The 117212-nt window shown below is 40.4% G+C and overlaps 3 protein-coding genes across 12 annotated transcripts; 2 read left to right on the top strand and 1 right to left on the bottom strand.

Annotated features, from left to right (window-relative positions):
- Window positions 1–2819: 2819 nt before the first annotated feature.
- Window positions 2820–10059, bottom strand: csrp1b (cysteine and glycine-rich protein 1b; the record flags this gene model as incomplete). Its single annotated transcript, XM_083938907.1, has 5 exons — window positions 2820–3384; window positions 4276–4369; window positions 4484–4613; window positions 9340–9508; window positions 9951–10059. The coding sequence occupies 5 exons, from the start codon at window positions 10057–10059 to the stop codon at window positions 3308–3310; spliced, it is 579 nt and encodes a 192-aa protein (XP_083795033.1). The 3' UTR covers window positions 2820–3307.
- Window positions 10060–49180: 39121 nt separating this feature from the next.
- On the top strand, window positions 49181–102338 carry nav1b (neuron navigator 1b). 2 transcript variants are annotated; one of them, XM_083938904.1, is made up of 28 exons: window positions 49181–50052; window positions 56490–56592; window positions 62190–62543; window positions 79108–79258; window positions 80295–80595; window positions 81449–82190; window positions 82673–83089; window positions 85000–85041; window positions 85122–85279; window positions 85883–86056; window positions 86667–86719; window positions 87676–87753; window positions 90037–90120; window positions 90767–90878; window positions 90995–91116; window positions 92041–92219; window positions 92483–92639; window positions 93290–93488; window positions 96512–96609; window positions 96703–96798; window positions 97189–97357; window positions 99231–99466; window positions 99584–99738; window positions 99826–99897; window positions 100224–100420; window positions 100575–100693; window positions 100828–101025; window positions 101863–102338. In XM_083938904.1, the coding sequence occupies exons 1-28, from the start codon at window positions 49329–49331 to the stop codon at window positions 101944–101946; spliced, it is 5574 nt and encodes a 1857-aa protein (XP_083795030.1). In that variant the 5' UTR covers window positions 49181–49328; the 3' UTR covers window positions 101947–102338. The 2 variants fall into 2 exon arrangements, with proteins under 2 accessions (XP_083795030.1, XP_083795029.1); XM_083938903.1 differs by having other exon boundaries at window positions 96509–96609.
- Window positions 102339–105643: 3305 nt separating this feature from the next.
- On the top strand, window positions 105644–116178 carry LOC310966148 (myosin-binding protein H-like). Of its 9 annotated transcripts, none has more exons than XM_083939979.1 (18): window positions 105644–105960; window positions 106518–106574; window positions 106727–106780; window positions 106883–106936; window positions 107043–107099; window positions 107209–107262; window positions 107485–107526; window positions 107711–107770; window positions 107949–108083; window positions 108738–108905; window positions 111806–111894; window positions 111978–112173; window positions 112290–112429; window positions 112510–112672; window positions 113286–113422; window positions 114797–114983; window positions 115119–115172; window positions 115880–116178. In XM_083939979.1, exons 1-17 carry the CDS (start codon window positions 105693–105695, stop codon window positions 115148–115150), a joined length of 1893 nt encoding a protein of 630 aa, XP_083796105.1. In that variant the 5' UTR covers window positions 105644–105692; the 3' UTR covers window positions 115151–115172; window positions 115880–116178. The 9 variants fall into 9 exon arrangements, with proteins under 9 accessions (XP_083796105.1, XP_083796104.1, XP_083796103.1 ...); XM_083939978.1 differs by having other exon boundaries at window positions 107467–107526; window positions 112513–112672; XM_083939977.1 differs by having other exon boundaries at window positions 107467–107526.
- The last annotated feature ends 1034 nt before the right edge of the window (window positions 116179–117212 follow it).

The raw sequence follows: 117212 nt of genomic DNA, 5'->3' as shown, positions 1-117212 counted from the left end.
CTTCCTCTTTCACACATGCATACTATTTAGAGCTGTAGGTAGGATCTTCTCTGGTCTTGTACACCAGCTTTGTTCAGTCTAACAGACAGCTGCTGTGCATACAGAAAGGTCACTTTAGACTTATTTTCTTTCCCATTTTGAAGCAAACTTCCAGCAGCCATAGACAAACAGTTTTCTGAGATATTTTTTGGCTACTGAGAGCGGTGTTGGAGACATGCCCTGTCCCCCCCTGAGACTGCAGGGCCCCGTTGGTCTGATTAGGATAATAGCTGCAGACAATGCTAATCCGTGGTTTTAAGGCAGGAATGAAGTTTCCAGTATACATTTAGCTAAGGCCAACAACTAAACATAGACAAATTGCAGAACCATATGATGCTGCCACTCTTTTGATTCTGGGTCCAAGCTTGCATACTCTACGTGTGCACGCTTTAGTTTTGGGGTTTGTGTGTGGAGAGCAAAATGTAAACAGACGAATGTGTGTCTTTGTGAACACATTTCTAAGTGCTCAGTTCATTCATGGACAATAAGTCATTAAATGTATCCACAAATTCACATGTGCCTGGTTAGTGTTTGTTTTGGCGAGCAGTCAAGTTTGAAAGTCGACCACATGCATAGTAACACAACTAAGTGACCCAGCAGCTTCGATCTCAAGGTAACCAAAGCGGTGGGTGGATTACACAGCTAACAGAAAAAGGCTAAACTACTTTATGCCAAGTTCCGACTATGAGACTTTAGCCCTCATTTTCTTCTCGCCAACAGCTTGTGGAGCTCCCCGACAAAAGCTCTAGATTGGAGGCAAATCGGGATTGGCACAGTGCTCAAGCACGATTTGTGAATTTAAGAGGCAAGAGGCACCGTTGAGCAATGATTTTAAACACACCGGGCGACTGTAAAACCCATCCATGGTGATATTAGATATCAGATCAAGTGCTCCAGTTTAGAGACCGGCATACATCAACATTCCTCCTGGTGAAAGATTGTGTGGTTGGTTACTTCTTGTCACGGTCAGCACAAGTAGTGTAATGACAGCAACTTAACAAGCACTTTCACTTCCTACTTCTTACATCAAATGACAAGATGGATTTCCTGTGAAAAAAAAAAGTTCTACATGACTGAACTGTTACTTAAGGGCTGTGGCCAAACTAATGTTTAGAAGAACGGTTAGAAGAAAAACTGATGGTCAATTCTCCAGTCAAGTCACCTGTGAGGATCTTCCGGATATTCGGAATTATCCTAATAATGGAAATTCACCATGATTAATATATAGCAGTTTATCCTGAAAAGTTGCTTAACCAATTTAGTCATATGTTTGACTGCTGCATCACCTCCTGCTGACAGCGGAGTAGCAGGCAGTTTAGTGGGATAACTGGCGAGCCATCAGCCTCTTGAGACCACCGTGACTCTGACCTGCTGGGCCACCAGCCCTGCTATTTATTACAGTTCAAACTCACATCAAGGACTGGACACTACGTTGGGAAATACAACTAGATCTAAATCAGTCTCTTTAGTGAAATTAAGCTGTGGATGTATGAAGATAACTGCATTTACAGTGTAATCGTATCCTTTTATATATAATATAATTATTGTTAATATTTGCAAAACCGTTCTTTTGCTGTTGCTGAGTAAGGACTCTAAAGTCTCTGATGCTGATTTGTTTTATGACACTGAGATCAAGACTGTGGGCTCATGGCAGCTGATTATAATTCCACAGTATATATGGCAGCAGGATTAACAAAGTGATGTGTGTGTTTGCTCCGACTGTCTCCGGGAAACTTAACACTGACTCATATATTCAGATGCCAGTGGATTACATACCACTTTTACAGTGACATTCTGCTGTAAAATATATTGTTTGAGTCCTTCTAGGAGGCTGAAATTTGGCTTGTTTTAACGTGAACTGTAACTCCATATTGAAATGATGAACCAAGTGAGGCTTGGTTGTGTTTTTTCCTAGGATGGTGATGACATGACCTGACCTACTTTACCTCTGATTGGTACTCTTTGCATTCGTTCTTTGGGTGCAAAATACTCAAAACTGCCTCTGTGTTAGCTACAGCAGGTGTTTCAGGTCATGTGAAAATATTGCAATTTCAACTAAATTAAATTCAAATTATGATGATGCAGTTCTTTGCATTAAAGTCAATTATGCACAGTAAATTATATACTTATAACTAATTAACATTTGCTTGATTTTAATATATATATATATATATATATATATATATATATATATATATATATATATATATTAATAATTTCACCTAATCCTCTCCTGTAAAATCAGATTTCTCTGCTGCCATCAGGTGGTTACAAGGCTGAAGGGAATTATACTACATGTCCAAGTTATTTTCATACTTACAGCAGCACATTTAGAGCAAACACATATCCGTTTTAAGATGTCCTGAAGATCAGAGATCAAACACATTTTCTTGCACTTATTATGAATCTGAACGCATTAGAACTCTGCTCCCAGTGTACTTTTATCTTTGCTGTTGATGTGACTCACACATGTTGTAATCGGCACCAAAAAAACAGCTTTCCCCTACATCACCAACAACACCAACACCAACACCACCACAGCTGACTGGCACTCTGCTCAGTGTGCCAACTCCTCGGCACAGGCAGAGACAGAGCTGAGCACTACGACTCCGTTGTTCACCACAGCAGCTGGCATTTTGATGATTAGAGGGAATAACAAGCACACCCAATTCCACATAAACAAACATGATGATTTCACCAGAACCAGAACCATGAAAGAACAGTGACGATTGTGTAGCACAAAACAAATCCATTGCTTTTATTTTATTTTGTGTCTCAGCAATAAAGCATATCTTAAGACAGTATTTTCACCATGTAGAGCAGAGAGAAAGCTTTATCCTGACTGTAACTGAAGCATGAGTTGTTTTTTTTGTTTCTCTTTACAGCTGTCATGTTGATGTTATTTGAACACCACCTTATTCAGATGCTAAAAGTGGTTACATTTTTTTTCTTTTTTCCTGTTAACCATTCACTTTAAACACACACTGTGCACTTGCAAACAGAGTTATAATTTAGTGTGTTTTCAATATTTGGCATGTTATTGTGTTTGTTTTTTTAAAGCAGTTAAATACAAGGTATCATAATCCAGATTCAAATGCAACACAGAGAGCAAAAATCTACTTGGTGAACTCGTAGCAAAAAGCTGTGCGTTGTGTGCTTCTTTCACTCCACTTTGCCTATAGTGAAATAGGCTAGATATTGACTGAAGGATCCTGGAAGCGATGTTATCAGAGCGATGTCAGACCCTGGTGGGCCGAGGCTTCAGGCTTTACTGGGAATGAGCCAGAGCTCCTGCACCCTGACCAAAGCCAAACCCCTTGGGACCGAAGTTCTTTGCATAGCAACCTGGGAATGAAATTACAACGACTGAAAAACATTGTGCATTTAACACTAGCAGACAAACTAATGGTTTATTAAACCTCAGTTTCACAGAATCAGAAATACATAGTTGTTTAGTCTGCTAGCATATGAAGTCATGAGCAAATTGGAGTAAAAATATACTAAATGGCAAAAAGTCAGAGGGGCTGCTGACCTCTGTCTGAAGTCATTTAGAGCAACTGCTTTTGCACTGCAGGTTGAGGCTCAGATGTCACTGGTTGAGGTTAACCTCTGATGTGGTCTAACACACATTTACAGCCCAGTTTATTTTCCTCATTTTTTGTCATGGTTGTGTTTTTCTCTTATTTATCTGGGAAGGTGGTCCTCCTCCACACATGTTTTTAAATCATGTACAAATATTCTGCCAGAATTAATATTTAGTAGTTATATTTGATTTTCCAACAAAGCACATCTACTCTCCTGGATCTGGTCTCAAACCCGCTCACCACCGCTGCCATAGTTGCGCTGTGGATGTTCCATTAGGATTGGTTCCTTAGTTTTGTGATGTATGAAACCCTGGCTGTCTGAATCCAGAATTTAGATACTGTCATTGGTACACTGCATTTTCAAGGCAGAAACGCTGAGTCGTGGTGCTGACTGCTCGTTGCTCATAATATGTCTCATTGCAGATGAAAAACACCTTATCAACTTGTTAACAAAATTAAAGTTGGTTTTGATTCAACAGTCAACTCAAATAATTACTGTTACTCAATTTACTGTCATAAAAGACACAATATTTTAAAGTTGGGCCGAGAAAATGTTTGCTATTTTTGCTGGAAAATCTATAGTTCATTATTAGAATAGGCACAGGTTAATTTTCTACCCATCGACTAGTGGAACGAGTTGATACAAACAGACCTTTACAGAAGATCTCCCCGTCTCTATCAGCGAGGGTCGTGGACTCGAGTCCTTTGCCACATTTGGCACAGCGAAAACAGCCTTTATGCCAGGACTAACGAGAGAACAGAGAGTCGGTTCAATCTCAAAAATATACAGGAAAAGTGACAAATTATCCTCTTCGAATTTATAAAACTGAGATTACAGTATATGTATTGATCTTTCTTACATTGCCTCCTCCAACAACCTTCTCGGCTGCATACACTGTTTTCCCGCATCGAGGACACACATCTGAGCCCCCTGCTTTCTGGGCAAACTTAGAGGCGTTGGGGTTGTTTGTAGGGCGATGAGGAGCTTGTCTGTCAAGAAAAAAACAAAGCTTTAAGACTGCAATAAGAGGAGAAAACTGCACAGCTGGACGATATCTCTGAAACACTGCTTCATTTTCATTTTCATTTTTTTTTTAAATTTCATTCTTTAGAAAATAAATGAAAGGGCGCAGAAAAAAGATAAACTTATAATGTCTGCCCCTTGTCAGCATTTCACAAATAATGCTTAAAAAAAAATCCAATTTGGTGCGCTTACATATGTCAACTTTGCAGAACGAATACAAAATAAAAATTAACTTTTTCTGCTAAATAGCATCATCATATGTTTCTAATAATAACGCTTTTACACGTTTCTTGAAAATAAAAAGTGATTGAGAAGTTATAATTTCACTATTTAAATTGTTCCACAGACTGACACCTTGAATTGAGATGCATCTTTCCTTTGGTTTTATTCTAAACTCTGGTTTAATGTGTAACTACTTTCTCTCTTAACAAATGTTTTTTGCAAATTTTCCGGTAATGTATATTGGTGAGCTATGTACATTGTTTTGAGAAGGCTATATTCTCGTAATTCATTGAATTTGAGAATTTTTAATTGTATAAATATTGGATTTGTATGATCCCTGTATCCACTTCCATTTACGACGCGAATGGCGCATTTTTGTAGTTTGAAGACTGGATCAATATGCGTCTTATACGCACTCCCCCATGCTTCAATGCAAAAATCAGATGTGGAACAATCAGTGAATTATACAGCAAAAACAAGGCACACCGATTCTCTAACCTTGTGCAGCACAGCTATGGTTTGGGATACCTTTGATTTAACATGGTTTATATGGGATTTCCATGTCAACTGTTCATCAATCAAAACACCTAAAAACTTAAATACATGGGTCCTTTCAATCTCCACACCTTTTACTGACAATTCTACATCAAAGTCCTTATTTGTACAACTAAAAATCATCAATTTAGTCTTACTAATATTTAAGGACAGTCTATTTGCATTGAACCATCTCATAATATTTCCAAACTCATGCTCTACCACGTGTAACACCTCTTTTATATTTTTGCCAGCATAAAATAAAGAAGTGTCATCCGCAAAACAAAATACACTTTAGTAGACTGGAAACATTTTGAATGTCATTGACATAAAGTAGGAAAAGTAGTGGACCTAGTACCGATCCTTGGGGTACACCACAAGTTATTTGACAACTTTTAGATTTTGTATTATTGATTTCAAAAAACTGCTTTCTTTCATTTAAATAGCTTGTGATCCACTGATGAGCCACTCCTCTTATACCATATATGTATAGTTTTCTCAATAATATTCGATGATCTAAACTAAAGTATCGAATGCTTTTAGCAGGTCAACAAAAATACTAACAAAAACTTTTTTTTTATCCATAGAATTGGTTATTTCTTCTACCATTTCGAAAATTGCTGTTGCAGTTGAATGACCAGTGCAGAAACCATATTGACTACTGTTTAATGTTTTATTTCTGTCCATAGAATTTTTCAGTCTCAACACAAATAGTTTTTCTAAAATCTTAGATAACTGAAGTAGTAGGGATATGGGTCTGTTATTGGAGACATCATTTTTATTTCCTTTGTTAAAAAGTGGAACCACTTTGGCTATTTTCATGTGGTCTGGAAATGTTCCTGTTGTAAAGGACAGATTGCAGATATATGTGAAAGGTTCAGGGATAACATCTATCATTTTTTTTATCAGTGACATATCTGCATAATCATTTGACTTTTTATTTGCCAATTTATTCACAATTGACAAAATTTCACTTACTTGGACACTCTCAAGGAAAATGCTGTTTACACTAACAGGAATAATTCCACCATCAATGGTTTCATCTGGGATGTGTTGCAATAAATTGGAGCCAATATTTGCAAAATAATTATTGAATTTGTTAGACATTTCCTCTGTTGCATAAATATCCATATTATTCTTGGTGATGAACTCATGAATAATAGGTTTGGCCTTGCCTTTATTCAGGACAGTATTTATCACACCCCATGTGTTTTTGGTATTGCCTTTACTTTTATCTATTAAACTGGTGTAGTAATCTCTGCGTCTTTGGTTCTTTTTTTTAAGAAACATCCTGTATAGATAATTTTTTTTCTTACAAGCATTTCTCAACCCGTTTGTCATCCAAGGGTTATTTAAATATTTTTTTACACTCTGAGCACAGATTTTGCATTTTTCATCATATAAATTAATTAGTGTGGTCATGAAAGCATTATAGATATTATTTAAGTCGTTTGAGTATACTTGCTCCCAGTTTTGTTTCTTCTTTAAATGCCTCGATAGCTTTACTAAATGCCTCGATAGCTTTACTAGACCTATCCCTTAAGATGACTGGAGATTGATCTTGCACAGTATTTATACATATACTACCACAGATTATAGAGAATACAGGGAGATGATCGCTCACATCTGTCATGAAAATACCATTAATTATATCACCATGCATGTTTGTGTATATGTTGTCGATCGTAGAACTATGGGAAGTGATCCTGGTTGGTTGGGATATCATTGGACATAAACCTGCAGTTTTCATGAAGTTCTTGAAGTCATTGGATGTAATATTACCTAGATATATATGGAATCACCACATACAATTACTTATTTGTTCTTTACATCCTCAAACATTTCTATAATTTTTTCTGCGAACAAGTCAGTAGCAGGCCCAGGTGGTCTGTAAACACAGGTGATTAACATATTTTTTCCCATATCATTAATGATTTCTACAGTTAATGCTTCCATCAAGTCAGGCACAGTTATGGTTTTTTGCTCAACAACTTTACATTTCAGTTTAGTGTCAACATAGAGGGCTACGCCCCCTCCACCTTTCCCCATCCTGTTAACATAAAACATGTTGTAGCCGTTTATCTGTACGCTGCCGACTTGCATGTCTTTCAACCAGGTTTCTGTTACAGCAATTACTTTAAATGTCCGTTGTAGGTCACTGAGGAAGTCGTTGATTTTTTCTAATTTACATCTCAAGCTTTGACTATTAAAGTGTATGATGGAAAAGGCTTCGTCTGTAATCCTATTTGTAGTCCCATTAAACTCTTGCGATTTAAAGTAGCGGCATTCCCCGGGCGCGAGTATATTCCGTGCAAAGTCAGTTTCCAAATCAAATATTTTGCCACGGTTTATGTCATCGTTTAAGTCCATTATCGAAGGCATGAGCGAGGTAGTCTTTTAATACAGTCATTTGCTTTGTCCAACAGCAAGATAAGTCAATTGATCCCAGCATAAGTCTTGTCATAAGTAATCCCACTGCGTTTAATAGGTGTTGAAGTAGGCCTATGTCGAGAATAGGCCTAAACAGCAGAACGCACGCCATACTATTTGAATTGATCAAGGTCTATACTGTCTCTCACCATAATAACTTTAGCTTGTTCCGGAGTTGAATCATTAAATTGAATAAATACCTTACAATCTTGCGTCCATGTTGCCTTGATGTTCCCGTTTTTGCGCAGGATGCGGGCTTCTCTCGCAACGTTTGCCGTTTTCTGCGTCAGATGCTCATTCATATATACCGCTGTTCCTCTCAACTTTTTTCCTTGGCTTAGTATTTCAGACTTCCGATTTATGAACTGTATGACAATTGCAGGCCTTGTCTTGTCTTTACGCGGGAGAGTATGGCACGCCGCATGGATGTCCTTCTCTGCCAGAAATTGGAGAACTTGTCTTTCCAGCGTTTGCAAATCACCTTTCTCCGCATCCTCGCTGACATTGTTGCCCCTTGCAACAGCTTTGGCGTAGGACCGCGGTTTAATTGTCAGGCCAGTAATTATTACATCCTCCATTCGCATTTGCTGTTCGAGGCTATCAAGCCTTCTCTCCAGTTCATTGATTGTCTTAACCTTTGCACTTACTGCGTCTTTCAGTTGTTTCACCTCTTCTACAACTTGCGTTAGTTTTGTCAGCTGTTCGGTGACTTTTGCAAGTTCCCCGGTTAGCTGTTTAGTAATTTTGACGAGTTTCCCAGACATTCAACTGAGCGACTGCCGTATTTCCTCCATAGGATCAGTTTTCCTCCGAGGCGCCATTAGATTCCCTCTTCCTGCTTAATTAAATGTATTACAAGCTACTAACACAGATATCTGTGATAGTAGCTCATATCACAGATAAACTTTTGATCCAACACGAGCAGAAGTTGCTTTGTTTGTGTACTTTTCTGTACCGAGATTTCAAACATCATATGAAATGTACCCTTTTTCTGTAGTTAAAGGTCTCAGACTGTAAAAAGTGAGATTATCTTGTCTTTTTTTTTTCATTATAAAGCAGGTTGAGTGTTGATCAAAACACTCAATCCACAGAGAAATGCACACAGTTAGTATTCAGAAACTGTGCCTTTAAACGAGCGGTCAGGACTTTTGTATCGTTGTGATGTCACAACTATACTATATAAAGATAGACAGTGTTGCTACAGTGATGTAACAGTCATTCCCCTCCTGCAATGACTGTGTAGAGAGACCTGGAAATGCAGACCAATCAGAGCAGACTGGGTTTTTCTTTTGTGGAAGTTAAAGAGACAGGTGCTAAAATGGAGTGTTTCATACAGCGGGTGAATTCAGGGTTATTCAGACAGACAGCATGAGAAAAATAATGCATTCTTTGAACATTAAAGCATGTATAAATGTTCCAACTGGAAACCAAAATACAAGTATTAAGCTGAAAGCACTGTATAATGTGTCCCCTTTAAATTACAGGAGTTAGTGCTGTTTTGCTCACTCTTCAGGCTTGATTCCAAGTCCTTCTCCTGCGTCCATACTCAGAGTGCCGGCTCCACCTCCGAAGCCGTAGCCTTTAGGTCCGTATTTCTTGCCATAGCAAGATTTGCAGTAGATCTCATCCACATGGACGGCCACTGTTGTGCTGTCTAAGTTCTTCTTACAGACCACTTACAACAAAAAGAGAAAGGGGGAAAAATTAAGTATTTTTCTTTAGCCTCACAAGCATCTACAGCAAACCAAACTCTCAAAACCAAATTTTTTTCACAGATGTTTAGCCGTGACATTACTACAAACTATGCATGACATTTCAAAGAAACAAACCCACTATGTGCTTGACTGGCTTGGATAAATACTTGTCTGTGCTGGAGGCGGGAGGATGTGTACCTTCCTCTGCCATATAAGGAAGACCAAACCTTTAGTCACATGTTTCCACTGGACCCAAATAAGGACTGAGATGTCTAAGCCGAAAACCTGCAGATACTCACTTTCATGCCCTCGTGCCAAATACTTTGCATTCCACCCTGGCGCTTCTTGTGATTTCCTAGTCTTTTAAGCGCCGGGAGTCAGTCTACCAAATAAAGCATATTACCTGAAAATTTAAATACTTACTGCACAGAAAACAGGATTTATGCCAGCTTTTCCCCTCACACTGCACTTCCTCAGCGAAGTAGACGGCTTTCTGGCAGCAGCCGCACTTGTTTCCTCCTCCGAAAGGCATTCTGTGAGCATGCAGGAGAGCCTGTTGTGTACATTTTTCATTCACTGTATATATAACGTCTCTCCCCTGGAGTACAGATCAGTGTTGCTCAGCAGATGGAGGCCATCTGCAACACTTGAGGCTAGATACCACAATACCTTTAAAAGGAGAGGTACCAGTTTGCTACGCTGCTCTTTCTTTCTATCATCTTGTTTCAGTGTACTGGATATGTAAAAGGACCATTCATCCCTGATTGTAAAATGCAAAAGTAGACCTGCTGACTTTGCTCAGATAGCACCACCTCATAAAAGATAGCAGGGACCTCAGAATACACTCTGTATGGACACCACATCAGTTAAAAAAATGAAATGTCTTTTTATGGGGATGACCTCGTGTCATGAGGTCATCTACACAGAAAGTCTTAAGTCTAGATCGCTCTGGATATACAGGAAATTCCCTGCATTTTATTTTGTTATCATCACACATGTTTACAAGTCATGACCTCAGACAACTCAACAAGCTAGTTACTCAAACGATCTATAAGAAAATGATCAATAAAAACACTGTTTTGGGGTAGTTTCAGCGTAATCCCAAGGTATGACTACAAAAAAGTATGCATATGGTCTTATTACAGTGGCAGATTTAAGGTTGTTTCTCATGTGATGACTTTCCTGCTGATGTTTGAAGCATAAAGCCATTTTATCCAAACAATAAGAAGACATTTCCAACTTTATAGATAGGTCTCTTAACTATATGCAAACCAGCAATACTTTGAGTTTTATTTGATTAAAAGTCTTTAAATCTTAAATAAATAATTGAGGAAACATTTTAAATGCATTTTATTCTTGATTTGAACTTGATCTGGTCTTCAAGTTTATTATACTTTCTCTTCAAATGAACTCTTTTCATGCATAGATCAACAAAACATGAAGACATAAACTCTGACAGATATTTAATGTTTTCTGTATCGTCATAACTTAAACAAACCTACCTATAGTGAGGTGAAAGGCTGACCCTCTCTGTGGTTGTTCGGTGGTATCAAGAGATGTCTGAGGTGAGGAGAGACACTGGTCTGATGAGGAGAGGCAGAAGGAGGCTGAGTGGACACCAGGCTGAGGGAGGAGTCAGGACACAGAGACAAGAAAGTGGTGGAGGAGGAGGAGAAGAAAGATAGTGAGACTAGTAGAAAGAGACAAATATCCTCTATGTCCATGTATGAGAAACTGAACAGAACAGATCGTCCTGCCAGGGAGCAGTCAGAATTAAATGTTGGAAGCAATAGATGGACAGTAACTTGTTGATAAAAGAGCAGAGTAATTCTGCACATTAGTGACTCCAAATGGAAAGAAGAGGGAACTGTGTTGAGGAGTAATGTAGATACTAAAATGATCATTTATGGTCTTTAAATGGTTTCGATTAAATCAAATGTCAAAATATTGTGATACACAATTACTTTATCTAAAATGATAATAACAACCTCACATTTAAAAAATCTGATTTGAAATATTTTGAGTTTATATTTTGCACCAAGTTCTTAATAAAATGAGAAAATAGTCAGTACTTTTCATTCGGTACGTATTATATTCATTTAGGGGTATGTAAAAATAGGCTTTAGTGTGTAGTTATTTCATATAGACTCTTTTTCATTGAATTACCAGAAAACCAGCTATATCTGTGGTGATCGAGACTTGGATTTATCTAAAGAGGAATTGAAGTTTTTGGCTATCTCATTCAGACATAGTAGCAAAAAAACAACTAAAAAAAACCCCTCTTAAAAACCCACTGTCCACTACCTTTCCTGTACTAAACAGCACCACACTTTTGCTATCAAGCTATCAACTTAAAGGGTGGAAAAATGTCAGTGTGGTGTTTTAAGCTGCGTTTCTGACCCCAAGTGGCTAAAAATGCTAAATGTAACAGCAGCAGGCCCCTGGTGGTGCTCTGCCTGTCCAGTACTGCAGCCATCTTTTGATGCAGGAATATACTTTTGTCTTTTTCTTTTTGTCTCGTATTAAGCAAGTGAAACACATGATCAGTGGGTTTAAGGTCAGACACAAAACATTCTACTATTTGGCACCAAAAACCTCTTTGGTTGCTTTCTACATCAATTGGTGTTATCATCCTGTTGCAGTGTCTCCTACCCTGTTCACCAAATACGTATATGAACAACCTCACACACCCTTAAAGCTGAAAGTCCACGATGGCTGCACTGGATTCAAATTGAGTAACTGAATGTGAGAATATAGAAAAGTAATAGCTAGGCGACAATCAACCTTTTATATTTCATAAAAAAACTGTATTTGTGTAAGATTCTTGCTCTTAACCACATGTGACATTTCCTCATGTCAGCTCCTGTGGTGAATTTGTCTGAAGGGGTAAAAAATACTGTATGTTATAAAATACCATGACCATGGGATTTAGCATTATAAAATGTAGGCGTCCTATAAATCAGTCCGATAAAAGAAGAAATACCTTAAAAGGTGTTTCTAGTGAGAGCATGGGGTGTCCCTTTTCCCCGTGTCTCCGTGGATTACTCACTGTCTCCAGAGACCTTATGGATGAGTTTAAGTGGGCCATGTGTCTAGGGGGCAGCATGTCAATCAGACATTTCTTTTATAATAATGTTAATGACACATATTTTGCATGACATTAGCTGTGATCCCCTAAAGTGACGTTTGTGTACTGAAAATCAGCAGCATGTGTTCTTCGATCACATACTGTATCATGTAATCTGTCCTACGCCCACTAGTGATGTTTTGCATGATTACCTCCGTCACCTCCTGTTTGTCAGCATGTTTATGGAAGAGTCTCGTGGAAGATTGGGCACATACACAATATTTTTCACTTTCGTTAACAATGTGAGATGAGATTTGGCCATGGCGGAGATCTGTGCTCTTCCAGTTTATTTCTGTAATACTTTTCAAAAAGGATTACAGTGTAACATCTGTGATGCTCAGTGCAACGTTAAGCACATTCATAAGGACATACCTTTTTACTCCTTCAGAAAACTTATTTAATTACTAATTTTGGAGATGCACGACATTCACTGGACAGTGAATAAAAGTAATTTTGTATTTTATAAGTGCGTGTGGAATTGTACATGACACAATAACACCAACTACAACATGAAGAGCATGTTGAGCACACACGTGACCTTCACGTTATGAGAGACGGATGGATGATCTATAAAGTCCTCCTGCTGTATTCTGGAGCATTCTTTCTTTTTATTTTGATTCGTCATTCAGTTAAAACATGGATGTTGGCACTTCCAGCTTGGCTCAGACATCTCCCTACACAAGATGAGAATCAGGAAAGGTGAAACTGATAGGGAGACTGAAGTCGATACAGGGAGGGAAGTAAAAGCCACCAGAGAGTGATACTACTTGGTCTGCCCTCCTCTCTCTCTCTCTCTCTCTCTCTCTCTCCAAGCCCACTAGGCTCCTCACCATCATAGGAAGAGACATTGATGAACTCAAGAAGCCTATTTATAGCCCATGATTGGCCAACAGTAGCCCTCTGTTTCTGCTTTATAGACATCCGCCTCGGCTTGTTGTGTAGTATGTGCACATGTGATTACACACATGACAGAGAGGGGAAAAGAGAGGAAGAGAGGAGTAGAGTGACAGACTCATTGGATTTAATCCAGAGGAAGAGGGGAGGATAAGAGGCAGGGATGAGGCTGGGCTGTGATCCATCATCCATCAGTGTACAGAGGAGTGCTGATTGCTTATTGGAGTCTCATAGAGAAATTCAACACATTCGCTCCCTCTCTTTTTTTTTTTTGCATTTGACCTGACTTGAAGCCAGGACTCGTCCTCTGGGGATGGTCTCCCATTTGGCAGTGTTTTTCACAGAGGCTTTGCCAAATTGTCAGGTGAGGAAGAAGAGCTGGAGGAGGTGAGTTGACTTCACACCAAAAATGTGTTTGAATAGCAAGTAGGCGTCACTGTCAGTGTGTTTGGATTTCTGCGTGGCAGTGTTTAGTGTTAAATCTGCTGCGACCCATGGCGCCTACTTTGGTTCCTGTTGTGTTTATATTTCTGACACAAATTATTTGTTCTACTTTATTGTAGAGCTGTAATGATTACTTGATTGATGGACTGACAGAAGATCAATCAGCTCATATTAGCGCCATTTAATAATCAATTGATCATAAAGTAATTTTTTTTAAAGAAAAACATACAGGGTCCAGCTTCTCAAACATGGACATGGCCGTTTTTCTTGGTCTTTTAGAACATTAAATCGCATTTTGGTTTTAGACTCATGATTGCACCAAACATGACGTGTCAACTTGGATTTTCGATACATTTCGATAGGCACTCAATATTTTATGGACCAGTCAATTAATTAAGAAAATAATCAGAAGAATCAAAAGAACAATCGTTAGTTGCAGCCCTGCTTTGCTGACTTATTACTGTATTTGAGGGTACAGTGACATTAATCCCTCTCATTAAACTAAATGCCCATTTCTCCACAGTGGTCAGGGACGTCAGTAATCAAGTCACTAATCCGCCTAAATTTAACTTTTTTCTAGCCACAAACCTTGTTATTTCAAGAGTCCAAAGCTTTATGAGAAGACAAAATCAAGCTGTTCAAACACAACTGTTTGTAATATTTCAAATAATGTCATTTAGATGGATTAGGATATGAAAATGTAACCCCTTTTATGCATCCAGTACTGTTTACTGGATGCATTTAAAAAAAGGGGGGGGGGGGTATTTGTGTTCACGGCAGAGTTAGTTTGAGCTGACGACCCTCTCTGTCGAATTCAACAAGCAGCAGTTTGACGTTTCACAGAGTGAATGTGCTCCTTGCTGACTCCTGCTCTGCGGCACGCAATGTGGCCATTATGAGAGGTGAAGAGATGCAGTTTCATAAATTAGTCAGTAGAGGTCCTGTATGGGCAGAGATGCTGTATGTTTGAGTGATGCTGATGAGACACACCCTGATTTCTCTCTTTCTGGTCATCTCCTGGCGTGTACTCCTTGCCGTGTAAGCTGTGCTGACACTAAAGGTGACAAGGTCTATTAACTAAAGAAGAACCTGCAGTATGCAGTGGAGCATGAAGTACAGATTTAATAAGCTGTGAAAGAAAGGTGAAGGATAAAGGATTTTTGTTATCGGTTCAATTCACTCAGGCTTCTAGTACCCGCCTGTGAACCCACTGAGACTTTATCTTGGCACCTTTAATTAAGATGCGATTATGTTCAGCTCTGAGCAAGAGATGTAATAATGTAGATAGCAATTTGTATCTCTCAAGGTCAGACAGCATGTGTGCTATGTGTGTGTGTGTGTGTGTGTGTGTGTGTGTGTGTGTGTGTGTGTGTGTGTGTGTGTGTGTGTGTGTGTGTTTCTGTGTGTATATGTACAGATTAGTTACACATTTATGAGTATTTCTATGTGCAGCCAGTGTAAATCTTTGACTGTAATCCTCACTTATCTCCTGTCTGTGACTCAGCAGAGGATGTAGAGCTCTAATTTTCAAACTGCCTCTAGTCTATAATCTCCCCTCATGAACTTAAGTCATCCTGCAGAGTGATTTAAATCAAAGTGTGTGTGAGCCCATGCTGTCACCGTATCATCACTCCTGTCATTCTTTTTTCCTGAGCTGACACCTCTGAGTCAGCTTTCTTTGGCCCAGATTCCCACTGAGGGAGCCTGTGCCCTGTAGGCAGCCAACTACAAACATGCAGTGACAATTCAAATCAGTCCAGTTCACTGGCTCTGGCTGTGACTCAGGAGGACACTGAGCGCCAGGCGGAAAAGATGCATTCGCAACCCGCCAAGCCGAACTGTAACAGATAAGAAGAGAGAGGTTCTGCAAAATATGAAGCCGTTTTCTGAGTGTTTCATCAGGTATATGGTCCAGTTTTAGCTCAGCACTTTTGTTCAGTGAGACTTGTACTGGAACATGGCCAGGTCCATTTGCAAGTCAGAGAGAGTGCCTACCCGCTAAGTAGTCTGATGCACAGGCTCCAACTGCAGCAGAGGATCTGTCTAGTATTGTTATGCAATCAGGAAGGGAGCAGCTCTGCTTTGATCCAGCCATCAGATGGAAGCTGGGATGCTTTTGCTCCTCGATGCTGTTTGCAGTCCCATCTGGGAATTAGGATATCGGACAGTGCAGTGCGCTGTTAACACAGTGCTTGTAGAAACCGCTCTGCACAGTGAGATCATCAGAGGGACGAACTGACGGACACCTGCTCATCTCTCAGCTTCCTTCGCACTTAGTGTCACTAAGTTTTGTCAACCTCATTTTAGGTAAGTTTGAATTCCTTGTTGCATACTGATGATGAATAATGTCTGTAAGAATATCATACTACGACTAGTGAGAGGCATGCCAGCTGATTTTACACTTTAATTTTCAATTAAAGTGGATTTTAGATCATCTTATTGATTTGAACTTTTGATCCCCTCTAATGACCAGATGAACAAGTGCATTACTACAAAGGGAATTACATTATGTAGTGTTTGCTGAGCATGTGAGCAGTTGACGGACCTTTTTTTAACGATATAGTATCCTATGGTACACTGAGATATTACGATCATGTGTGTGACTGCAGACGGAGAGAGAAATGGGACACAGTCTGGCTGCTGAACTAATTCCTTCAAAGACTTTGGGGTCCAGTGCTGGACTTTTATTGTCCTGCCGGGGACAGGGAGTCATGTGCCCAGTAATTTTCTGGGATGTACTGCTGACTCATACCAGTGTGTGCTCTACAGGCTACCACTGCATGAGGCTCACACTTCACACTACTCGTGTTCTTAGTTTACAGTGAGATACAGTCGACTGTGATTATTCACGCGTTGCTGTTTGATCGAAGGGTAAATTAACATGAGCTGTTCCTTTGTTGCCCAAAGCAATTTCTTTGAAATATGATTGTTTTTGTATGATTTTTTTTGTATTTTTTTAAATATTTTAGGATAAACACATCTGTGAATTATATCATTTGTCAATTTTATTTTCACTAAAATATCTGCTTCTGTAGCTGTTTGACATAGTGGTGCATTTAGCAGCTTAAGAGACAGATATTTTGTGGAGACCAAAGCAGAGGTAAGAGTAGTGTGAGTATTGTGTTTAATTTCATTGGTGACAGAAACAAATAAATGCTAATGTTGCTAAAAGTGTATATTGGAGATGTTTGTTAGCATGTTTCCCATTACAACTTTTTAAAGAGGTAATATGTTGAAATATTGTTTACAGCTTGTTCTGTTGTCCCAAGCGGCCGCGACAGTAAACCACTGCAGCTACATATGTATATGTATATTAATTAGGACTGGGACTTAAACACATTAAAAAAAAAGGCACCCTGGTGAAAAGCTGCTGTTGTAACAGCCCAGAGAAGAGAGTGCAGGAAGGCTGAACAATCTGGCGAAATACAAAACTTCATATTCACCATGACATCTATAAAGAGAGGCTCCAGGCCTACAATTTAGTCTTAAAAAGTGCTAGAGAAACATTCTTCTCCAATATCATAAACAGCAACACTAATAAGTCCAAAACCATATTTGCAACTGTCGACAGACTGACCAACCCCCCAACACAAATACCAGCCGAACTCCATTCCACACAGAAATGCAATGAGTTTGCATTCTTTTATACTGATAAAATTGAAGGCATCAGACATGCCATCGATATCTCAAACAAAAAAGTTGGATCACCACCCCGTTTAGGCCAAAATATCACAGCAATGATGGCAAGCTTTAATGCCATAGACTCTAAAACTCTAGTGGAAACAGTGACCGATCTAAAGGCAACCACCTGCTGTCTCGATGCTTTACCTACCAACTTCTTTAAGAATGTTTTTGACTGCCTATCAACAGACGTATTGCAAATAGTTAATAACTCTATACAATCGGACAATTTCCCAAAGGCCTTCAAAACTGCAGTCATTAAACCTCTTCTAAAAAAGCGGAGCCTAGATGCCTCTATTATCAACAACTACAGACCAATTTCAAATCTACCATTCATAAGTAAAATAATTGAGAAAGTTGTACTCCAACAACTAACTCACTTCTTGGCTTCTACTGGCTGCCACAACAACCTCCAGTCAGGATTTAGACCTTTTCATAGCACAGAGACGGCCCTTATTAAAGTTATAAATGACATCCGTCTTAACACAGACTCTGGCAAAACTTCAGTATTAGAGCTATTGGACCTCAGTGCCGCATTTGACACTGTCGACCAATCAATACTCTTGGACAGGTTGGAAAACTGGGTGGGGCTCTCAGGCACAGTCCTAAACTGGTTCAAGTCATATCAAGGTAGGAACTATTTTGTTTCCATTGGCGACTTTGTATCAGAACAAACCAACGTAACGTGTGGAGTCCCCCAAGGTTCAATCTTGGGGCCGACTTTATTTAACATCTATGTGCTCCCACTAGGACAAATCATGCAAAATAATAACATTGACCACCATTGCTATGCCGATGACACCCAAATCTATGTAGCGCTATCACCAAATGACTATCGCCCCATAGATCTACTGTGCCAGTGCATTGAGCAAGTCAAACACTGGATGTTCCAAAAATTTCCTTCAACTAAATGAGGATAAAACTGAGATAATTGTTTTTGGTGCTAAAGAAGAAAGGTTTAAAGTTATCCAACACCTTCAATCACTGTCCCTGAAAACCTCAAATAAAGCCAGAAATCTTGGGGTTATTATGGATTCTGATTTACATTTCGACAGTCACATCAAATCAGTAACAAAATCGGCCTATTATCACCTTAAAAATGTAACAAGACTTAGCGGGCTCATGTCAGCTCAAGACTTAGAAAAACTTGTCCATGCCTTCATTACCAGTAGGCTAGACTACTGTAATGGTCTCCTTGCAGGTCTTCCCAAAAACACTGTCAGGCAGCTACAGCTTGTTCAGAACGCTGCTGCTAGAGTTCTGACAAAGACCAAAATATGTGAGCACATTACACCAATTCTTAAATCATTACACTAGGCTTCCTGTACGTCAGAGAACTGATTTCAAAATCCTCCTGCTCACATATAAATCACTTCATGGTCTAGGGCCGAAGTATATCACTGATATGCTCCCACTACATAAGCCTTCTAGATCACTAAGATCCTCTGAATCAAGGGAAAGCATATTTCAGTCATTATGCAACAAACAGCTGGAATAAACTTCCTGAAGATGTACGACTTTCACCCACTCTGACCACTTTTAAAACTAGACTGAAAACTTTTATGTTCACCTTAGCTTTCTGCTAAACCTTTGCACTTTTAACGTCCGCACTGTTTTTATTATTGTCTCTCTTTGTCTTTCTGTAATGCATTTGAATTCATGACATGTTGTGCTGTGAAGCACTTTGAGTCTGCCTTGTGTATGAAAACTGCTATACAAATAAAGCTGCCTTGCCTTGCCTTGCCTAATTACGATTAATTAATTACAGAAAAAATAATGCAACAAAAAAAATAAATAACGCAATTAATCGCAATTTATTTTTGCACTCATTGCACAAGTTCCTCCCCAGCCCGTAATACTGACGCACAGGACAAAACACGAGAGAAATTAAACTGATGAGAAGTGAGATGAGTTGGTTGTTGTTGGGTTCTGTTGGACATTTGAGTTCTAAAAAACGTGGAAACATGGACAAGAGCATGGCTGTGTAAAAATAGTGCAAGCCCACCCCAATGCCGAACATGCTGCAGTTAACGTTAGCAGAAACAACACTCCTAGGGTCAATAGTTGATTGATCATTTTTGTTTCTGTGTTTTTGAAAACATGGGAGACAAAGCTCTCTGTTGAACTGTTTATTTTATGTTAAGGATATTATTCTAAATATTTTTGCAATGTTAGGTTTTCACTTTTCTTGAATATACCATAATAAGCACTGTTTTATTTTTTATAATACATTAAGTCAAACCCATTTAAATTGAAAAATGTTGCTACTTGTGTCAAATATGTATATGCAATTAATCGTGATTAATTAATTACAAAGCCTCTAATTATTTTTTTTAATTGAGTCTCACCACTAAATTTAACATAAATAAAGTAAAGTAAAAATCAACAAAAAATGTTTTCATTGTTTATTTACATAACACTTAAAGTCTACAATAATGCGAGTCGCTGTGTGAGGCTGTAGTTAGGCACAGTGGTGCCTAATTACCGGTGCTAAATGCTAAAGTCAGCATGCTAACATTCTCAAAATGACTAACATGCACTACTAATGCACACCAACATTAAACACAAAGTACAGCGAGGGTGGTGAGAATACCATTAGTTTAACAGGTGTTTAGTCACAAATTGACTGAAATTGATTGAAAGTGTTGGGCAAGTTTTGACCAGGTGATGGTGGAGGATGTAAAGTCAGAGGATCACAGGAGTAATTATTTAGACCATTAGAGTCCTCTGGGAACCATAAAACTAGCACCAAGCAGATATTCTACAGGACATTTCATAGGGATAATAAATAAAGGAGCAATCTTATTCTAACATTACATTTTATAATATTCAGTAACTGTGAGTTACTACAACACATTATGGTTGGTACCACAAAGTATTGAAGTTCCATACAAAACCATAACACGCGTTAATGCACAAAAAACAGACGGATATAGTAATTAATTTGTATGATGTATAATTTGGAGATGTATCATTTGTGCAACTTGATGCACTTTAGAACTTGACTACTTCAATGTCATTCTGGATTATGGTGTGTCAATATAGAAATAGTGTCCTGTGGTAAGACAACAACTATTATGGTGGAAAAATGCTGCTGAGGGCATAATTTTCTTTCTTGTCAACAGCCTGCATCATGTCCAAGACACTCATATGTAAAGGAGATGCTTTTTAGCTTTCTTCTCATCAGTACCCCATAAATAATTATGATTATTATAATATTAGATGCATGCAAAGTTATGTTATGATGGAGTGTTTTCAAATGCTCGAGGGCATTGTGTTCAAAGGGCAAGTTTTGTTCCCTCATAAATGCCACGTCTCAGTGTGTCCTGAATCCAACTGTGTGTGTGTGTGTGTGTGTGTGTGTGTGTGTGTGCGCGTGTGTGTGTGTGTGTGTGTGTGTGTGTGTGTGTGTGTGTGTGTGTGTGTGTACGTGTGTACGTGTGTGTGTGTGTGTGTGTGTGTGTGTGTGTACGTGTGTGTGTGTGTGTACGTGTGTGTGTGTGTGTGTGTGTGTGGTTTGGAAAGTCTCGTCCACAGACACACACCAGTGAAAGACATGTTCCACCATGGCTAACCCAAAATGATGGCCTCGGAAAAAACCTGATACATATTTTAATGCGTTCCATCCATATAAAGCTGTTATACAACATTTGAGTGTTCAGAACGAGAATGAGATTTAAGAGATGCAACGTAACATGCGGTAAAGATGACTCCTCCCTTGTCGTGCAGACGCGCAGGTCTGGCTTTATCTGGGTTTGGAAGCAGAGTCTGTGATGATCTTGCACGAGAGGAGGATGTCAAACATGAATTTGTTTTGGGGGAAAATATCGAGGGCAATCTTTGTTAGTTAGTTAGTTAATTCTTTATTGTCCACGGTGTGGAGATTCGTCTTTGGTCTCAACCAGCAGGACAACAACAACAACAGCAACAACAACAACAACAACATTTACACACAGACATCTTCAGGGCAAGAAGCAGGGCAGCAGTGACAGTATACACATCAGCGGGATATGGTGTTCAGTACCCCAATCGCTTTCGGAATGAAGGAATTTTTAAAAATGTTACGATTTGCCCTTGGCACTTTGTAACGTGTACCCGAGGGAAGAAGTTCAAACTCCCTATGCAGTGGATGGGACGGATCGTTTGCTATTTTGACAGCTTTTTTCCTTAGCACTTCCTCGTACATACAACTTAATTGTTTCTGTTTTGTCCCTATGATTTTTGAGGCAAGGTTTATTATTCTCTGCAGCTTGCTTCTTCCTTTTACATTTAGGTTACCATACCACGTAGCCATATTAAAAGTTAAAATGCCCTCAATAAGGTTCTTATAAACTGTTTCCATAATGCGCTTGCTCACTCTGAATGAGTTGAGTTTGCGCAGTAGATGTAGACGTTGGTTACAGGTTTTAAAAATATAGTCTGTGTTTACACTAAAATTTAAATTGCAATCAATAAATGTACCTAAGTATTTGAAACTGTCTACTACCTCTACAACTTGTCCCCTAATTGTAAGGGGCTGCACATGGTCCTTTTCATAAAAAACAAGTTCCTGTGTTTTTGTGATATTCATCTCTAAAGAACTTGCATCACACCACTTATGAAGAGATGCCACATATGTTCTATATGCTCCCTCTCCGACTGTGTCCCCCTTCTTTAATAAGGCAACCAGGGCCATATCGTCAGCATATTTAAGCAAACGAAAGTTTTCCAGATCTAATTGGAATTCGTTTGTATATATGGAAAAAAGTAGTGGAGATAAAATGGTCCCTTGCGGGGCGCCAGTATTAAGTACAGTGATGTTGGACCGAGTAGTATTAACCAGAACCTGTTGAGGACGGGTAGAGAGGAAGTCCCTGACAAGGTGGATAATGCCACCGTTTACTCCTATCTCGATAAGTCTTTGCAGCAAGATGTGAATCTGCATGCTGTTGAAGGCCGAAGTAAAATCAATAAACAAGGCCCTAGCAAAGTGGGAGGGGGCTTGAAGGTGCTTTGAGAGAGTGTGGAACATACTGATAGTTGCGTCATCGGTTCCCCTATGGCTTTTGTAAGCAAACTGGAGATGATCTAAGCTGTTAGAAATCGATGCTGTGATTTGTCTGCTTATAACTCTCTCAAAACATTTTCCTAAGATAGAAGTAAGTGCAATGTGCCTGTAATCTTTTAATTCAGTAGCTCCAGGTTTTTTAGGGATAGGCACAATATGAGACATTTTCCATAATTTGGGCATAGTTAAGGAATCAAGCAAGCACTGAAATAACTCCAGCACAATACCTTTATGTTCATAAACATTTTCTTTTAAAACTCTCCCTCTCAGGCCATCCGGCCCCGGGGCCGAGTTGGGCTTAACACTAGACAGGCTGGCTACAATCTCCTGTTCATTCAGTGTAATAGGGACATATCCAGGAATGGATCTACACACTCTATCACGTTCAGCACTGAAATCATTCTTGTCAAAACGACTGAAAAAGACATTTAAATCATTTGCAAAAGATTGAGAGGGGTGTGACAAGGGGGTAGACTTTTTCTTAGTCTCCCTACCCATCATCACATTTAAACCTTCCCAGGCTTTCTTGGCATTTCCTGAGAAATAATGGCATTCGACTTTATCCTTATATTTTATTTTTGCTTTACTCAGTTTAGATCTTAGTTCACATCTTTTTTCCTTTAGTAATTCAGTATTACCATTACTAAAAGCATGTTTTTTCTCACAAATGCATTCCCTAAGATCACTAGACATCCATACATTGTTATTAGGAAATATTCTAACAGTTTTAGTTCGAGTGATTTTACTTTCATTAAACAACAGATAGGACGTGAAAGTGTCAATTAATTCATGAGGGGTGTCACATGAGTTAAGAAAGAGCCAGTCGGTGGTCTCCAGCTTGCCTTTCATCTCCTCCTTACAGTCCTCAGTCTAGATCTCAATTGCCTTGGTCACTGTCTTTTCCCGTCTCAACTTAGCCCTGTAACGTGGAAGTAGATGGACGACGTTATGGTCAGATTTCCCCAAGGCAGACCTACAGATGGATTTATAGGCGTCAGGTATGTTGCCATAACACTTATCCAGGGTACGTGCCAGGCGGGTGGGACAGTCCACGTATTGATGTAAGGTGGGCAGATGATCGGACAGGTCACAAGAGTTAAAGTCCCCGAGCAGCAGGACGGGTTGGTTAACTGCACGGGACAGAGCAATGTTATAACTCTCGGCTATCCTGGCTGCAGCTCCCACAAAGTCCGACCCAGGTACGTAGGCCAATATGATTGTAATCTGGCCAAACTCCCTCGGGAGGTAAAAGGGGCGAAACGAAACCACAACTTTACTCTATGGTTTGTTTCCAGCTGTCTTTTGGGAAACTTTTAAATGCAAATGAAGTGTGCTGCACAATGTTAAAAAACAGATAATTTAATTACATGTTTGGATTTGGAAAACAAAGGTTTTTATTGACTCTGGCTTCTTTAATAAATGTGTAAAGATTAATGCTTAATACTTAATGTGTGTGTTGTTTTGAGTGTGAAACAGTCGTGCCACTCACCCTCAAGATTTGAGAAGGACTGTAACATTACTAAGCTGGACCAAAAAAAGCTGCTGGAGCAGTTCACAACGTGTTCATGTATACTTTCTGAATCTTACGGGGATATGTAGTAGTTACCTGGATGTAACTCCAGTTTTATGAGTACAGGCTGAACCCTCTATTTTCAGTATAAAGTAGGTTGACATGTTTTATGTGCAGGACTGATTAATCCCTGATTAATAATCCTGGAAACTGATATTTCCTCTGATAATCATTATATCAAAATCTTTTGTTGTGACATCCCTAGTAAATGGGTTAACTTGGGCCAAATTGTGAATCACTTTGTCCAGTAACATAGATAGGAGCTATATAAATGCAGTCAAATAATTTAACTTGAACTGCAAAAACCTAGTGAAGTGTAGTTCTGCAGTCTAAAGTCTTCAGGTTGAAATTAGTGTCACTGTAAACATCTTGACAGCTATTGTGACATGTTGCAGCCACTGTGTCTCCCTGGAGAACTGACATTTCAGTTCAGCTTTGCCTCCTCAGGAACTGAAGTTGAAGTTGGACGAGACATTGATGGAAGGACACAGGAGGCTCCTGGTGAAAAACTCGGAGACGGTGGTTGTATATGAATGCTTTCAGAAAATCGGCAGATTGATTAGCCTATAACAGATTCCACCTTGCTGACTGTGTGAACTTTATTACTTTATATGATGACTAAGAGAGAGGAGCATCATAGTTAGTAATGTGACAGCTCTCCAGCTCACGAAATACGGCCACTAGGCAGTGATAAATATAAATCAAGATTATCTGACTGTATTTCCTATTTCTCACTTAAAATGTTCTCAGAAACACATGTTAGTGTACTGTTTGGCTGTGATTTGAGGAACACCAGGCCACCTTGACTTGTGTCGTTTAGTGCTACGTTGTCTCGTTGCTGATTGGTCGTAGGTTATATTTCATGACTCTGATTGGTTGTATGTCTATCTAATTGTGTCCAAAGGCTTTTTTCTACTGCCCCTTGGAAATGGAAAAATAAACTGAGAGGGCCTAGACTAATAAGCATTTGCATTTCACTTTAAATTATTGCAGACCTTAAACAGTTTAACTGGGAATCCTGTTAAAGGAAGTCTGATGTAGATAATACTGACAGATGGAGAGCGTCAGCATTTCAGTTGGTCAGTTTTTGGTTCTGTATTGTTCAAGACTCAAGCTCAGTGGAGCCATATGTATTAGGGCTACAGCTATCGAATCTTTTTGTAATTGGGTATTCTACCAATTATTCAATCAATTAATCAAGTAATCGGACAAAAAAATCTATATCATTTTGCGTAAAAATGTATTATAATTTGCGTTATTTTGCAAAAATATATTTTATGTCTAGGGTAGGCAGAGGCGAATCAATGCACAGGCTCCTCTAGGCTGCAGCCTAGGGGCCCCTGCTCGCATCCGTTTCAAGACACTACCACTTGCTTATCGTGCTACTGACGGATCAGGCCCAGCTTAAAGCAAGGACATGATTAAACCTTACACCCCAGCCTGCCCTCTCCGCTCTGCATCAGCAAATCGGCTTGCCGCTCCCTCACTGAGAGGAACACAGAATCACTCGACTAAGTCTCGACCGTTTGCTGTCCTGGTTCCCAAATGGTGGAACGAGCTCCCCATCAACATAAGAAATATAAGTACTCTATAGATCGGCATATTTGAAGCTACCACACTTACTTAATACCTTGCTCTTCTGGTTTGTACCCTAATTGTTGAATTCACTTATTGGAAGTCGCTTTGGACAGAAGCGTAAGCTAAATTAAATGTAATGTACAATGTAATGTGTGTTGAAGGCAATACTCACGCAATTTACCATAAATAAGTTTACTATTAAACAATTCAAAGTAGTGCATCAAATTCTGTCTGACACACGTGTTTACTCAAACAGGTTTCAAAGACAAATAGATTTATTTAGAAAGTGAATCAGAGCTAGATATTATCAGGAAGAGCGAGTCGCTCTCTTCCTGTTTACCGCAATAACAAGCAATGAACAAAACTCCAGTGACACATTTCCTCAAACAAAAGTATAAAGACCGATCAGGTAGGTAACGTTATGTTTAACATTGTAATGAAAAACACAGAGGCATTCCCGAGGACAGCATTTTCTTCCTGTTTCTCCGTAACTACGGCAACAGAACAGCGGTGCTCAGTGAAGTGGCGTTACAGGCTGCTTTGGGCTTAGACACTGAACTCTGTCGGGCTGTTGTGGTACAACAGTATTAGTTTGCAGTGGATAAATTGCACATTTTTTGTTTATTTTGTAAGTGTGAAATGATCCCAAACTCATTCTCTGCCTTTTCTAGATGTAGTGGTGTGAATCCGCGAAAACAGTCCGCATGAATCAATGATCCCTGCGCTGAACAGGCCGCATAACGCGCGAGATAGGAATTAAATGAAGCATTGTAATCCCGCAACTTGATTAATTGTTTTAGCCCTATTATGTACACATTGTTTTTACTCCAACCATTAAGAGTGTTTTCACTAATTAGTTTTTCCACTTCTGGCTGAACTTGTAACTCAATGGTACAATGCATTTTTTCTGATATGAATGAATACCTCCGTACATCTGCTCCCCATATGCTATAGCACCCTGGCATACTATAACATTTTCCAGTTACTGCCCTAAGTGCTTGATGGAAAAAGAAAAGTCGGTGTTGTTTCCTCTGCTGTCTGCTTACAGTTGTGACAGCTTTCAAGAATGAGAAGAGCAGATGCTCAGTAAGGCAAAGAAACTATGACTGAAGGACAGCTTCTGACATTCTGACTGTGACTGTCCATGCAGGTGCAGTGTGTGTGGGTGAAAACCTCCAAAACATAAAATTTAGTATTTTTTATTTTTTAAATGTTTTGTGAGACACCTAACATCCTGACACTTATTCTACCTGTACTTATTCTACCTGTACTAACACACTAACATCCTGACACTTATTCTTCTTTTACACTTTATTCTTGTTGATAGGTTAAAATGTTTTTGTATAGTTGCACTGTCGTTATTTGCTGCTCTGTGTGCCCTGACAAAAAAAGTTTTTTGAATTGAATTGAACCTTTGAAATAATAATGTATAACCTGAAAACATTATTTTCATGCTAAAAATTGATGACATTAAGTTTTCACACAGCAGCAGTGTGTACATGATTGTTAACATATCAGCCAAAAGGTGATCTAGTAGTTTAACAGGTGTATAGGGTTTAATCAGGGGTTTCATAGGTGCATATGAGTTAAAAGGGCAAGGTTCGTGTACAGAAACAACATTAACTTGCAGTTTATTTCAGAATCAGAATCAGAAATACTTTAATAATTCCAGGGGGGAAATTGTTTTCGTTGTGAGCTCCAGCTATACAAACAACATATTCAACAACAACAATATTACACAGATAACATATGCATATTTTGTTTATTTATTTGTAATCAATGCACTTGCAGTTTGGGCACCAACTTTTATCTGTCTGGTGTTGCTGAAAACTTAAATATCAAAGGCGTTCTCTTCAGGTCACCAATAAACATAAAGCTGCAAACATTAATACTGACTGCAGTTTTTTCTTGAGCCTCGCGGATGAAAGTGAAAAACCATGTTTTATTTGCTGATGCATGACCTGAATCACTTGTACTATTTTAGGGGCTGTTGCTGCAGAGTTTGGAGAGTTTTCGTGTATTTCCAACTCACTTCTCTTCTCCTACCTGTTCTAATGACCCAGTTCGCAGGAGTGACGGTCCACCACAGACAGCTGCCCACACTTAGACTCATCACAGCGCTGCAGTATGCTGCGTCGACCCTGCAGTTCACTTCGGAGAACTGTGTCAGTTGCATAACTGCCGCATAACTGCAGAGGCAGGTTGTTTCAGTGCATATGGGATTTGACAATACAACATCCTGTGCTGCTTCTGATCCTTTATCTGATCCTTCTGGGGCATTGTTTTAAGGTTAAAGGAAGTTATTTATGTCAGAGCAGAAATGTAATCTGGTATGTTATATGTAGGAAAGCCTCATTGACCCTGTTCAGCTCTGCGAATGCAGGCACTGTTAGTTTAAATGGCCCCTAATACATTTAAATTAAAACAAATCTAAATAAGCAATCCTGGCTCCTCTTGGCTTGTGTGTCTTTAAAAAGAGAATCAGGTCACAGCATGATTAAAAACAGTCTGTCTATTAGCCTGAAGCAAACGACAAAAGTCCTCAAAATATGGTCCTGTACAGTTAATGTTGGCACTAAAACAGATGTAGTGATGATGCTTATAAACAAAGAGAGGTTGCATCCTGTAGTTCCCTGTGAGTATGTTTTATAGGCAGTGGCTGTCAAAGTTGGTCCCCAGGCCACAGGTGGTTCATTGCACTTTATGTTGTCTCTGAGTGATTGGTTGAGAAATGGTTTGTAAAAACATCTTGTAATCAAAACCAGCAGGAGTCAAAGTCCAGGAGATTAGAAAACAGATTTTTAAATGGAAAAGGGAAGGATAAACAAGGTACCACTGCTGTGGAACTGTTCTGTATTAGTTTAAAAGCATGAAACCCCCCCATCAAGGCATCACGTCACTGATCAAGTATTATCATGGTCCAGTTTAAGATCAATACATCTTTAACCCTGGCAATCTTGTTGTTTCTCCTCCAGCAAACTCAGTTATTTGAACATGACTGGAGGCCTGATATGCTAAACTATATCAATTTTTCCTGGGACTCTTATTTTGGAAAAAAAATTGAAATAGAGAGAGCTAGCAGACATGGCTACATGTTTTGTAGAGATTGTACCTTACTGTAGTTTGGCTACATATAACCTAATTTAAAGCATCTTTTATATTTAAAAAAAATACCATGATTATATACTTATAATTAAATGAAGCCCTGCCAAAACCAAAATCACAGTCAGGGTTTTCCCAGGATATTTAGGTTTATTTAAAGTGCAACCATATTCTGATGCATCTTAGCTTGTTATTTGGGCAGTTAGCTAACTTATTAAATTAATGCTATTTGCATATTATTACAGCTTAATTAGTTAAAAAATATATATGCTGTATATTGAGGTGGTCTTTTTTGAGTGAGATGGCCCATCTTCACTATGTGTAAACCCAAATAAACCTGCATCTGTCGTCAGGTTGGGCCATGAACAAGCCCCGACCACAGCAACTCCCTGGTTGATCCATTACGGAAGTGCCAAAAACTAGAAAAAAGGTTTGCATCATAGAACAGTTTCTCATTGACCCCCATGAGAAGCAGGCCGTTTTCACAGCATAATTAAACCTACTTAGGGCTTGTTTACAAAAGAACATTCTAGTCTGTATGTTTAGGTCACATCTCCATGACAACACTTAGAAGGGTGAATATTTTTGTAACAGGCTAGTTTTTAGTGGAGGTTAAAATGAATGTATGAATAACTAGGTGTGTGGCCTCTTGAGTGACAGCTAGCCTCTGGCCTTCACCTCACCTCGGAGTCTAATTGTTAGGACACTTTTATTAATTTTGTTAACACCCGGTGTATTTCATCAGAGATAAAATACCTGCTGTCACATCACTAATAACCTGATCGACTGTGAACATTTAGCCTTGAGATAATTATTTCAGTCCTTTATTGTTTACAAACACAGCTGCCTGAAGCTGAAGTATTATCCAGCATGTTTGTGATTTCATGGCATTACTGACAATGGTTAATCACTTAAAGTGACTTCCAAGAGATAAATCCCTGTAATGGGCCAACAGATTAACTCATCCGCCTAAATGCCCACTCTAATCTTGTGTGTCACAAAACGTACACTGGGCTTTAATGGAAAAGACAATATGTCAGTATTAATGGTTTTATGGTAATCTTCGACTGATGTTCAGCAAACATGACAACAAAATGTATGAAGTAGAGGTCAACCGATAGTGGATTTTTAAAGGCTGATATAATATCAATAGTTTGGAGCAGGAAAAAGCCAATTAATCTGCCGATATAACTCCCATTTGTGTGTGTACGTGTGAGAAGAGCAGCCCCACCCCTCAGTGATCAGAGAGACAGAGAGCAGGGAAGAAGCTGTTTATGGAGCTGTGGAAAAAAATTGAAGCCATCGACCACTATTGTAGCCAAGTTCCGCCAAAAATCTGCCAAAATGATTAATTGGTCGACCTCTAGTATGAAATGATGTGTTTTATAGGGGATGAATGCTATTACACTGTGTGATTGAACGACGGTCATTCACGGTCAAAGTTGATGTTTACTGGCTAGCTCGCTAACTCCTCACATTGTACTCTATGTAACTGGCAAATTAATGGATTATGCCTACTTATGATATGGTAAAACATGTGTTTTTATCTGCATCTTTAGTTTTATTATTTAACGTCACCTACACATATACACAGCATAATAAATCAGACATGAACCTGTCCTGGGTCCAGACCTTTGAATCTGCCTACTCCACTGACTCGTCTGACATCTTAACATGGAACTGCAATATCTTCGGTGTAAAGAAAAAACAACCAATCAGCACTGTATGGGGACGAATGATTTGCCAATCAGTGTCATGGGCAAGACTAATGCTATTGTCAAGCTGTGTGTTCACATAGACCACATTTCACCGACATCATAGTCTTTTACTTTGCTCCAGTGGTGTTGCTGACGCATCAGTCAGCTGATGGACCATCAGAAGATCCAGAAAGTTTTTACCATCCACCTGACCTGGCTCACTGGCCAATCCTAGCCACATGAGGTAAACTTAAAATTATAAAAACTAAGTGAAACTTAAAATTTAAAACTAATTGATGGAGAAGGGGTGGGATTAGATAAATGCAAACGTTTTCCCACTCCTTATCAAAAATGCTTTTCTTTTTAGCAAATGTTTGTCATTCATGTATCTAATTATGCTTTCTATTTTGTGAAGCATAGTTATTTCCTGTGACAATTTCTGATTTCTTTTTTCTTTTCTTTTTACTTGTTCAAAAAATTTCAATCAAAACGTTGCTACTGTTGCGGGTGTAAATCGGTGGATACATTGTTTTGAGCATCACAACCCTGCAAGAGTGCTATTCTGGTTTGAGGTTGTTCATTTGCAGCTTCATAACAAATCTCCATCTTCATAATTTACTGAAATAACGCATTGCATACTTGTATTTGTGTCTGCATGGGTTTTCTCCGGGTTCTCCGGTTTCCTCCCACAATCCAAAGACATGCATGTGTTAGGTTAATTGATGACTCTAAAAATTGCCCTTAGGTGTGAATGGTTGTCTGTCTCTGTTCGTCTCTATGTGCCCTGCGATAGACTGGCGTCCTGTCCAGGGTGTACCCCGCCTCACGCCCGATGTAAGCTGGGATCGGCTCCAGCACCCCCCGCGACCCTGACCCCGGGATAAGCGGTTGAAGATGAATGAATGAATGAATGATACTTTGTATTTAAAGAGATGGATAAAAACAGACAAAACAAAAGAGTGATGCTATACCAAAAAACTTTCCGTTTCCAACTGTTTTGTTGCCCAAGTGTCCCAAATGGCTTAAAAACCATGGTGCTGGAGGGAAAACTTCAGCCTTCACAAACAATAGAAAAAGTCTAGACTGGTGTCACCTAACAGTGTGCCTTCAGCCAAATGTAAGAAGAGCCATATTTTACTTCTGTCCACTTGGGTGTTCATCTGTGCATGTGAATGTGTCTTCATTTGCTTCTTGTGTGCACTTGTGTACTTTTCTTGACACGGTGTGAGTTGACGTCTATCCATGTTTGCCCCCAACAGAATTCCCCTCCGAGAAAGAAAGGACACCGGAGAAAGCAGTGTATGTCAGGAATCTGGGACTTTGTGCTATATTTAAAAATGAGATCAGGCCTCATGTAAAACTAGATAGCACAACGGTCTTGAGAAAATTTAATTATGTAGATAATGATGCACTCGTTCAACTCTATTACCTATACGTGCTCAGCTCGGATTGGGAGAAACTGGAAAAGGAAGAGACTGAAACAGCGTGGCTAAATCATCCTTAGAGTATCTGAAAGTGAAAGAAAACATTCACTGTTTTTTAAGGGGAAAACAAAACAATAATTACAGAAGGCATTATAAGCCCTGAAACGATCTACTGAATGCTGCTGATATCAGATTTGGTCAACTAAATTTTAAAGGCTGACTCAATCTGCGTTTCTCTCCAGGTTTTTAAAATAGAAACGTCCACTCGCTTTTGCAGAAAGCAGTGACGTAGGGTCAAGAGTCAAGCTTATCAATAAGGTTATGAATAATATGTGCACTAGCACTAGCTGTGTCAGTGTTGGCTGTGCTAAGTTTGGAAATAATGACACAGAAGCTAAGAAATGTAATGTTACTGCTGTAGGAACCTTGAGGTGAAAGTTCTCCTTTTTGGGATGCACATTCCTGATCCTCCCTTTCTCTGCTAAGCGTTGCAGGAGGAGAGTGGGAGATAAGACGTTTTTATACTTGTTTCAATGTGAGATAAGATGTGTTTTACAACCTCAACCCCTACTAGGGTAATTAAAACCGTGAACTCCAGGACATCTCCTCCAGGATGGAGGACCTTTTATCCTAAATCAACATCAAATCTGGCCGCAATTTGAACTGAAGGGTCGGTCTCTCACTTCTCTTCTCCTCACAAGGAGTGCCATTCAGTGATAAGGACAAAAAACAGAACTTGGAAAGTTGGAAAAACAGTTAAAGTTCGATGTTTCATCTCAACTGGCTGTTCAAAGACATTATTTCAAATGTGTAACTGTGTATGCATTATTTGTATCTTGTTGTGATTATGTTTATGTGGTTTCAGAAGTGAAAAGTCTCTGTCTAATTCCTGAAATATTCTGTGTTTTAATAATACTTCCCTTTACTCAGTATGGTTATCTGTTAAAACTGCCTGCCTAAAGATTCCGAAAGATCAGAAAGATTAATAACGGAAAATCAACCAGAGATAGTTTAATCTTCCCTGTTAGAATTCTGGAATATAAAGCAGTTAATTCGCTCAGAACTCATAGGGTTGGGTTAACCCAAGACCCCCCTTCTCGCTCCCCCGGGGAGATAAAGAGTCACCACAGAGTCACCACAGAGATGTCTCTCTCTCACTTTTTTCCTGCTCTTACTCTACTTCCTCTGATCTCACTTTACTTACTTTTTTCTGCCCTCCACTTCTCCCCCTCTTCTGCGCTTTCTGCGTTTTTTGTTTTTCTTTTGTTTCTTTTGTTCAACTTTGTTATCCAAAAGTTTGCCAGAGACATTACTTTATATTTTGTTTTCTTGTTAAAGTATTTTCGTTTATTAATCTATTTTATTGCGCAACTTTATACGTTTTCTACGATACGTTTTTATCTTATAAGTATAGTAAAACCCCTCGTGCTGTCTTTACCTTTTTGTCCGGCCGGCAAATTGCATCGAACTTGCCACACCAGCCCCACAGAACCGGGAAGAACTTTTTTTTGCCAACCAACAACAACAGCCAGAGGCAAGCCACGTACAGAGCTGCAGCCACCTGAGGAGCTCGATATCCTGTCCATGAAAATCACAATCACACCCCTGGCGGAGGCCAACCCCCACCGGGAACGAATCCGACTTACTGCCGAGGATCCGGACACAGCTCTCGCTTTGGGTGTACAGAGATTGGATGGCCCACAGAAGTGACCCCCTCATCCCATACTCAGGTAGCACCTCCCATAGTATCTCCCGAGGGACCCGGTCATATTTCTTCTCCAGATCCACAAAGCACATGTAGACTGGATGGGCATACTCCCAGGCCCCCTCCAGGATCCTTGCGAGAGTGAAGAGCTGGTCCGTTGTTCCACGTCCAGGACGGAATCCGCATTGTTCCTCTTCAATCTGAGGTTCGACTATAGGACGAACCCTCCTTTCCAGCACCTTGGAATAGACTTTACCAGGGAGACTAAGTAGTGTGATACCCCTGTAATTGGCACACAAGTACAGGGGTATTTGAATAGGGGAACCACCACCCCGGTCTGCCACTCCCTCTGTCCTGTCCCAGACTTCCATGCAATGTTGAAGAGATGTGTCAACCAAGACAGCCCCTCCAAACCCAAAGCTTTCAGCATTTCTGGACAAATCTCATCAATCCCTGGGGCCACTGTGGAGTTTTACTCTAGCGTTCTGTGAGGTAAAATTACTTTGGAAAGTGCTTTCTGACGGCAAGGCAAAGCGGTGAAAATATTCCAAATATAGTGTATTTTTAAAGAGATACTGACTTTTTAGGTGGCTAAAATGTGTTTTGCTATTGCCCCCATCCACATCCGTACATATCGCTCTCTTCACTGACAACAACGGTAATGTTATGTTGCAGAACATAGGAGATGCTGATCTACCACTGCCTCGAATGGTTAGTGGGTTAGTAGTTGTTTCTGCTATTTTGTGACTTCTGAATACAAAGGTGTAGATGTATCAAATGCAAACCTAGTTTAAAGAAGGGCTTTGGAAAACAACATTTTGATGCTAAAAACTATTAGGAATCTACAGAATGATGATGAAAGCCTCAACAAAAAATAAAAGCAATTGAACCGCCCTTTTGAGAAAAGACTAAAATTGATTCATAACATTAAGGAAATGTACTTTTCTGGTGTGTTATGTGTGCATCCCTTTTGCTCTGCAGTTTGAAGGCTTCACTAGAGTAAAGTGATCCGGGCTGACATGTTGTAGGTCTGTGAGAGTATCTTTAGTCTGGCCCTTGGGCTGATTATAGGTTTTGGGTAGTTTTAGCTCCTTGCACCGCTGGATGGCTGGATGCTTTGATGATGGCATGAAAGGCTGGAATGTAAAAAAGGGAGCTCAAAGTCACATTCAGACATGAGCCCGGAGGTGCTCAGGAGCATGATGTCGTCAGAGAAAGTAATGAAACATTAGTCACTAATATGTCCGTTCATAATGGTTGAGGTGTGTGTGTGTGTGTGTGTGTGTGTGTGTGTGTGTGTGTGTGCGAGTGTGAGCTGGGATGTAAAGACATGTACTTTCCCTTCAGCTCTCTCATTGGATTCTTGTCATCCAGCATCGATTTGCCCCCACTCACTTTAAAGCAGCATGTGGGTCTAAATTGTATTACTGTAAACGGCCTCACACTGTAAAGTGTAGCTCGTCTCTGCACCGTACTGTTGCCTTCTTATCATCATTGCGCTGAAGACTGACTATTGCTGGACATTTATTCACTCAGGTAAGACGAAACATCCAGTCTTATTTAGCCATGAGAATTTTGCTCAAAAAACATGCAGTTTTTTATTTTAATTAAGTTTGTCATTAACATTAATTCAGTATTTTCATTTTAAAGGGGGACAGCAGTAGGAGGCCCATTGGGGCATGAAATGTGATTTCCGGCAATATAAATAATCTCGACTTGACTTTCACTCTCTGGCGCTGCCTCAGGCAGCAGCTATAGCCACAGCCCATCGTGTTTTTTTAACTTTGTAATTTGTTAGTTTTAGTTTTTTTGTTTCCTTTTTTGAATTAATCACATTTTGTGCATAAACGCTGAGACAATGGCTGGCTTAGGTTTTGTTACTGTTCTCTGCGTTCTTCTGTTGCTTTTTTTACTTTTTGTAACAAAGAACCTTGCCGGTAGTAGTGGGGTCATTGTTTACACGCATGAACAGCTGATTGTGCTGTAAGCCTGTGCTGCTGCCTGGAGACCTGTTGCCCCGCAGGAGTTACGGAGGAGACGCCAGGGTTGCAGGGCTGGAACCAAACAGAGGAAGAAAAGAAGAAAACATAACTCAGTGGTCGGAGCGATTATAATGGGAAACGTGAGGTCTTTGGGAAATAAGATGGACAAACTTTCAGCGCTTGTGAAGACCCAGAGGGAGTGTATCTTAATCTGCTTCAGTGAAACTTGGCTGAACTGTTCTAAAAGTCGGAAGAAGAAGGGTGGTGAGCTTGCACTTTATGTGAGTGAGAGGTGATGCGATCCTGGACATGTCTGTGTGAAGGAACGTCTCTGTACCCCGGACATTGAACTGCTAGCCTTGGGAATGCGCCCATATTATTTGCCAAGGGAATTCACGTCCGCCATTGTTATCACTGTCTACATCCCCCCGTCAGCTGATGTAGCGGTGGCCTGTGAAGTTATCAGCTCCGTCACCACAAAACTGCATACTGAACATCCGGATGTGTTCATGGTTCTTACAGGTGATTTTTTTTATCATGCCTCATTAAACAACACCTTAAAAATTTCCATCAGTATGTTGACTGCAGACACAATAAAACATTGGATTTCTTATATTCTAATGCCATGGACGCATATGATGCCACAGTCCTCCCCCCCCTCGGCAGGTCAGACCACAACTTGGTCATGATGACCCCAAAGTATGTCCCTCTTGTGAAAAGGCAGCCTGTGCACACCAGGACAGTGAGGAGGTGGACACAGGATATCGCTGAGGCACTGCAGGACTGCTTCGAGTCAACAGACTGGGATGTACTTTGTGAGCCACATGGGGAGGACATTGATAAGATGGCGGACTGCATTACGGATTATATTAGATTCTGCGAGGACATCACCATGCCAGCCCGGACCGTTCACTGCTTCTCCGATAACAAGCCCTGGATTACCAGTAACCTGAAGGCACTCCTGAACAAGAAGAAGAGGGGTTTTAGGTCAGGAGACAGAGATGAGAAGAGGAGATTGCAGCACAAACTCAGAGAAATGCTGAGGACATGCAAGGACAACTACAAGAGAAAGCTTGAGGCCCACCTCCAACAGAACAGTGTGAGGGATGTGTGGGCAGGAATGAAGCACATCACAGGGATGAAGGGGAAAGACAGGCAGACATCTGGGAGCCTGGATTCAGCTTACCATTATAACCAGTTTTCAACAGGTTTAGCTCACCTCCTGCTGCCCCTTCGACACCCCAACCCCCCACACCCTAACACTGTCCGAAATGGCTCGACCCTCCCACCAGCGTTCTCCTGTACAACACCTCTTCATCTGCCCCCCTTCCTCCTCCCCCTCCTCTTCCTCCTTCTCCACCGATGACATCTGGACCAAACCCCGCCCAACGGTGACTACAGGCCAGGTAAAGGGGCACCTACTACAGGAGTTGCATAGACAAACTGATCGCTTGTGTTGCTGGACAACTTAGTTAAATATATATATATATATATACTGTATGTACTGGATACAAATTTCTTCAACAACGCAAAATGTGTTACTTTTCTGTTTGTGTGTGCTTGAAATTATTCTGCTGTATCCTTTACATTAATCTAAGGACAGGGTTGCTATTAACAATTATTTTTGGTATAAATTAATCTGCCGGTTATTTTCTTGACGGATTGTTATAACTTAAAAGTGCTATGACTGAAAGAACAGAATTACCATATATAGTACTATGTAACCATGAGACAAACCTAAAGGAAGATAATCAGCATATCTATCTATTACTGGTAGCAAATGTCAAGAGGATTCTTTCAGAGAAATTCTGTTGCAAAATGCTGAATACGCAGAGGGAAAAACGGTAATTGTTAACCAGTGACAAACAATAAGTTCTGACCACTGTAGTCCATGTTCATATTGCCCCGTTGTCAGTTTTATCAGCATTATATGATGAAGGGATGGACTGATGAAGCCCCCACCATTATGTCTTTTGAGGAGAGGTAGTATCTGCAGGGCCGTGGCAGGCACAGCCGGTGTTGGCATGGCCTGAAAGGAGCTGTTCTCCTGCTGTGCGTGCCAAGTGGTGTCAGTCTGCCACTGGCCTTCACAGCACGCCTCAAACTGGAGGCTGTGGCGAGAGGAGCAGGAATACATTAGGAAAAGCTGTTGAAACATATGGCGTCTTTTTAGATGCAACTGATGCTTCGATTGATTTTGTGTTGTTCGTTTAATCACTTTTAATCTTATTTTGAATATGTTATTCAGATTTTGGTTTATTTTAATCCTGTTTTTAACCTTTTTTTGATTTTCTTTTTGCCTTCGAGCAGCTGCCTCAGTGCTGCAACTAAACAGCATTCGACAGTAGAGTTTCACTCCACTGTTTCTCCAAGCTGAGGGATCTGAAGTAGTAACAAGTCTGGCTCTCAGACCTTTGGGCTACTTTAATGTTGTAACTGATACATACTGGTATAATGGTCCTTCCCCTCAAACCATCCTCTCCTCTTTCTTCTTTCCCTCTCTCTGACATCTACATTTACTCAGTACCTCTGTGGTTAAAACCTTCTCTCTGTGAGGCAGACGCTCTGGAATGCACAGCTGTTTTACAGTATTTTCTACAGTATCAGTCTTAAATGAAAGCTTTTTATCCATCATGTGGTACACAGCAAGAATAGACATATATTATATAGAGACCTGCACACCCCAATTGCAATTTAAACCACCAAGCATACATGCATTTTTGACTCGCACATTAGACTTCAAAACCTTAATTTCTAATAATTTTGTTTGTTAAATAGACCTCTTATTATTTTATGCCAGCAGAATAAATTTGATATTTTAAAGTGGCAGAAGTTGGAGCAGCGGGGGCGGTATTGTAGTCGCTCTACCGCACCGAAAACAGAGCCGGGAGGCAAAGCTCTCGAGCTACCGGTCAATTTTGTTCTTACCCTCATGACCGAAAGAACGAAGTAGCAGGTACAAGCGGCTGAAATGGGTTTTCTCTGGAGGGTGGCTGGAGTCTCCCTTAGAGATAGGGTGAAAAGTTCAGCCATCCGTGAGGAACTCAGAGTAGAGTCGCTGCTTCTTGGGGTTAAAAGGAGCCAGTTGAGGTGGTTCGGACATCTAGTAAGGATGCCCCCTGGGCGCCTTCCTAGGGAGGTGTGCCAGGCACGTCCAGCTGGGAGGAGGCCTCGGGGAAAACCAGTAGCTCGCTGAGGTAAATCGTAGTGCTTTGGCTATCGTGCATAGAAAAGTTAGACATTTTGGGAAATACACTTACAGCATTCACTTCTTTTGCAGATCTTCTTTTTATTATTATAGGTTGAGTACTTTCAATACTATCGTATGTGTCAGAGGGGGATGAATGGACGAATGCTTTTAACACACCCACACGACATCCTCATTTTCTCCAAATCCGTTGAAGAACACATCCACTGTGTCCAAACTGTCCAGATACCTGCTGGAGAACTCCCTTTTCGTGAAGGCCAAGTCAGTGTGATTCCTGGGTTACATCGTGGCCCAGGGTCGCCTGGAGATGGATCCTACCAAGGTGGGTGCTGTGATGTCTTGGCCAGTCCCTGAAACCCATAAGCAGCTGCAGCGTTTCCTGGGCTTTGCCAATTTTTACAGACGCTTCATCCGCAACAATAGCTGCCCCTCTCACAGCCCTGACATCCTCCAAGACTCCCTTCCGATGTTTCCATTCTGCAGATGCTGCCTTCCAGACCCTGCGGGATGGTTTCAATTCTGCACCCAACCTCCAAGTCCCTGACCCTTAGCAGCAGTTCATCGTGGAGGTGGATGCATCTGACGTTGGTGTAGAAGCGGTGCTGTCTCACAGGGCTGCTAGTGACCAGAAGCTTCACCCACGTGCCTTTTTCTCTCTGTGTCTTTCTCCTGTCGAGAGAAATTATGACATTGGTTACCGTGAGCGCCTTGCCATCAAACTGGCCCTGGAAGAGTGGTGCCACTGGCTGGAGGGAACCAAGCAGCCCTTCCTGGTGTGGGTGGACCACAAGAACCTCGAGTACATCCGAACCGCAAAGAGACTCAACTCTCGGCAGGCGTGTTGGGCCCTCTTCTTCCCCAGGTTCAATTTCCCTTATCTTATAGACCCGGTTCCTGCAACATCAAACTTGATGCCCTGTCACGTCAGTTCCAGAGGCCTCTTACCCGTCGGTCCCGATCTCGTCTGTCTGTATCATTCATGTCTAATCAATGCATGTAACTAATTCAACTCCATGTTTGCCACCATAATTATTATCATTGCCATGTTCTGTCACTCTAGCTGTGCCTGTTTCTTGCTGTTCTGCTGTATTAACTGCCATTCATATTGCTTTAGCTATCACTATTGTCACTGCATGTCTGGAAGTCTGTCTGTCTGTCTGTCTTTCTGTCTGTCTTTGTATTTATCTGTCGATCTGTCCATCTTTTCTCTCTTTCTCTCTCCTTTTCTTCCTCCCCAACCGGTGCAGACAGATGGCCGCCTCCATAGAACTGGGTCTGTCTGACGTTCCTGCCTGTTATAGGGAAGGTTTTCGTTGCCACCGTACTCAACGGGTGAATTGTTGGGTCTATGTAAATCATAAATAAGTCATAGAGTGTGGTCTTTACCTACTCTGTAAAGTACCCTGAGATAACTTTTGTTATGATTTGGCACTATAAACAAAATTGAATTGAATTGAATTGAATTGAACTGTGACCTTCCTCTTCTTCCCCGTGGCAGTCGGGCTCAAGCTCCCCCGGTCTATGCGGGTCCACCCAACGCTCCCAGTGTCCAGCGTCAAGCCGGTCAGCGAGAGCCTATTGGTGCCTGCTGCTCCACCCCCACCTCCCCCTCGCGTCATTGATGGGGGACTCCCCTACACTGTGCCCTGCATCATCCGCTCTCGCTGGCGTGGAAGAGGCTGCCAGTACCTAGTCAACTGGGAGGGCTATGGTTCAGAGGAAAGATCCTGGGTTCCTGCTTGACACATTGTGGACCGGCGTCTCATCCAAGACTTCCACCAGCAATGTCCGGATCAGCCCTCCGTTGGCAATGTCTGCAGGGGCTCTCACAGTAGGACACCTGCTGCTGGCCCTTCCACTGCCGGGAGGACCTGTCCTCCGACAGGTCAGGACCTGTCGGAGGACTCCCTGTCGGAGGAGCCAGTCTCTTCCCAGCCTGAGGACTTCCAAGAATTCTTTTTTGCACACAGCATTTGACGAGGAGAGGAGGAGAGGATGATTGCGGGTACTTCGAGAAAAGGCACTGAACCCATTTTTTTTTTTTTTACTCCGCCTTTCTGAGCAATTCGACTTGAAAATCGCTGAACTTTTCAGAAGAGTGTCGGTATGCCTGTTCAGAAAATGATCAAAACAAAGACAGAACCAGAAATCAAATGCTATGTGGACACAAGCTCTTTAACAGGTGTTATTGAAAAAGACAACCTAAATTAATAAAAACATTTTTTTTGACTAAATTATATTTTCTTGCTTTCTTCTTCAGATCTTGGTCCAGTTACCGTCACCAACTATGAGTGGTGGAGTGAATATCAAAGTCCTATCTCAGAGTCAGAGCGACGCAGGTGTCTGCTCGAGTCTGCCTTTACCTCAAAGCTTGATGCCTCTCTCCAAGATGGATCCCAAACAACATTACAGCGGCTCGCCCAATCCCACGATGCAGTATCAGCACACCACCAAAAGACAGCCTTCTTATCCTTCATATTCTGTTTCTCCTGGTCCTGCAGAGCTGCTGAGAGGTGCAGCTTTAAAGAACCACCTGCTGCAAGAAAAAGCTGGCATTTCTCATCACAGAAGCCCAGCAGCCACAGAGCGAACTGACGGGACATGTTCAGCGTACAGCAGCCCTCAGTTACCAAAGAGGGAAGTCCGACACTCCAAGGACACACTGGACCTCCGCACCAGCACGTTGACGCAGACGGCTTTGCGAGACCTCCAGTTAAGACGGACCACCAATAAAAACTGGACCTTTGGAAAATATCGTCTAAAGAGTGTGGACAACCGTGATGAGGATGACGCCTTGTGCCGGCTCTCTGCTAATGTCCAGTCAGGAAGAGGATGTCTCCTTTATACGAAAGGTGCCAATGGGAACGAGATATCAGGGTTGTCTTTAGCCAGAATGGGTAACATCCAAAATAAGGTGAGGAACATCTCCAACCAGCACCTGGGAGCCTCTCAAAGAGACGTGTCCAGCAACAAATCAATGTCTCCTCATCACACATTCAACATGACACGCAGAGGAAGTGAGCCAGCAAAAGTCAACATGGCCACTGTCACTCCCTTCAGGTTCAGGTGAGGGCAGTGTTTCACCTTTTTAAGATGGGAGGATGAGCAGCATTGCAGACAGACTGCATTATTATTTTCAGGACATGGTGAATGTGATGCAGCTGTAGGGCATCTCTTGCTGCCTCTTATAAATCATCATTTCTGAGAAGAGTATTTTTAGGAGCACTTCATCAAAACTGAATCTGTCTTGCATTTCTTTATTTTCCTGCAGGTTTCAGGTCAAAGAAGACACAGATCCTGTGCTTGATGATCTTAGTGACTGTTCCTCTGACTCCATGGAGGTCTGCTGTGAGGATCTGGGTGAGTCTCTTTGAATCTGCTCCCACTGAGCTTTCCATCTTGGGAGTGTAGACACACCTGCTGCTCTAAAGAAGTGGTTCACAAGATGACTGACTGCATATGAAAGAAAAAGTCATGTTCCTTTCTTATCTTAACTATTTGGTGACCCTGGTAATAAGGGTTATATAATAAGGCCATTTCAGATGAACAGTTACTTAGTCAATGTTTCTATCCTAACTTAAGATGGGAAAAGTGTATCACACAAGCACACTAACATCACAAAATAATTGAACAACTCCCCTCACTTTAGGATAATCATTAAGCATTAATCTTTCACTTTTCCACCAGGCAGCGGTAGCTTACCTGTTTAATCCACATGGTTTCTCTTTTAACCTCCTGCATTACAGTTTTGGTTTTCTACACCCATTCCTTTATTTTCCTGTTGTCCTCATACATAGAGCCTTTCATGGCACCATTTAGTGGTAGCGAAAACTCATTAATCAAAGGTCAATCACGAGACAAAAGTGGACAAAGTACAAAATGTCATCAACTTTTATGGTTGAAACGTAATTGTTTCATTATGCTTAATGACATTTGTAGTTTGATATGGCAGAGACATTTGACACATTTAGTAACAGTACAACAAGTGAAGCTGTCTTCATATGAAGGACTTTATTATCATCCATGCAAAGTTAAAGGAAATGTAGAGATAACATAGCAGAGGGGGAAGATTTGGAAAGAAACCAACATTTTACAAGAGTATAAATAGTTTTTGCATGTAGTACAAATTAGCCTACATTGATTTCTAAAAAAATATATTCTTATGTGATACATTTTTAGGGAATTCTAAAGATTTGGTCGATGCCATACTAAAAGACAACTCTGAGGTGGAGAATTTTTCCTATTGTGAGGTTGAAGATCCTGGTGGAACAGCTGCGCAACAAATATTTTAAAAATAATAATAATCTGATTGAAATAAAGTTTTGTACTTTGTCACATTCTGGTGGCTGGTGAGGAAATGTATGAGGACAAATAGGTTGTTTTTTTTCAAAAACTACTTCCTGTTTAAAGACAATACTTAGTTTTTGTATTTTTTAGGTCTGATTATTAATAGCTAGGAATGGTTAAAAATGCAAACTAAACAAAAGTCTCAGGAGGTCAATGCTTTTATACAACCAATGAAATGTCAACAGTCTGAACATATTCACTGAGAGGCTTTTGGTAGATGCAAACGATGTGTCCTGGTTTGATGGCAAAACGCTTATTAGTAAATACAGGCTACCCCGGTCCACGATCCTGCAGTTAGCCGAGCAACTGTGACCAGGTTTGGAGAGGCTGATCCTGCGACATAGGGCTGTCCCAATTGTAGTGATACATACCTGTTGTTTTTTTGTATATAAAAGAGGATGAAGTAAGATACAGTAGGAGGCCTAATGTTATAGTAGGTAGGTTTTGCTTCTGTATACCAAAATGGGAAGAATCCTATCTTTGGACTCTTCCTAGTTAAGTTAAGACTTAGGAATAGATACGGGATGTGAAATTTTAACAATTTTCCCCCTTGCCCCTAGAAAATTATTCAAATGAACAGCAATGCACCTGGTTTGTGTCCAACTGGGGATGCACCTGATTGCCCATCTCTCTCTCCCCTGGTTTCATAACCGAAGGGGGCCCAAGCTGAAGAAGTTGGGAACCACTGCTGTAAACCGATGAGCAGAAGTCGATGCTCAAAAATAAAACAAGAATATATATGATATCATCCTGGTTCTTAGAAAGAGCTGACTGTCCATAAAGTTTAATGTCTTTATCAACTGACATTAGAGTTACCTGTTTTACTTAATTCAACCAGTTAGTTATGCAAAACGCAGTTTTTCCAATTGTGTTGCATTGCATCCTGTAACAACCAAGCTTTAATATGGCTGAATGTTGACACTGGACTCTGTTCAACATGGCAGTTGTTCTCGCCGGAGTTGCTGCCAACTCACAACGAAAGCTTCGTACTGTATGTACCACCTGTTATGTGCATCAGGATTTCCCAAAGTACTTAACTTCCTTCTTTATGTGCATGTGGGAAAACAGATATCTTGGCAGAGAAGACTTCTCTCAAATCACAGCACAGCACTGGTAATGCAGAATTGTTTCCTCTGTGTTTTCCTGTCTCTGGTCGTGATTATATTTACGTCATTTCTGTCAGGCCTGTGTTAAAATTTGAAAGTGTTTGTTCGCACGGTCAGTATTTCATTCATTTAAGGAACTGAATATCTTTCTGAGTGAAGGCAATACACCATTAGGAGATACAACCGCAACAATTCAATCAATTATTTCCAATTAGAGAAAGATTGCATATTAAAGATCTAATGTATTTAAGCAATATTGATTTAAGTAAGTCAGTAAGCAGACAATATTGACTGGGGGGTAACAGCTGTGACCACAAAACAGAATTAATACTTAAACATGTTTGTCATTTGAGTTCATATCAAGACATTGGTAGATAGTGTTCCAGAAGCATCACCACACACAGTAATGGTCATCTTTTCAGTTAATCAAACAGAATATTTGACTAGCTACTCTGTTAGGCTGTACTTTGGCACTGTGGTGCTTTGAGATAAACGCTAACATTAGTAAGTAACAGTGACATACACACAGCGACAATAAGCAGGCACGTACGGTGTGCACCAACCTATTTTAGCATGTCAACATTTGATGATATGAACTAAACACAAAAGTGGAGCTAATGGGAATGTCATGAGTTTGGCATGTATTCACATCCAAGTACTGGGCAGATTAAATTGTTAACCTGTGATGGTGTTATATAAAGTTGGTATTTTTTAAGTTGGTAAAACAACTGATTGAATGGAAACAGCATTATAGCCAAAACCTCAATTACTAGCCTGAATTACAAAAAATAACAAAGAGTCTATAAACACGCCATATAACCACACTCCTACATGCATTAATGACTGAAATCAAAAGGTGCATCAGCAATTACTTTACAACAGGTCATTTTGGCTAACATGTCCGATTTATTTGGTTTCCTGAACAGCCAACAAAATGACATCATATTAATTGCACTGGGCTATTATAAACTGCTCTAACTGTCTTCTTAATTATCTTAATGACTTTGAGGGATGAGACCGTCCAGCCAGTTTCCTCTGGGAGAGATGAGACCAGAGACTGAGTGGTTCTCAGCTGAGGGTGGACAGATGCAGGACTGAGAGATTGAGCAGTTTGATGGGCGGATCAGCTTTCACCTCCTGTCTGGGAGTTCCTCTTGTCTCCCACTGGATGGACCTGAGGGATGCTTGAATTCAGTTTTTTGACCATAGAGCAGAGAGGTGTGTCTTTGGAAGCTGTCATTCAGCTTCAACTACAAGCGAGCTTGTAGATAAAAAATGGGGTTGCTTTAATGGCGAGTCATTCAGTAGGAAACATCTGCAGAAACAAAAGCTCACTTAGAATCTCTGGGGCGAAATCATACTTTAAGATGACTAGGGAGACACCGTGCTCCAGGATTCATACAAAACAGCTAATTTATCACTCTGCCAAATGTTTAAACAAGATGGTTTTACCTTTTCTATCTTTTCCAGCAGCTTGAGTTCATCATGAATAGACTATTTGCTCAGCACATGAAGAAACCCTCATAACAGTTCAGGTCAGTCTTCATCCTTCAGGCTGCATTCCAGCAAACATGATGATTCTATTAGATCTCTATTTATCTTGTATAGCACTAATTACCAATGGACTTCAACACCATGCACAAACACAATCTTCAACACCACGCAACGACCAGAATGTAACTATGAGCACATTTTACAGTCATGCTCTCTGTGGTTTTCCCTTTGAGCACATGTGGAGGTTCTAGAATCCATTACATTAGACCAGCTGAGCAGCCCCAAAAAGATTACATGTGCTATCCAGGGAAATATATAATGGTCAGCTGTGTAACTGTGCTGTCATGCCCTGTACACACAAAGACACAGACACAGACACAGACACACACACACACACACACACACACACACACACACACGCACACGCACACGCACACGCACACGCACACGCACACACACACACACAAACACACACACACACACACACACACTTACAATTACTCAGACGACCAGTTGGAGAGTGAGAATCAGACCCAGATGTGAAAGATGCAGCTCCACCCTTTCTTTTTTGTGGCGGGGATTGAAAGTTTCAATGTGTATTTACAGACATTTGTCAGTTGAGACTGTTCACTCAAAACCACACATTTTTAACATCATGGTGGCACTACATACTGTATATGCAAATTCACAGGATCATCAAAATCAATAGGATTAAAATGGGTGTTAACGCAAACATTTGCTCAGCTTGTTTCTTTGATAACTTCCATAACACTGATCCAGATGTGCGATAACTAAATCCTTCATACGGTTAAATTGTATATTTTAATGTCAGTATCGGTGTAAAAACTCTGATGTCGGCCTGCCCCTGTTTTTGAGGGGGAGTATTCACTGATTACCGATATGACGGCTGATATAGTGAATTGCATTTTAATGAAAATACACACAATCGCACTGATTTGACTCTATAAAGGTACTCAGAAGGCTGCTCTCCTAAAAAAACGACTTTATAAAAGAATATTCAACATGATTATACATACAACTGTATTACATTGTCAACGAATTCTCGAAATTATCAGTAAGAAAATAAAGTATAAAGCTAAATAGTTCTGTATGTTCAGTTTAAATAAAGAACCACTTAAATAAAGAACCATTTTATATATCACTCTATGCATCGTTTTTCATGTTCTGTAAAAAAGGTTTTTATATTAATGCATGTCGGAAAACATGAAAGCTGATATTGATATGTCTGTGATATGCCAATATATATAGGCCAATATTATCAGCAGACCAATATATCTGTCTGGCTGTAGTTAAAAAAGACCAAGATATATAAAGTGTATCGTAAAAATGTGGCTTAAAAATCGGAGAAGACCAGGATATGACGCCATTGACAGCCGATCAAATGTGCAAGAAAATTGCAGATTTCAATGGTTTGAACATTGTTGGAAACATTTGTGAATATGTAAGAACACAACTAAAAAAATGATATCAGTCGTTTATATACATTTAAATAAAGAAATGTAGCATAATATACCTTTAAGTGCTGATAGGAGATGTTGATATTGTTTCAGTCTGACTGCAAACCTTCTGCATAGATGTCCTATGAAAACATCAAAGGTTTGCAGTAAATTTGGCATGCCGGAATTTGTTATCCTATGATTCATTAAGAAATTCCCACTAAGCTATTCAATGCATCATGTGAGTGAGGTCACAGTCCCTGGTCTGGAGTCAGGAGGGGAGCCTTGTAACTTGTGATGAGGAGGAACAAGACATGACATTGTTTCCAGAAACTAATTGCCAGATCAAACAACCTCACTGGTCCACGAGACACCCAAGATGTCCCGAAACCCAAATAAAAAAAGCAGTGGAGTGTGGTGCAAACCCATTGTGGAGTAACACCCTCTGGGCATTGTAGCGAACAGGTCCTCAATCTTCCTGAGAGACAGCAGTGTGGAATATATTATAAAGATAATTACTCTGTTAGCGGGAAAAATACAATACTGAAAACAAAGTGACTGGATATTCAATTTAACACACACTATGTGTATGTGTATGTGTATGTGTGTGTGTGTGTGTGTACATGTGTGTGTGTGTGTACATGTGTGTGTACATGTGTGTGTGTGTACATGTGTGTGTGTGTGTGTGTGTGTGTGCGTGTGTGTGTGTGTGTGTGTGTGTGTGTGTGTGTGTGTGTGTGTGTGTGTGTGTGTGTGTGTGTGTGTGTGTGTGTGTGTGTGTGTGTGTGTGTGTGTGTGTGTGTGTGTGTGTGTGTGTGTAAATGTGTCTTACACACATTTGAAGATATTTCCAAAGTGTGGTTTTGGGTGTTTCTTGCTGACACTGGCACATCTTGTCGCTCGCTCAGTTTACTGAAGTGACTCATTTGGCGATTCACTTTTTGAATCTTAAGCCAAGATTTCTCTTTTTTATTTCAAGCAGTGGACAAAAACTACCCAGACATTTTTTATTGTTAGTTCAACAGTTCTCAACATCCCACTGTGTACTTTAGTCTTTAACACGGATGCCATCATTGTTGATATTATTTGATAAACATGCAGTGGTCCATTTATAGCAGGATAACCACTGCTGGTTTTTAGCATATGCTTTATCCAGCTGTTAATCTGGAATTGATATCGTAAGGAAGCTCAGACAGGATCAAGAGATCTTCAGGATGCTATAGTTGCTGCATTGTGTGGGATTTTGACTGTGATGATTTATGCCATGGTCTGTGATTACATATCTAAACGTGTATCCATTCCCATTAATAACACGTCCACTAAGATCACAATTCATGCATCGTGTTGAGTGTATTGAACAGGGAACACTGGAGGCGAGGGAGGGGGAGGGGAAGAACAAAGGAATCAGAGAAGATGTGTTAGAGGAGAATAGTGCCTGATTTTAAAAGCCACAGATTATCGTTTCTCATTGCTCTCTTGCATTTCACATATTCTGCTGGGACACAGGAAAGCATCTTTTTAAATGAAGGAAAAACGAGGGATGGAGGAGGGAGGGAAGGAGGAGGAGGAGAGGGAGAGGAAGCAGAAAGCAGGGGGAGGAGGGAGCGTTGTTGCGTCTGCTGCCGCTGTCATTCTGCTGCTGCACGGTTCAGCGGCAGGAGGGTGTGCTGAAGGGAGGAGTGTGGAAAAATTGGAGGAAAGGAGAACAGGAGGGAAGGAGAGAAAGGGAGTGCCTGGGCAGCACTGCAACAGCTGCAACTGCAGCAGCCTGTCAGGAGGAAAGAGGAAGAGAAGGAGACGGAGGGAAGGAAGATAAGGCTGCAGGATTGCCTTAGAGAAAGCCTTTTTATGTATGTTTTTTCACAAGGAGAAGGGTTTGATACGGAAGCCTGTTTTCTCCCTTGCTGATGCTTTTCTATATGGTCTCATGCAGGAGGCATGCTTGGAAATAGTGTGAAAGGCAGAGGAGATTTGAAGATGGAAAGGACGGATAGCACAAAGGCATACAGCCAAGCAGATGGCAAAGGAGTTGGTATGGCAGCTAAAAGGGCCAAGTCTGGAGTGCCCCAGAGCACACAGAGGGGTGAACTGAAGGTTTACCGAGCGGGTAGCTCTGAAGGCAGGTTGCCAGTTCCCTCCAATCTCCGCAAGCAGAGGTCTATGACAAACCTGGCTGTACTCACTGATGCTGAGAAGAAGTTGCACCTTTATGAGCCCAAGTGGTGTGATGACATGACCAGGCCTGGAGCAGGGCAGACCAAGACGGGCAAGCCAAAGACAGCAGGGGGTGGCAGCAGTGCCGGAGGGGGTGCCCCCCTCTCTCGAAACCTATCCAAATCTGAACACTCGCTGTTCCAGGGCAAACCCAAGCCCTTCAGCCCTCTGGCTGCTCCATCTGCTCTGGGCAAGCAGAGCCGCATACCTCGTGCTCCGTACGCTGAGGTGAAGCCCCTGAGCAAGGCACCAGAGGATGGGAAGTCAGATGACGAGATCCTCTCCAGCAAGGCCAAGGCCAACGTTAAGAAACAGGGAGCCGGAGCTGAGTCCTGTTCCAAAGGCCAGGGGGAGGAAGGGGGAGACAAGACCTTCCTGAAGGTGGACCCAGAACTGGTGGTGACAGTGCTGGGTGACCTGGAGCAGCTTCTCTTCAGTCAGATTTTAGGTAAGTACAGCAGAGCGGTCTTGATAACTCTATTACCCTAAGAGCCCCTACAGTACGTGTGGCGGCCATGTGCTACAAACTGAACGCAGCGCTTGTACAATTTCTCAGTGCTTCTCGGCAGCACGCCCCCTTTGATGCAGCCACCACACGGCACCGCTTGCTGCTGCAGACCCACATTTCCCTTGAACGGATTTAATGCAGCTCACTGACTGAGAAAAAAAATAAGAAGATATCCTTGTTGCTAGCAAAGCATGTTCCTCCTCCTGTTTTTTCATTGAATGCTGCCTCTATTTGGTATTCTCTTAAGCATTGAGCTTTTTCCGATAATGCAAAAGCTATTAGTGATGCTCTATTGTTCTTATTTCTCCAGCATGTCGCTCAGGTGTCTGAGGCCATTGATTATGTGAAATATGCTTGCTTCCTATTATTGTCAACTGACTGCATGAAAAAAAGCCTGAGGGGTTAGGGATTATTACAAGCAGTCTGATCTAAAGCTCTTGTTTTCTGCAACATGTGCCGCACTCTAAGGTCCATCCGCTGCTCCACCTATGCTTCCATAAAAAGAAAGGCAGAGGGAAATAAGGCATATTTAGCCTCCTCCCTGCTCCATTCATCTGTAGAGCACTGACAGATGGTTTACACCGAGTGTACTACAGTGGTGCAAATGGCAGAGAAAATGGCTTTCTCTCTGGAGGAGTAAGTCATGTTCATCAATAGGAAGGGCTTGATGAATAATAAGAATATTATGCATCCTAGTTTAATTGAAGGTGTAGTAAGCATCTAATTATGACGTGTATTCTAGACTGTCATCAGGGAAATGTGTGTGCAAAAATGCATTACAATTCAAATCCACTTTTCCTGCAAGGTTATTTGAAGTCTTAAATTTGAGCTATTTTACATTTCATACTTTAAATATATTGGCCATTTAAGTAACTATTGTATAGAAAAAAAGATTGAACATTGCCCTTTTTCATGCATACAAATCCAGATTTTATTGTCATTGTTTCGATTTCTGAAGACATTTTTGATAGAGGGGTTTCTAATTTCTAATCTAAAAAGAACAGGAAAATTGAGAGCACATTTCTCAAACTGACATTCTGATCATTGACAAATCTGGTTCAATAATGTTATATACCAACAAGCAATTCATGTACTATTCAATCATTTGTCATTCCCGATGCAGTATCATGAGGAGAGCATGCTCACTGTTGCATCTTAATGAACAAATCTGTAGTGATTTAATCTATTATCCATGCCCCATTAGCCTACATGGACATCTATCACTCACGTTAGTCACACTTAAAGTCAACTACGAGCTGTAAACAATAACAAGGATAGCAGCATGTCATCATTGGGTTTTTTTTTTCTGTGTGAAACCACAACCAAAATTTCGACAAGCTCTGCTGAATCCGGCACCACACCCACGTCTGCTTTATTAACCTAATTGCATAACATTTTTAGAAGAATGCTTTAGCTGTTATATCTTTTATGCTTTAACCTCCAAAATGTTTCCAAATCAATCAAAAGTCATTAGTCTTCGAAAAAAGGGTCATTTATTAGCTTAATGAATATTCATCATCATTCAAGATGATAATCCCATGCAGGCTTTTGACAAGAGTCAAGTGCTTTGTGCACATGAAAGGGGAAAACAACATCCAAAATGGAAAGAGAGAAACTATTACCACTCTAATTAGTGACTTAAATTGTTTATTTGAAAAATATCTGAAACATAATTTTAACGTTTTGCATTCATTGTAGCATTATCTGAATAATCTTTTTTATATTTGACTGAAACTCTTTTTCTTTACTCTGATTGTACAGTGGATATTCTTGTAACTATAAATAGATCTTTTTATTCATAGTCTGCTATACATTCATGGCCAGCATTATTCTTAATACAGTGCCCTGCTTCTGCAGCATATCTCGTTATAAACTTGCTGAAAGGATGCTTTTATTTCTGGCCATAAAGGGTCTCTTTGTTTACCAACATGCCATCAAGAATGGTGAACTTAGTTAATAGGCTCATTTATTAAACTAGCCATGCCAATTTGTGCAGAGTGGCTGTCGTACAGTACTGGAACATAGTACACCACAGCATCATCACAATATAAGGCTGCAGATAATTAAACAAAATATAAAACTTCCTTTAGTATTCATGCTTTTATTTTGGGGTTTAATAATATTTTTAAAAAAAATACTTCTGTTGAACATGACCTCTTCACTCAATAAATGAAAATTGACTAACCTTAAATCAGATTATTTTCAAAAAGTAAAAGTACTATGACATTTGGATTCCAGGTCATTAGGACGATAGATGGATACCCACAAAGAAAAGACAAGATTAGTTTAGATTAGAGTAGTTCAGACAGCAGGACTCCTGGATAAGCAAACCTCATATCATTGTAATTACATGTGATCTGTCATGCAGGATCTCAAACGTAGCAATGGCCAAGGGCTGTAGAATCTGAGCGAAGCAGTTAAATAGGTTCACGGGTGAAGAAACGGTCAAAGATATAATTATTTCAAACTATGTAGACGTAAGGGTCACAAATAGTTGACTCTTAAAGGCTGTTCTCATGCATTTTTCGTTCACATAACAACCAAAAGTAATCCATGCGTTTTCCACGAATTTATTTGCGTATCAAAAGCAGGGGATGTAGTATAAGACGGCGAATCTCCACTTAAGAAAGCAGGTTGGGATGGTGGATGGGTCCCAAAACACAACTTTCACCCGAGCAAGTTGTGTTTCCAATCCTAATCGTGTTCCTTGGTGCCTAAACCTAATCAACAACAAAAGCAACTGTTGCAGTCGCTGGCTTGCAATCGTGTTCTATCGCTGCTACGTAAGATATAAGGATTTTAATGCAGAAGTTTTCGTACGAAATCCTCCAAACCTCTTAATGATAATGTGTTGGTACAGTACAGGCAAAGGTAACATTTTAAACAGGAAATATTATTTGTGATAATGTAACCTTTGAATATCCCGGTTGAAGTCAGGCAACCTCTGTTTTTCTCTGGTCATCTAACACATGTTGTAAAAAGGATGTGAAATAGATGAGTTCAGGCTCATGACTTAAGTGCGTATCTTTAGCCGGGTTTCCACACAAAGTTACCAGGAATTTTAGCCCCAGAAACTACTTTTCAATGAACTGAAAGATTCCTTCAGCCCACCGTTTTCACCGTGGTCTAAAGACTCATTAGATTAGGCAGATTAAAACAGTAAGCATGGAGGAGATTCAAGTTATGGCTGCGGTGTGATTTACTTTTATTTGTCAACTATCCAAAAGAGACAAGCAGTAATAACAAAGCCGAAAAAATGTAGTAGCTGGTCCCTGCAGTTGAAATGCAATTAGTTCCTCAAAATACCTAGTTCCTTGGGAAAGTTGCATGCAGTTGAAAAGGGCCTTTTTGTCAAAAGGTCCCATTTGTATTTGGAAGTGGCAACAGTTTTTCTCATCACAATGTATTTGACAAAGCTGTATAAGTGAGTGAGTGTTGCAGCTCGAACAGTGCAGCAGTGGATTTTGTGGCCAAAGAATCGCTTGAAAAATTTGTAAACAGATGATTCTAACCACTGAGTGAGAACCATTCACTATGAGCCATCTACAGTATGTTCCCCTCAAATAATAGACCGCCCACTTCTGCCTTTTTCTATTCTCCCATCGGTATTCACCTCCCATTGTGAGAAACTCTGAAAAGCTCTATGCCCCTGTGAAGTAGAAAAAAAATATCCCATTCTGGTTTTGTGCCCTAAAGCAACCTCTCTTTTTTAATGTCAAGTTCCTCAAAATCCTTGTGAAATCTGATACGCTGGCTTTAAAATGAAATGTAGAGGTCAATAAAGACGCTGTTCCTCTCACGGATTGTCTCGATTGTTTATGAAAATTTGAATGGAAATTATAATAGTGTCTCAGTTATTTGGGGCACCATGTACGTTTATTGGTTATTCAGCTGTGTCTGAAAGGTTAATAACTAACGGCCATTAACAATACTTCTTTATTGTTAAGTTTGCCATATTTTAATCTGCTTTGTGTCAATATAGATAGTGTGGCATCATTCATAGGTCTTTCCTTACTCACATCTGCCTCAGTATTCTGTCCGAGTTCTCTGTATTATAAGCATCGCTGCAATGCAGGTTGCCAGAGGACTGGCAGTCACTGCAAAGGGACCCAGTGCATAATGCATACAGTATACTCAAAACAGCTATGTTACATGTGTGTGCTCTGTGTGCAGAATTCAGGTTTGGATAAATTCCCAGGAATGAATCATGAATAAATAAGCAGTATCCCAGAATTAGAATGTGGTTCATGGGGTTTGTAGATGTGATGCAACTAAACGATTAATTCCTAGAGTCAAGGACCTCCAATGACTATAGTGGTAATACGTGCAGGACTTTATCATGAAATTAGTAGATATTATTCTATGCATTCATTCTCATGTCAAACTAAATACCTGTTTGGGAGCACAGGAAGCATGTGCCTATCCATAAATAGGTTGGGGTGTGAGTGGTGGAGACTCCCTGGGGCTACCTTGTCTTCTGGAAATTACATTAATATACAACAGATTTACATTAGCTTATACGTTATGAAGGAAGTGTAATGCCACCTAGGTTGAACTTTATATTACCATAATAAGGTAATGTTCTAAAAATGTATGAACGTATCAGCAAACGTATCGGTTCACAGCACATTTAATTTGTTTTCTGCAAAAATATCAGATATTTTAATACACAGAGTGCAGAATGTGCTTAATACACATGTTATTGAAACCACAATCTATTACTTGTCTGTGAACTTAACGCAGGAAGCAATTACATTTGCCACCATAATGTAACTGGACAAATAAACTGGTACAGTATAAACATGTTTTCTAGGTGACAGGGTATCCCAAGTAGGTCTCCAGTCTTTAAATTAACTGTACAGATAAATAATCATAAAAAAAAGGATAAGGATAACGGTCGATAAACAAATATTAGCTATCTCAATTTAGCTAGCACACTCCACAGAGAAATGCACACTGTGCCTTTTAAATGAGCCATCAGGACATACTGTTGTGATGTCACGACTATACTTCATATTATGGATGAAACGGTTACCGGTTCGATGATGACTCAGAGTAATATTCCTGACTCTTAATATTAGGGTTTCAAATATTAATTTTAAATCTGCACTGAAAAAAAAAACAGCAGGTAAATGTCCGGCATCAACTGCAGTTAGTAACTTAAGTCTCCCAGACGCAGGCGCAGCAACGTGGGTTTGTTTTGCTTCAGTGAAAACAATGGCAGACGGCACTCTAGAATAGTCTGAAGTGTGGTCATATTGGTATTAACCAGTGTGCTGAAGATGTCTTCAGAACATTCAAAGGCTGTTATTATTTTAATGTTAATGAAAGATAGTGCTGCTAATATTTTTTAGTTGTTTTCAATGTATAACTTGGATATCAGTACTTTTTGAACACTTTCAGAACATGTACAGGTTATAGGTAGAAAGTGCAGCCACAATGCTTTTACATTCATTCCCAGCTGCAAATGACGGTGTGGAGATGATAAGAGTATGTATAATATTGAATGACACAACTGCTGTCTTCCTCTGGTGATTAGATTTTAATTATTTTTAAAAGGCCTTAGAAACATATGCGGCAATAGTATACAAAATCAAGTTGCTTTTTAGAATCCCTTGTCAAAAAGCTAACTAAATCTGAGCCTCTACAACTTTCCATAGACATAATATTTAAGCTTAACTATCTCATTTAGTTTGTCTCCCACAGCCTCATAAATCATACATTTCAGTGCTTGTCAGTATTGTACTTACACAGTACACACCTACAGTATATATAAGATTAAGACTGTATAAACTGGGTACACACCTTTCAATAAGACTACTGTTCTTTTTTTTGTTTTGTGTTTTAACATTGAAATCAGCTAATTTAACAAAAGTTCTATAATAAACGAGCCCTCAGTTTTTTTGTAGATTAAGACTCCTGTATCTCCAGTGCTGGTTTTTAATGTGTGAACTGTGTGTAAATGTTTGTATACACCCTAGGGAATTAGTTCAACATCTACTTTTGAGAGCAGCACATTATTTGAAGTGTGCTCCCCTGACATCCTTGCCTCTCCTCCAGCTATTCAGTACATACATTGAATGTTAATTTCTTTCTCTCAAGGAGGGGGGGGGGGGGGGGGTAGATTGGAGGTTACCATGGAGTAAAATGTCTAATGCCTAATGATGTGAGCATACTTCGGCTGTGTGCTTACAAGGAAGACATGTGTCGCATCAGTCTTAACACAAATATATGCAAGTGAAAACACATGTGGAGGCAGAAATGCATGAATTCTCAAAAAACACCACAAAACACAACAAAGCAGCAGCTTGTGTCTGAGTTTTATTTTGACACTCTAAATGTTTTATAACCTTTTGCTCTGCATGACTGACCCACAGATCCTGAGTCTCAGAGGAAGAGGACCGTGCAGAATGTCCTTGACCTCCGCCAGAATTTGGAGGATACAATGTCGAGTCTGCGGGGCTCGCAGCTCAGTCATAGGTAAGTCAATAAATCTGCATTTTTGAGTTTTATATTGTATTATAATGCTGTCTCCTACACCACTGGCTAATGTCACATATAAACCAAGGCTGGTGTGTTTTTTGTTCATGAAGTCATAAAACCCTGGGCCACAGTGAAACTCTTACGTGAACAAGCAACAGATAGCTTGTATGAACGATCCATAACACAATCATGTATAAACAGTTGTGCCGTGGCCGCTGGGAGAGTTGCCACCTTGGTGCACATCTGGCTTTCATCCTTCTTAAATAGTCCGTCTCTGTTTCATGGTCATGACTTCATTCTAGGAATCTCTCTGTTTGGCTCTCATAGGCAGAAATCCCAGATATTAATTTGTTGCAAAAACCACAACATGAAATACAGTCATTTGGAAATAAATGGACATTCATTTTTCATTTGGACATAAATAATGAGACATAATATCTTGTGAAGCATTAATGCAAACATTCTGCTACTCTCCCTTAAACCTGCATTAATGAGTATTTTTATTTGAGGACAGAATCAATTTTTTCCCCGAATAACAACATCTTTATAAGCTGGTGAAATGGGGGTAGGTGTGTATTTGTCATGTCTGCTTTTTTATGTCGACCTATAGGTAACATTCAATTGCAACACAGAAATGCCAAAGATATGTTCGAGGTCACCATCATTCAACTGTAAAATGTCCTGCTAAGTATGCCTGTGAATGTTCTCATTCGTCCAGGTCATCGTTATCCGCAAAGCAATTGCAGTCAAAAACAACTGGACTGGTTGTTTGTCTAGGAAGACGTTTCACCTCTCATCCAAGAGGCTTCATCAGTTCATGTACGCATCTGACCAGGCTGGGACTGGTCCAACTAACTGGTGTGGAGATCCAGGTATTTAACCTCTCACAAGGCCGATGATGTCACTGACACCCTTTGTGCTCCAAGTGCCCACGCCCGTCGTTAGAGTGACAGTCGTTGGTGGGCCGTTGGTTTCGACTTCGTTAGTGCTCTATTGAGTCTGAACGACAGTCGTTGGGGTCACCCGGGCCATGTGTGAACAGTTGTCCTTTGAGGTTAGATTGTTGAATCTCCTGGGAAGGGATGAAAGGGCGGCATTGTAAATTGGAGATAAGTGGTGTCTCAGACCCCCTCCTCTGTTTAGCGATGGTTTCTCCACTTTTACATAGATGGCTTCTTTTACTCCTCTTTCAAACCATCTGTCCTCTCTGTCCAAGATTTGGACATTGCTGTCATCAAAGGAGTGGGCTTTCTCCTTGAGGTGTAAGTGGACAGCGGAGTCCAGGCCTGAGGAGTTAGCTCTCCTGTGTTGGGCCATGCGTTTATGCAGTGGTTGTTTTGTTTCTCCAATGTAAAGATCTTTGCATTCCTCGTTGCATTGGACAGCATAAACCAAGTTGCTTTTGTGGTGGTGTGGTGTTCTGTCCTTGGGATGTACTAGTCTCTGTCTGAGTGTGTTACTGGGTTTGAAATACACAGGGATGCAGTGTTTGTTGAAGATCCTCCTGAGTTTCTCTGATACCCCAGCCACATATGGGATGACAATGTTGTTTCTCCTGTTATCTTTTTCTTTCTCAACCACTTTGGTTTTCTTTCTGGAGGCAGCTGCCGTTTTAACAAAGGTCCAGCTGGGGTAGCCACAAGTTGTGAGGGCGCCTCTCAGGTGCTTGCGTTCTTCCCCTTGAGCCTGTGAGCTAGTGGGTACGTTATCAGCTCTATGCTGCAGTGTTCTGATAACGCCAAGCTTGTGTTCCAAAGGGTGGTGAGAGTCAAAAAGTAGATATTGATCCGTGTGAGTGGGTTTTCTGTATACCCCTATGTGGAGGCTCCTGTCATTCTCCATATGGACGTCACAGTCCAAGAAGGGCAAGCTGTTGTCTTTTACTTCCTCTCTGGTGAACTTGATGTTATTGTCCACTGAGTTGATGTGTTCAGTAAAAGTTTGCACCTCTTTGGATTTGATCTTAACCCATGTGTCGTCCACATATCTGAACCAGTGGCTTGGGGTTACTCCTTTAAAGGAGTTCAAAGCCTTGCCCTCTACCTCCTCCATGTATAGATTTGCCACAATAGGGGATACTGGTGAACCCATGGCACAGCCGTGTTTCTGTCTGTAAAAAATGCCATTAAACTGGAAATATGTGGTAATCAGGCACAAATTCAGAAGTTGGCAAATATGGTCTGGTTTGAGATTTGTTCGGTTTTGTAAGGAAATGTCCTGTGTGAGCCGCTCTCTTACCGTGGCCAAGGCCTCCATGGTTGGAATACAGGTGAACAAGGAAGTCACATCGTAGGACACCATGGTTTCATCTGGATCCATTTTTAGGTCTCGGACTTTGTTCACAAAGTCCATGGAGTTTTGGATGTGGCGTGGGGTGTTTCCCACCAGTGGTGCCAGAATATTGGCAACATGCTTGGCAATGTTATAAGTGACCAAATTTATGCTGCTGACAATGGGCCTGAGCGGGGCCCCTTCTTTATGGATTTTTGGGAGTCCATATAAGCAGGGGGTTGAGTCCTGGGGGTAAAGCCTGTAATACTGTGGTTTGCTAATGACTCCTTCTTTTTGTAGTTGCTGTAGACATTCTATCACCTTCTTTTTGTAACCGCTGGTAGGGTCTCGTTTCAGAGTTTCATAAGTGTTAGAGTCACTGAGTAATGCAGAGATCTTTGCCTGATAATCAGTTGTATTGAGAACAACTGTGCATCTACCCTTGTCTGCTGGAAGGATAGTGATGCTGTGGTCTTTGCTCAGTGCCGTTACTGCTTTTCTCTCCTCAATGGTGAGGTTGGATGGGGGGACCTTAGCCTGGGACAACGCTGCTGACACTTTCAACCTTAGCTGTTCAGCCTCAGTTCCATTAAGGTTGTTTTTCTTTATAGCCGATTCCGTAGCCGTAATCAACTCCACAACGGGTACCTCTTTTGGTGTCATGGCAAAGTTCAAGCCCTTGGCTAAGACCTCCTTCTCTGGGTGGGAAAGATCTCTGTCCGACAAATTCTTAACCCATCTGTTTTGTGTTTCTTCCTTTGCTGGAAAGTCAGTTTTTTGCCTCCAAGTGAGTATTTCTGTGTTTTTGCCAGTATCCCGGGATTGCAAATTTTGAAATTTCTTGGTTTGTCTCTCTTTGCTCTTGTTGTGCTGCGATAGTTGGGCTTTCTGGGTGAAATCCACAACTCTTTCCATAATAGAGACAGGTAGGATTGATGTCAGTTTCTGGAGTGAGCTATTGTGGCAAATCTATACATGGAGGAGGTAGAGGGCAAGGCTTTGAACTCCTTTAAAGGAGTAACCCCAAGCCACTGGTTCAGATATGTGGACGACACATGGGTTAAGATCAAATCCAAAGAGGTGCAAACTTTTACTGAACACATCAACTCAGTGGACAGTAACATCAAGTTCACCAGAGAGGAAGTAAAAGACAACAGCTTGCCCTTCTTGGACTGTGACGTCCATATGGAGAATGACAGGAGCCTCCACATAGGGGTATACAGAAAACCCACTCACACGGATCAATATCTACTTTTTGACTCTCACCACCCTTTGGAACACAAGCTTGGCGTTATCAGAACACTGCAGCATAGAGCTGATAACGTACCCACTAGCTCACAGGCTCAAGGGGAAGAACGCAAGCACCTGAGAGGCGCCCTCACAACTTGTGGCTACCCCAGCTGGACCTTTGTTAAAACGGCAGCTGCCTCCAGAAAGAAAACCAAAGTGGTTGAGAAAGAAAAAGATAACAGGAGAAACAACATTGTCATCCCATATGTGGCTGGGGTATCAGAGAAACTCAGGAGGATTTTCAACAAACACTGCATCCCTGTGTATTTCAAACCCGGTAACACACTCAGACAGAGACTAGTACATCCGAAGGACAGAACACCACACCACCACAAAAGCAACCTGGTTTATGCTGTCCAATGCAACGAGGAATGCAAAGATCTTTACATTGGAGAAACAAAACAACCACTGCATAAATGCATGGCCCAACACAGGAGAGCTAACTCCTCAGGCCTGGACTCCGCTGTCCACTTACACCTCAAGGAGGAAGCCCACTCCTTTGATGACAGCAATGTCCAAATCTTGGACAGAGAGGACAGATGGTTTGAAAGAGGAGTAAAAGAAGCCATCTATGTAAAAGTGGAGAAACCATTGCTAAACAGAGGAGGGGGTCTGAGACACCACTTATCTCCAATTTACAATGCCGCCCTTTCATCCCTTCCCAGGGGATTCAACAATCTAACCTCAAAGGACAACTGTTCACACATGGCCCGGGTGATCCCAACGACTGTCGTTCAGACTCAATAGAGCACTAACGAAGTCGAAACCAACGGCCCACCAACGACTGTCACTCTAACGACGGGCGTGGGCACTTGGAGCACAAAGGGTGTCAGTGACATCATCGGCCTTGTGAGAGGTTAAATACCTGGATCTCCACACCAGTTAGTTGGACCAGTCCCAGCCTGGTCAGATGCGTACATGAACTGATAAAGCCTCTTGGATGAGAGGTGAAACGTCTTCCTAGACAAACAACCAGTCCAGTTGTTTTTGACTGAAATTGCTTTGCGGACCTGCTAAGTATGTATCTTTGAAACTAGAACAAATATAACCACATTTTGAGTCAGAGATCACCAACACAAATGTTAAAAAAGAAAAAAAGAATTTTATTATCATATTTTTTAACTCTCAGTTATTGAAATTATCCTTAAGAATCTAGCTTTGATGCCACAAAGCTTCTGTTTTATTTCATAGAAAATTATGTAATCATGTCTTGTAATATAAAGCAATTTTAACCCAAGTGATACATTCAATAAGTTTCATCAAACACTCTTCTGTTTATTATCATAACTATATATGTTTGTCACCATTCAACTCCATCTATTATCTTGTCTGTGACATCTTATGATTGTATACTTGACCAGACCCTGTCAATGGATGCTTGAGAAGAATTCACAGCCATGCAGTAGTTACCCATCAGTCACTTTAAAAAAGCTATTATAGCACTATTTGACCAAAGAAACAATTTCTCTCTCAGTTTCAGCAGTAGAGTGGCACCAGTTAGCATCCATATTGATGAATTATCCATCAACAGTGGGTAAAAATACCCCCATGGTCATAGCCATTGCAATATTTATTTGGGTGAGTTGGTACATGCAGTTATGTAATCGGCAGACACAGAAGACACTCACAGCCATTTGGAGGACATATCTAACCCTGACCCACTCACAGGGGTGAACAGGAAAACTTTGATGCATTCTTTTCAGAATAATTGAAAGAGGTAAGGTTTAGTCATGTAAAGCCACTTAATTTGGTGCATGTATTGCTGGAAGAGACAACTGATTCTGTTCTTTGATTTACTGTGACATGATCTTGACAGTTGCGTGCCGAGATGCCTCCATTCACATGATGGGTATCAAATGAAATACTCCATTGGTATCAGTTTATTTATCTTATACGTTACTTATCCGTTAATATACTTATCCGTTGCAATGTTGTTGGTACACTGATTTTATGTGTCGTTCTGGATAAGAACCATATATGCCTCAAGTATATGAACATATCATGCACTCACCTTCCCCCATATTTCTCTCTAGCTGTATGGACAGCAGTAATGTAGGCTATGACAGCGATGAGACCAATGCTCGCAGCATTTCCAGCCTGTCCAACCGCTCATCGCCTCTCTCCTGGCGCCACGGCCAGTCCAGCCCTCGTCTTCAAGCGGGTGAGGCCCCATCCTCCACAGGCGGGGGGTACCAGAGAAGTAAGACAGGCTCCCAGTATACGGCCCATACAATGCCAGCTCGCTGCTCCAGCCGCCTCAGCAGCACATCTCGCATCGAGCTCATTGAAGGGTTGGATGATGCCGACCTCAAGTCCGGTTACCTGAGTGACAGTGACCTTTTGGGCAAAAGCCTGCCGGATGAAGATGATGACAACCTGGCAAACGGGTAAGAGCGTTGGCTTGAACCTCTTGTTACTATGACAACATGAACCAATCAGTGACTGCAGATGGCTGCATGCTGGTTTGTCCTTTAGGTTTCCACCTTGTGACTTTAAAAAGGTCAGTTAGGAGTTGCCATATTTCATTCTAATCAAAGTAATCAGTTAGCTGATTGGCGTCCAGCTGTAATTGCTTGTCATTGTTTTATGCTTTGTTATGAACTATGCTTATTTCAATGTTCGTATAAAATGTATAAAATATGTGCATTTTAACATTCAACAGTGGTGTCAGGAACTTTCACACCGACATGGTGGCTTTCTGCTTTGTGTTGGTATCTGATGTTTTTCGCACTCAGGCTATTGGCAGTCCTGACTTTGGGTGTTTTTGCTGACAATGAGAAAAGGCATTCAGAAGTTTTTCACTGAAGAAATAAGTAAAACTCAGCAGGTGTTCCTTCGATTATGCAATCAATGCTCCCTCATGTCTGACTGGTATAAACTTTACAGCTTCTGAATCTTATGAAGATTATCAACAGGTAGTATATAGGTGGTATCCCAAAATTAGATAATTAGGATTTGGCATTGACTTTTGAATGGTTATGGTTAGGATAGGTTGTCAGGCAACGGGTCTGGAGAGTTTTTGCAAATAGAGGGTTACCATCTAGATATGACCGTTCTTCTTGATGGTCTCCTTCTTCATCTTCTTCACCTTCTTTTTCCTCACCCTCTTCTTTTTCACCTTCACCCTGCCCTCCCTCCTTTCACATTCCCTTGTGTGTCTTTATCCCTTTTCCAAGTTGACAGCTGAGAGAAAGAATCCAGAACAGTTCTCCTGTGTGGTTTAACAGCTTTATCACTCGTGCACATGCAGTGGGATTTAAGCTCAGTCCCTGGAGCACTCGCTAGGCCCTGCTAGCCAGGTCACGTTATTACTACAGAGTGCAGTAAGGACAGGAAAAGAGATGAGGCACATTTAGATGAGTAAAATTTAGAGCAATGGGGAAAAAGCGTGAAATGTAAATGGTTCAGATTTGGAGTTGAGGTGCATCAGAACAGCATGATAAGAATCATAGAAAGATTGTTAAAAAGTAAGCATTTTATAAAATAAAAATAGGCGACTAGCTCCATGTGTAAAGGTTTAGCATTTTGTTTGGAGGGAGGTGAAAAAGATCAGACAGCAGAACCCTGATAAGGTCAGGATTAAAGGGGGATTATGTCATATGGGTCCATTCCTCACAGTAACATCCGTGCACTCGAAATCCATTTAAATCTGCCCTGTATTTTGTACCTCTCACATGAATTGGAGCATCAGCTCCAATTCATGTGAGAGGTTAGCGTAAGGACTCGCCTCTGCTTTGCAACACTACAGGCTCCAAAAATGCTAATCATTTGATGTAACCACGTTTTTTAAAAATGCCTCATCAGACTCAGCGTTAGGCCATCAATGTCAACAGTCACTAAACAGACTTTGGAGGTGGCTGTGAGACATCGTGATGGATACAAACAGCACCTACTAAATTTACACCAAGAGAATTATGGGTGTGTTTGGATACATATATGGAAATGTCACAGGATAAATTATAGGTTATTGTGGCTGCAAAAACACACCAATATATAGAAATACTGGATGCTGTTTTCTCTCTGACCTTGACTACATTGCATGCACTGTGGAAATTCACATGCTTTCCTGGTCTGCGTTTGCATTAGTTTCTGTGGCAAAGCATCCTTGATTCTCGTGCATTAATACTGGAATGCTGTTCTCTATGTTAAGAATTAATCCTGCCTCTTAAATATACCAACAACCTTTGGTGTAGATAACTAGTTCATTCATTTTTTTGAAGCAGGCCCATGCTCTAATTTATTCTTACAATATCCTCTTGGAAATTCTGTGTCACATTTGCATTTCTACTGTACATCCCCTGTCACACACTCACAGTTCAGCTCATTGAGAACATTAGCTACCAGCTCTTCAAGATAGATCAGGCGTAGCCATGGAAACCAGCTGGTTAATCGGCTGTATGGAGAGGTGCAATTTCGGTTCTCTTTCACAGGAGCCCCAGTTCTACATGTTCATACATTTCATTGATCTGCAATTAAATATAATTAACTAGAGCTATATACTTTATAACTATATATATGGTAGAGTGAGACCTATTTCCAATCAATAATTATATGTTATAGTAGTAATAGTAGTAATAGTTTTCAATATGGATGTATATATATATATATATATATATATATATATATGCTTGTATAATGTGTAACACTTGAATCTGGAAAACATCTACTGGTGAAATAATAAGACACAATGCAGCAGCAAGGGATGGAAGTACAGCACATTGCTCAATGTCTAATGGATATTGATTAACCCACAACAGACAGCACTGGCTACCTAAGGCTAAACGTGTCCTCATTGACAGTAATCACTGCTACTGTGTGCCTGCCTCGTCAATAATCTGATGCCACGTACATCCCAATGTTCTCATGAGCTCCGTCTTTCCATCAGAGAGGAATAGTCACTTCTATATAGCAACACACATCCGTCCATCTTCAACCGCTTGTCCCCATCGAGGTCCCGGGGTGGCTGGAGCCGATCCCAGCTGACATAGGGCGTGAGGCAGGGTACAACCTGGACAGGACGCCAGTCTATCACAGGGCACATAGAGACAAAAAGAGACAGACAACCATGCACACTCACATTCACATCTACGGGCAATTTAGAGTCACCAATCAACCTAACATGTGCATGTCTTTGGATCGTGGGAGGAAGCCGGAGAACCTGGAGAAACCCCACGCAATCACAGTGAGAACATGCAAACTCCACACAGGATGGCCCCAGCCGGGATTCCAGGAACCAGGAACCTAACCAACACACCACCTAGCAACACACAGCGCAATGATAGTCTGGTTTGTCTCAGTGAAAGAAAAAAAAAACTACTTAAAGTGTAATTGCATTCGGTAATCAACTTGTATGGGCTGCCTCCCAATATGTACGTAGCCGACTTGTAAGGCTTGTAGCCTTGTAAAACAATCTTTTTTTTAATAAACGCCGGGTTTGCTAACTACATGGTTGGTGCTTTGTTGTATGTGTAGTGACTGTTTTCATGCTACTGCAGAGTTTTGGTGCTATTTTGAGCCGTATAAGTATTTTAAAAAAGCCGTTTTGGATGGTTCAGCGCTCCACCCTGAGCTACACAGTGTTAGCCATGCCTGACTGCTAGGGACTCTCCGGGCTTTCTCTGTTAATAGGTGATTAACGGCAAAAGAAAAAAAAAGTCTCAATGGCTTATTCGATGCTTTTATGCCAGAATTACACTTTAAGAATAACGCTGAGCCATTGGTTCAGATATGTGGACAACACATGGGTTAAAATCATATCCAAAGAGGTGCAAAGTTTTACCGAACATATAAACTTAGTGGACAGAAACATCAAGTTCACCAGAGAAGAAATTAAGGACAATAGTTTGCCTTTCTTAGACTGTGACGTGCATATGGAGAATGACAGGAGCCTCCACATTTGGGTATACAGAATACCAACTCACACAGATCAATATCTACTGTTTGACTCCCACCACCCCCTGGAACACCAACTTAGAGTTATCAGAACCCTGCACCCAGAGCTGATAACATACCCACCAACTCACAGGCCCAAGGGGAAGAACGCCATCACCTGAAAGCCGCCCTCACAACTTATGGTTACCCCAGCTGAACTTTGTGAAAATGGCAGCTGCTTCCAGAAAGAAAACCAAAGTGGTTGAGAAAGAAAAAGAAAAAAAGAGAAACAACATAGTCATCCCGTATGTGGCTGGGGTATCAGAGAAACTCAGGAGGATCTTCAACAAACTCTGCATCCCTGTGTATTTCAAACCCAGTAACACACTCAGACAGAGACTTGTACATCCCAAGGACAGAACACTGCACACCCACAAAAGCCATCTGGTTTATGCTGTCCAATGCAACGAGGGATGCAAAGATCTCTACATTGGAGAAACAAAACAACCACTGCATAAACGCATGGCCCAACACAGGAGAGCTAACACCTCAGGCCTGGACTCTAGTGTCCACTTACATCTCAAGGAGAAAGCCCACTCCTTTGAGGAAAACAATGTCCACATCCTGGACAGAGATGAAAGATGGTTTGAAAGAGGAGTAAAAGAAGCCATCTATGCAAAAGTAGAGAAACCATCGTTAAATAGAGGAAGAGGTCTGACACACCACTTATCTCCAATGCTGCCCTTTCATCCCTTCCTAGGAGATTCGACAATCTAACCTCAAAGAACAACTGTTCACAAATGGCCTCCAATGTCGTTAAGACCCAATAGAGCACTAACAAAGTCGAAACCTACTTCCCACCAACGACTGTCACTCTAACGACGGGCGTTGGCACTTGGAGCACAAAGGGTTCCAGTGACATCATCGGCCTCGTGAAAGGTTAAATACTTTGATCTCCACACCAGCTAGTTGGACCAGTCCCAGCCTGGTCAGATGCGTACATGAACTGATGAAGCCTCTTGAATGAGAGGTGAAACGTCTTCCTAGACAAATAACCAAGTCCAGTTGCTTTTGACTGAAATTGCTTTGGGAATGATGACCTGGACAAATGAGAACATTCACAGGTTTTTAAGAAGCCTGTTTTAGTCCTCATAAACTCCCCCTAAAGTACTCTTCCTCTTTGTTACCGAGAAACTGGGACAATTCTTCTGTAACCAATTCACTTGGTAGGGTTTAATAGCACTTCACCGTGTCACTGGAGCGCTGAAAAAAGTAGAGGTCAGCTAGACTTTGATTTGTATCGGGGCACGCCCATTACACAGCGACAAAGCACGTGCATTAGTTTGTAGCTTTCAAGCACTGGTAATATGAGCACTGCATCAGGGTTTGTCGCTACATACATCCCACGGTGTTGGTAATTTCGGAAGTTCTACTTTAGCTATTTATAAAGAGTTTTCGCTGTAGAGCAGGGCTATTCAATTTATTATTAATGGTTATTGTAAAACAATGCAGTGACATAGGAGTACATATAATGTCTTTATTTTATCAGTGTAAATATTAGGCAAAGGCCTCAAAGTGCAACAAGCTTGTCAAAAACAATCCTTGTTAAATTAACATACATGTTAACCAAAGGTTTTCACTCAATTATTGGACTAAAGTACAAGTTTGAGGCTCTTATCCTTTACTTGAGTATTTTATTTACATGCTACGTTATACTTCTACTCCACTACAAATCAGTGGAAATATTCAACTTTTTACTCCGGTACATTTATCTGTTTACTTCAGTTACTAGTTACTTTACCAGGCTTACAAGTACATATGAAACATTAGTTTGTTCATCAAAAACTGGACTGAACTGATTAACATAACATAAATGCAGAGTAGCAGGATTTTTCTGAAAATGCCTTATCAACTTATACTTTTTACACTCCGATATGGCTGCAAAGTAAACACAGGTTTCACAGTGACAGAAACAAAAACTTCTCCGTCCATTCTCTGGTGAAGTGGCGGTTTTCTGTGACAACCTTTCTTTTTTTCTAGAGTAGAAAGAAACATTGCGGTGGTGATTTAACCATGGATTTAACCCATGGATTGTATTCAACCAGACAGAAATGACTGAGAACAACAACAGAGAGGAGCTTAGCAAGCTGCTGCCAAGAGGATTCGTAAACCCACGAAGAAGAGCGCCTACAGGGAGCGCGTGGAGCAAGTCTCCCAGCACGCCAGTATTTGACGCGCTGAGATGGATACGAGAAAAGACAGCGGCCATGACTTACCTTTTCACACAGTTTTCTTCTCAAAGGGCCAGTAAATATTCCCTCACGGGCCGTATCTGGCCCTGGGGCTGCCAATTGAATAGCCCTGCTGTAGTGGTTGCATTATATTAAATTGAAGGATATGTTTAATTAACCAACATTACAGCCACCCAGCCAATTTCATAAAAAAGTTTTCAAATACTGTTGAAGGTATTTACTATTATGGGACAGCTGTATTAGATTTATATGTGTAGAGTTATTCAGCAAATTCAAACAGTTTTCACCTCAGATGTGGAAATATAGAGAATTGATTACTTTTAGTTAAAATTATGTACAGTTTAATAATAGAGTTAGACATAAGTTCCTGTCCTGCCCTCAGTAGACACTGTGTCTGCTTGAAATGTTGGCTTACATTTAGTATAAAGAGAGTTTTTGTTCAGTTGACTAAATTATATGAGCCTAAGCTGCACTTTTTGACTAAGTGGCTATTTCCTGTCTCATGAGTGTTGAGGTGGCTTCTTATTTAGCCCTGACCACGTTTGACCACGTCAAGAATCATAACTGCTTCCTGAAGTTACATTCTTCACACCATATTGGAAAGCAAAGTTTAACCATCGCTCATATGATATCATCCTATTGAAAGCCATATTTAAAAGGCTGGTTTATGAATAGAGCCATAATCACGTACTGTAGGTATATTGCTAGTGTATTGTTGTTTTTTTCCATATCTGGTATATAAATTATGACTACTATTCATCATTCAGTGTCATTTTAGTGGTGTTCAGTCAATTATGCTTGATGTTTTAAAGACACTCAGCTATAGCGTATGCAAGCACAGGTTAGGTTTTCATGTCTAATACAGATGTTCAACGGGAAAATTACTTGTTTTTTCCATAATGTAATTTTGTTGAGGGGATTAAAAGAAGAAAATGTTTGTACCAGAACATGTGAATTGGGAAGATCTCGCATCAAAGGCAAATATCTTTCTGCATTTGGCTCAAAACTCTTTGGCTGGCCGAGGAGAGAAGCAGCTGAAGGCACTGAGCTGCAATAAAGACTGCAATGCTTCATTCAAAGCGGAAGTCACTTTTGAGTTTTTTGGTTTTTTTTGGCATTCTCTGTAATGGCCAGCAGGGGGTGGCTCCACTGGTTGCAAAAAGAAGACTGATTGTATAGAAGTCTAAAGGAAATGGACCCTTCTTATCACCTTATATATTACTTGTTTGTTACAGTTTTATTCCTATCAATATTCTGAAGGGTTTTACAGAGCGTTTTGTTTATATGTCATTCATAGCCTAATTAACTAAACTATAATTTTATTCCTAAAAACATGGCGAAAATTGTTTACAGTATTTTCTAATGTCATAAAAAAGATTCCAAAATTCTGTCTAAAAGCCTTTAACTCTAGTATGTCAACAAAATGAAACCATCATTTTGAACCTCACATTTTTCAATGTCCAGATTTATGTTCTGGAAATATATGCAAATTAGCACATATTCATTAATTTCCGAAAGCTTGTAATACAAGAAAAAAATGAATCAAATGGGGGAGCTTTGTGGATAAATTAGTTTTACCCTATTCATCTGTAGTGTCATGCCTTCATTTTAATAAAGAATATAGTAGATATGATGGTGTGCTTTTGGAAAAACAAATCTCTTTCACAGTACAGATGAGTTTATCAGATAAAATAAGTGTTATTCATCTGGTAAATTCATTCATTTTATGACAGCACCATGTGCTGTTCATAGCTTCACACATGACACAGTTTTAGTTCTGGTATGATCTTTATCAACTCAAGAGAGTATTTTTTTGTTCGATTTTAGGTTTTTAAACAGTTAATCTGCCAAACTCACACAAGCCACAGTTTGACACACCTAGATTACATATCGTGGGCTAGGACATTGTGCAGGTTAAACAAAATGGATTGTCCAGTGCTTCACTAGGTGAGGGTTTAGGCGCAATACTGTATCATTTTGTGTTTCTATACAACAGCAATGCAGAGCAGAGAAGGGAGGCTGGTTCAGCAACACCTCTGATCATGCGGCAACATGGCTCGGGATGTGCTGCCATGGCAACCGTCTTCCACTGACCCACTGATGGGCTGCCTTGTGTATCAGTGTGATAGCTTCTGAACGGATCTGTGTAGGATGTGCGTGTTTATGCCTCAACTACTGGTTTGTGCGTGAGATGGAGAGAAAGAAAGAAAGAGAACCTGGTTAATTAGATTGTTTTGTAATTGGCCTTGTGGGGGTGAGATGTCTGCCTATAAAGCTAATGTTTGTGTTTCCATTCATGTCCTATTGTTTTGCCAGGATTTATAGTAGTACTGGTTGTGGAAAATTGTTTCATTAAAGCAAATTTTCCAGAATTTAAATATGGAAAGCTGCATGATTGACCCCCCAAAAAGAAACATATTTAAGTGCTTTAATAGTGGAAGCATAAAGTGGATGTTACAGAAGAAAATGACACACATTTTCACCCATCACAAGTGCAATGCCATTGGTATCTTTGCCTACATTACTGTATATTGTAGATAAGCCCTCAGCTTAGTTTGCTCCTCTGGCAATGTCATTTCCATGGTAACCATAATAAAGCTCTGCCCATGCTAGTAAGTGTATCTGTTCACAGCTTGGCATGCGTGTGGCAAAGCAAGGTTTTTTTTATAAATACAGTATTGGAATACTTTATAGCCTTACTCATGGAAACTGTTTGTATCGGCAGACGCATTCTGTAATGCACAGAGGGCTTTCTGCAGTCATCTGATCCTGGATCCGTGCCTCGGGCAGTCTGCATTTAATTTCCCTTTCCTGCCCGGGCTGGACCTTTCTATAGTCAGAGTGCTTCCCTAACTATTGAAGCCTCACGTGTTTTCTGACCCACTTAAACCCATCTACACAAAAATTGGGTTTTGGCCCCTCTGCTCTGGTTCTCCACAGGGATTACAGTTTAGTGAGGCAGCCACTTGGGGTCAGTCATTCATGGGCTATAGCTCTGCTGGGGGGGGGGGGGGGGTCCTTGCCTCTGAATACTACACACACACTCACATAAAGTCATGCACATATCACTTTGAAATGCTTTTGGAATTTGCACGTTTTAAAAAGGCCATGAGGACAGAAGAGTCATAATGAAAAGCACCCACTCCATTAGACTCCATAAAGCAAGAACAGTTTCCCACATTCAGCAGCTGAAACACATCTGAGGTCAATATGGAACTCTCATTCCCTAACACGGGTCAGTGAAATACCGGCCTCCACCAGCATCCTCTGCCACGTGAAATAAAGCTGTTGGCTGTTGGCTTTCGGCGGCCAAGCGTTCATAGCGACGTCGCTTTTTGATCCTTCAATGTCGGCTCTTCCTATCATCAGCAGAATTCACCAAGCGTTGGATTGTTCACCCACTAATAGGGAACGTGAGCTGGGATTAGAACGTCGTGAGACAGGTTAGTTTTACCCTACTGAGCTGTGCTGGAGGCTGATGGAGACACATTTTCCAGTCCAACAATCAGATCACGAGTTCATTTTTTGGGGCCTTACAGAGATGGAGCGGCTGGCTGCACTCCCACATGCAGTCACTGATGTATCCCAGACACTAAAATGCCACTGCTCTGTGATGAGGCCCAATCCTATTTCCCTAGCAATGGGCAAGCTCAGTTAGGATCAAAATTAGGCACCGGGAAGATCAGAGATGTGCTGAAGCAAAGCTCCGCTGGCTTTTTCATCTGTAGTCCTTTTTGAGTGAATCATAGTGTTTTTCTGTGATGCTGTCTCCCTGAAATTATTCCCCACTTTTTACCATTAAATTATATCCAATGAGTAGAGGAATGCATATATGCGCTTTTTCTCTGCATCAAATGTTTCAAAGTCCAGTACAGTCCTTTTTTCCCTTCTAAATGCCAAGTAGAGTCTAATTTAACACACAGCATTTGCAATGAACTGTAGCCATAGGAAGCACAGCTTTAACTCATTGTGCCTCCTGCTGGATATCTAAAGTCATGACATCACATGGAAAAAGGCTGTAACAGCAACACAGTTCAAATTAATCTAGGTTTATTTTATTGTTTTATTATCTCCTGTAAGATTTACTGAAGTTTTGTGTTTGAATATAGTTTTACCTGCATAGAATGTATGTCTTCTAATGGATTACGGATTAGAGCCATCTAAAAATACTTGGTCAACCATTGTGGCTGGAGGATGCATTGTCTCTCCTTTCCACAGGGCTGTTTTTTATGATTTTGGTTGGGCCCCTTATGATCAATTTTGTTTTTCACACTGTGCCACTGTGCAAAAGGCAGGGTCTATGAAAACAGTAATCCACAGTAATTACTGGCATGCACACGTTACTGACCTCAATCCCATTGAACACTTTGGGATGAACTGGAGCAAACATGTTTCAACTAGCTTCAGCGCCCTTAGTTGTAGTGATCCATGTTATCGACTGCAGTTCATGAACAGACCACTGCACTGGCTACAACCCCCTCTCCTCTTTGACTCACACATTACAGTTTACTGCACCAGTAGAAAAAAAAAGCCACAACAGTGAAGGTCAGATCATGAAAGGATCTTTTTCTGGTTACCTAAGTAAAGGTCGTCATGGTGATCTCTCACAGATAGGTCGACTCTCTATTTTAACAGTTTGTAAATAACCCATCAAGCAAACATGCAAAGGATGTTTCTGACACGAGCCATTTGGTTATCTGTGTAGGACAGCTGTTAGTATACACTAACAGTACAAACATGACTTCAAGGCTTTTTAGATGACAGTGTGTTTAGCAGCTCTGTGGGCTGGCTGAGATAAACAGGACTGTTTGTACTGTTAACTATTTATCATTTATCATTCTGGGTAAAGACATATGGTGAGGTTTTGTTTTGCTATTAAAAAATAAAGTTTTGAAGCAACCAACTGGAAGTTAAACAAAACGTTGTATCTGTTTTTGTGAGAAAAACAAAAAAGAGCAACGGGCAGAGAAGAGTAGATTATGATCAGAGTGACAAAAGATGGAGGCAGACACAACACTCGTTTATCAAATGATCTCATCTTATTCTGTGAAATATATTTTGAGAAATGGGTGTATATCTGGAATACACATTGATGGCAAAACAGTTATTTAATCTCAACAAAAAGTAAAAACCATTTAAGCTGACTGTATTCATATTACAAAATGTGGCCTGATGTGAAAAAACAGAGAGAGCCTCCAAACTGTAATACATCATAAAGGTCAATACGTTTTTATACTTGAAATGTTAACTTTTGATAGTCCTGATGTTCCTCCTTTATCGAACAAAGCTTACTCTCTCGCCTCTATCTAGTTCAGAATGGAGCAGCTGGGCGTCTTACTGGTTTTCACAGACAAGATCACATCACCCCAATCCTGGTTTCTCTCCATGATCAATATATATATACAGTACAGACCAAAAGTTTGGACACACCTTCTCATTCATAGAGTTTTCTTTATTTTCATGACTATGAAAATTGTAGATTCACACTGAAGGCATCAAAACTATGAATTAACACATGTGGAAATATATACTTAAAAAAGTGTGAAACAACTGAAAATATGTCTTATATTCTAGGTTCTTCAAAGTAACCACCTTTTGCTCTGATTACTGCTTCGCACACACTCTTGGCGTTCTCTTGATGAGCTTCAAGAGGTCGTCACTTGAAATGGTCTTCCAACAGTCTTGAAGGAGTTCCCAGAGATGTTTAGCACTTGTTGGCCCTTTTGCCTTCACTCTGCGGTCCAGCTCACCCCAAACCATCTCGATTGGGTTCAGGTCCGGTGAACCAGGTCATCTGGCGCAGCACCCCATCATTCTCCTTCTTGGTCATATAGCCCTTACACAGCCTGGAGGTGTGTTTGGGCTCATTTTCCTGTTGAAAAATAAATGATGGTCCAACTTAACACAAACCGGATGGAATAGCATGCTGCTGCAAGATGCTGTGGTAGCCATGCTGGTTCAGTATGCCTTCAATTTTGAATAAATACCCAACAGTGTCACCAGCAAAGCACCCCCAAACCATCACACCTCCTCCTTCGGGCTTCACGGTGGGAACCAGGCATGTAGAGTCCATCCGTTCATCTTTTCTACGTCGCACAAAGACACGGTGTGTGCAAAGCAGTAATCAGAGCAAAAGGTGGCTACTTTGAAGAAACTAGAATATAAGACATATTTTCAGTTGTTTCACACTTTTTAAAGTATATATTTCCACATGTGTTCATTAAAATCAATATATATAAATATATATATATATATATATATATATATATATATATATATATATATATATATACATATATATATATATATACATATATTCACCTTGTATTTTAAGGTGCATAGTATTATAAGATATTATGCAGTTTATGTCAAGCTAATAATGAAAATGTGATGTAAGAGAGATATTGTCAGTGGAATCTTTTTCCACATTCGTTTGGGATGTTGATGGATAGTCGGATTAACTTTTCCCCCCACAGTCAGACAACTTCCCTCTGTCTGTGCACACACAAGTAAATGCATCAATGCATGTGCAGGGTTGTCATGTTCAGTTGTCTGGCTCCGGTTCTGACTGTAACAGCGCAATGCAACAATTGTTAAAATATATTTATTTTGCCAATTTCACAAAGTGGTTGCCAATGGCAACCTGGCAATTGTACGGTTGAGCCCTGCTTTATGGTTTGCTTTTCTGTTATATTGTCTTCTGAGTATTCTGCTTTTGCTCTGTTTGTCAACGCACTTTTCTCTTTTTTGCTTTGTAATTGATCTCCTGCAAGACCTGCAAGAAGGATTCACGTCATTTAGTCATGTACAATCCTTTGTCACCACTTTCTGAACCAAAATAAGTCCAGCTTGTATGGACAGTAGACTGAAGCGATTTCAGCCTTAGACGTGGACAGGGTGTGGGACCTTGGCCCACAGACACTTTACCTCCTGGTTAGTTTACAGAGCTGAGATCTGGTGAGATCATCCTGTGAGGCTGTTCCACTGCTAATGAGAGGGGGAGGAAGGTTTTCCAAGGCTACTCATGCCTCACTGGAGGTCCTCCTGTCATCTGTGGCTTTGTGGTTTGCGCTTGCAGTGATTCAGACCTTACCTTGGACTGAGTTTTTTTCCCAGCCAGGCCCCAGAAGGTAATGAATAAAGATGGAGATTTTTTTTTTTTTTTAGTTTTTGGCTAACATGTATACAGATTTCAAAGTAAGATATTTGATAAGGAAATGGTTTATATACGAAGTACATAAACCCGAAAGTAAACGTTAATGAGTTTTGTACATACACATACACAATACAATTTCAAAGAGCAGAATAATTCACATAGGCCTACAGTATAAGACAGAGCCTACATACATAGCCTATATAGGTCTACATAAAACACTAACTGACAAATTGTAACAGGATACACTGTAAATCACATCACAAAAGGAGTAAATTCATTACACAATAAGAATAAACAGAGGGTTTAAAAAGTAAACGAACCGATACGACTTCAAGGACGTTCATCAAATACATTATTGTAACGGTCGGTCTATACATCTGTTGCTTAACTTTAAACGTTTGAGATCACTTCAGAAACGGTTGACGGTTGAGTAAAGGCTGTTACCACGGTTACCGTTCAGCTCGACGGCCGTTGGCCATCATCATCTCTCAGAGGAACATCAAGGTCTCTGGTCCCTGGCTGCTTCCTTCTCCCTTTTTTTGGAGGGTGGGTGTTGCCTGTTCGGTCCGCAGACCGCTTCATTCTACTCGCCGAATAGGAGACGAGGGGTCTCGTCTCTGCTTACGGAGGGATGTGAATTTGAATCGTAGCAGCATAGTCCACCGTTAATTCAAGGAAGTTGTGTTCAAATCGAGTGATTACAAATGAGTGGTCGTGTTTTGATCGGGAAAGTGCCTCCTCTACAGTCAGCGCCGAGAGCTAAAAGGACTTTACTTTTTACGTCAAGGTAAAGATGATATGCTTTTCACCTTAGACACACAGAACAACATTTTAAGTTGTGAATGTTCTGTATTTGCCCTTCAACTACAAATATATATAACGGTAGCCTGTTGTTTCTCTTGAAGGGACTGTGGACTCAGTTAATCATTCGCTGTGTTAACGTTAAATGATATCCAACATGAACATTTTAACGTTACAGGAAAGTGACATTAGATTAAATACTCGAAATTATACTGGATTACTTTCACGAAGAATGGAACTCAGTAATAGGTAGTACGTTTTTTATTTGAGCTGCTAGTGTTGAGGAGTTATACACGGGTGTGCGTAAAATTTAGCTGTTTTTACCTTTTGAGTATGTTGGCCTATACATCTTTTTTTCTATGCATTGAAAGGTGACCTTGGGTGTCATGAAAGGCGCCCTTAAATAAAATTGATTTTTGTTATTATTATTATTATTAAGTTTAACATACTTAGAATAAAGGAGCATATGTTAACCATGATTTGGCACTAGGACATTTAACATCTGTAGAAACAAATTTCATTCTTGGAGGACACTGTGGCGCTGCTACCACATATCTGTAGGCTATAATAGAGGATGTCTTCACCACTCACTCAGAAATACTGGCATGCAACCCTGGAGCTTTGTCTTTAAATGCAATATGCATTATTCTACTGCCTGCTATTTCATATGGGTTTATAGCTACAACAGAGCGTATGCATATCAGTTCGAGTTCTAAAGCTCTAAAAAATCTCATGTGTGCTTGTTGTTTTTTGTTCATATATCATTGCAGTGTGCTACAGAAGTCTTGCCATAGTGGCAACTAGCACTTGTATGTGTGTAACTGTGTTTATTCTTGTTTGATGCTGTTAGATTCAGGTCCCAGTCTGGACAGTGAGTGTAATGTCCCCACCCAGCTCCACCTCACCAATCATCCCTCAGTCTTCTTAAATCAAAACATTTTCACAGCAACTCAAATGATTGCACCGACACACAAATCAGAGAGACGTTGGAGTTGTGCCACAGAAAACAAAAAGTTAATTGCCACCCTATGTATAAAGTATGCACTTTGTTGGTGTACTCCCACCCTCTCCCTGTCTAGATTTCGCCCCTGAGAGCAGACACTTCTGGCCTGTAATATCAACAGCCCACAGGCCCTCCTGCCTCTTTGCTGAAATCCCTGTGGGGTTATTCATGGCCACTCTGTCGCCCCTGACAGAAGCGGTATTGTTGAAACATACCAAGAACATCTGGGCTTAATGTAAATCAAAATTAGTCTCCTTATTGATGGTATGTGAAAACCTTTTTAAAATTCTCAAATTAAACATTAATCTCAGGTTTTTCCCTGCTCATGTCAAACTTTGTCTCTGAAGTCACATATCTGTGGACACAAATCACTTCAATAGAATATTGCTTTTGTGCCTTAGAAATAATGCTTAAAACCAAAGTGTTAGAGTAAGCTTCTTCTATGTTTTACAGCTGCTTACAACTACAACTCAGCTACAGCCATGTAATTCTGAACGTCGTGTATGGGCCATTTTTGTCTCCCTGTATTTTTCTATGCAATTCCATGTTCCATGCCTTTGCTAATTGCAGAGTACATTGCCACAAAGAACATTTTCATCTCAGTGGGGAAAGTAAAAGAAAAGGAAAATAAATGATTTAGCTCAAGCAGTGACTCAGCTTAAAAGGGCCCTATTAATTTGCCCCTTCCACTGTGCCACTTTTTTGTTCGCAAACATATATTTGATTACCACCTGTGGTTGCCAGTAATAACGATGGGGAACGTAATTATAAAACATTGATTTGGGCTTCCATTTAGCTTACTGGAGATGTCATTTTTTAATGTATTCAACATGACAGTATTGCTCTTCTAAAGCACATCAAAGCTGTTTCCTTCAATTTTAAACTCTCCTCTTGAGTCTGAATCTTGAGTCTCTGATGTTTTGGTTGACTGAGAGGCTACACATAAACTCCACACAGTGATCTGCATTTTAAATGTATTCAAATATTACTGTATCCAGAGACCTGATACCCAGTGAGCCGTTTCTCTGGGTTTTCCTGGCCTTACTTACATGAGAGGCCAATCTGGCAGCATCTGTTTCAGGGCGACGCAGGACTTCATTGTTGGGTGGAGGGAAGGGTCAGGGAGGGGTCAGAGGCCTGTCACTCTGATTTCCACTCATCCTGCTTCCTTAGAGCATACCAGACTGCCTTCTTAAACCCTGAGCTGTCAGTTGCCATACTTTTTATTCAGCCTGATTTATCAGCATATCCTGTAAAGTTTCCCTTGAAGATTTTTTTTTGGTTAAAATTAACTGTCCAAACTGACCATTTTATTATGACTGTTTGGAGTTTCCCAAATAAGCTTCTGTGGTTTTCTGGAAGCTTCACTCACCGTTTTGCAAAGTTGATAAACGATGGGTTATATTGGGTGAAAAAAGCTGAAGTTCCACACATAAGCATTCTTTTTATGGAGCTTTCACAGATTCTGGATTTGTCCAAATGAATGAATTGTAACCTCTGGCCCGATAATCAAATCTAGTGGATATACAAATACCAGGAATACTTGGAAAAAGTACATGGCAACTGAAGATAATAACAACTCATATTTTATTTAATTAAACTTAAATATCCACTCCTGAAGCTTTGGTCACCATATCGAGTCTGGAGCCGACATAGTAGCTGAATCAAATCTTTCATTTTGGAATTACTTGCTTATTTTAGCATGTTACTACCTCCAGAGACAGCTTTCTGCAGACAGATGGACATATCAGTGTTACTGCCAGCCTTTCTTCCTTTCAAACTCAGGTTTCTGCAGTTTTACCTACTATGGTTGCCATTTACATGACAATGGCACATTTTTACTAAATGGTAATCCTGTCTTGTTTCAGTTGGGATGAGAGCAGTTCCATCAGCAGTGGACTCAGCGATGGTGAAGCCGATGGCTCTGAGAACCTCAGTTCAGAGGAGTTCAACGTCAGCTCCTCCCTTAACTCCCTCCCGAGCACACCCCTGGGATCCAGACGCAACTCTTCTGCTATGGTGAGCTGACTGATATACTGCATCTAACAGTCTGTGACAACGTTTGGTGTTCCATTTGTTTGGATTTTTTTGTGAAAGCAGTGCTAAAGATTGAAACCAAGGTCTTTACTCAAAGCATTAACATCCTCTTTGGTCTGTGTTTTACTTTGTATTGTGTGTTCAAAACTCACGTCTGTCATTAAAATGAAACTAAAGAGAAACTCTTTAGTCACAGTACAATTATCTCTGGTCTCTGTTTGTTCTGTTAAAAAAAAATCTGGTAGTTACACAAACCCTTAAAGCTCCTTTTTACTCAAAAATATGTTGATTGCTTCTTCACTTGGGTATTTGACCTGTACTGTGCACAGTTTCACACCAGAAGGCTGTTTTCAGGTTCAACTGAAGGTGCTCACCTTAAACTTTAAGACATGCATGTAAGAGTATGATTTTGTGATGAAAAAACAGACACAAATAACATCTTAAAACAGGTTTTTAGAAGGGATCTTTAAATTTGATCAAAATTGTTTCATGTTCACCTTAGATAAGTCGTTGGGGTTTCTACCTTTTACTAAGGTAAACATTTAGTCTTACTTACAGTATGCCCACTCGGAAGATATGAACATTAGTGCTACTCATTGAGCCATCTGCCGCTTAATATCACATTAATAGGCTGCCAAGAAACATCATGCCCAATTTTGTCCTCAGTGCCTCCACCTCAATGCACCACATGATAGTTTTTCTATTAGTGTCTTTTCTTGTCCACTGCAAAGGCTCAATCTCTCCTCTATTCTTACATTTTCTTTAGTTTTCTTTTAGTGTTGATTTAGTTCTTAAAGTGTTAAACCCATACCCATTTTTCCCCTTTCTGTTTCTCTTCTTTTGTCTTCCTCTGTGGTTTTCTTTAATCCACTCGGGGCATATCACTCTGTCTCCCTCCTTCCCACTGGAATGCAGCTGAGATGAGACAAAGATTACAGAGAACAGCCAATTCCATAGATAACACAGACTATGTCTGATGGTTACCCATACTGTGCCTCTTCACTTCCTCTCTCTGCAGCTCCGCACTGATGCAGAGAAGCGCTCCCTGGTGGAAAGTGGACTTTCCTGGTACAGCGAGGATGGCAAAGCCATCCACAAGCTTGATAGTTGCAGCTATGACACAGGGAGTCTCAAGACAGAAGCCCCAAGTAAGTGGAGAAAGAAGCCTCCGAGCCTCAGTGAAGATTCAGGCTGTAAAGGAGAACTGAGGAAGCCTCAAAGCTTGGGTCATCCAGGAAGTTTCAAGAAGGGTCGTAATCCTCCTATAGGCGTGACCTCCCCCATCACCCATACCTCTCAGAGCACGCTGAAAGTTGCAGGTGAGAATTGATGGTATATTCTCACTTTTAATCTATATGTCTCTTTTCATCAGCCTGTTTCCTTCTCTGCTATCAATTTTGTTTATCTCTTATGTTCTTAACTTGCTGTAACAATTCAATTTACGTCATCCATTATCTTTTTGTATGCGCTATCCAAATGTAAAACAGACTGTTTGTAGAGCAGCCAAGGCGGATATCTGCTTGGTGTCAAGATGAATACAGAGAGGTACCCCTCAGCGTAAGCCATGTTGCAGTTTTTCAGGGGAAAATTATTCCTTGAACATTATCCTCCACTGAATTGCAATCTCCACATATTTGCCAACTCTGTGCTTTTACTTTAATGATCCATATAGGTCAGATTTTGACTGATAATGGATCACTTGGATAAACTTAAAAAAAAAAAATCTTAATGTGGCATAAAACCCTTTCAAGTCAGTCAGTTAGTGAGTCATGGGCGCAATAAAGCTCTCTAAGTAAAAACAGATGTCTCTTGCTTATCTTTTATCTCAACTAGAATGACAGCACATGTATGTGTTATGTGCGTTATGTGAAGGTGTCTAGTGAAAGAGAAATCATCTAGGACAGTTCTAACTTTTAGTCTTTTAAGTAGGGTTGTTGTCATTTTTGTTCGACCAAGTTTACTGTTTTTACTGGCCCACGGACCCATTTAGTCTGTCTGTCCAATTATCATCCATCCATCTGTTTTTGAGTAGCTTTTGAGTCATGATGGCAACAGGACAAACAGAGCAACTTAAACATTTGTGCTGCTCTTTGTCATCATTTAAACATGGAGGTTTTTATTTAAATTGCTACAATATTGTTATTTAACTATACAATGTCTTTCTTTATGTAGCACCTAAAAGTGAGAAGCCGCTGGATAAATCCAGGATTTCCCTCAAAACTACCGGTCTACAACGCTCTCGTTCAGACGCTGGCAGGGATCATCATGGAGAGCACCGCAAGCCCCCGTCAGGTTTAGTTAAACCCACAGCTGGAGCCTCCTTTGGCTACAAGAAACTACCAACAGCCACCGGTACCGCCACTGTTATGACAGCAGGGGGCGCCACCATCTCCAGTGGCTCTGCTACGGTTGGGAAAACCCCCAAGTCATCCTGCATCCCTGTGAAGCCTGTGGGAGGAGGAATACCCTCGGGTCGAAAGAACAGTTTTGATGCCAGCAGTGAGCAGAGCTTCCTGGGGCCTAACGCCCGAAACAGCATTCAGTACCGCAGCCTGCCCCGACCGGCCAAATCGAGCACGCTAAGTGTGATTGGACGCCCTGCACCCCGGCCTATCAGCGGTACTATTGACCCCAGTCTGTTGAGTTTGAAACCGGTGCCCATGGCCTCCACAGGCCCCAGGGTTAAAGAGCCTACTAGCTGCAGCATTAAGATGTCTAATCGAACGAGCACAGGCCCAGTGAACATGACAGACCGAGAGAAGGAGAAGGAGAGAGCCAAGGCCAAGGCTGACCTAGGCTGTGGTTCTCTGAAAGGAGAGTCTCAATCCACAGGAGAGTCCTCTGTAAAGCTGCACGGCCTGAGACGGACCAGCAGCAGCAAATACCCTGAACTCTCATCACCCACCACACCAAGGTGTCTCATTTAAATATTACTTTAACTATTACTTTAGTAGTATCTAGCCATACAGGTGCAGTAACCTCAGTTTGATATGCTAAGGATTTCTGCTACCCCCCTAATACAACAACACAATATAATGAAAGTAAATGAAATTTCAGTTGTGGAACAGGAATGAAAATCACAGTTTAAATAATTGAACAGCAATATCTCCTTCCAAAAACAGCGTCCCAGTTTCAACAAGTAATCCACAGAGCTCACTATGAACAGTTTAGACTAATGGGATCTATGTTGCTGTTGAAATTAAAAGGAAAAAATCTTAGAGGCCGATACCTCAAAACCTAGATAAATACAACCACAATACTACAGATCTGCCTTGTATATATGGCTTTGAAGTAGTGAAGTTAGAAAATTAATTTCATATATTATATATATTGAAATAAATGCATCTCGAACCTATTCTCTTTATTTTAACCTCCTTTTTTGTGCCTGATCCCCAGGATGCTGAACACTAAGTCTCTGGGTCGGCCACCCAGCTTGGCTCACCTGGACAAGGTCAGCTCCAACAGTCTTGACTCCTGTGTGACCATCCAGGACCTCCCGCCCAAAGTCCCCCCTTATTCCAAACTGCAGGACTTGGCTGGTTCCCACACCTCCTCCCGCCTCACCCCCAGCCCAGCGCCTGTGCTCCACATCGATTCCCCTGGCTCCTACACCAGTGAAAGTCTAAGTCTAAGCGGATCCCCGCTGCTTTACCCCAAGCTATCTGGCATGCACCGCAGCATGGAGTCCCTGCCCCTCCAGATAAGCGTGCCGTCCAGCGCGAGGTTTATCAGAACTGAGGTATATGACAAGGAAGAGAGGAGTACAGGAACCTGGGGAGCTGGAAGCAGGACATCCCTCAACCTCACAGATAGGTTAGTCTCATCTCAAGAAATGACATATGACGTATAAAATTGATGTTATAAAGGTGCAAACAGAAAACAATTTAAATACATGTAGTTATTTCAGTGAAAAGCCTCTCAATGCCACTTTACCATTTTGTAAAACTAACACTGGAAGCAAGTCAGACCTGTCTAGTTGGACGGGCCTCCCCCTGTCCCTTGCAGGCCAGGTTAATCTCATTAAGATTAAGAAGTTTCTGTATCTTTTTCAACATCTCCCAATTTGTCTTAACAAATCGTTTTTTACTAACCTAGACCAACATCTTAACGCCTTTATTTGGCAGAACAAACCAGCCCGTATCAAAAAACATATTCTTCAACTCCCTAAACCTGAAGGGGGACGGGCACTCCCTAATTTTCGCGACTACTTCTGGGCTTGGAACATTAATAAACTTTTATATTGGCTCCGCGGTTACAGACGTCTGCCCGCCCTGGGCTCATACTGAGATAACATCTTCTTCCTACTCTTTACATTCTACAATTTGCTCACAGATCCCAATAACTGCTCATAGGGTCTCATCCAATCCAGTTGTCGCCAATACTATTAAAATTTGGATCCAGTTCAGGAAGCAGTACGGCTTGCAAAGGGCTTCGATCCTTGCCCCAGTTTTGAATAACTATGCGTTTCTCCCTTCCTGCACCGATCCTGCGTTCTGCATATGGTCAGATAAGGGCCTCAAAACGCTTAATGACCTGTACGACGAAGGTGTTTTTGCGTAGTTTGCATCTATTTAAAAAAATACAGCCCGCCTGATAGAAAATACACTTTTTTGGTACCCTCAAATGAGACATTTTATTCAAAAGCAATTCCCACATTTTCCGAACCGCCTCCCTGAAGCTAATTTATATTACGATTGTACTTCTGAGCCCAGTCCCCACCATATCATCTAAAAATGCATGGGAAAAGGATTTGGGGATAGACATTACTGAGGTCCGCGCTTCCTCCGTCTAAAAATCTGCCCCTTACTACGCAACGTGCCGTGGCCTTTACCACTCTGCACGCCAGACGTAACATTCCCCTTAAATGGAAACACGTTTCACCACCGACTCATAATAGTTGGATTAGTGACATTTTTACAATGTCTACGGTTAGAGAAGTTAAGGTTTTCACAGGGGGGATCTTTGACAGCAGTCCACCAAACCTGGGACCCACTGCTGGCTCTTATTGGTAATAGTTTCACCGTTACTCCTGATGATGCTGAGGACACTTCCTCATGCCTGGAAGAAGAGACCCCCACCCCTGTGACTGACATTGGTTGTTGAGAGCGATGGCGGGATTTATGTTGGGTTTTTTCGTTTTTTTTAATCTCTTCTTCTTCACTTTAAAGCAGACACTCTGTACTGCTGTTGTGCGTTTTTTGTGGGCTTGTCTGCAAGACAAAAACATTTGGGGGGAAAAAACTAACACTTGAAGAAGTAACTGCATTTGTCCCAGCAGCTTTAAGTGTGTAAAACAAAATGTCAAATTGGCAGTCGATCCACTGTTTCAGTGTGAAGACGGGCAACAAGTTTCTTGGCAGCAGCCATACCAGCCAACCATAATTTAGATGAAGGGCTGAATCCATCGGAAAATGCCTGTCAGTCAAAGTGGAGATGGTCTGAATTATCTTCTGCCAATTTTTTTTTTAACTTTTAGGCAATCCCACGCTGTGTGTATGAATGTGCCCAGAGTGCCAAATGGGCAAGATGTACAACAAGTATTTGGAGATAAAACCTTCAGATGCCTTATATGGGTGTGGTGCAGATCCTATGAAAAAAACTTTAAATTAATAAATCAATGATAGTATTTGTAAGGCTCTGAGAAACATATGAGTTTTATAAGAATTATTCACGATTTATCCGTTTATTCTCTGTTATGAATGTTTTTATTCTCTTCTTCACAGCCTGCAAACTGACAGAAATACCTTGCCAAAGAAAAGTTTAGAGTAAGTATTGTCCTAGCATCTATTTGAAATCTCACACAGTGATGTATCTACAGAAGATGAAATTATTTTTCTTTTCACAGACGCTATGGCTCAAGCCTGTCAGAGAGTGACGGCAAACCGGGACGACGCCACTCCCACAATATAGTCAGCATGACAGAGAGCGACAGCCCCCCTCAGCTGCCCTCACCCACCCGTCCTCTCCACCCCCCCTCTGGCAAAACTCCTCTCACCAACGTTGGTGAGTCTGCTCGCTCCATTTGGCTGCCAAGTTCTAAAAGCACTCGGTGTTTGAGCTCTGAAACTAATGAAACTTGATGTCACTGATAAGCCATCCAACTCATGGGTAACTATCATTGAGGACAAGGATATTAATTTCACACTGAGAGGAAAGCCCAGCATAGTTTTTACAGTTAAGAAATGTTGACACAAGTTATCAATAATAGTTTGTCATGCCTGAATGTTGAAGTGGTGGCATTTTATTATGGTATCAGATTTTAATATGTGCATGTTACAATTTCACATCTGCATTCATTTAGACTTGAGTTAAAGTCTGAAAAATGCTGGGTATGGACGCAATAGGGGGTCATGTCAGGCTATATTTATCTCTTTGACTGTTGTGGAACCGTAGTGTTGCCTTTCACTGAGTCATCAGAATAAGGGTGCTATACCTAGATGTACCGTGTGTGTGTGTGTGTGTGTGTGTGGTTGTTTGTGTCGGTTGGTTTTTGTGTGTGTGTGTGAGAGAGAGAGAGAGAGAGAGAGTTCTCTACAGAACTGCATGTCACTGCAGTTTTATCTGTACCACTAATTGTCTTTTCAAACATTTCTTTTTTTATGTTAGTTGCCCCAATATCTAGTGGCACCCCAAGAATATCACGCTCCAACAGCATAGGCCCACCCAGCGAGTCAGCCTGCGATCTCTATGGATCCTCCCCCCTGGGCAGCAGTATGTCCCTGTCTGACCGGCCAAAAAGCATGATGCGGTGTGGGTCTTTCCGTGAACCAGGGGAAGACGGTGAGCCTTCTCAGCCAGCCCCCCTGCAGGGGAATTGCCCAACATAGCCTCAAATTAAAGAAAGCTGTCTGCTCATACAGCACGCAATCTATTAAGCAGAATTTTCAGAGAGACGTGTGTTTTAATGAACAGGAAAAGTGGATAAGAGTCTTGGTGCTTTCATTTTAGATTAATAGTGAGTTATATAAGAACTTTAAGACACTATCTGTGGTTCAAATGTAAACGAAACAAGAGACCCTCCACCAATAATTTAAACCTGCTTTCACTCTCAGATAGTTTGCAGGCCTTTTAATACACATTCTACTCTTAACTTAATATATTTCACTGCAATTATAAAGGTCTGCTTACATCAAACTCTTAAATTGTGTCTGTGAATGTGTCTGTTACTGATACATTTTTAATTACCGGACTGAGTTTGTGATATGCCATTGTCTTAAGGCTTGTCAATAGCAAAAATGGTTAAATTTATGCATTGCTTTAGGCGTTTATTTGTGACGGGTTAGGAGGTATTATAAGCATTTATTAAGCACCTGGTTAGCCTAGTAAATTACTTCAGATAATAATATGTTACGTTTAATATTAAGTCAAGTCTCTACCTTTCCTATTCCAGTACATGGTTCTGTGCTCTCTTTGGCATCTAATGCTTCATCCAACTATTCCTCGGTGAGTAAAGTCATAATATGTACAGTCTAATGTTACTTTTTCTGGAGTTTTGTGGTTTGTGACTTCACTACACACTGTCCTTTCTTCAAGTAGCAAAGTGACAATTTAAGAAAGCTTGTACATCCCAGATGCATTATCATGAATATAGGGAAATTGCATTAATCATATAAATCATAGATTTTTTAACATGCAGGAGAACCTTGCATTCATTATATTAAGGGTCCTTAAAGTCTCCCTCTTAGTGACCTGGTACTGCATTCTGTGATTGGAAAACTAAAAACTGATTGGTACCTGTTCGAAGTTTGTGTTTCACCATTGCCATCTCCAAAGAAACTTCAGTGATGCCCCTTTTACTGTGGATAAGTAGTTTTCCTAACTGCCCCTAAAGTTAATACTCTACTTTATCCCTTTTCATTGTTCATTTGCTTTCACCATGCCTTCTTTAGAATGAGGAGAGGATACAAGGGGAGGTAAGGCCAATGTGCCATGACTCATCAACGTTGTGTCTTTTCTGTCAGTCATTTCCTGTTGAAACGGTTCCATTCACCAGATGATGTTATCAGTGCTCAGTGAAGTCGTGACCATCTCTTAACTCCGGATCTCAACTCAGTTCATTTTGTTTTATCTCTTTTATTTTATTTTATCTAAAATTCTTTATCATTAAGCAACACCTACTAACATTTAATAAAGACATTTACAGACCTCACAAAAGTCTGAGTGAAAAGTCCACATTTTCTATTGGTTTGGAGTGTATTTACCTGCTGTTATTTCTTCTTTTTTCATATTTTGTTGTTTGCATATTCCTTTTTCTTAGTTAACCAAACAAAACAGCATAGTTCAACACATTCAGTTGCTGCCTTATCATAATCAAAACTTTAATATCCTCAACAGCTTTTTGTTGAGGGATGTATAATATATTGTCCATACTGCAGGGACTTACTTTTCAATATCCACAGCAAATCCGCAAGTTGAGGCGAGAGCTGGAGTCTTCCCAGGAAAAGGTTGCCGACTTGACCATGCAGCTTAGTGCCAATGTATGTATGATTTTTTTACTTATTTTTTTTTCTGTTTTTGCCTCTTTTTGTGAGCTAATAATATTATGTGTTGGAAGCATGACCAGATTTTTTTTCACCAGAGTCTGATCAATTAAAAATGGATTACAAAAAGTAATTGAGTTTGTAACGCCACAACCAACTGAAATACAGAAACCCCATTTAACATGCGTACCTAATATCCGCCCTGCATTTTTTTGAGGGTGAGATGTGAGGAAGATATGGTGTGAATCCTTGCTCACTTAAGAAATTGAGGATCACTGTGGAGAACTATGAAAGCTGAGACATGACTCTGGCCTCCGTCCGAATTGCAAGGAGTAAGGACAACCAGTCATATCATATCTAGGATCTCCCAACCCACTCAACACTTTGGGCTTTTCTGAAATATATATTTTAGCATTTTAGGCCTTGTTTCGATAGCTGAAAGTAGAATGAGAGAAAATGAAGGTCCCTGGTTGCCGTTCATGGTCAGCTCTCGTCTAGACCACTTTGGTCATACAGCAAGCATGTCATCATTTCCTCTCACTGCCACTTGCATCTTTGCAATCTTGATAGACACCCGTTTAGCCTTGACCCTCAACTTGCTTTTAACTGATTGAACCGCTGAAACATTTTCCACCCCTGCGCCTTCTTATAACCTTACCCTGCAGCTTCTAGACGCTTGAATATGGCCGTTTCCATCACAGGCAACTTTAACTTTAACACCACTAATCTTGATCTTATATACAACCGGTAAGAACTACAGTGTCCTATTGCACATTTTACCCACTGCCATTAACAAAGTATCAACTAACCTGGGTGTTGTGAAGTGACTGTGTTAGGCCTATCTGTGTGTCTTTTGTGTATAAGAAGTTTAATCCCACTGTCCCTCTCTTTTACATTCTTGGATGTATTGACTGCTGGACTTGCTGTTTCCCCCTGCCTTCCTCCCGCTGGCCCGCACCTTTGGATGCTGGGTGTAGCAGCTAGGCCAGGTTTGTTGGACTGTTGCTTTCAGAGAGCTCTCTGTCGCTTCTGCATGAATCTGAGTGGACGAGTCATGTCATCTGGCATCAAGTTGCGCTTGCCTCATGGCCCAGCTGACCTCATCATCTACCTTGAAGCATGTTGTTGACAAGATGGCAACTAATTCTTATTTTTATTTCAATAAATCCTTAAGTTTCTAAAATGTTAGAACAAAGTAAAAATACTAATTTCCAATAGCTCAATCTCTGTATTTATATTTTTGGATTTGTACAATGAAATACAGCAAGTGGTTGGCATATTTTCTTCACAAATTCATCAAACCATTATCAAATCATTCTGTGTTCATTTTCTGTCAATTGACTAATTAATTAAGCAACTAATTTTCTCACTGACTATTCCCTGATTTCCTGTTTTCTTATATTTAAGATAAGATAAACCTTTAATGACCACTAGAGTCGATTCAGTCATTTGAAGGCTAATAAGATATCACAAATACCAACCTTTGGGATACAACTTGTAGACAGTAGAGAGAAATGTAGTTATTTAAAAACAAATTGGAGATAAGGATTTCAGGTGATGTTACACTTTCAATGCATTATATATTGAGTCGTTATGACTATTATGACCCCCTGAATTGTTTGCTCTAAAGTTCAATAACATCATTCAAACAGATTCAAACAGCTGCAGAGTATTCTATTATTCAATAGTATATGTGCTATTATTCAATAATTGTGACTCCAAGGTACCAACAAAAATAAATTAAGAAGAGTATGATAGGCTAGCCATATTTAACAAAATGAAGCAAACACATCCATACAAACCAGACAGTGAGCTGTCAGACCTGTATGAAAACCAAAAGAGGTAACTGAACCCAACAAAAATAAAACTGCAAAAAGTCGACTATCTGGCCCATCATTCGAACTAACTATCATATGTCATCACTTGGTGGTGGTGTCTGTTTCTCATTGTTGACCTCATCATCAGCAGAAATAGTGTGAGACATAGCCTAAAGAGCAAACATGCTAGATGAGGTTGACACAGTTTTTTTCCGCAGCACTACACCGCTTTCCTCCCTCACCACCATTACCTAGACATCCTCTTTTATCTCTGACATTGTCCACAGCTGTCCACAGCTACATCCACTCTCCTAGCAGATGGAGAAAGCCATTTGCTTGATGTGCTGCGAGTGTGTGAGGCTACAGACTGATTAGATGAAGCCGTTGACTCATACCTGTCTGCTGTCTCAACCCTCCCCCTGTCTCTCTCTGCCTCCTTATATGTCTGTGTCTTCCTCTAAAGGCTAATCTGGTAGCAGCATTTGAGCAGAGTCTGGCACTGATGACGGCCCGCCTGCAGACCCTGTCGGTCTCCTCAGAGCAAAAGGTATCTATCATGATGCTAATGAATGTTATACCACCTGAGACATGTATGGCTGTTTCCATTTATTTATATCAGGAAAAGTCCATGATACTTAAAGAAACAAGCCATAAATATCATTTTATAGGAATAATTGTTTTACTACACACTCAAATACATGATAATGATTATGAACTTTTAGTTTGATCATAATTCAGCTGCTTTATATTAGATCCCGTCAGTGAAAGAGTAGCTACCAGGTGACTCGACAGTTATATCAGTATCAGTGAATACATGGTCCAATATGTGCTAATATGTGCCTTTTTAGAAAACATATAATGCAGAAAACGATGCTTAGACTTGAAATGATAAGTGTAGTTATGTAGTCAGCAATTGACTGATACTGAAAATATAATACTTGCACAATCCACTTGAAAATTTTCTTTCCAGCTCAAAAGGTCTCTATATTGCCATATCGGTAATCAGTGTTGGTGTGAAAAATCCCATATCGGTCGGGCCCTAGGCAAGGGTTTATATAGCAGGATTTTCATATTGTCAACAGCCACTCAACAAAAACCTGTCATCCTTGTTGAAACCAGTTAGACATTCCTCAGTTCGCGGTTCAGAAGAAACTTGGTTCATATAAGCGCATAATTATACTTTCCCTCTTCAGGAATCTGAGCTCACTGATCTGAAGGATACCATCGAGGTTCTGAGGGTCAAAAACACAGAGGCCCAAGAAATTATTCATGGGGCTCTCAATACTCCGGACATCGCATCTAAAGGTACATAATATAATGGGGAAGTACTAAAACAAAACACATGCGAAGATGAAGGTAGGAATTTCAAAAGTTTCCCTCCCAACATTAAGTGTACTCTCTTTTTTTCTCCTGGTATTTAGAGCTTTTGATAAATCGCCAGAACTCTTCAGAAAGCATCTCTAGCCTCGCCAGCAACACCAGCCACTCAAGCATGGGTAGTCTTAAAGAGCAGGAGGCAAAGAAGAAGAAGAAGAAGAGCTGGGTGAGAACACATGGGCAACATGAAAACGTTGCACTGATTGGAAATACTGTTAAGTGTATCAGTTTTGTCAGTCTCTGACCAGAAGATTGGTGATCAAAACATCAGTAGAGGCACACACGGATGCCACCCCCAAATACATTCAAAGAAATATAATTGCAATGGTTTATGAATCAGATGTTTTCTCAGATAATTAAAGAAAGGGATGGGAACTATCAAACCATTTTTGGTATTTCAGGGATAATGTATTGAAAATCTCTGCCGGTCTGGGTTTATATTGGATCAGGTACTGTCAAATTTCAAGAGTCAAGTATTTATTTGTCACATGCTCTTACTGTACAGTATGTGTAGTGAAATCCCAGGCTGCTAACAAGGCTATTGTGAGAAAACAGATCATAAATAAGAAAAAGAAATGATAAAGGAGAACACATTATAAATGTGTAATAAAATTATTAAAATTATATGTTTATATTGGCCCAGTGGGTACAGAAGGTGGGCTGTAATCAGTTTTTATTATGTTTGATGTGAAAGAAATAGAAGTCATTCAGCTGCTGCTGTAGTTTGTTCTCCTGCATGTGTGTGTGTGTGTGTGTCATTCTCTTTCTATCTTGTTCCAAATCTGTTATAAAGTATGAATCTGGTCTCTCCCTCATGCTGCCCTGCTTTTTATTTTAGGTCTTTGAGGTGAGTGATGTTGCTAAGGTAAATAAACCCTAAACCCCCTCCCCCTCTCCAGCCTGCATGCACTTTATGAGACATACTTGATTCACAGAATCACTTTGTTCCATGATCACATCAAATTGTTAAATTAAATTATAGCATCATGGTTGAATGTACTGATGTAAGAATTGCTTGTTAATTGTATCATACCCCGGCCGTAGTTTAGACATATGATTCATTTCAGTCTCATGTTTCTTCTCTGTACAGTTACGCAGCTCCTTTAACAAGGCCTTCAGTAAGAAGGGCTCCAAGGCATCAGGGCCATATGCTGACATTGAGGAAATTTCCACCCCAGAATCCTCTGCACCTTCCTCCCCTAAAGTCCACCATGGCGGAGACAACCCTCCATTGTCAATGAAATCCTCAGCCTCTGCATTATCATCAGGGTAAGCCTCTTTCTGCAACTATCACAGTACTATAAATCACAACAGAGAATATTTACGAGTTATAACATTAGAATATTTCATATATATATATATATATATATATATGCTGTCAGCACCCATATGTTGCTTTAGCTATGTTTATTTCTCAAAGAATAAGATTTTAGTTCTGATATAGCTAAATGAGGTTTCTAGCTGTCAGTCTGAGGATTCTTGCTACATTCACACATCTCTAATGTCAGCTTACTTGAACTGAATACCTCCAGACTCTGTGAAGAAGGTGCAGAGGAGGGTGATAAGGTCGTAACAGAACTGCGTACAGAGCTGTGGGAGAAGGAGCGCAAGCTGACAGACATCCGCCTGGAGGCTCTTAGCTCTGCCCATCAGCTGGAGCAGCTGCAGGAGGCCATGACCAACATGCAGGTACTGTATGTGTTAGGGGTGGGGGAAAATTCAATTTACTTCAGTCTTTGTAAAATATTTTTTTAACAGTTTTCTTAATGCTTGAATCGATTCAATTGCATAATTTTAGTCTGTGTGGAGGTAGTTACCGTATTTATTATCTATGAGTAACGTGACCATACATTTGAGTTGAGGCCATTTCTGATACACAGTATCAAGCATTTTCTACAGTAAAAAGTCTCTGGAAGTGTATGATTCAACTTTTTTCCATTGTCCAGTGTTAAAAAGCTAAACAAAAATCGTGATTAATCGTTTTATCGAATTAAAAAATGCAATACATTTCAAATTGGCAACCAAGTATCATTATAGTATCAAATCTAGAAAAAAAACATATTTTCCATATTTGCCCTGGTATGTGTGATGTGTTTGACATTTTATTTTATTTTTTACTCCCAGTCGCTTTAAACTTGTATTTATATATGAAGTCTAATTTCCTTTATTTGTTGTCTCACAAATTAGTTTCATATTTAAACTTAATTATTCCAACAAATATTATCTTAAATGTGAGGAATCATTTTAGCATGTACTAAACAAATTCCACTGCAGTAGTATTATGGAAGTTTTTCTGTGATATATGAAAATTACTGTAACACCTGTGATTTTGTCTGTAGTCAACAGTGGAGAACCTGAAGGCTGAGAACGACCATCTGAAGACAGGTGGTCTGTCCCCTTGCCAGTCTCCTGGACCGTCCAGCTCCGTCTCCCAGTCCTCAGGTCTCACTGCTCTGGGAAATTTATCGCCTCGACAGTCCGTAGCCATGCACATACCAAAAAGCTACAGCAGAGGGCTGAGTGAGGGGGGCAGCTCAGGTACAGTTGAGTCTCTGACATGTTGACAGTGTGGTGAATGGTGTCACCGATTTGGTAGACAAGTATGCATAGCAGTTCAATTAAATAGTATTAAAACAAACAAAAAAATTAATTATAACTGCAGGCAGCATTGAGCGGCCCATGCTTCTCAATAGAATTATGACATCATCGTTCGAGGTATTGACTATTCCTTCACAATTTAGCATCACATTAGTGGGAGGATTATACCAAGAAAATATCAAATTAATCCGATAATCTCTCTAGGAGGAGTTTGCATAAAATACATGAAAACCGCACAAAATTCAAAATGGCCGACTTCCTGTTGGACAGAGCTAATGAAAGCTAATGGGAAATATGTCTAAAAATGATTAAAGCTATGTGGGTACCAAATTTCGTGAATATTAGAGCATTTTTGTTTTTACTAAGGCCTTCAAAGTGCTCAAAGTAATTAGGGAGCACAATAGACCGGACGTGTCAAATTATAACATCAAAAACATAATTGGTATGAACATGCGTCCACAGTTATGTGCATTTTTGTGCATCCCAAAGGCCTCAAACGTATTCGCAAAATGAAAATGAATGCACAAAATCCAAGCTGGCCAACTTAGGCGAAAAATATTTAAAAAATGTCAATATGTTCTTCAAGATGAGAGCAATGATACCATCAAATTTCGTGAACATCAAAATAACTTTTTCCCAAACATGGTGGGGGTTTGGGTGCGCTATGGAGCCTGCTGGCCACACACGAGCCAAATTACTGCAGAACTTTGTAATTTTTGCCACTTCTGACCAGTGTGCAAGTTTTGGTGAGTTTTCTAAAATCCCAAGCCCCTCAAAATCTGATAAAGTCTGACACATAAAGCTGACTTCCTGTCTTCAGTAGGTGGCGCTATGACTAAGAATTATTTTCAGCATGTAGATGTCTTCAGACCTGGACTGTTATCCAGCATGTGAAATGTGGGGCAGATTGGACAATGTAAAGTTAAGCTACGACTTTAACGTCCTTTTTCAAGTTCTGGGCAAAATTCATTGCCACGCCACATTGAGGGCATTCCATGAATCCTCAAAAGCTTTGCAAATTAGCATCACAGAGGTATTTAGACCTACCAGATTTGAAGTCACTCGGGTTAATTCTCTGGGACGAGTTTGTTAAAGTGCAACATGTCTGACTGACTTCACTTTACTGCCACAGTAAATCCGTCTTTTCCAGGGACTTGACCAGTGTCCTCTCAATGGCTGCTTGCTGGGGAAAGAACCTGCAGAGTGATAGAACAGAGATCGCTGATTCGCTCATGTAGCTGTCAATCAAAAAAGGATTCCGCCTCAGAGAGCTCATCCAATCATCATGCAGAAGCCGAGCGTCCGGGCCAGCCCACTGTCCCATAGACCCCCAGAGACGCTGAGCGTCCGATGGGCGGTACAAAACCAAGCATTTATCCAATGAGCATCTAGTTTGGCTGCAGTAGAACAACCCGCTCTACGCTTCCCCATTGAAGTCAGTAAAAGCTGAGCGTCCAACTGTGTAAAGGGCTGTGGCGATGAATGAAAAGGAAGTTGCGCCAGTTACCTGTGATAAGTAGCAGATTCTGAACAAAAGATGAAGGCTTTCTAGCGCGTATTTAGTACAAAAATGTACACACAGCAGAACATTTTAGGGGAAGCTGAGCTTCCCTTGCAGTCTTAGAGCAATCGCCACTGGTTTAAACACTAATGACGCATTTGCAACTTTTTGTGCGCTTAAGAGCCCGATTAGCACCTCAAAAATGCTAAAAGTAATTAGGGGGGTGCTATAGAGCCGATGTGTCACACCCAGGCCAAATTGGGGCATCAAATCAAAGTAATTACTAGTTTGAACATGGGCAAGTTCTTTTGCATCCTACGGCCCTCAAACGTGTTTGAAAATTGACGCACAAAATCGGAAATGGCCGACTTCTTCTCCGGCAAAAAATTAAAATAAAAAAATGTACAGGTGCTCTTTAAGATCAGAGCAACAATCCCACCAAATTTCATCATTCATTCAACATCAAAAGAAGTTTATCCCAGCCAATGGCATGCGTTTGGGGGCACTATGGAGCCCATTGGCCACACCTGACCCCAATGAGTTTTGAACTTTGCCACTTCTGAGCACATCAATCAAATGGCTTTCTCCATCTGTGTGCCAAATTATGTGAGCCTATGTGCATCCTACGCCCCTCAAAAATGCAATGGCGCAGTAGAAAAATAATAGTTTTAATTAGAAATATGTGTGTGTCTTGAATTTACAATATGAATGGACAATAAGTACAACTAAAATGGTTATAGTGCTTTTCTAGAAACATATTTACCTAATAATTCTGTACATTCGACATACCAGACACAGCTTCTGGTCTAGAAAGAATCTAATTTATGTACTGTACATGTGCACCAATTCATTTAGGGTATTAATTAAGTCAGATATCCATTTACAATACTGACTCCTTGCTTCCAAATTATTTTTTTTTCTATCCCTTAAAGTTTTAATTTGTGAACATGAATTTACTTCTACAAACGGTTAAATAATGACTTTGGATTAGCATTTTGTGCAACATTTATTGTTTTTTTTTTTTCAACCATGACCCATCAAAAGAAGAAGAAGAAGAAGAAGAAGAAGTACTTTATTTATCCCGCACAGGGAAATTGAATTTTTTCACTCTTATTATTATACATGTTACACACAGGCCCGAATTACACTCATGCACAAACAGGACCTATACATGCAATTAAGGAGAGATGTTAGAGCGAGGGGGCTGCCGGTAACCAGCGCCCCGAGCAGTTGGGGGTTAGGTGCCTTGCTCAACAGCACCTCGGCAGTGCCCAGGAGATGAACTGGCACCTCTCCAGCCACCAGTCCACGCTCCATACATGGTCCACACAGGGACTTGAACCAGCGACCCTACGGTTCCCAGCCAAGTCACCTATGGACTGAGCTAAAAGGCCCAGTACTGATTTATTAAAAACTAAATCTGGTTTTGTTGTATGTCCTTTTTTTATTAACTCCTTAGCAGACATCTACTCTGCAGATTCCCTCAGTCTTTCCTCACAGAGGGATGATCACCGTGTTCGGGTGGTAATCTGTGTTGCAGATCTACATGTCTTCAAAGATGTAAGCATGTTGTTCGTCATCTTTCCTTCTTCAGGCCAATAAACATGATTTTAAATCTCTGCATTACCTGTTTATTGCACTTTGGGTCAACAGGAGGTTAAGCAGCAGGATTTTTTTGTCGGCACTGTCAGGGTGAACGGCAGGATGGACTGGCCCATGCTGGATTCAGCTGTCAGCCAGGCGTTCAAGGTGAGTCCCCTTCTTCTGACAACTTTGTTCAATGTGACCTGTCCAAGGACTGAATGTGCAGTTTGCTTCATGCATGATTCAGCTGTCACATTAAATTTAGCATGTCGTTACTTCAAAGCGTTCCAGTACTGCTGCACAAAGGTGGAAACTAAGATGCAGAAATAGCGTATGGAATCACGCTAAACTTTGTGATTTATTAAGAAGCACAAACTTGATAAAAGAGGTATTTGAATTTACTACAACAGGTCATTGACTGTCCAGGTCTCACCTTTGACGCATTTTGGAAGTTAATTCGCTCTGAAACATCACAACGCACTGTCTTGTCTGCACACACTGAATTCTATTTAGTCAGATTTACTCAGTTTTCTTTTTCTGTCCTTTGAATTCCAGGTGTATGTAGCCAAGGTGGACCCCACCTCAAGTCTGGGCCTGTCTACAGACTCCATCTACAGTTACAGTATGGGCCATATTAAGAGAGTGCTTGGAGGAGAAGCTCCAGAGACACAGCCCTCTCGTTGCATGTCCCGAGGCTCCAGTAGCATCACAGTGGCTGTGAAAGGTTTGTGGAGAAATGTGTGAAGTATAATATCATATATGGTCATCATAAGACTGGACATTTACTTCTACAGGTTTGAAAGTAATTCACTTCAGGACAGCATTAGTAGCATTTAAATGAGTTACATTTTAAAAAACACAAGTTTAATTGTTTAACTTGTTTATAACATACAGTTTATAACATAAGAATACAATATATGCTTTCTTTCTTTTTTTTTAAACTTGAGTCAATCAGAATTTGAGCTGAGATAAACTTCCTCATGCAAATGTTGATATTCTGCAGTAGAGCCTGTTGGAGTCATTCCTGTTTCCACTTTCAAATAACTGTCTTTTGAATTCTGAAATCATAAATCTTTTGATTGAATGCTGTGTCCACCCACACAATACGTTGAGGGACACACAATCAGGTTTCTTGTGTCAATCAAATCTTTTGCCTTAGCTAAAGTGTGAAGTGTTTATCTGAGGAGTTTAACGCTCTTATCCTTGTCTCGACTAAGTGCAAATCCCCTAATCTGTTTATCACACTAATTTTGGACCTGTCTTTGTTGTCATTTGATCCAGTGTTGCTTATTTTGTTTTACAACTCTTCTTTGCGCCCAGCGTGCATTCAGCTACATTGACCTTGTAGCTATCCTCATTATCAACCAAAACATAAACTCAAATGACCTCATAGCATCTAATGAACTCATCAGGTCAACAACATTATGTTTTTCCTCTCTGGAAAGGTTAAATGATGCGAAATAATATTTTCAGACTTAACATTAAATACTTTTTTACTTTTGCTCTTATTCCATAAAAGACAATATTCATATTAAGCAGTTTCCATGGCTAATGTATTTTTCCCATAGTGTCAGACTTGTTTGACATTGACAACACAGCCTCCCTCTTTCATTCCTTCAACCACCTTCTTGAAAAGGTCGGCATTGCAACATTCTCACATATCCAAAAACCTGTTGATATCCTTTTCATAATGTTTAAAAGTCTGTGCTTCCGATTAGCAATTCAGGTTTTTCTCTTTGTCAAGCATCTCTTTCCCAGCCTTGCAAACTGTTGGACAGTTGGTTCATGTAACACACAGAGCTAACCATAAACAGGCAAAAGGCTGAAAACTGTGGTAAAAACCCCAATTCAGACAAATATTCTGAATGTGCTGCATACATGCCCAAAGAATGCTTCTGAAACCTGATTAATATTGGCATATCCCACATGTCTTAGTGCTACATTCTGGAAAATGCCTTATTCTGAATATCCAAACAGAATATACTGTTTACATGACCTGTATAAAATGCTTAATATTATCCTAAATAGAATAATAGTGGAATATGAGTATGCATGTAAACTTAGTCACATATGTGGAGCCCATCAATGACTCTAAACCAGAGCTGTGACCAGAGAGGAAAGTCACGGTTCTTTTGCATGCAGGAATGCAAAAAGCGACGTGCTGGGAGAGCTGGGAAAGCAGCGGTAGCCTAGACGAGGCTCTGGGTAACATGATCTCAGTGCAGCCTACCCAGCTGGTCCACCAGCCTCCGACACATGGGCCCCATAGATGTAAAGGCGAAACATTAGACTCCTGCAGGCTGGTGGGGGTTTCACACACTCCCTGCACTTGGTGCAAAGTTATTTTCAGAGCAAAATGCTTGAACTCCATGTTGCCCAGAGAACATGCAAGGTGTTAAGCATGTTTTTTTCAACATCATCACCCAAACTCTTCCTGTTTGTAATTTATATATTGTCTTCTTAACAAGCGCTTACATATCAGGTATCAAACTACAGTTTATCACCATTTTTAACTCCTACTGGGTGAATAGCAGATAGTCATCAGTTTATTGCTTATTAAAGCACAGTCCATTCTGACTTTTCCTCACTTTGTTTAGGTTTGAAGGAGAAGGGTGTGGACAGCCTGGTATTCGAAACCCTCATTCCCAAACCCATGATGCAACACTACATCAGTCTGCTGCTCAAACACCGCCGTCTCATTCTGTCTGGGCCAAGCGGGACGGGTAAGAGCTACCTCGCTTCTCGGCTGGCTGAGTACCTGGTGGACCGCAGCGCTCGTGAAGTCACCGACGGCATCGTGGTCACTTTCAATATGCACCGGCAGTCATGCAAGGTGATGAAAAGTGATGTCCTGTATTAAAGTGGTATGCCAACGCCAGATTATTTGCTGTGTCATGTTGTCAGCTTCCTTTCATCACTGTCTCTTTGTCTTTCACCTTTCTCTCCTCAGGATCTGCAACTTTATCTTTCCAACCTGGCCAATCAAATCGATCGGGAAACCAGTATGTCAGAAATCCCGCTGGTCGTTATTCTGGATGATATTCACGGGCCTGCTTCCATCAGTGAGCTTGTCAATGGTGCTCTAACCTGCAAATATCACAAATGGTACGCTCCACACACACAAACTGAAACTTGCTGCAAGAATATTTCTGTGATCATTTAATGTAACTTAACATTGTTCCTCTTCCTTAGTCCTTACATTATTGGAACAAGCAATCAGCCAGTGAAGATGATAGCGAACCACGGCCTCCATCTCAGCTTCAGGTTGGTTAAAAGAACAGTTTGCTATCTTTTTTGTTCTCCTGCTGTGTAGTATTGTGTTTTCTGGCAGAATTTGTCCTGATAATACTGAAGTTAGATTTGAAGCTCACTGTGGAGTAACTAGTCACCACAATAATAAAAATGGTCATGGTCAAATGATCAGTTGATGCAGCATTTTTTTAACACAGTTTGATTTTGCACAATCTAATGTTTAGGTGGATAAGAGGGATAATGCATAATTAATCCCATATGTGGCTTACAACTGACTTACACATTCACTGGTCTGTATTTTGAGATGAATTGTTGACATGTGTTTTCCATCACCTTAGGATGGTGACCTTCTCCAACAATGTGGAGCCAGCCAACGGCTTCCTGATGCGCTACTTGCGCAGGAAGTTGATGGAGTCGGAGGATGAGAGAAGCTTGACCAATGAGGACCTGATCAGGGTATTGGACTGGGTGCCCAAACTGTGGTATCATCTGCACGCCTTCCTGGAGAAGCACAGCACGTCAGACTTCCTCATTGGTATGAACACACACAATTTTATCAGGACAGGGCATGACTTCAGGGCTAAAGAATTTTTATTTTGTGGGGAATACTGAGAACTGCATGTATTAGTGTGAATTATGATAAATTATGTGTCCTTAGTGTTCTTCTTTCTCCTCCCATGTCTTCTCAGGCCCTTGCTTTTTCCTGTCCTGTCCAGTGACAGTTGATGAGTTTCGATCATGGTTCATTGACCTTTGGAACCACTCTATTATTCCGTATCTGCAAGAAGGGGCCAAGGACGGCATAAAGGTAAGAAATCAGCCAACAAATTTAGAAAATGGTCTCCAGCTAGCTTTAGATTCTTCCTCAGTGCTGGTGGCTTCCCCTTTCACAGGAAATGTTGCGCTCTAATTTTACCGTTCTGGAATGTTGTGACACTACAGGTCCACGGCCAGAAGGCAGTATGGGAGGACCCAGTGGAGTGGGTGAGGGGCACCCTGCCTTGGCCCTCTGCCCAGCAGGACCAGGCAAAGCTGTTCCACCTGCCTCCCCCCAGCATCGGCTCTGGCAGCCCAGGTCAGTACTGTGAAGAGAGGCCTCACAAGGAGACTCCACCCAGCTCCATGGAATCTGATCCACTGGTAAGAAAGCATGACGTGATATTTTCTATCAGAATGATCTGCTTTGTTAAAGTCCCCCTCCACTCAAAATATGTTTATGTCCCCTGAAATGTCAGATATTGACTACACTGACTTGTATCTATGCAAAGTTTGTCACTAGAGAGGTGTTTTCCATTCCTCTGAGATTCAAACGTACGCCGGGTGAGATAGATTTGGTACGTCACAAATTCAAAAAGGCATTTGCTGTCTATTCTGTATGTTCCCCAATCACTTGCGCTGTGTCAGCCACACAAGTTACTAAGCTAACAAACAAGATACTAACTACACTTTCACATTCTGATACATCTGCCGATATTGGTGAACAACAGACTCTTCTGAGTCTGAAGGCTCAAACTTATAAGGCTAGGGCGACCCTTTGCTGTGGGGGATCCCTTCTCTGACACTCACTGCTCTAATAAAAAGGAAATTAAAAATAATCTTAAACATGTGTGGCTTAATCTCTCTGATTCCTCTAACAAAGAAATGAGTCCAGCAACTACTGATTGAGTCTGTAAATCATGGAGGTTCATGGCTGTCTCACACTGCTCTCTCACCAGTCAACGAGCAACAGTGGTGGCCCTCAATGAAGGAGAAAGAGTAGATGTGGGAAAGTCATGTTAAAGGTGCTTTACCCCGAAATATTGAACACAAGTGGGCTGGGATTTCCTCCAAAAGGCTCTCGATTTTAAACTAAATCTTAATCATATTGGAGAATTATTACATACTCTTAAAACATATCTGGAGGGGGACTCTAAATACTTGAATACTGAAATGGATCCTTTAGTGTCACTGATTTCTTAACTCTCTTTTTTGTTATAGATGGCAATGCTTTTGAAACTTCAAGAGGCTGCCAATTACATTGAATCCCCAGACAAAGAAGACCCTAGCCTGCCTAAACTTTGAACACAAAGCTTACACTTAACATTTAGCACTTCAATGTTTATGTTTTTTGCCCACTGTGATGATGCGGTTCACATTCAGGAAAAAAAAAGATCCCACAGAAAGGGTTGTAGGGAGATTTAAACTGTCATTCCCACGGTATGTTAAAACTATAACTAGGTGATAACACATGATTTCGTTACATATAGTATTTTCAAAAGACTGTTGACAAGTATTAAATTAAATGTTATGTTATATTAACTTTTAATATTAATTTAGTGTATATTTAACTTCAGTTCAAACCCTTTATCACCATGTCAGCACTTTTATATTGGTGCTAATAGATCATCAAGAATCATCTCATTACTTACACTTCAGGTGATTTCTGCAGAAGTAAGCTTGCATCATGTGATATGGAGTGCTTGTCATCTGGAGCTATTCTTAATTATGGAGTGACTCATATTTGAAAAAGAGTATGACAGCATAACATATGCTACTATTCACTGCAAAGTTCTTTGGTACATATCTAGTGTATAAGTCTTTCAAGGCCAAATCTTATACATATGCAATCCTGAACTTTACAACCTGAGCAGGTGAAACATATAAAATGCCTTAAGAACAAAGACGTCAAGGTCACCTCAACTTCAGCAGAATATACTGGTGCTTGCATTATTATCATCCCAGTTAAGACAGTCAGGAATCAGCTATATCTTCAACTCCCTACAATATTTATTTCAATGAATCATATAAATTATATACTATTGTAAGATCATTTATCAGCATATGCTTTCACATATTTATACATCTTCTTTATCATTTTTATAGCGTATAAGTTGAAATATTTAACTTGCTGTCATACTCTTTTGCATAAAACAAAACCTATTTATTAGTTTGTTGCTGCACATCTTTTAAGAAGTTAATTCAGTTTTATGAACAAGTGTCACCAATGTTGCCATATATATCAGGTATAAAATACGTATTACACAGGGATCATATTACATAAACACCCTCTTTAACAGATTGAGAAATGCTATTTGAATCAAATTCAGATTTTTTTGTTGTATAACATTTATCTAGGAAAGAGTGCATTTGTTTCATATATTGCCGCCCACATGCAGAGTAATTACTGTATATACAGTATAATGCACAGAAAATGAGGCTACATCACAGTCATTTTATCTATATTAGTTGGTGCAAATATCTAGTATACAGAACCAAATACTGTACTTTAATCATGCATATTGACTGTCAGGTTAGTGGTTTAAGTTTAAATATGAATGTATAGAAAACACTTAAACAACCATTAAACAGTATCAATGGTCTAGTAGGTGCTTTTAAAGGAAGCCTTGTCACAAAGATCCAGTGCAAAATACTAACAATGTCTGTGTAGAGTGACTTCAAAGCTACCTATCATTTGCAAAACTTCAAACCGAATAAAAAAAAAAAATCTCATCCTCATGCTCTTTATCATCCTTTAGGTACGTTTGGTGCTCTTTAACAAACTGTTTTAGTGTTGAATAATGATCACATAGACATTCAGGGTAGGTTAGCAAAGAGTTTTGTGTATTACAGTGAACTGTTAAACACTAAATTAATGTGAAATAGATCTGAAAGATTATTTTTAGGATGTGTTGTTTAAGAAGTGTTGGAAACATAACATAGAGACAGTGAAGTCATGTGAGACATTGTATGGTGTGCGCCCATATTGATGTTGTGCGGCATTCATATTTTGAGAACACTTTGGGTACACGACACAGTAACAAAGTGATCTCTGGCAGTATTGAGTAAAAAGCAAAAGATTTAAACACTTTAAGGTTCTTTGTGGAGATTTTTGTAATGGAGTAAATGGCAAAAGTGGTTGTGCAAGTAGTGTCGAAAACTTTCACCTGTTCATCCCAATCTGTCATTGTTAAGGTGCTCAGACTAATCTTCACATTGTACATAAATCCTGTAAATGAATGTCAGACCACTTTAATGACAGCTTGTTAAGAAAGTTCAACATTTTAAATTTTATCTGAGCTTTTTGCTTTGTTTTTGCACTGTTTGCATAAGGCTGATAATACAACTTCAAGCTAATCCACAGCTCTGATTGGTCACTTACAAACTAAAAAAAAAAAGAAGAATGAATTAAAGACATCAAAGAGTAAAAAGATGCCAAATAGCCAGTGACTCACATTGGTCACATGCTGATTGAGAATAATGTCAGTTATTGTAAATATTTCAGGTATAAGACAGTATTACCAACCCTGGTCTGTTTCTACAGGTAAACTAAAGCCATCAGCTCTAGCTTCTCATCTCATTCACTGGTTGTTGTGCCTGTTGCTCTGTTGTAGCTGTGATTTGTGTTTGCTTATAGTGTATCAGGACTACGCAGCAACTTCTACTTGGCAATCAGCAAATGTCTGATCCTCACAAGCAAACGCAGTGTGTTTTCATCCGGCCTGTCTTTGAGTTCTTAATTTAGACCAAATTGCACCACAGGAGAAGAGTGAAAGCTTGTTTTAGCCGTTGGTACTGAGCCTTAGAGAGAGGAGGATGTTTGGTATTGCATTGAGAATAGGGTTCATATATGTAGTTAAAGAAATTGAGCAATTTGGAAGTGTTTTGTGTGTGTTGTCCTTATGAATGGCAACAAAAGTGTCATAACTGGACTTGTAAATGGCCAAATGACAATAAACAAACAAAAAAAAGTTGAAAATCTGAGTATGAGCCTGAAATAGTTGGCAAGAATCAGCACTTCAGTGTTTGCATATTTAATTTTATGTAGAATGAAACCAGATAAAGAGAATAACCTGATCTGTTAGGCCAATACAGGTTGCTGAATAGTCATATTTTGCAAAGCTTGTTGTGAACTAAACTAATAATTAAAAAAAATGTTATGCGGTATCTAATGTCACTGACGTGCAAATGTTAAGGGTTTCTAAGTGTTGTAAATGCATGTAAACTTGCTGTGTCATGAGGAAAAAATACAATGTATTGTTTAGGAAAAGCATTCTAGATAATGTTTTCCTTTTTAATACTCAAAATATTTGATATTTCTTTTCTTTTCTTTTTTCTAAAGAATCCTTTGTAAAACTTAATTTCTCTATTTTGTACAGGACATCATTGTAAAGATTGTAAATAGGTCAGCATTCTGAATGCGGCAACAATCATTAAGGGAGGGGAAGCTAAAAAAACATCCTTGAGAGAAAGGTATATTTCTTTGGGTCCAATACACGGAAAAGGCATGTTTCTGAAGGCTTTCATCCACCTGTCACTGGTTGTTGAAATCAATAAAATACATGTTATATTTATTCTGGTGCTTATTGTGACAGTTTCACTGTTGACCTGTTGATAAGTATAACAATACTATGGTATTACATTTGCTTTAAGTTATCATGAACGCCCTATAAATGTTATAAGTAAACATAGGCCTATACCTATAAAATGTCAAATACATTTTTGAGTACCATAAATCATGATTACATTTCAAGCTTACATTTAATAACTCATGATTGTATTATATATATATATGCCTTCCTTTTAATTTATTTCGGCTACAGTTTATGTAATGGAGAAGCTAATCATGCACAGTGAGCTTAATGAGTGAGACAAACAGACATGGAGGTCTGACTCAGACATGGTGCTCAGTATCTATTACATGTAATTCATTGGTGGGCGGTGCTTGTCTTTGCTGGGCTCTATATAAGCTTGACACCTCCGTGAGAATGACGGCATTGGATCCAGTTTTAAGGACTTAACACAGTTGGGAATAAGCTGCTACCGCCAACATGCCGTCCAAGCCTGCCCCAATCAAAAAGGCGGCTAAGAAAGAACCAGCCAAAAAGGAAGAGAAGGCTCCAGAGCCGGCCCCTGAGCCTGCTCCTGTAGAGGCCGCTCCTGCCGAGCCCGCTCCGGCCGAGCCCGCCCCGGCTGAAGCCGCCCCAGCCCCCGCTGAAGGCGAAGCTGCACCTGCTGAGGCGACCCCTGCCGAGGGAGAGGCCCCTGCTGCCCCACCAGCTGAGGAGCCCAAACCCCCCACTCCTCCACCCGCAGATGGTAATGTACTGAGCGCAGCGGCGCATGAGACATAATTATAAAGCATACAGTCCAATTTCATTTTATTTCACAGGGGATATCCTTGGATCAGTTGTTTATAACCTTTTAACTAAAGCCAAAGTAGTCGGTTCGCCTCATGGTAAGCACGCGGTAATCTGAGCGTGAAGGTGCGGTTGTTAAACAGTTGAAGCTATTGACATAAAAAGGAAAATGCATGGTTACTGCATAAACCGCCTGCTTGGACGACCTTTTCTACAAGTTACTGAAAGTCATATTGGTGCGCTTTTTGCGCTTCAAATGCGCATAGCCTTTCTTCGACAAAACTGTGATGTCAACTTGTAAAGTTGTTGCTTATATGCGCTTTTATACTTCAGTGAAAGCTCCATCTTGACGCCTAACAAGAAAACATGAATAAACCTAAAAATCTAAATCAGTTATTTTAAAAAGGGTCAAGGTGGTGGCACCGGTTTACTGTACTGTATAAGGCATATTTACAACAAACCTATGAAAACGTTTGTTTACCATTTCTAATATTTAACATCTAATATCTACATCAGCTGCTCCCATTGATGACGCTGCTTCTCCAGTTGCTGCAGATCAGCCAGCCGCTGATGGTATGATGCCTTTACAGGAGTGTATCACCCATTTGTGCTCATTTTAACTTTTCCTTTTTTTATTTTCACCTCTTTCATAACAATTTGAAAATGTCACGTGATATTTTCAAAATGTTACGAATCTACTGATATCTTATAACCTCTAATATCAGCTGCTGCGCCCGCTACAGAAGAAACACCAGCTGCTGCTGAAGCCCCTGTTGATGGTAACACATCAGTGTATTAACACAGAGCTTAAGTGTTATTAAAATTTGAACCTCCTACAGTAAAAGATCCCTTCACTAATATCTTCTAACTTCTAATGTCAGCCGCCACTCCCTGCACAGAAGAAACACCAGCTGCCGTTGAGGTCCCTGCTGAGGGTAAAGAAAAGAGTGGAATGACAGACATTGAATTAGATCTTCTACTTTCTACAGTAGAGCTAACCACTGATATCTAATGCTTGTATCTTCTAACTTCTAATATCAGCCACTACTGCTCCTGCTACAGAAGAAACACCAGCTGCTGTTGAGGCCCCTGCTGATGGTAAAACAGACCATCAGTGTATTAACACAGATCTTGTTTAAGTAGTCTGTTAATAAAACTTAACCTTCTAAGATAACTTAAACTAATAACGTCTAACCTCTAATATCAGCCGCCGCTCCCGCTGCAGAAGAAACACCAGCTGCTGCTGAAGCCCCTGCTGATGGTAAAGAAATCACATGAGCCACAACAGATATCTTTATTTAGTTTATTAATTCATTAAACCTTCAACCTCTTTCATTAAAGCCAACAACACTAACTGACTTCTCTCTATGACTATAGTCTGCAGTCTCAACATACATTTACATCTGTTAGAACATGTTCCATCTGCTTAATGCACTAATTATTAATATCTAACATTCAATAATAGCTGGTGCTCCCCCCGCAGAGGAAGGTGCTCCTGCTGCTGACTCTGAAGCACCTGCTGATGGTAAAACAGAGCATGTTCCTGTTCTCTCATCTCTCTTTAATATCATTTCATTTGAGACAAATTGGATAAAAAAGCCTTTTATATTAGCACTGAGAGATACATAACTGGATTTTATTTGATGCTGTGGCAATGCTCTGCTCATTACGCGCTGCCATTAATAATACAAATGCCTATTTAACATCAGCTGAAGCGCCTGCACCAGAAGAGCCTAGACTGCCCACACCTCCACCACCTCCACCCAAAGGTAAAGGTCTATTCAGAAAGGAATTATCAGAGGTATATGATTCTACTTTCTTTCGTCTTCTTTTTCTATTGCAGCGTTTATTTTAAGAACTGCATCATCACCTCTTGTAAACCACAACACATTTCTGCTATTTTGCAAATGCCAGTTTAATAATTGAAGGTTTTTGTGGCATCCGCAGAGCCCACAAGTGTTCCACTGGATCTGTTTGTTGAGGATAAGAATGATACTTCAGTTAGTATCTTCTGGAGCCAGCCAGAGGTCGTCGGACCATCCGGCCTGGATGGTTACACCATTGAGGTCTGCAAGGACGGAAGTAAGTCCCACTCTGCTTTTGACAAGATGTACTGAATACCATTATGTGCAAAAAAGGGGTCAGATTATTAATACACCGAGACAAAAATAACCGCTGACCTTTGAAATGATTTTGAAAGCTTTTATTTCAACAGCTTATTTTAGTTTCTGTAGTTAATATCTACTTTATCTATAATGCTCTCCATACTGTTTGAATGTGTTTTAAATACACGTGGGAACATGTTAAATTGCTGTTTTAATGTGGGTCAGCCATATCTATTGCAGCTGTCCCAGAAGTGTCACTTGCAGAGTTATAACATGAGCTACCTAACTTCTCCCTACAAGGAAAGAGGCATTTCAGGAGCTGCTGTGGTCTTGCTGGAGGTCCTGCTTTTAGACTTAAAGCCTTAAGCTAATATCAGCAGGAGTTCAATGCAGGCTGGATTTAGCAGACAGGGCAGGCAACAGCAATTTCATATCTTATACTATGATAATAATTTGTGTCCAACATAATCACTCCACTTCCATTACAAAGCTTATTAAATCTGTATGAATTTAATCTTTTCCTCTCACACTGCCTGCAGTTTTCACAGCCAGCACACTTCATGATCACAGGCATTATCCTATAATATCAATAAACAACAGCAATTTCATTTTGTATAATCTTCCCATTCAGCTGAGGACTGGAAAGCAGTTAATGAGGATCTGCAGAAGTCCTGCCGCTACGTTATCAAGAACCAGACCACCGGTGACCGTCTGAAGATCCGTGTGGTGGCTTTGAACGCTGGTGGCCGCAGCCCGGCCGCCACCCTCCCTGAGGCTGTCCTGGTGAAGGAGGTTGCTGGTAAGAAGTGTGCAAGACCCATTTCAGCACAGAACATAACCCTACATATAGTAATAAAATAGTGTACCTTTAAGATAAGATGGTGTAAACTATATAGAGCCCTTTTATTAGGGGAAAGGGGAGTTGTAAAGCGAAGGAGTTAGGCTGAAGCAGCTCACCAATGTTTTCTTCTCAGCTGTCCATGTCCCGTTGGCACATACCTGCTGTGCTAAAGGTATAAAACTGTGGCCTTCTCACTCGTTTCCACTCTGACTTTTAACGCTGATTCACCTAACCACAGTGAGATCATGACGCACTTGTTAAGTAGGCAGGTTTTACTGATGCCTTACACCTTACAGTGTTAATCATAAACAGTATATCTCAAGTGGTTTGTGGAAATATGATGATTGGAACCTGATAGCTTTAAAGGAGGAGCTGTGTGTGTTACTCACAAATCATCGTTGTGTGTAATGGAGAGCCAAACAGGGAGGGGCAGCAACTTGATCCCAGCAATATTTCAACGCTCACCCGCATGTTCGCCATAGCAGGTGGTCCGACACATATAGAAACAACTCATGAATGGTTTCCGAAATAAAATGACCACAAATCTTGGAAAAATTGCAGGGATGTCCCTCGCTATTAACTCAGATTTGTCTCTGAGGAAAAGTTGGCATTGCATTGTGATCCCTTGCCAGGATTCATGCTGGGGGGGAGATTGATGGGACAAGTGATCTGACTGCAAGCAGGTGGAGGGTAAATTCCAGTGAGTGGGGGTGGTGGATATGGAGCTAACTTCTCAAGTGACGCCCAAATCTCATTACACTTTCAGTGATTCAGATTGTTTATTTTGAAACATGCCACAGACTTTGCAAGGAGAATGTTCATTAAGCCTGATCCTCTCTGAGTGAAGTGATAAGACACTTAACATGCGGTATGTGTGTTCTAACAGATGCACATTTACCTGACCTCACCTTCTTTTCCTTTTTAACAAAATAATATAATGTCCCAGTTTATGATTACAAATCAGTTCCTTTACTGATTAATTCAATTCAAATGGCTTTATTAGCATGAAAGTTTAAATAACAATGTTGCCAATGCAACAAAAAAACAATTTGTTCAAATATTCGGACAGTGATATATTATAGAATTAATACAATAATAATTTGTCTATATGATTTTAGTGCATTCGGGTGTATTGGGAGTAACTGAAGCTGTGATCCGTGCGTCATAAGGGAGATCTTTATTTAGAATCTAGACAAATGTTGCTGTGCTGGACTTAGCAGGTGGTGCTTCTCACCAAATCACTTTTACAAATGAGCCTCAGCAGGATACTTCTTCTGAGGCTTAAGTGTTATTTCGAACGTCACAGTGACTACAATAACTATCTGTAAGATTTTCTCTTTATAAGGATTCATTGTGGTCTTTACAAGCTAATACACAGTGATGGGACCTGGACTACTGCTGCCTGTGATGTCCTGTAATATTTTTATATTTATAAGGATTTAAATTCCCTACCTGAAGATTTACATCTCTTGCCTTTCCCATTACCTATGTTATCTTAACTTAGTTTGTTACAATATGACAATTGTGCATGTCAGCCCACACATAGGACAATCAATTCGGAAGAACAAAACCTAAATGTTACATTAAAACACAGTTAAAAAGTTGAGGGAGAATTTGTGTATTTCCACTAAGGCTAATGGTGCATTTAAGTATTCCCCAAATGGTCTCATTTCATTTTCTCTGTCCAGAATTGGGAAGCTTTAAGTTGTTCACTACATAGAATATGTGTATTATTTTACTGCTCCAACAACACATTGATAGCTGTTTAACTTGACAACCAAGAGCAAAGGAAACAAATCAAAGTGAGCCATGAAATATTATTGAAAACTGATTTTTCATATTATACCGACATCACATGTATGCAGGACTTTTGCCCTATCTTATAATGTCAAAGAAAGTGAACAATAATTAGTGTAACCGTTCTGTGATTTAGATGCGTTCCAAAATGTAATAGGTTCTTCCTTTGCTCGTGCTATACCCTTCCACCATGTTTCATTAAACCTGAGCCAGCCGTTTTTCCGTACGAATCGAGCCAAAAATATGGTAATAAAATACAATTTATAAGAGCACACAATTATGCAAACATACATATGCATTTACATAAACATACAAGAATACTCTCCTACTTTTTATGTACAACATAACTTAGACTTCTCTTTATTTATTCCTTTGGGATGACTCCTGCAAGGAAATTGAATTTCCAGCAGCTTACAAAAACCACAAGGGAGGTATAAAAAGATACAGTATAAGAAAACCAATAAACTCTTAGCTAAATAAATACAGAAAGTATACAGGTAAAATAAAATTCACAGAAAATTAAATCAGATAAGTCAAATGTAGATAAAATGTACAAGATAAAATATGTATTACTGTATATGACAGAAATGAGCAGCAAGATTAAATTATTGCTCTTAAGTGGTGGATAAAGTTATTGCACAAAAAAAAAAGAAGATAAGTGTCCAGGTATGTAAGAGAGGATTATTAACATAACATAACATAACATATTTAACATCATTATAACCAATGCTGTAACACATCATGCCATTAATGGAAATGAAAGGTATGCACCACAGACTAGACAAATACAGAGCCAAAGGAATAAAGGACTTTAAATAACGTTTTTTTTTACAGCCAGCTAAATCACAAACACCCTGATGGCACCAGTAAAACTCCCTGGCTAAAACAGGCTTAGATCGGCTCAGCAGGTTTATCGGTTTCTTAGAGATTTGTGGGTCACTAAAGAAAAGTCAATCCTTTTGTTTCTCCTTCAGGAGCCTAACAATCCTTTTCAGGCTGTGTCTTTTCGTCACTGATCCTCCATTGATACTATGATAATCATTAGATGTTTTTCTCTTTAGATCGCCCCAAGGTCCGCCTTCCTCGTTATCTAAGGCAGAGATACGTCGCTTACGTTGGAGATAAGATTAACCTGACCATCCCCTTTACAGTAAGCTGAAGATGACAATGTGTAAATGCACGATGGATACAACTACTACAACTCCCCAAACATCACTCTCGTTTTTTTACTAGGGCAAACCCAAACCTGTGGTCACCTGGACAAAGAATGGTCAGCCCCTGGACACAAAGAGGGTGAACATCCGCAGCTCCGACAGAGACAGCATTCTGTTTATCCGTACATCTGAGAGAGAAGACTCCGGAGTTTATGAGATGGGTGTGAAGGTGGAGGATTTCGAGGACAAGGCTTCGCTCATCCTGCAAATTGTTGGTGAGCAAAATGTTGCGCCAAAAAGCGGAAAAAATATGATTTGTGTTTCCAGGATGCGAGGGGGAATAATGTCGAAAATTTGTTTTATTTATTTAAAAAGTGTTGGTTGTTCACAGAGCTGCCCGGGCCTCCTGCCAGTGTGAAGGTCGTGGATACCTGGGGTTTCAACGTTGCTCTGGAGTGGACTGCACCCACTGACAATGGAAACACAGAAATCACAGGTTATACAGTCCAGAAGGCAGACAAAAAGACTGGAGTAAGTTTTCTTGTACATGATTATTATTATTAGGAGGATACAGTACACACAGTAAATCCTGAATCCTCCTTGTATGTCAGCAGGACTGGTTCACTGTAATGGATCATTACCACAGACTGAATGCCACCATCTCTGACCTCATCATGGGCAACACCTACAAGTTCAGAGTGTTTTCTGAAAATAAGTGTGGGATGAGTGAGGATGCTACTGTTGCAAAGGAGGAGGCAAATATCTTGAAGACAGGTAACTTTCTCTTTTATTGTTCCTTGACCAACTGGGAAAGACACTAGACATTCATTCACTACTGTATATTCTATTCCTATTTTCTATCTATATAAGCTCTCATCTTATTGATCTTTTCCCTATGCTTGCTTCTATTGTTTTTGACAGTTTTTTGGTATTATAATCGCTGTTATCTGCTAGTAGACTTTCTCTACTAGACTACTACTACTTGACTTTCACTTTCAAGTTAGGCAAGGAGGTTCATTCTTGACCTTTGGGAGTAGCGTATGCAACTAAATAACCAACAATCAAAAGCCCACTTTCTTTCAGCAGACGCAGAGATGCAGTTGAAAGCTCAGAAAGCTAGAAAGTGGACCTCAAGGTTAAGATTATTTGGTTAAAAGTCTGAGTGAAAGTAATCAAATTGCACTTTCCATTGATATACAGTGGGTCTATTTATTGACAGAGATGTAGATTCAAATCATGCAACAGACCCTTAGATAACACATATTTCTAAGATATGTTGTAGTACCCTAGATGAGAAAATCATCCAAACTAATGGGCTAAAAAAAAAGAAAGACTATTAATACACACACATCTTTACGGTGAAGTCTATTTCTCTTTCACCTTCTAGGTATTGACTACAAGCCTCCTGAGTACAAGGAACGTGACGCTACTGAGGCGCCCAAGTTCACCACCTCTCTGTCTGACAGAGCCACAACCATTGGCTACAATACCAAGTTGCTGTGCTCCGTCAGGGGATCCCCAAAGGTACAGTTACATTTCCACTAGATCCTGAGATGCATAGTTGACCAGACCTTAACTTTATGCAAATTATTGTATCCAGTGTGACGCACCTGGCTGCTAAACCAGGCGATGTAGTTCTAAAATAAAACAAGATTCAGCAGTTGTATTTCTCACCTCAAATGTTCTCAGAAATAGATTTTGGTGGATTGTTTTAGATGAATAACAGAAGGTTTATGAGCATGCTGACATGCTGTTTCCTATTTACGTTGTGTCCCTTTCTCCTCTAATCTAAGAGCTTCGACAAAACATTAGCACCACAACTGATATTTCCCTATAAACAATACCTCTGCCTGGTACATAGTTTGTCTTCAAAGTTTGCTATCACTGGTGATAGCAATGTGCTTTGCTACACCATGTCAAGAGTGTGTGGATGAAGCAATAAATTGTTACATTTGACTAAATTAGTGGCTGGCTCTGCTAACGTCACTACTCCTACTACTACTACCTCACCTCCACAATGTACCACAAGTTAGTCCATTGCCTGGCATATAAACATAAAAAAATGGCCGCCGCTCTGACCATTCTGCTGCGTTGATTTTAATGGAAATGTCCATTCTATTTATTTTATTATTAACAACCATGCTCACTGCTAACACAACAAGAATTCAATACATTTGACAATTCTAATGCATTGGACTGCTTGCTGGGAAGTCACTAAAGGTTTTCACACAAATTTAATGGTGGAATTAATGGAAATAAATGACTCCTCGGAAGGTACAGATGCAGTCTAAAAACATACTGGCATGTTTTTGGAAATGGCAGCAAGCTGTTATTTCTAACTTATATGCATTCACTGTTTGCTAGATTGTGCGGTCAAGCCCGTTGCTCTACTACTCAAACTACTTTTCAGCAGCTTAATAATCATATTGAGGTGGCGAGTGGACACGTATCCTCCATCACTCATCCATCAATGCCTGTCAGTGTGTTTTTTTGGCTCTGAACTGAGAATGTGGAATATCTTCGCCTGGCCTTGTTAGCCCGCGTTCTGAGAATCTAACCTCCTGTTTGAGCTCATAATCCCGCAGGGTTGCCAGCAGGACAGCAGTGTAGACAGTTTTGATGAGAAGGGGGGGCGGGGGGGGGGGGGCATGAGTGTAACAGCTCAGTGGGGAAGCGGGGGTCACATTATGTAACATTCCCCAGGGGGCCTCAACATGTCAGTGCCATTAACACTCACAAACCAGTGTGTGCTGTGTGTGCACTTCAATCAAAAGGTTTTTTTTTCTTGTCAGGTAGCACAAACATAAATAGAAACAACATTGCTGCTTGTTTATTTTTGCTGTGAAGGGAAACATGCAAAAATCCCATTTTGCTCATATGAATCTTTTTATTTTACAGCCCAAAGTTGTATGGATGAAGAACCAGATGATTATTGGAGACGACCCCAAATATAGGCAGTTGTGCGTCCAGGGTATCTGCTCTCTGGAGATCCGTAAGCCTGGTAACTTTGACGGTGGTGTGTACTCCTGCAAAGCCAAGAACGATCTTGGAGAAGCAACTGTCAGCTGCAAGCTTGAGGTCAAACGTAAGTCAAAAAACAAAAAGCTCTTTTTCATCTATTTATTGATGTCAAAATTGTATTTGAAGTTGTTGCATTTGCTTTACCAATATTTGATTTTCATCCTTCTGAAAGTTAATAACTTGTCTTTGTGTTAAACAGACCCGGCAGCCCCAGATGCAGAAAAGAAATAAGTCAACACTCACATTCTCACAGGTCAGAAATGATCAGGAAAAGTAAAAATAACCTTAAAAAATTAACATGGTTATATGGTCGAAACTAATTATTTTTGGTGTAAGTTGTTACTTGTAGTTTAATTGCACAGCGTGGATATTTTTTAAATAAATGAAATTAAAACATAATAGTTAAGCTGGATGCACTGGATAGTTTGAACTATATGAGTTCTGATGTGACATCTGCTTTCTCCATGACTTACTTTCCATACATGGAGGGCACTAAACTTGGAAAAGGTGGCCTCTGCCACTGAAAGGGTCCAAGAGGGTAGTACCCATAAATTAAATCTGTAAGTCTCCTCATGTACTCAGTAAGGTGACTTAATCACATTTCCTTGACTCAGCAGCAGCATCCTTCCCTCAACATTAACACAGTTTGACCATTTTGAGGCTTTAATCAGTGTAATGTTGTAGTTTTAGACAATACTGGATACACAATTGCTGGAACATGTTTATTTAAAAACGTATTACAGAATAGCCATTATTTTCTTCTATTCTTTTAAGTGATTTTGAATCACTGCCGTCTCAACGACTACAGTACAGACTCCTTTTTAACACCTGTTAGTGTTATTTGTTCATCTGTTGCAATCCCAAATTAGGACCAGAAGGAATGAGGCTTTTGCATCATAATGTGTGTGACACTTTTAGCATTTCTAAAACAATTATAAGTTATTTCTTTCTCTTTTACAGGAAGGTGCTGCGTTCCGGGAAGAACATGTGTACATATGGCTGGTGACCACACTACCAAAGAGTTGTTCCCTGTGATCTCTTACCGAGTGTGACCCTGTGTTATGATGAACAATTGCCTTTATCATTCACTACATTATTAAGTCCATATCCATGTCCACAATCAGCTTTTTTCCCAACGATACTGTGAATGGTAACTAAATCATCATCTTGTCAGGTTTACACCAAGACTTTTGCAGCATGGATATACTGTTCTTCATTACATCTACATGTTTATATCAATAAAGAATTTAATTTCTGGTTTCGCTTTTTTCAGTACTGTGTGTTCTGTAAACTGAAATCTTCAGCAGAAGTAATGTAAAGGCTACTATTGTGTATAAAAGGTTAAAAAGACAAAATGATATTGTTCTTAACATAATGACCTTTGCCTATCTGCGCATCAGAAATTAATAAAATTCATTAAAATGGACAAGCTTGCATGTAGTCTTTTTTTTTTTTAAAGGTTATTTTTTGGGGGAGTTTTTCAAGCCTTTATTATAAAGGACAGATAGGAAATGGGGTGAGAGAGGGGGGGGACATGCAGCAAAGGTCAGAGTTGAACCCACGGACGCTGCTTAGAGGACCTTCAGCCTCTTTACATGGGGCAACTGCTCGAACCACTGTTCCACCGGCCGCCCGAGCTTGCATGTAGCTGTATTAAGATTTTGTATTTCATAGTTTTGGTTCATACTGATATTACATATTTGAATAAGGTAGCTGAAAAAAATAAGATTTTAGTAATTCTTTGTTTTGTAAGTCTGTAGTTTCCGGGGGAAACATTTTTTAAATTGGTACTAATTCGGAAAAACACATGCAAAAATGGGAAAAATTGTCCACAGACGAGCAAAAAAAACAATATCTATAACAAATAAAGCTTCCAAGAAGAAGTGAATTGCTAATGAATATTTAGATGGGCCCTTTTAAAAAAATCCTTATATCTCAAACGGTATTTTCATAATAAAAGGTCACCAAGAATTTAGAATAAAATACACAAAACACTGCTTCAGAAACACTGTTCTTGATACTCTGGAGCAGAAAGCTACTGTATCTCCAAATTAATTGAATTACTTTCTCAATCAGCTCCTGAACTTGTGAAGCAGAAAACCAGGGGGAATCTGAAGACGGCAGCTTTTTTCATGTGGCTCATACGACAGCACAGTATGTCAGGACTTCCATAATTACAATACCAGTGTATAATCCGAATCTTGTAGCTATTTGGATTTGGAGTTACTGGCATAGTGATATGGGACAGGATGCCAGAGATATCCTGGTTCCAGAGACACGTGTTCACACGAAA

This window comes from Echiichthys vipera, assembly GCF_963691815.1.
Source record: "Echiichthys vipera genome assembly, chromosome: X".
NCBI classification, from domain to species: Eukaryota; Metazoa; Chordata; class Actinopteri; order Perciformes; family Trachinidae; genus Echiichthys; species Echiichthys vipera.
The sequence above is the reverse complement of the archived record's forward strand: the minus strand, read 5'-3'. Positions and strand labels throughout refer to the sequence as shown.

Excerpts from the sequence above, each read along its gene's own strand:
- nav1b (XM_083938903.1), top strand. The coding sequence starts at position 49,329 with ATGCTTGGAAATAGTGTGAAAGGCAGAGGAGATTTGAAGATGGAAAGG. Across the intron at positions 62,544-79,107 it reads GATGACAACCTGGCAAACGG|TTGGGATGAGAGCAGTTCCA; the intron begins GTAAGAGCGTTG and ends GTCTTGTTTCAG. Across the intron at positions 82,191-82,672 it reads TCATCACCCACCACACCAAG|GATGCTGAACACTAAGTCTC; the intron begins GTGTCTCATTTA and ends CCTGATCCCCAG.
- LOC310966148 (XM_083939977.1), top strand. The coding sequence starts at position 105,693 with ATGCCGTCCAAGCCTGCCCCAATCAAAAAGGCGGCTAAGAAAGAACCA. Across the intron at positions 107,771-107,948 it reads TCCACCACCTCCACCCAAAG|AGCCCACAAGTGTTCCACTG; the intron begins GTAAAGGTCTAT and ends TGGCATCCGCAG. Across the intron at positions 112,430-112,509 it reads AGGCAGACAAAAAGACTGGA|CAGGACTGGTTCACTGTAAT; the intron begins GTAAGTTTTCTT and ends CTTGTATGTCAG.